This window comes from Coloeus monedula, assembly GCF_965178545.1.
Source record: "Coloeus monedula genome assembly, chromosome: 23".
NCBI classification, from domain to species: domain Eukaryota; kingdom Metazoa; phylum Chordata; class Aves; order Passeriformes; family Corvidae; genus Coloeus; species Coloeus monedula.
The window spans coordinates 5,488,685-5,625,937 of NC_138803.1; the positions used below are offsets into that span (position 1 = coordinate 5,488,685).

Here is a 137,253-nt window from a genome sequence, read left to right on the forward strand (position 1 = left end):
ACAACCTGTGTCCCTCGGCATGATCGGCTTCGATGCTGCTCTTTGTCCTCTCGGGCTGCCTGGGCTTTGAGCTCGGTGGGAGGGTGATCCTTGAGGGAAGGAGGGCTGGGCTGGGCCTTGGGGGTGTCCTGGGGGTGACAAACCCTCGCTGACCCCTGGAAGTGGGGAGTAGCTCCCTACGGACAGAGCCAGGCCGGGCAGTGTCCTGCTGCCTCAGTCCTCGCTGCTGTTCCCGAGCCCCAGGGGTTGATGGAGGTGGGATTGGGGATGGAGGTGGGATTGGGCATGGAGCAGGTGAGTCTGGGCAGCACCTGTGCCTCACTCCATGTTCCCACTGCCATTCCTGGCCTGGCAATTGCTTTGCTGTGTCTGGATTTTCCTGGGGAACTTCACCAAGTGCCCTGGGATGGGTGATTCCCAATCCCGGCCCTGCCTGGCCCTTTGGGATGGCTCAGGATGGTTTTATAAGGGTTGGGGCAGCCCCGCACAAGGTTTATGGGACAAGAGAGGAACGTTCTGCTCTGCACCCCTGACTGGCCACGGAAGTGCTCCCGAGAGGACAAAAGCTCTCCAGGCTGCACAGGAACTGGGGCAGGTCCTCTGGGGACCTGTGTCACACGGAGCCACTCGCACAAAGCTGCCAGGGAGGTGACGGGGCTGAGGCCACACGCCAGACAAGGCTAAATCTGAAATGGGCTGTAATTAAAATCAAGATTTCGGTGCCAAAACGGAGAGGAAAAGCTTTCCATGGTCATCCTGCCACGTCCACAGCTCTGCCTGCTCCGCACATCCCTCCCAGTGCCGCTGGAGGTCCTCTCTCCTTTTTTGTGTCACCTTGGGGGTGTGAGACGGGGTGACCAGGGGCCCTGGGTGTCCCTTGCCCTGTTCCCAGTGCCATGTGCAGATCTCTGTGTGTCCCATGTCCCTGTTCCCTGTGTCACAGCATCTCTGGATGTCCCTGTTCCCTGTGTCACAGCATCTCTGGATGTCCCTGTTTCCTGTGTCACAGGGCTCTGGGTGTCCCCTGTCGCCGTTCCCGGTGCCATGTGCAGCTCACAGCAACAAGTGTTCCCTCTCCAAACTCCCGCGGCGACGCTGCCTATTCCCAAGCGCCACCTGATGGCATCAGCCCCAGGAAGGATTTGTTGGACAACATTTGCACAGACACAGACGCAGGAATCAGCTCCGAGGGTGGAAATGGGGGCGCCGAGAGCAGCCCTGGCCCAGCACCTGCCCCGCGCCCGTCCGGAGCAAAGCCGGGTGCAGGGAGTGCACAGCCGGCTCCTCTCTTCTTCCCAAGAACACGAAAGTTCTTCCAAGCTCCCCAGCAGACAGATTCTCCTGCAGGATCCCCACAGCTCCCCTGTTTCTAATTCCCCTTGACAGGCCTGAGAAAACAGCTCCGGGAGAGCAAATGACACCGAAATCCCGGGAGCAGCAAGCCCCAAACACCTCCCACGGGGAAACGAGAGAGGAGCCACTTTCCTCTGCCACCAGACATGGGGTTTGTCGCACCAGTGCCACCTCCGCCTCCCTCTGGTGCCTCCCAGCTGCGTGTTGGGACCCTCCAAGCGGAAGTTTGGATACGCTGCAGCTGAAGGAGAGGAGCTCCCCCAGCACAGCGAAGAGCTTTGCACAACCAGGACCAGAGCCAGGCTTCTGCCTGCCCCTTCCCCAAACCGCTCCAGGGCAGGGGACACAGGTGACATTAACCAGCGCTGGGTCAGGGTCCTCTTTGAGCGTTAAACCCTCGGAGAGGGGAGTTTAACTCCGCCGTGCCCCCGTTTCACCGCTGCCCCTCCCCGGAGAGTGCCAGACACGTGTCAGGGAGAAGCTCCCGTTTGGGGCAGCCCCTGGATCCTCCCGTGAGCTGAGCAGGGCTCCCAGGGATGGATTCACCAGCTGGGATCCCTGGAATGAGCCAACCTGGCCGTGCCTGGCTCCCCAGGGATGGATTCACCAGCCGGGATCTCTGGAACGAACCAACCTGGCCGTGCCCCGGCTCCGGAGCCCACCCAGCCGGCTGAGACCACCCATCCCTGCTGCTCTCCCCATTCCCGATTTTGTCACACTCAGGGAGCACCGAGACCCCGCAAAATGAAGGCTCCCAGATGGAGAGACCGCAGCAAAGCGTCGGTGCTGGGAGGGACGGGGAGAGCACGCCGGAGGAGGGGAGGTGGCGGCGCTGGGGAAGGGGGGGATGAATCATTCCGAGGGAGCCAGATTTCCATGATTCCCCCTGCCGGAAAATTAAAGTCTGCTCCGAGTTTGCATCCCAAATGTGATTGCTCTGGGCTCCCTGCCTCGGAAGGCACGTACCTGTCTCAGCAGCCGGCCCTGGCGGGCTCAGGGTCCATGCTGGCTACCTGGCAGCGGGCTCTGCCTTCTGTTCCCGCTGAGCAGCATCTCTGCTCTGCACACCGAGGGAGTTAAAAGCTGCAACTTAAGGGCTCGAGGGGGGGTGGAGGTGGACGCACCCGCTGAGCATGAAAAGCAGCCATTGGCTCTGCCTCGCCGGCTGCTCTGCCGCTGGGTTGGGCTGAACATGTGTCATCCTTCCCCTCGGCTCCCCTCGGCTCCCGGGCGCTGGCCGGGCCCCCTCGGGGCCGGCGAGGCGGGGAAGGAGGCGCGGGGTTGAGGGGGGTGACCCTGGGGAAAGAGGCGCGGGGTGAGGGGGATAAATCCTGGGAAGGAGGGGCGTTATTGAGGGGACAACCCTCGGGAGGGAGGGGTGTTATTGAGTGGGATAAATCCTGGGATAGGAGGGGCGTTATCTAGGGGGATAAATCCTGGGAAGTAGAGGCGTCGTTGAGGGGGTAACCCCGGGGAAGGAGCTGTTGTACCCCGGTGTGATGAACCCCAGGGAAAGGAGTCCTGTTATCCCGGGGGGGATGAACCCCGGGGAAAAGAAGCGCGTTATCCCAGGGGATAAACCCCGGGGAAAGGAGTCCCTTTACCCCGGAGCGATGAACTCCACGGGCAGGACTCGCGTTATCCCCGCGGGATGAACTCCACGGGCAGGACTCGCGTTATCCCGGGGGATGAACTCCACGGGCAGGACTCGCGTTATCCCCACGGGATGAACTCCACGGGCAGGACTCGCGTTATCCCGGGGGATGAACTCCACGGGCAGGACTCGCGTTATCCCGGGGGATGAACTCCACCAGGGATAACACGAAGCAGTCGCTTCATGGCGGGTCTGACCCCCCCCCGCAGCCCGGAGCGCACCTGCCCGGGGCAGATGCGGACGCCGCTCCCGACGCTCCGCTCCCTGCCGGGGCCGCGCGGCATATGGTGCCTGAGTTTTAATTTCCTCGGCACGGCGGCTCGTGTGGCGACTGGCAGGTTCCTCACGGAGCTCCAGCAGGCCTTTGATTAACCCCCGGTAGGTCCCGGCGTGCCAAGTGTCCGTATGGGCTGAACAAAGCGCTTCCCGATCCCACCGCTCCCGACTTCCTGCTCATTAAGGGCGGGCGCTTCGCTTGAGCCCCGGCCAGGCGAGCGGGAGCTGAGTCCTGCCTGCCTTTAGAGCTGCCTCTTCCCACGTTGTGGCAGCTGAGATCCCGCGAAGAGGAGCCTGGCTATCCCTCTTTTTCAAACCCTGCCTACCTATTCGCCAAGTGAAATGTTTCAACCAGCAGCGGCGGGAGAATCCAGGTTTTCCGCAGGGCTGCCCTCCCGTGCTCCCTGCAAACACGAGTGGAGCGGCAGGGTTTCACTGGGAAAGCTTCCACGGCAGCCAAACCCACTTTTCCTGCGAAATTCGAGGTCCTTTATTCCATGAGAAATCAGCGCACCCCTGTGACAGGTCCCTGCGGGATTACAAGGGGTGTCTGGGGCATTCCCGACACACACACGGTGCTCGCAGGGCTGCTCATCCTCCTGCGTTAATTCCCGATTCCTCACGGGAATTCCTTCCACTCCACACTCTCTTCAAGCCGCTGCTGGGCCGGGGATGGTGTGAGCACAAACGGGACACGAGCGGCCTGGCGGTGACCTCTGGAAGGATTCTGATGTGGCTGCCACAGCGGGGATGTCACTTCAGCGCGGGATCCTCGCGGGAGCAGCGAGGGGGGAGCCCCTCGGGTGGGTTGTGGTCGGTGGGAGGTTGCGGGGAGCAGCTGTTCCTCGGGGAGGATGTGCGGGCGCTTCCCAGCTCGGATCCCGCTCTGCAGCATCCTCAGGGCACTCTGCTCCTTCCCTGGCATCAGAGGGAGCAATCCCGGCAGGTTTCTGCAGATAAAGAGCCTGAAATGGGTTTGCCGTCTTCACGGGCTTGGGTTTTTAACAGTAGCAAAACCTGCTAAAAATGTAATTGGTTTATGTGACAAAACAAAGCTGAGCCCTGCTCAGAGAACCCCATTCACCTCTGCTTGGGCACAGAGGGAATCCTTGGGACAGCAGATTCCATCAGGGAGTTCCTTCTGTTAATTTTGTGTGGCTGCTCCATCCCTGGCAGTATCCAAGGCCAGGCTGGACGGGGCTTGGAACAACCTGGGACAGTGGGAGGTGTCCCTGCCCGTGGCAGGAGTGGCACTGGATGGGCTTCAACGTCCCTTCCATCCCAACCCATCCTGGGGTTCTGGGATTCCATGAAACCTCAGTGTCCTACCGGACCTGTGTGAGAGCTGATGGTGTTTTCCTGGAGTATCGGAGATCAGGAATCTCCCGCAGTGGAGCAGAAGAGCCTTTCCCAGCAGTTCCGACTGCACTGGTGGCAGCATCAGGACGGGGACCCCCACGGGGCTGTGACCTCTCCCCCTGCAGCATTTCGGGTGAAGCCCTGAACGTCACACGGTGCCTGGTGCTTCCCAAAGTGTGCCTGAGGCTTTTCCACTCTGTCCCCACCCCAGCTGGCCGCGCAGGCGGATTTCGGAGGGGCAGCAGCAGTGGCGGTGCTGTCCCCTGGCAGAGCGGGTCCGGCAGCTCCGGCTGAGCTCTGCCAGCACTCGTGTGCTGGGAGGACTGGGAGGACTGGGTTTGAACAGACCACGGCCTCCTCCAACTCCTCCTCAGCCCTGGCCCGTGCTTATCCCGCGGGATGCGCCAGCGCTGGTCCCGGGATCAGCAGCACCCAGAGCCGAGAGGAGCACTGGGTGACCAGGGAGGGTGGCACGGCCGCGGCGGTGCCTGGCTGGGTTTCCCGGGAGCGGCCAGGCCTTTCCCAGACAGGCGTTTCTCCAGAGGGCCACGAGGTGGAAGCATTTTCCAAAAACTGCCGCGATCTCCGCGGGGCTGGGGACGAGCCGAGCGTGCCCGGAGCAGGGGACAGGGCAGGCGGGGAGCTGAGGGGTGGCCGTGGGTGGAGGAAAGAGCTGGCGAGGGACCAAGGAGAGACACAGGGAGGAAGCTCCTTCTCCAGGGAAAGGCTGCTGCAGCTCTCCATGATGTGAACTGCCCGGTATCCAGGGGAAAATGTCCCGTGTCCTGCTCCTCAAGCACAGGGACGGTTCCATGCTCCGTGCAGGGGCTGCCCCGTGCCATTTGTAACTTCTGGACCCCCGATATCCTGGAGGGATCATAAAACCATGGGGTATCCTGAGCTGGAAGGGACCCACAAGGAATCATGGATCCAGCTCCTGGCCCTGCCCAGACACCCCGACAATCCCATCCTGTGCAGCCCTGGCAGCGCTGTCTGAACGCTCCCGGAGCTCTGGGGTTGTGCCCATTCCCTGGGGAGCCTGAGCAGTGCCCCAGAACCTTCTGGTGGAAGAACTTTGAACCTTTTCCTGATTATCCAGCCTATCCCTCTCCCCTTCCCGACACAGCTCCACATGACCGGGTTCCCCTTTTCCCTCCCCTGCACAGAATTCCTGGACACTGGGATGTGGCAGCTCCGTGCAGCTTTCCCAGGAGGGCCAGCACAGGTATCCAGGTGCTCCCTATGGATCTGTGATCCTGGCAGGGCCCACCTGTGCCTGTTTGGGATCACCTGAGCTTCCCTGCGGGCTCAGGTACCACAGCCAGGGCAGGATTTGTCCCTTGGCACAGTGACACACTCAGCGCTCCTCCCTCACGCCCGACACGCGCTCGGGGTGCTGAGTCACGGCCGATTGTCCCTTATCATTCCCGGACACTGACGGGCAGGGATGGATCCAGGCTCCATCCACCCTGGAGCGTGTCTGAGCTCACAGAAGATGAAAGAGCTCAGCCACGGCCACCCAGGCTCCAGCACAAAGCAGGGTGGGGACAGAGATCCCATCAATGTCACTCCTTAGGGCCATCAGGCTGTGTGAGGGTGCTCTGTTCTCCTGCAAAACCACATTTCCCTGGAATATTTCATGAGGGAGGCACGGAGAGGATGAAGGAGCTGGCAGCAGTGAAACAGAACCAAGATTCACCTCTGTGAAAGGCTCCTGTCCAGCGCTCTGGGGACACAGTCCCAGTCCCTTCACCTCTTCTCTGTCTGTGACAATTGAATTGGACATTTCCTTGCTGGCTGCGGGTCTGGAGGGGTTAAAAACGTTTAAAAAAACAGGGAAAAAAGGATCTATAGAGGCAGCAAAATGGGGACTGCACCCCTGCGAGAGATGATCCCACAGCCAGGAGGCCACCAGATGTTTGGAGAGGGGGTTAAAACATCACCAACTTCCAGGCAGGACCAAATTCTTTGGCTGGCTCTGCTCCAGCCCCAGCTCCCAGCAGCTCCAGCACCCCAGTGTGTGACGGGGACATGTGCAGGCCCAGCTGGGAACGCAGGAACGCCCTGACATTCAGCCTCCCCTGCCTGTGTTTGGTGAGGAAACAGCTAAAAATAAGTTGGTGATACCCAAGGGGCTTCTGAGGAGCACCAAAGGCAGCGAGGGAAGGCTGGGTACAGAACTGGTGTTCCGAAGGGGTTTTGTGGACTTTATTCCTGACTGGCAGCAGCAGCAGCAGGGCAGGATCAGGCTGAGGGCCTGGGTGGGGCTGGGCCTGTCCACAGAGCTCTCAGCATCCCTCGGGAGGAACCCTGAGCCTCTGCCAGACAGGAGAAGCCACTGGGAAGGTTTCTCTGAGTCTGGCAGGGAGGAAATGGGGTGTCAGGCTGCTGGGAGAGACTCAACTTGCAGTTAAAGCACTTTTTTGGGTGGGAAATCACAGAGTTAATGAAGTAATCAGTGCAGTCAGCAAGGAAGAGGCTCCTCTGGAGCTTCTCCCCAGACAGGGAGCTGGGCACTGGTGGCTTCCCCTGGGCAGCTGCCTCAGCAGCAGTTAAAACAAATTCTGACCACCCTGAGAGCTCATTTTCCCCTCCCTGCCCAGCCGAGCAGCACCTGAGACTTGTGCTGTCCCTGGGACGCCGAGGCTCTTCCCTGGGACGCTGCCAGCCCTGCCAGGCTGTGCCAGCTCCTACCTCCTGGAATTCCTCTGCCCTTTGCCGCTGTCACGCCGTGTTTGCTCGCGGGGAAAGAGGGGGCAAGGTCCTCGCCTGCCCCGCCTGCTCCAGCCGGCTTTGTTCGTGCTTTTTGTGGGGAGAAGCAGCACAGAGCAGCCTGCGAGGGTTTTCTGAGGAGGGAAGAGGCTGGAGCAGCGTTTAGGTTCCCCTAAATCCCGCTGGGATGAGACGAGGAGCGGCCCCGAGGCGCACAGACCCTCAGGAGCTCAGGGAAGAGGAACCGCGAGGTCCCTGCGGTGTCCCTGGTGCTTTGACCACACTCGCCGTGCTTCTGACACCTTCCCCCGCCCCCAGCTCCCAGCTGGGAGTGTTTTGGGGCTGCTGTCGCTGCACCCAGCCCCGGCAGCGTGCCCTGCGCTCCCGGAGCTGTCGCTCCCAGAGGGAAGGACACAGCGCACACAGCGAGCGGCAGCTGCGGGAGAGGTTTTCCCTCTTGCCAGCCGACTCCGCTGCCATCTGCTCCAGTTCCCTAATTATCCCGGCAGAGCTGGGGGATGTCAGACGGGACGGGAGGCGTGTGGGGGGAACAGCAGCTCCAGCAGCCTCGACAGCCCCGCGGGTGCTGCAGGAGCTCGGCTGGCACGGGAGTGAAGGTGGGGCTGCGCCCACTCCGCTCCCAGCTCGGCCAAGCGTCTTTCCCGGCTCCATCCCTGCCATTCCTGCCCTCTCGGGGATTTTTCCTCAGTGCTCCACCGTTCCTGTGTCCAGCCCTGCAGCTCAAGTCCGTCCTTGGCTCTCTGTCTTGGGAACGTTCTCACATTCATCATCCCTCTAATGCCCGCTGAAGTTTATGCCTGCATCAACGTTTTGGGAAGCCAGAGCTGGGCTGGATTCCTCATTTGGGCTGAAAATAGCTGAACAGGCTATGAGTCAAGCAGCAAATCCTGGCCGAGCATCCCGAGGCTGTGCGAGCCAGCAGTGGGGGAGTCCCTTCCTGGTGCCACCCAAGCTGCTCTGGCTGCACAGTGCCAGCTGCTGCCACAGCTCCTCCTGCTCCACCACCCACCCATCCACGCATCCCTGTGCCCAAAGCCTCGCAAAAGTCCTAATTATCCTCCAGCCAGGCCTCCTACACACAGGATTACCTCCTGCTAACAGGGTCTGCTGATTTGGGCTGGAAAACCCCTGTTTGATGTCTATTCTGGGTGTTGCTGGTCCCAGTCCAAGCAGGGACTCCCAGTTTGTGCCAGCAGGAAAGCACCAGCCCTTCTCTGGTGTGTTCGGTGTTCCCTGGCAGGGAGAAGGATCTGCCAGCTTTGCTCAGACACATTTCCCTGCAGAACTTTACCCCTGGTTCCCGTTGCTGCTGAGGAAGCAGCTCCGAGCCCCGGGTGCGCTCCCTCAGCCCTTCCCCGCCGGGAGCGAGCAGCGTTCAGCCTCCAGCTCACCCCGTGACCTGCCTGGGAAGGGGAAGCTTGTCAGTGACTCAGTGCGAGAGATGGATTGTTCCCTGAAAAAACAGCTTATCTCCTCCCTCGCTTCGCACAGGGTGACCGGGGACAAGGTTCACTCGCAGGAGCAAACTCTGGCTCTTTCTAAACTGCAGCGCTGGCAGTGGGGCTGAGGGGGTTCAACCCCTGGGAAACAGCTGCTGAATCACCTGGAAACATCCAGGCAAAGCCGTTCCTGCAGGTCCCAGGGCTGGGTGATGCTCAGAGCTCTCAGGGGTGACAGCTCAGGTTCCGTGTGCGCTGAGCTTCCCCTCTTTGGGAGGGGCACCACGCAGTGAAACGCCAAAAACAGAGGCCAAACCCCGCAGTGGCACCACAAGCCGGGCAAGGGAGGCTTTGGCACCTTCTGGGGCAGAACTTTAGGGATCTGTGGTGCTCTCTGCATTTTCCTGGCTTGCCCAATGCAGCTCTGCACACCCACAGCAGGACCATGGAGGAAAGACTTCATGCAGGCTTTTTTTTTTTTACTTTGTTTTGCAATTTGGCAGCTCCTGGTTGCTAAGGGCCTGGATGTCTGGCGTGGATTGGTGGAGCTGTTGTTATGGTGATGCTCCATGGGCAAAATTCAGAGGAGATGCTGCTGGATTCACAGTCGGCCTCGTGGTTGCCATGGTCAGCAGGGCTGGGCACTTTGGGGATGGGGATTTTGTGTCCCACAGCACTGAGAATTTTGATTCACTCAGTAATTTCCACTGAGTTTGGATTTAGGGTGCCTGAGATTCATAGAGAACCAATTCCAGTGTGGACGAGAGCAGCCTGCAGTGATCTGGGCTTGGGGATTTGCAGGGAGACCCTGAGGAGCTCCCTCAGCTCTGGGACACACACAGGGACATCTGAACTCGTCCCCATTTCTCCTGGTCCTCATTTCACCCCCCTGTGAAGCGGGAATCACGATATTCCTTCTATGCTGCCCGTTTTGGGAGTGACAGGACAAGGGGAAGGGGTTCAGACTGAAAGAGAGGAAATTTAGGTTGGATATGTGGAAAAAATCCTTCCCCGTGAGGGTGGGGAGGCCCTGGCACAGGGTGCCCAGAGAAGCTGTGGCTGCCCCATCCCTGGGAATGCCCAAGGCCAGGTCGGACGGGGCTTGGAGCAACCCGGGATAGTGGGAGGTGGAATTTTAGATGAGATAATCTTTAAGGTCCTTTCCAACCCAAACCACTTTATGATTGACATTTCCTGAGCCTGTGAGCCCACCAGAGGTGTGACTGGGGGGGAGGGGGTTGATGTTAAATCAGGGTGTCCCACCCCTCGTGAGCCGTGGGCTGGGGCGCGACACCGCCCTCCCAGTGACACCACTGGGCACATTTGCCCTCTCCAGCATCCAGCTCCCGCCGCGGCAGGCTGGGCACTGGAGCATGGCCCTATTTCCCAGCTTTCCTCGATTCAGCAGCCAGCTTTCACCCCAGCCCTGGGACTGCTGCTGAAGCGCAGCGCTGCTCTCCAGGCAATGATTTCCACATGCCTGCGTGTGCACCGGGGGGAGCGGCCAGGCCAGGCCAGGGCAGCAGCAGCAGCAGCAGCAGCAGCAGCAGCAGCAGGAGGAGGCATTGAACACATTTTTCTTTCCATGACTCGCTGCCCGTGCTCCCATTGAGTGGCAGGGCAGCGGGGAAGGGATGCAGTGACTGTGAAATGCTCCCCGCAGAGCTCCGGAGCCGCCGGCTCTCCTCGGGAGCGGCACACATGTGAGGCCATGTGAGCCGAGCGCTGGGGGAAACGTGCCCAGCAGCTGCTGAGGGCTCGGCACGGCTCTGCATCCTCAGCAGGAAAACAGGTGAATGTGACCCCCCTGGAGCTGACCTGCGCTTCCTGCAGGAGTGAGGCACTTTCCTGTTGCTGTTTCTCCACAGCTCCAGTCTGAGCTGTCAGGTTTAATCCACTCTCTGCCTTTACTGGCGATGGCCAGGGCTCTTCTGGGCTGCAGATCTCAGCTCTGGAGCTCTCCCCAGGGACACAGCGGTGCCTGCTGGGTAGAGCTCGGTTAGGAGGTTGGATCTTTCTTAACTGGTTCTTACTGGGCCTGGTGTGTCATCGCTGGGTGGGTTTGATCTCCCCTGCAGCCTGAGGATGGTGCAGGTGAGCTCTTGTCTCTCTGTGTGTGCTGTGGGACGAGTGGGATGAGTCCCCCACTCTGGGGACAGGTATTCCATGGGGGCCAGCAGCTGGCAGCCAAAATTAGGTGTTCTTACACCAAAAATTTGGTGCTTTTACAGCAAAGGACTCTTGGCACGGCTGTAGCAGGGCTGCTCCCTCCCTGTGTGACACATTTGGACACTGCTGTCACCTCTGCTCAGCCTGAGCTGCTCTGCTCTCCTCCTGAGGCAGCTCTGCCAGGCTGTCCGTGCTCCCCAGGCTGCCCCGGGCTCTGTCCCCCTCCTCGCCGTCCCAAACCCAGCACCAGGGCCGGCTGCAGTGTCCCCAGCGGGGCCTCACCATGTGAGGGAGAAGCGGAGGATTTAATGTGCCTGGCCAGGAGCCACGCAGGGAGCGGGAGCGTGCCTGGGGCAGGCGCAGTTTCACAGGGCAGGCACTGCCTGGGCTCCAGCTCCGTGCCAGCCGCTCGGAATTCCCAAATCCCTGTCCTCAGGCAGCTCGCCACAGGGACAAGGGGCGCACAGTGACGTGAGACCGGGACTGGGATTGCCGTGCTGCTTCCTCACCTTCCTCTTGTCCCTCTCACATCCCTGCGCTGGCGTTTGCTGACAGGGAAGGTTCTGGAGAGGAGAAGCCCCGGGGAAGCCCTCGGGGTGTTTTTGGGATGCTGCTCAGGATGCTGCAGCATTCCCTGGTGCTCCTGACCTTCTCTGCCACCTGCAGCCTGTGGGGCACAGGAGCCACTTTGCCCTGGGTTTGGGAAGGAGCGCAGCTCAGCAGCTCCTGGTGGGTGTCTGGGGGTGCGTGTTCGGGTGAGTGATGCTCTGGTGTGGAGCACAAACAGGATTGCTCCTCTGGATCACAAAAAAGGGGAAAAACAACCCCACAACGCAAAGTAATTGTAGAAACAAACTCACAAAACCCACCCCCCCAAAACCGCAGCCCTTTTGTCTGCCCTCTGCTCGGCCGTTCCGCCGGCGTGTTTGGAAAATGCCCCGAGGCTCTGCCTTGCAAATTCACTGCGGGATCGCAGAGGCGTCTCAGGTGAGTGCCGAGTTCAACCCCGGCGACCTCAGAGCACACGAGAAGTGTCAAAGGACGCTTTGCTTTGGGCTCGTACGGGTGGGGCGGCCCCAGCCCCATTTCCAGCCTCGTTATCCCCCCTCAGACGTGCCCTGCTCCCGCCCCCCATGCTGGGATCATCCATCCCGATCCCTCCCCTCCTCTCCCCGCTTTGAACGCGCCCGGCCCGGGATCCCTGCTGGGTGCTTTCCCTCTGCACATCCTCCTCCAGAGCCGTCCCTGTCAGATTTCACAGCAATCCCCGGCATGCTGGTGGCTGTAATTTGTGTTTATGAGGAATGTTCTGCACCAAGGAGCAGCTGGTGTGACACAGCCACCGAGCTCGTGGCTCTGTCCCCCAATTGCTGTAACCTTCCTGCCCTTTGCATGTCGCTTTCTCTTCACGGTTTCTCTGAAGCTCCAGTTTGGGGCCTTCTCCTTAATTTGCTGGAGCTTTTCCTGGGAATCTCTTTTCCTTTCTGTTTCAAGCTGGGTTTACAGCGCCAGGTGGTCTCGGAGCTGTGGCATGGGGGGTGTGGCAGCAGTTGTTGGAGCTGCACTGAGCTGGGAATGATGCAGAAATGCTTGAGACATCTCCCCCCCCGGGTGACATCTCCCCTCTAAACAGAGGAGACGGGTGAATATGGAAGTCAGAGCCATGCCAGAGCCTGGGATGTGGGGAAAAAACCCCCCAAAGCTGCCCATTTCTGCAGCCAGCGGCTGGAAGGGAACGTGATGGGCACTCACGGGGAGCTGACTGTGCAGCCCACATGACCAGGTACTCATTGACCAGGGGTGAGGGGAGGGCAGGCGTCCACAGGAGCCACGAGCCAGCCTGGACATCACACCACAGCCCTGGACATCGCACCCTGCACATCACGTCACCCCTGGGTCCCCCACTTTGCTGCTCCTCCCTGAGCAAAGGATGCAAATCCCCGTGAGACGCAGGTGACAAACGAGCCGCTCGCCCTGTGTCACCAAGGATGGAGTCTCACCCCGGCTGCAAAGCCGCCACGTCCCCGCTGGGTCACTGTGCTTCAATCCTGAACCCCCCACCTGCATCTGGAGGGGCAGTTCCAGTTCAGAGCCCGCTGGTTCAGCTCCTGTTCTCACTGAGGAGCTGCTGTTGAAGCTTTTACCCCACTCCCGGAGCGCTCAGACATTGCTGAGGGCCTCAGGGGTGTTGCCCCGGGACAGGCTAAAGCGGCCAAAGGAGATGGATCCTGCTAGAACATCCCTTTCCTCCACGGGGGCTCAGCTTTTACGCTTCTGCCGCGCCATCTGGGAAGCACTTCCCCGCTCCTCGAGGTGTCTCCTCGCCAGCCTGGTGGTTCTAAGATAAGAAATGAGAGTCAGCAAGTCCAGCGAGACTCCCACGTTCAAAAGGGAAAAGGTGGAAAGGAGTTCTGGCAGCAGCAGAACAGAGGAAGCCCAAATTTGTGTCTCCTGGATGGTTTTCTAGTGGAATCTCCATGTCTGGAAAGGAGACCCTAAATGCTTCCCCCAGTAGGATTTTCCCCCAAGGAACTTTTGTCCCCTTCCCTCCTCCTCGCCAGCCCTGCTGTGTCCTCCGTGTTCCCACCCTCCAAATTATCCGGAGATGGATTCTGTGCCTTCCCTGCCCAGGTTTCCCCCTGCCCTTCCCCACCACCTCAAACCTCCTGCACATCCCCCAGATTTCGGCACGATACCCGCTAATCAAAAAACCTCTGCTGACAGACAGGGAGGTGTGTGGAGGGAAGGGGAGGATTAATATAGCTGAGGATATAAGAAATTAATTACTTTCAGGCAGACAATGTTGGCACCTCCAGTCAGCCTGATTTATTTACATGGCTGCTCTATTTTTGGCGAACCCAGAATGTTTGACTAAATATAAGACAACAAGTAGCTGGAATGGGTGGCGGAGCCGCTGCTAAACCCACAACCCCGAGAGGCTGAAATCCCCACGGCTGCCGGTCCCGGTGTCAGGGCTGCCCCGGCTCTCACGCATCTGCCGAGAGCCTCAAGGACGAGCAGGAAGAGCCGCAGGAGGAACCCCCGTGGCTCGTGTGCGCGGCCGGGATCGCTGCGTGTGTGTTTGTTTGCGTGTTTCTGTGTCCGCCGAGCGCGGCTCCCGCCCGGGGCAGCGGGGCCGAGCGGGCTCCTTATCCCGGGGCTGCGGCGGGGAGGAGCCAGCGCCGCACGGAGCCGAGCGCCGGCAGCGCTCCCGCACCGCGCCGGGTCCCGCACCGCGCCCGCACCGCCCCCGGCTCCGCTCCGGCTGCCCCTGCTCCGGTACCGGTACCGGCACCGCTCCGGCTGCCCCTGCTCCGGCACCGGCACCGCTCCGACTCCGCCGGCCCCGGCCCCGGCCCCGCTCCACCCCTCTCCTGCTCCGGCACCGGCTCCAGCATCGGCCCCGCTCGGGAGCCGGTACCGCTCCAGCCGCTCTCCGGTCCCGGCCCCGCTCCGCTCGCAGCCCGGCCCCGTTCCCGGAGCGGCCCCGCGGTCCCGCAGCACCGCCCCTGCTCTGCCCCGCAGCCGGCAGGAAGGAGGAAGGGACACGGCAGAAGGGAGAGCGACCTGCTCGGCGGCCGGTGAGTGCCGGTGTGACCCCGCCGAGGGCCGGGGGGCCCTGCCCGCCCCCCAGCCCCTCCGGCCGGCAGCGCTCGGGGGGCCGCGGCCGCTGCCTTTGGGGCTGGCGGGGCAGAAAGTGCGAGGGGAGGGGAGAGCTGAAGTTGGAGGTGCGGGCGGGGAGGGTTCAGCTCGGTACGAATTTCTGCCTCGGTGTTCCCTGGTGCGGGGGATCCCTGCGCGTGTTTGCTCCTAAACCCGCTTTAGGGAGCCCAGCTCAACCCCAGTACTGGACTTTGACAGGCACCCCTGGCGTGGGTCCCGCCACGTGTGAAGGGCCTGGGGGGACCCTTCCAGTGTGGAATTCCCTGGGGGTGACACCCAGGGTCTGTCCGGAGGGAGCCCTGCCCCGGGCTGGCAGCTCGGCATTCCCCTGGCGCTGCAGTTTTTGGTGGCTGTCACAATCAGCTGCATCTCTCCAGCGCTGCCTGTTGCTGTGACAAGTTCCCGGGGCTGTGCCCCAGAATGTGTCCCCTTCCTTGTCCCCAGACAGCCCGCTGGGAGCTGCCCTCCGTGCCCTGCCAGCCTGAAAAGCTTTAATAGCCTCATCTCTCCGTGAAAACAACCTGGACCGAGCGTGTTGGCACAATGGTGGCATCAGCTCTGAAAGGAGGAAAGAATCAGGGTCAGGCCCGGGGCTGCTGGCGCTGGGTTTTGTGCTGTGCATCAAGGAAACGAGCAGTGCAATGTGATGTGTGCTGCGTGTGCCGGGCTTGGCGAAGGCGCCTGAAGGGGGAAAGGCTTTGAACAAGCATCAGGCAGAAAGTTGGAGCCTCTGCATGAGGTTTGTGAAAGGGCAGGAGCTGTCAGACAGGGCCCTGCGAGGAGCCAGGGTTAATTAATTCCCTCCTCGGTGGTGTGGGGCAGATCTGGGGTGTGGTTCTGGGATGTACCAGCGCATGGGGCTGAAATGTGGTGAATGCAAGCAGAGTCCTGTTTTCCAGCCTCACGAGGCTCTGACAGGGCCTGTGGGTCAGGGGAGAGGTCGTGAAAAGCAGTCCCCATGATCCCAAAGAGATTCCCTTCAGGCATTTGGCCATTAGGTAATGGTCAGTTCGTGTCAGCGGGCACACACAGGTGGCACAGAGGTCTCAGAGTGCATTCGTGGTGTGGAGCATCCTCTCCTCCCTAGAAAAAGGTGGGAGGTGATGTACAAGAGTCCCAGGAAGAAGGAGCAGGAATGGGAGGGCACCTGACTCACCCCATCCATGGAACTCCCTCAGCGTGTGAGGCACCCAGCTCAGATTTTGCTGATTTTCAGCCTCTCTGTCACACCAGAAGATTTCTGAGCAAGTTTTGGTGTCCATGCTCCAGGCAGGACCATTCTGAGGGCAGGGCCTGCAGATTTGTTCCCAAGTTCCCAGGCTTACTCACTCGTGCTGGAAAATATCGGTACCACGTCCAAATGGGAGCAGTTAATAAATGAGTAGTGGAACAACCTTGCCAGCAATCCGGGGAGTTCCTCCTCTCTCATCCTGCTGGAATAGAAAGAGAGAAAAAATTACAACTAATCAGGGCTCTGGAGATCTCCCCCTGTCCACGGCCTTGCCACGGGTTCTGCCCAGCCTTGGCCACGTCACTGCCGTGTCCCCACGTCTGAGTTCCCCCATCTGTCAACTCCTGACCTTGCTTTGTTCTCCAGGCTTTGCTCCCTGAGCTCTGCAGAGCTTTGGGATGCTGGCAGGGATGGGAAGCACTGAAATCATCTCCGTGCCCTGAAGGCCCCTTTCACCAAAGCAGCTCCCTGGGGTGCCCTGAACGGACCCCTCGGAGAGGCTGTGCTGGTGACCGAGTGGCCGAGGGAAGCGAATGTGTCACAGCCTCGTGGTTACAGGTGCCTGAAGTGCGGCTGGCTGCTTTTTATTGGCTTCCAAACGAGCTGCTTTAAATCTCGAGTTTCTGCCTCTCATTGCCAGTGTCACTTGTCCCTCAGGGACAGGCTGGGGTACAGAGGGTGCTGCAGGGGACAGTTTCTGCCGTCCCTCGCTGGCACTGGATCCAGAGCAGGCAGATGAGAGCAGCTGCGTTTTGCACAGGGCAAAATACAGGGACAAGATGGAGCTACAGGGAGTTTTGATCTCCCAAATCCACGAGGATTCCTGTGTCCTCCCTGTCCTTTCACCCGGTCAGGCAGAACCCTGGGTGTCCGCTCTCCATATGCATTAAAATATCCACGTTGCAGCTTGCACTGGGTCCATCCCCTTGGTCCGGCCTTCTGGAGAGAAATGAATGTTTGGTCAGTCCCTGTAAACCCTGGGACATTCCTCTGGCTTCCACACAGACCTGAGGTTTGGGCCAGGAGGGCTGAGAATCTCCAGAAAAGCTGGGATCTGTGTGTTTGGAGTCATGTCCAAGAAGAGTAAGAGTTTCCAAGAAGGCTTATGCTCAGTAGGAGCCTCCCAAATTCTCCTTCCACCCTCAGGGAAATTGAGGCAGCTTCTCCACGCAACAGGACAGGCGGGCTTGGCTCAGCTCAGAGGAGATCCCAAGCCTGGAGCGAGCTCTGCTCTGTGTAATCCATGTGCTGACACCCCCAAAGCTCAGCTCTGCTGGGCTGGGTTTGCATCTGTGCAGGCAGGAGAGCAGTGAGAGGGCTCTGTTAGGAAAGGGCCCTTTGCTGTCAGTGAACCCTGTCCGGGCAGAGTTCTGCCCTGCTGGATTTGCTCTCCTCTAAATCCCCTGGCTCCTGCTGTTTGTCCAGGGAAACCCGACGGCAGGAAGCAGCCCGTTGATGGATGTGGCCCGGATCCCAATCTGGTGAACAATTAACTTTGCCGAGTCGCTCTGTAATCAGCCGGAGCATCTTTTGCCCTCTCTTCCTGCTCCCAATCTCCCAACCGAGGGCTCTTTCTGAGGCAGCGTTTTGCCCGCAGCCAGTGCTGCTCATCTGCTGCTTGTTTGCTCAGTCGCTCCCAATCTCTGGCTCCTATCTCTTGTCTGGCTGGAAAAGAAACCGCTGTGGGATTATTTTCGAGCCACGGAGCCGTGCGGGAAGCGCCGGGAGAGGGCTGGGGTTCGTCTGTGCTGCTGCCACCGCTGCCACCTCTCATCTGTCTGCTCGTCCTTCGCCTCCCTCCCTCCCCACAGCTCATTCCAGCCCCAGCCTGAGACCTGTGTTCCCTTTCCTCCTGGCTTTCCCTGCTGGTTTAGGGATGAGCTCCAAGCCACCCCAGTTACAGCTGGATTTTCGCAGCCACATTCCCTGCCGGGGATTGTCCGCATCTCTTCCTGCCCAGTGGGCTGATTCCTGCTGGAAGTCTGGGCATTCCTTCCCACACCTGAGAAGCAGCTGAGCTCTCGTTGGAGCTCTGAACGCAGAGTGCAGCTCCAAGTGCAGGCAGGACCTGCGGGAATGCAGCTCAGGAAGCGGAAGGATGCTCCAGGCTGTGGGGCAGTCGCTCCAGCGAGTTGGATCCTGCTGCCAGCACCAGCAATTCTGGCTTTGGTTGTGGCTTTTCCTCCCATTTTCTGCCGTCCCTGCCACCCCCGGGGTGCTGGGGGCAGAAATAAGTTGGGAAGTGTTCAGAGGGGGATGCCTGAGCTGCTGTTTTCAAGGATTGCTGCTTTTTGGGATCCAGGAGCAGCTCAGGTGAGACATTTCAGGGATCCCAGCTGGCTTTGCTTCCCTTTCCTCTCCCTTTGTGGGTTTAAACCAGAGACAATTCCTCATTTCTCACCGTGACCCCTCCATCCCCGGGGCCTGCAGGCACTGCCACAACAGAAATCATAAATTGAGTGGCAAATTCCTGATCCAGAGCTGGCAGAGCCTGGTCCCTGTCACCTCTGCCAGCGCTGCAGGGGCACCTGGATCAGCTGAGCTGCTGCTGTGATGCAGAGCGGGGGAAGCAGGATGGACTGGGGCTGGATTCACTGCCCTTTCCTGAGTGCCCGGGAAGGGAAAGCTCCTGTGGGCACCTGGAAGGACGCTGCTGATGAAGACACTCCAATTAATGCCATTTTCAGTTAATTATTTTATTCGTTTTTAATTTTAAAATTGTTTTCCTTATTAATTTCATTGATGACACCCAAAAATTCCACCCTGGCACCGCCCTTGTCACCTCCATTTATCAGCTGGGAAACCGAGGCACGGAGTTTATGCCTGGCATTAGGAAAATCCCATCGCTGGCTGCTCTGGATCTCAAACCTGAGGCCTAAAACTCTCTCCAGGACATGTTGATCTGAACCCAACAGCTCCTGTTTCGCTGTGCTCTGGGTTTCATGAATTTAATTCATCTTTTGGGCACCCTTTCAGTGTTTGCTCATGTTTTTATTATTGAACCCTCTCCACGAAGCCCCTCCCTCTCTTTCTTCCCCAATCCCTGAAATCCTCGGCCATTTCCTTTAAAACAACCCAAATTTTCCCAGCTGGAGTGGGGCAGGGCACTGGGTTTGACCAGTTTTTTGTGGTGATTTCGCCTTGAATTGCTCCATTTAAAAGGAGAGGCTGCTGAAGCCGCCTGTAGACACCGAAACCTCCGAAGAAATCAAAGTGTGCCTTTTTTGGGAAGCAGGGAAACATTCCCAATGTTCCATTGATTTCTGCTCTTTCTCCATTTCCATTTTAATCGTTTATTTTCTATTTAATTATTCGGGCAGCGTTAATGTGCTGGTCACTCACGGGCTGGAATTCCTGATCCCAGGGGGATTTATCCTCAAAGGACCCCCCAGTTTTTCCCTCTCTCCAGTTGCTCCCAGCACTTCCTACTCTCAGAGCCGTGGCTTTTTTTAGTTGCTAAATCTGACAAGGTTTGGGAACAGGAGCCTCGGTTCTGCACCCGGGAACACGCACAGGAATATAAATTCAGCTCTTCGGGGTTTGTTTTCCTGCATTCCAACGCGGAACATCACCTGGAGCCTGGATTTATGCTGTCCAGGACTGGAATTACTGGGTGGAAAACCTTTTAGGATGGCAGTTTATGGGCCAAGCCTGTGCTGGAGGAAATGTTGATCCACAGGGATCTTCAGGAGATCTCAGAAACTGAGGATGCAGTCCTGATGCAGGAGATCCATAAACAACAGAGCCAAGGAAATGGTGCTGCAGCAGTGGTTTGGAGGAAGAATCCAGGGTTTGAGGGGTTGGATCCGGAGTCTGAGGGATAGGAACAAGGGTTTGGAGGGAGAATCCAGGGTTTGAGGGGTTGGATCCAGGGTTTGGGTGTAGGTTTTGGGATCTGGCGGTAGGCTCCAGATTTTGGAAGTAGGATCCAGGATCTGAGGGGTAGGATCCAGACTTTGGAAGCAGATTCCAGGATTTGGATTTGGTATCGGGATTTGGAGGCAGGATCCAGGGCCGGATCTTTTCCTGGCTGTGCCATTGGCTGCTGCTTTGAGCCTGGGTGAGCCCCATCCCATCTCCAGATCTCTGATTTTCCTGTCCCTGTGGGAGGAAGGATAACGGCCCAATTCACAGTGAGGCTGGGGTGGGATGGGATGGGATGGATTTGGTCCCCATGGCCCTCTGGGATGGGATGGATTTGGTGATTTGGTTTCCATGGCCCTCTGGGATGGGATGGATTTGGTCCCCATGGCCCTCTGGGATGGGATGGGATGGATTTGGTCCCCATGGCCCTCTGGGATGGGACACGATGGAGTCCATCCCCCACATCCCCCTGGGCTGGGTGTGCTGAGGGTCTGAGCAGGGTCTGAGCAGAGTCTTTGTGTGCCTGGGGAGGCTGAGGAGGAGGAGGAGGAGGAGGAGGAGGCAGAACTGGAGCTTTCACTGCTCTGTTCGGTTATAGACAGAGATTGGCTTGGGCTCATCCAAATTAAAATGCAAGGAGAGTCTCTGTGTGCCCAAACTGCTCCCTGAATTTAACAAATCACCCCAACACCGCCCTCACACCCCTCCCTTGCACATCCTCCTGCTTGAGCAGTGACTCCCAAAGGCCCTGGGGAGAGCAGGAGCAGCAGGAGATCTCCCATCCCTCTGCCATCGCTCTCCCATCGCTCCCGTGGGTGCTCTGGCCCTGCAGAGCCCTGGCTGGGATGTGCAGGATCTCCCCAAATTCCAGCTGCCGCCACACAGGGATGGGCAGAGCTGTTTCCTCACAGAGCTGCGTGGAAAAGGCCCAACTGGGGGATTTTAATTCCAGGAAAACACGGCACAGCATCCAGAGGGAAGGAGCGATTTCATAAATGACCATTAGCAGCACGTGTGCTGTTTAAGGACTTAATCCCTCCCAATCCCTCCCGATTAATGATTAATTGTGCCACTAATTGCGCTATCACAGCGTGGCAGGCCCAGCCACACCAGTGCTGAACCAGACCACACCTGGGAGCACTGGGGACGGGGCAGCTCTGCTGTGAGAGCCTGGCCCAAATCCCTCATCTCTTCGGGCCTCAGGATTATAATCCTGCCTTATCTCCAGCGTTTCCTTATCAGCCGTGAGGCAGGAGAGGATTGGATGCACTTGGAACAGCCCTGCTCCGTGTCGTCCCTTTTTTTGCATGGATTTTCCATGACTCCTGTGAAAACCACATGGAAATTGCTCTGTGTTTCGATCGGAAGGAGAGGAAAAGCACACTATTTGAATTTATTCCCATTATTTTATGCTTTGGATGCCTCTTTCATGCACAGCAGGCTGCAGGCCAGCACCTCTCTCTTCCTTACGGTGTCCAAGGCCTTGAGGGCCCAGCCATGAGTTTTCCTGGGGGAGATCCCTCTCCTTCGTGCTCCTTCCTTCTGTTTATCTCACTCTGAGCTCTGTTATCTCCCCAAGGCTTGTGCAGGAACCAGTCTGGCTTGTCAAGGACGCCGGGGCTGCGGGGGCCTCCCCCAGCGAGGCTTTTCAAGCGCAGGGAGGAGGTGGGTTTGGAGTGAAGTGAACAAAATCTTAAAAAAAACAAACCAATTAAAAAGGGATTAATTGATGGTTTTCAACCCCACCAATGTATTTGCTTTGTCTGCCAGTGCCACGAGTGACACTGCAGCTTTGAGGACACGGGGCTGGGGCTTGGCTGGGTGGCACAGATGGCACTTACAGTTTAACGAGGAACAAGGTTTATCCAAACACTCTGTGCTCGCCCAGTTCCCAGACAGGCCTGGAACGTTTCCTTCCCGGGGAAGAGAGCAGAGCTTGGCAGGCACTGAGGCAGGAATAATCTGTTTATTGCACCTGGGAGCTCCTATTCCCTATCCAGGAGTGTCCGTGTTGGGATTAACAGGAAAATGTTGGAGCTGGGGATGGGTTTTAGGGTGGATTTTAGGGAGGGAGGTGCAAGGGTGGCTGAGGGATGGAGGATTCCTGGAAGGCAGCATCTCACCAGGGTCTGGGATCCTGGAGGGTTTGTGTCATCACATCCCTGGGCACTCCTTGGACATCCCTGTGCTTGAGGAAAAAGGTTCAAGGAAAAGGGAGAACGGAACCATCCCTGGAGCGTGAGGCAAGGATGTCCCAAAGCCTGGAACTTTGGCAGTAACAGGGATCTCATGCCAAGTTTGCTGCCCCAAACCCCTGCTTTTATCGCCCTGGCATCCCTGGCAGCCACCTCTTGGCTCAGGAAGGTTTTTTAAAGCTCCTGCCTTCCTCCAGCAGCTCGGTGGGACAGAAATCCCTGATCCCAGCTGGAGCAAGGACTGGGGCAATCCCTTCCCTCATCTGGGAAGCAGAGCCAGGCCGGGAGGATCTCAGAGATCCCACATCTCACCTGGCTGGGGCTCTGAGATCATCAGCACGAGGAAGGGTCGGGATAAAAGGTGTTGCAGGATTTCCCTTTGTAGGAGAGAGGGATCCAAAAGTAATCACTGATCACAGCTCCTGCTGTGCTTGGAAACCCTCTGGTTCCTCAAGTGTTGGCTCCTCCTCGCCTCCCTCCCTGTGGCCGCTTTTCCCTCCCATCTGAGGGGGAAATACCCCACACGTGCACAGGGCCCTGCAAGGATGGGTGCAGGACTGGTTTAAGATTAAATCCCAGCTTAGTGCAATCCTTGGCAGGGCAGGAGCCTGGCAGGGTTTGCTCCCTCCCTCCCAGCCATGTGACCCTGGCAGGGCTTTAAATAAAGCAGATTTGAAACCCTTCAGGCCGGGGGTTTCTGTGCCTTTAACGCCAAACTGTGGCACTGCTGCTCCACAGCTTTGTCCTGGGGAAAGCCCAGGCCACGGCTGGGACTGGGAGTGACCCGAGTGGGGACAGGGGGTGGGAGCAGTGACCTGAGCCCCCAGGTGACTTTAATTCAGCCACAGCAACTCAGAGAACTGCTGCCGAGCCGGGAAGGGCGCTCTGTGTCCGAGGGGAAAAGTCCTGCTGGGAGTTTTCCTGAGATTTCCCACTGCCGGCCCTTCTGGAGCAAACCAGCTGTGCAGGGAATCTGCTGATCCAGAGGCTGTGAATCCCTGGATCCGGGCTGCTCATGCCCTGGGGATGCTGAACGTACCAGGGAAGCGCTGACACCACCCCCAACAGGACAGGGACAATGCGAGCCCTGAGCTCCCCCGGCTCTGGGGTGGCCAAACTGGCCAGCAGTGGCCCCATTGTCGTCGCAGCTGAACACTGGACACTTCTCCCAGGTTAGGGAACAAGTGCCCAGTGTTCCAGGGCCGCTGGAATAATGACTGGCATTGGGATGCTGTGCCCAGAGCTGCCCTGAGCTCACCAGGAGCCGAGGGAGAGCTGAGGGCACAGAGAAAGGCGAAATATCCCGGGGCAGAACAAAGGGCCTTTGTGTGCTCCCGTTACTGGGCTCCTTGTCAGCTGCAAGTGGGAGTGGGAATGAGCATCCAGGGAGTGGGAATGTGCATCCAGGGAGTGGGAATGTACATCCAGGGAGTGGGAATGAGCATCCAGAGAGTGGGAATGTACATCCAGGGAGTGGGAATGTACATCCAGGGAGTGGGAAAGAGCATCCAGCCAAGGGCTTCCCTTCCCCTCCCATCCCTGCACTGAGCACAGGTTGGAATCCCATCCCTGGAAGTGTCCAAGGCCAGCTGGGAGCAACATGGGATGGTGGAAGGTGTCCCTGCCCGTGTAAGTGGGATGAGCTTTAAGCTCCCATTCCAACCCATCCCGTTCTGTGATTCCATGATTCTGTAAATGAGCTGGCAGGAAGTTTTCCATGGATCCACATTTCCCAGGCTATCACCATGTTTTCCTGACTCTCAGAACGTGGCTTTGCCCGTGTCGTTGTCTCTTAACAACAATTTCCCAACTGGAATTCTGCAGAGGAGGGATGGGAACGCTGCTGTGCTGGGTGCTGGACACCCCCAGCCCAGGATCTCACATCCCAAGGGAATTCAAACCAGCTGAGAGGGAGGGAGGGAGGGAGGATGCCTTGCCATCATTCCCGATTTATCCCTGTGACATTCCAAGAGAGCCCAAGCCGGAGCGGGAGCCAGCCTCAGGCATTTCCTGGGAGAGCCTTTGTCCTCCCAACCCCGAAGGGAGGACAGAGGTGTCCTGGCTGCCACAGCCACGTTCCTGCATTCGCTGTGATCATGGAAGGCAGCAGCACAGGAGGGCAGAAAGTGCAGCCTGAGGATGGCCTGACTCCCTGGGGATCCCAGGCTCCCTTCCCAATCTTTCCCAGGATGATGGTGCTGCCGTCTGCTGCGGGGGTGCTGGAGATTAATCGGGATTGATGGCGCTCCCTTCCCTGCGGGATCCTGGCAGGGAAGGGGGGAATGTCAGACCCTGACTGGCAGCACTGAGGGCGGGAGGAGGGAGAGGTGGCCTTGCTCTGTCCCCTCATCCCTCAGCTTTTGGGGAGGGTAATTCCTTGGCTGGGAATTCTTCCTGAGCAGGATCCGGCCCCAGCTCTGCAGGTCCTCGCTGTGGGATTGTTCCACTGGGGCTGTGCTCCACAGCATCCTCCTGGGCAGGGAGGTTGTTACCCCAGGGAGGATTTATCCCAGCCAGGGGCCGTCCCTCCTGGGCAGGGAGTTTGTTACCCCAGGGAGGATTTATCCCAGCCAGGGGCTGTCCCTCCGACCTTCCATGGGAGAATTCCCAGCTGCCACAGGAGAGTCAGCTCACCCCCAGTGTGACTTTGAGTCATTTCCCTCCAAGCCCCCAGAGCAGCCTGGAATCACTGGAATCACTCCCCATCCCCTTCTCCACATTTCTGAGGACCTCAGTGTGGCCCTGCGAAGGAAATCCGGCGCGGGGGAGGAATTTGGGGGGTGCTGAGCTCCTGTTTGCACAGGAATGCGCAGCACAGAGGGGCTGGGATCTCTCCCATCTCAGGCAGCTTTTCCCTGCTCCTCCTCCGTGCTGGAGCTCGGGAGAACCTCAGCCAGCCCAGAGGGACCTGCCTGGCTCTGGGGCTGTGCTGGGGAGCTTCTGCTTCCCCTGGCTCTGTGTCCAGGCCGTGCCATGTGAGGAGGGGCACGTATTGCCCGGGCAGCTGGTTTGTTCAGCCCCGTAGCCACACGCAGCGTCGCAGGACTGCCGTGTTTGCTGAGCAAATAAAGGCTCCACGAGGAGCAGAATTCCCCATTTCTCCGGGCCTTGCAGGAGTGAATCGATGCCACCTAATAAGCAGGAGCACGAAGTGCTGAATAGGGCTGTTCAGTTCGCCTTGTAAACACAACCGGTAATTCTCTGGGGATTAAAATTAAAAAAAAAAAAAACCAGATTAGAAGAAGCGAACTTTTCCCTCCAAGCCGTCCTCTCTTTCGGCTGGGAAATGGGGGCGGGAGCCTGGTAAAATGGTTGAAAAAAGGAAAAAACAGAGAATTTATCATTTTTTGAGAGGCAGTAATTAGTGCTGGAAAGCTTTGCTTCCAAACCCTGCTGAAGGAGGGAGGGCACGGTTCCATACTCTGGTGAGGCCTAAAATACCTGGCTCAGGAATTCCAGAGCAGGGAAGCCGTAGAAAGGCAGCAAAGATCCACTCCCAGCCGGAACTCCTGCGGGAGCACTTCACCCAGGAATGGTGAGGCTGATTTCTGGACACAGCCTTGAAGGCAGCGTTTACTGGATCGTTAGCGCCGTGTCTGGGTCCCGTCAGGAGCTTTCCTGCTGGGATTCAGCTCTGGGGCTCTTTGAAGTGTTTTAGGCGGGTGTTTTACTCTCCAGCCCTATTCCAGTCAATGCAGATCGCTGGCTTTAATCCTGGCCCTTGGCCGGGTTCCAGGCCGGGTGATTTCATTTTCGCCCGTTGATGCCGAAATTCCTCATTGCCGTGTGAAACTGCTCCTTCCCTTCGTGTCCCGCCGTGCAACGTCGTGTTCCTGCCTGCTGTTAATTATCCAGCTCCCTCTCCATCCCGGCAGCATCCAGGGATTGCTGCTATTCCTGCCAGGCTGCAAAACCCAAGTGATGTCATCGCTTTATTTAACAAGTCTCACTTTCACTCGGAAAGTCAATAAAAGCCAACATTTCCTTTAGGACACTGGGGGGGGGAAAAAAAAACCAACCCAAAACCAAAACGAGAGGCGGTCGCCAGGAATTCTTCCTTTGAAATCCGTGCCGGGGGAGAGCAGCTGTAAAAGGGGATTTCTTTCTCCCACAGGGAATGCGGCTGGAGGGTGGGTGACGCTCCTCGGCCCCCGGGGTGCTCTGGGGCACCCCACAGTACCCGGCCCGACTCTACATTTCCCCTGGAATGCGGGTTGGGGATGCTTTGCTTCCAGGAACGCAGCAGCGAATCCCGGCTTCGGGACACCCGGATCCATATGGGACAGGGCGAATTCCTCTCGGGGAAGGAGAATTCCTGTCGGGGAGGAGCCGAGGGCTGAGGACAAGAACAATCCCATAAATCCCAGCTGAGCAACGCTTTAATGTGAACTCCCCCCAGCAGATCCCGAGCAGGTTCAGGTCCAGCTGGAAAAATGAGCCCAGGGATGTGAGGACCATGAGCAGGGGGCAGCTCGGGCGTGGCAGGAGAGGCTGCAGCGATCCCGGGGCTATTTTTACCCCACTCCCAGTTCCTCTCCGAGGAGATTTATATTTAGCAGCCTGGAGCTGCCGGCATTCCTACAGGAAGCAAGAGAGGGGGAAAGGATTTGGATTTGTGGAGCAGTTTTTTGTCAGTGAGAAGCTGATTCCCTGCTAAGCCATCCTCGGCTTTTTGGGGAGGGGGAGGGAGATGGAGAGACCACTTCCCCTCATTTTCCTCATCCACCTGGGGTATCTTCCCTGTTCCCTGCATCTGTCCTGATCCAGATTTGATCTCCTGATCAAAGGAGGTTATGGATCGGCTCGGTAGGGGACTGTCAGAGCAGGAATCACTCAGCAGAGCACCTTCCCGTGATCCCAGTGTTCTCCTTGCTGTCCTGATTATCCCATTCCAGTCCCTGCCATGCTCTTTGGAACCCAGAGCGTCCCTGGTGCCGCCTCTTTATGGTGCCCAAGCACGTTCCTGTAGCACTGGGAAAACATTCCCATGTCTGCAGGCTGGAGTGGAGGTGTCTGAAACCCTCCCGCCTCCCTTCCCACCCCCGCAGCCCCCCCCCCCTAGCCCCGATTCCAGGCAGGGCCGAGCCTCCAGCCTCGGGAATTTGCGGCGTTAAAGGTGGGAGCTGAGCGGGGGCTGCTGCTGCGTGGGAGTTCCCGGGATCCAGGTGAATGCCCGGGATTTGCAGGGGATTCACCCACTGCAGGGTGCCGTGCCTCACCGCAGAGCCTGGCAGGCGCCCAAACCGAGTGTTTATATTGCTGACGGATAATCTTTTAAGCTTTCAGATGCGGGCACGCCGGCCCGAGTGTTCCCGTTGTCCTGGCGACGGGATGCGCCGGCTCCCGGATGCGGTGTCTGATCGCATCAGTCTGGAATGCTGCGATCACCCTTCGGGTGGGCTGATAAGCCTGGGAGGGGGCTGGGGGGCTCTGCGGACAGCCAGGGAAGAGCTGGAGCAGGGACATCCAGGAGAAAGGGCCGAGCTGCGCCAGGGGTGCGGGAGAGGGTGCGGGATGCGCAGGAAGAGCCGCTCCCTGCGGGAAGGAACATCCCTGAGTGGTTTTTGGGGCCTGTTTGGTACCAAGGGGTGATTCCCTTCTTCGGATGGGGTTGGGAGCAGCTTTAAGGTCCAGGGCTGTTCATGGAAAATCCCCTGGCGGGCAGGTTGGAGTGTCCAGAGGATAAGGGATGCAGGAGAAGCATTCCTACTCTCCTGGGAGTGGGAAGAGGAGAGGGATGGACCCAAACCTCCTCAGGCCTGAGCGCGGAAGGGGCAGAGCTGTGGCTGGTTGGGGGTGGGACGCTGATGTCCCATCCCTGGAAGTGTCCAAGGTTGGACGGGGCCTGGAGCAAGCTGGGATAGGGGAAGGTGTCCTTGCCCACGGCAGGCAGTGGGATGAGATGATTCCTGAGCTCCCTCCAAGCCAAACCAGTCCGGGATTTGGGAATTCCATGTCAGTACGCCCAGGGAGCACTGGCTGGGTGCTGGGTCCGTGCTGGGCAGCAGGAATTGCAGCGGAGCAACACTTCCAGCCTGATCCCATCCACGCTGAGCCTGGGAAGGGCTCAGGAAAGGCAAAGCCGTGTCCTCCAGGGCGAGCTCCCCGCCCGCCCCCGAGGCTGCTCCGCCCCGTGCCCCTGAGGGGTTTTCCTCCTTTAAGGGTTTTGTTGCTTTAATCAGATCTGCGGCTAAGGCGATTCTGATGCCCCGCAGGAGGAGTCACCGGGAGCTTGGGGGTGAGCTGGGAGCTCGGAGTATCTCCCGGGGCTGGGATTTGGGGGATCCCCCCTCTGCCCGTGCTGCCTGCACTCAGCATCTTGCTGCTGGCTCAGGAAGCTTTTGTTGCAGGGGCAAAGCAGAAACCAAACTGCCCGGGGAGAGGTGCTTCCTTTTCCAGTGATAAGTGTGGGATTGAGTCTTTTCCATCACTGTTTAGCCTGTTTCCTGCTTTCCTTCTGTTTTTACCCCTTTCCAGGCATTCCTGCAGTTTCCAAGGATGCCATAAGGCACAGCCTGTGTTGGTTTTTGTGTTTGATTGTGCACAGCCCTGCCCTGGGCTCAAAAAAAAAAAAAAAAAAAAAAAATCACCCTCCCTGCACCTCTTGACCAGAGCCAGCTCTTAAAACCACGAGGAGCCCGATTTCTCTGGCAAAGACGTGGCTCCTCTTCTGCTGTGCCCCAGAGAAGGGATGTCCCCAGGGTCCCCTGGAGGGGAAGCTCACTTTGGGACATTGCCAACCCCAAAGAGCAGCAGCTGTGGGGTGGAAATTCGGGATGCTGTCAGCCCCAAAACGCAGCAGCTGTGGGGCTCAGGGCTCATCCTAGTGTTGTCCGGCTCTCTGAGCCTGCTGTCCCCTTCCCCGCAGGGCTCAGCCGTCCCTGGCAGCACGAGGGAAGATGAACAAGATGAAAAACTTCAAGAGGAGGTTCTCGCTCTCGGTGCCGCGCACGGAGACCATCGAGGAGTCGCTGACGGAGTTCACGGAACAGTTCAACCAGCTCAACAACCAGAGGAACGAAGGTGAGGAGCCCCTGGGTCCCTGCCGTGGGGCTGGGGCTGCTCAGGACCGGCTGGGGTGGGTAAGAGCCTCTCCAGCCCCCCAGCCATTCTCTGGCATGTGTGGAGAGTTCCTGCCCTTTGCTCTGCGTCGCTTTCCCCATTATCTGCCCGTGGGGATGAATAACACCTCGTCATTAAACCTGAAGAGAGATTTATCCTTGCGTGAGGAAAGCCTGATGGGAGAGAAAGGAATTTGCACAGAATGGGGAGCAGTGACACAGCTGCGGTTAAGGTGGAGAGTGGGAAGGTGTGGGATCTGCTCCTGCCTCCCCAAAAGAGGGGGTGACCCCTCTGGGGGCTCCAGGCTGGTGTTCCCCCAAGCCAAAGGGGCCGTTCGCTGTCCTGGGCAGCACCAGGGGCTCGCTGGCCTTTGCTCCTTCCTGCGAGTTGGTTTTCAGCATCCCAGGCAGATTGAGGGTTAAACCCCTGCCTGAGCTGCGCGGGGCGGGCACATCCCCTGTGCGAACAGCAGCCCCCAGAGCAGGCTGGGGCAGGCTCCGGGCAGAGCCGGGGATGCTGGAGGCGCTGGGAGCAGCCCCACCGAGGCGGCCGTGCTCGGGCAAGCCGGGCAGAGCTCGGGGAGCCGGGCAGAGCCGGGCTCGGCTCATCCCGGGGTGAATCCCGGCCATGCCGCGGTGCCTGCTGCCAGCAGTGCCACAGCCCGGCCCCTTCCCGTGCCCTCAGCTCCCGTTCGAGCTCTGTTTGCCCTCGCCCCGCAATCGCTGAAGCTTTGGCTGCGGGCGGGGGCTGAGCCCTGATGTCACCGCCTGGCACCGGCGCTGCCCGGCGGGGAGGGCCCGGCCGTGCCAGCTGAGCTGCTCCGAGGGTGCTGTAAACTCGTTTAGAGTCGCCTTTCCTCCCTCCCGAGGCTCCTCTTTATCTCTGCAGACACCCGAGCAGCATCCCCGGCCGCTCCCACACGCCCCGGCAGGCAGCGAGGGCTGTAATTAGACCTGAGCCCTTAATTAGCCGTGCAGGAGCTGTGGGTATAAAATGGGGCAAGGCTGAGGAAGTCCTGAGCGCTGACAGCTGCTCCTGCTGCTGGCCTTGATCCGCTCCGGGATGTGGGATCCCTTCCCGTTATCTCCTCCCTGCAACCCCCAGAGGTGATTTCCCTGCTACTCTGCTTTAATGAGACATCGGTCACGGGTCTTCCTTTGCCCTTGGGTGGCAAAAAGGGCAAGCAGCGTCTGCCAGCCCCTCCTGGGCTTTTGGGCTTGATCCCGAGGTAGCCAGGAGAGAACAGGAGTAAAGTCTGAGCCTGTGGCCGGGACCGAGGGTGGGTCCATGATTTGGGGTGTGCACCAACCGGTCTCTTGCAGGGTTTGTGGTCAGCTTTGGAGCTGAGTTTGGATCTCTCTGAGGGCTTGCTCCCCTTTTTCCAGGTGGAGGATCAAAGTGCAGAGGGGAAAAGTGACTTTGCTCCAGCTGTGGGGAGCAGAGCTGAGCCTGCAGCCACGGCAGCCGCTCCTGAGCTGCTCCTCCTCCCCACAAAACAGCTCTGCGGCAGGTTTTACCTTCCTTGTCAGGATCTCTGGGGCTGTCCCTGGGCTCTCTGTGTCCCCATGGCTCCAGAGCCCATCCTGTCTCTCCTGGTGACAGCTGATGACAGCTCAGGAGCTGTGATCCTTTCTGCAGAGCCAAGAGCTGATCAGAGCAGGGATCGACACCTCGGTTCTCCTTTCCCCACCTCGTGTCGCTCCCCAGGGAATTGTCTGGAGTTCGTGTTTTCCCTCCAGCCTCAGAAATCCTGGGTTGGAAGCATTCCCAGGCTGCAAACCCCACACTCTGCTGGCTGTGGGTGCCCGTACCCATCCTTGGCGAGCAGGAGGAGGCCAGGCCTGCTCAAGAATCACAGAATCAGGGAATGGTTTGGCCTGGAAGGGACCCCAGATCTCCTCCCGTTCCACCCATGCTGTGGGCAGGGACACTTCCACTATCCCGGGGTGCTCAAGAGCTGCTCTGGGTCCTGTAAGGGGATAAGCAGGGTTCAAACCTGCCCCATCTGTTGTGTTTGTGGTGAGGAAATCCCTGGCTCTGTCCTCCCCACTCCGTCATTCTCATGACCTCACCCCCACAGATGCTGATAAAAGGAGGAAAAACAGCCTTTTAATTTATTTTTTTTTCCCAGGCTGGAAAATCAAACAGCTTTCCAGCCTGGACACATCCTGTCACTGGCAATGTCACCTTGGTGGTGCCATTTTTTCAGAGGGATCAGGGCTTTGATAAGAGCTGGGAATATCCAGCAGCAGCTCCAAAGCACCTGCAGCCCGCTCTGCCCTTCCAGGCCAGATAAAATTCAGTGTCTGGGCTGAAAAGGGATAAAACAGAGCCAGCTCTGACCTTGGGAGCACCAGGCCCCAAAGAAACAGTGGTGAGGGGGAGGAAGGAGGATGAAAAACCCGAGCCCTGAGCAGCACAGAGCCTGGAGAGGAGAGCTCACACTCAGCAAAGTAATTAAAAGTTCTAAGGCAGGCAGGCAGCGCAGGGTTCTGGCCCCTTTCCTTGGGAGATCAAAGCTTGTTTTGGCACAGGCAGCATTTAAATATATTTATAAAAAGGGCTGCCGGTGTCTGCGGCCTCCCTTTCGTTCGCTTTGATATCCCAGAGGCCTCGTTCCTGGTGGAGTGTCAGTGCTTCCCGAATCCACGTGAAATGCATTCCCTCACGGTCTGCACGCCCACAGCTTCACACCGAGCACCCAGCAAGGTCCTCCAAGCCCCGAGGGCAACTCCAGCCCTTTGGGATTGGGAATCTCCCGGTGACAGCACAGGCTGGGCTGGGCTTCCATGTCCCCCACCCCAGGGCAGCCCAAACCCCTCTCCCCTCACTTCTGTGAAGTTTTACCTGCTGTTCCCATCCCTTTTGGACCAACTGGAGTGTCCAGGTTGTCAATTCACCTCTGATTGTGACAAAGAGGCTGGCTTGGATCTGCTGGTGCAGAGAGCCAACGCTGCTGGTTTGCAGCTCTCAGGACAGGCTGCACCTTTTACCCAGCTTTGGGTTTGTTTCACCTGTGGGAACCAGCACAAATTCACCCAAAATATCATTTCCAGTGGATTAGTCGGGCTCCAGTGAGTCAGATCTTGAATGGCCTTTAGTTTCCTTGAATATAATTTGCTTGGGAAACGAGGAAGTTAAAAAGATTTGGTCCAGTTGAGTTAATCCACGTTATTTTCATACCTGTGGTTAATTCAGGGGACGTTTCCTGATGGCTGCTGTAAAAACAGATGGAGGGGAAGGGACAGGGAGCAGAGGAGGGGTTTGCCTGTGTGCCCAAAACTCCTGGCACCTTTTCAGCCCCTCTCAAGCCCCGTGGCATGAGCTGAACGCACCCCTCAGGTGCAGGCTGGGCACCCAGGACCCCTCAGCTTTCAGCTCCCTGCTTGCCCAGTGCCCATGGCACAAACCCACAGCCTTTGCCAGGTCACTTGCCTGCCACCTCTCATCCGTCAGCCGAGCAAACCGCAGCCAGGTCCCAGCCCTGCTCAGCACCCCGTGAAAATCCAGCCCTCCCTCCCCGTCCTCAGCCATGAGATCATCCCTGGCTGCATCTCCGGGTCCAAGTGGGGATTGTCGCTGTGCAGCCCCAGGGACAGAGCTGGGCTCAGCCCAGGGCACCCCCTGGGGAGTTTCCCTCCTGCACTGCTCCCCCTTAGTCTGGGGAAGGTCTGCAGGGAGGGCACCGGGGATTTTGGGGGATTTTGGAGCGTGGCTGCAAAGCTGGGAGAAGGGACAGAGCGGTGTGGTCACCGCAGAGGGGACAGGGTGGTCCATCCTGCTTGAGCCCACACCGTTCGTCCAGCCCAGCATGTCCAGTGCATCATCCTCGCTCCCAGCACGCCCAGTTTGGTGCTGCCTCCTTCTGAACAGCCCCCGGAATCAGCACCCATGGATTCCCCAGGGGAATCCTCCTCGCTGGGGGCCAGGTGGCCTGCGCTGAACGCTCTGTGCTGGCTGTGCCACCATGGGACTGGGAGTGCTGGAATGTCCCTGGAGTGCCAGAATGTCCCTGCTGGTAATCACAGAGTGAAGAGTTTTAAGTGCAAACCTCAAATCGGGGACCAGAAGGAGCTCAATGGTTCATTTTGTCCTGATTTCGTGCTCCTTTCATGGCTTCTTGAGCCCAGTGAGGCTCCACACCTGGGGTCTCAAGGGAGGAGTTGTTTTTCTGAGCTGCTTTGGTGTTCAAGGAGCTCTTGTGCTTCTCTCTGTGTCTGGCTGAGGGCAGCAGGATGGGACAGGAGAGCCTGGAGTGGTTTGTTTTGCAATGAGTGACTTTAATCCCAAACTCCCTCCGAGAAACGCTGCCTTGGTTTGAAAGACAGGTGTCTGCTAAGGAAGGCAGGAGCCTCCCTTGGAATGGAAAAGGTAACCCCCTTCCCTCTGAATTATTATCATTTTGAAATTAAGGGGCTTTCAGGCAAAGATATGAGAAATAGGAATAACAGTTCTTTACTAATATATGTATATGTATATGTATATGTATATGTATATGTATATGTATATGTATGTGCATAACAAGGCAAACTGCAGCAAAACTCGGAGCAGGGGCAAAGGAACGGCAGGGGCAGGGCGGCCGTGATCCGGCTCCGAGTGGGGCAGGGAAAGGTGGGCTCTGGATCCCAGGGGTTACCCCTGAAGCACCCGAGCAGACGGTGAAAAGTCCCTCTTTTAGTGAAGTAGGGCGTTAAATAGGGTCCCAATGGAACGAGCGTTTCAGCGAGCAGAGCTCCAGTCACGGCAGAAGAAAGGCAGCAGGAGAGGAACCTCCCCACAGCCACCGCAGCCTCTCCGCCCGAACACCGAGAGCACAGGAGCTGGGGGCTGCAGCCAAACCCTTTTCCCAGTCCGAATCCCACGGCACCTCCGCCGCCGCGAGAAACCCGCAGGTGAAGCCGGAGCAGCCGCACCCCGCCCCGAGCTGGAGCCCGGGCTTTTGTCTCGCTGAAGTTTCCAGGCGTTATTGCCTCCTAGCAACACGCAGGGGGAGAATTCCTCAAGAGGAAAAGCAACCAAACAAACCAAAACCAAAAGGAGAACTCCTAACCAAGCGAACGCTCCCATCCCAGCAGGAAAACATCCGGGTTCCGGGGGGTTTGGCGGTTCCCGGGGCACGTGAGGCCCGTGTGTGTAAACTCCTCGAGGAAGGGCTCCTTCCTCTTTCTGTTTTGTTTTCCTGGCCCGGCACCGAGGGATCTAGAGCCAGGAACGGGCACCTCGGTGTTCCTGAAGGGTTGTTTTGCCTCAAACACTTGGGAACATAAAGCTGGGAAGGCGAATCCTCATCCCCGAGAAACCCCGAGGTGCCACCGCAGGGCGCTGCAGGGAAAGGGGGAAACCGGACGGGGCTTTTCCTGGAGTACAGAACGGATAAGGGGGAAAGTCGATTCCGTACTCCGGGAAAAATCCAGTCCGGGTTTTCCTCTGAGTCCATTCTATACTGTGGGAAAAATCCAGTCCAGGTTTTCCTCTGAGTCCATTCTGTACTCCGGGAAAATTCCAGTCCGGGTTTTCCCCTGAACCCATTCCGTACTCCGGAACAAGTCCCGTCCGGGTTTTCTCCCATTCTGTACTCCAGGGAGAATCCAGTCCAGGTTTCCCCCATTCCGTACTCCAGGGAGAATCCAGTCCGCGTTTCCCCCATTCCGTACTCCAGGGAGAATCCAGTCCGGGTTTCCCCCATTCCGTACTCCAGGGAGAATCCAGTCCGCGTTTCCCCCATTCCGTACTCCAGGGAGAATCCAGTCCGGGTTTCCCCCATTCCGTACTCCAGGGAGAATCCAGTCCGGGTTTCCCCCATTCCGTACTCCAGGGAGAATCCAGTCCGGGTTTCCCCCATTCCGTACTCCAGGGAGAATCCAGTCCGCGTTTCCCCCATTCCGTACTCCAGGGAGAATCCAGTCCGGGTTTCCCCATGCCGTACCGCGGGAGAAATCCGGGCTGAATTTTTCCCGGAGCACTGGGATGGGATTTGGGATCGCTGGGTGGGGAGCAGCTCCCCCCGCCAGAGACCCTCGTGGCAGGGCGTGCTTTGGGAGTGCTGTGGGTGGGGAGGCACCAGGAATCTGGAGCAAAAAGCAGAACTCCCTGGGGATACAGAGAAGGCCGTAGAGATTCCCGTGTCCCCAGAGCAGCCCTGCCCCGCTCCTCGTGGCTTCTGCCGCCGCTGCAGCCGCTCACTGTGCTTCCCTTCTGTCCCCAGACCTGGCTCAGGGGCACCTGCAGCTGGCGCAGCTGGGCAGGGACCTGGCAGCTGACGGCAGCCCCGTGTCCCCGCCGGAGGGGCAGGGCCGGTCCCCGGTGGCGGCCGTGCGCTACCGCAACCACGGCCAGCGCCGCTTCTCCATGGAGGCAAGTGCTGGGGGCAGGGGGGACCCGGGCACCTCTGGCTGTCGCCTCCCCGCTGGCTGGAAGAGCCGGGCTGCGGCTCGGGATGTCACTTGTCCTCTGTCCCCTCCCTGCAGGACGTCAGCAAGCGCCTCTCGCTGCCCATGGACATCCGCCTGCCCCCCGAGTTCCTGCAGAAGCTGCAGATGGAGAGCCCGGAGCTCCCCAAGCCCCTGAGCAGGATGTCCCGGCGGGCCTCCCTCGTAAGTGGCCCCGAGCCGCAGGGGCAGTACCCGGCCCGGCCCCTCCCGAGCGGACACCCGGGCCCGGCCGTGCTGGGCCGTGCTGGGCCGGCTGCCCCGGGCTCACTGAGCTCCCCTCACGTCCCTGCCCAGCCCCAGCCCTTCCTGCACACCCCCAGCAGCACCGGGAGGAGCTGAGGGAGCTGGGAAAGGGGCTCAGCCCGGAGAAAAGGGGGATCAGGGGGAATTTCTGGCTCTGCACAGGTCCCTGACGGGAGGGGGCAGCCGGGGGGGATTTGGGATCTTCTCCCGGGGAACAGGGACAGGAGGAGAGGGAACGGCCTCAGGCTGGGCCAGGGGAGGCTCAGGGTGGAAGTTCCCTGAGGAATTTCCTCATGGAAAGGGTGGTCAGGTCTTGGCAGGGGCTGCCCAGGGAGGTTTGGGGTGCCCATCCCTGGCGGTGTCACCTGGACGTGGCACTCGGTGCTCAGGGTGGGGATCGGGCACAGCTTGGACTCGATGATCCCGGAGGGATTTTCCAGCCTCAGTGATCCTGGGATTCTGAGATCTGCACCTGCTGTGCCATTCCCACCTTCCTTCACTCCCCTGAGCACACCTGGCTGCCCTCTCGGCCTGGCTCCTTCCCAGAGGGAGGAGAAGGAAAACCCTCCTGCAATTCAGCCGGAGCCTCTTGCCACTGGAAATGCAAATGTGGATAAATAATGAATCAGCCTTTGCTTCAGCGGTGCCATTTCGGTTTCTTTGCTGCAGAGCAGCAGCAGAAATTGGAGCAAAAACTCTGAGTACAACAGAGCAGGAGCAAAAACCTCTGTGTGCGCCTCCAGGTGTGCTCAGAGCTGCCCAGGTACCACAGCCAGGCCGCAGGAGGCATCTCGGGATCCGAGGTGCCCGTTCAGGAGGAGGGAAGGAGAGCTGGAATTCACCTGCCTGTGCTGCCTGAGGATAAAACAGACCCCGCCAGGGTGATGTGTCGTTAATATTCACGTCCCCTCGAGAATAAGGAATGGGGCTCTGGGGGTTGTGCAGCACCTCGGGCTCCAGCACCTTCATTCCTCTGCTCAGGACACGGCTTTTCCCAGGATACACAGAGGGTTTGGGCAGAAAATGGAGTAAAAATCCCAAATGTCAGTGCCCAGTGTCCCTGGAAACCCCTCTGGAGGTGAAGCCATCCCGGGATGAGGCCCCCCCTCCCCAGTGATGTTTTCCTGTCTCTCCCACAGTCAGATATCGGCTTTGGGAAGCTGGAAACCTACGTCAAACTGGACAAACTGGGAGAGGTGAGTAGTGTGTGACACCCCTGTAAGGAATGAAGTGAAATTCAAAGGGCAGCTCCAAGTGCAAAGGGCAAAAATCTTCAATATCCAGAAATTTTCAGACCAAGTCTTTCTCGTGGGGTTCAGACCTGGTGCGGTCACTTCAAGTGGTCCCTCCCCCAGATGTTTTGGGGACACCAGTGCTGTGCCACCCTGGGAAATGGCCTGTGTCCCCTGTCCCCTGCCAGGGCACCTACGCCACGGTGTTCAAGGGCCGCAGCAAACTGACGGAAAACCTGGTGGCGCTGAAGGAAATCCGCCTGGAGCACGAGGAGGGGGCTCCTTGCACGGCCATCCGGGAAGGTGAGGCCGGGAGGGGCCTTCCCCAGGGTCCCAGCAGGATTTGGGATGGCTGTGCCCGTGCTCAGCCCCTGTTCCTGCTGCCCCAACCCCGCTGTCCCCGCAGTGTCGCTGCTGAAGAACCTCAAGCACGCCAACATCGTCACCCTGCACGACATCATCCACACCGAGCGCTCCCTCACCCTCGTCTTCGAGTACCTGGTGGGTCTGGGGGCTTCTCTGGGGGCTGGGGGGGACAAGGGAAGGACAGACTGACGTGTCCTTCCCGCTGCAGGACAACGACCTCAAGCAGTACCTGGAGAACTGCGGGAACCTGATGAGTGTGCACAATGTGAAGGTGAGGGGGGTGCCCGGGACCCCCTGCCCCGTCCCTCATCCTGGGTGGGGGTGTTTTGGGGCTGAGGGAGCCTGGAAATCCCTTCCCCCTTCAGTTGTTGCTCCCTTTGCCCTTTTCCAGCCTGTTCTGAGGCTCCCCCAGCGTTTCTCCCTAAGTAAAATCACTGCACATGCAGAATGCTCATCCCCTTTTGTGACACCTCCCCACAGCGTTTCCCACCCCAGCACAGCTCCGAGGGGTCTTTCCTGCCCTTGACATCGGGATTCCTCCAGGCAGGTTTATTTTTAGTGCCCACATCCCCGTCCTAAATGCAGCCCCCTCCTCCCCGCAGATCTTCATGTTCCAGCTGCTCCGTGGCCTGGCCTATTGCCACGGCAGGAAAATCCTGCACCGAGACCTCAAACCGCAGAACCTGCTCATCAACGAGCGAGGGGAGCTCAAGCTGGCTGATTTTGGTAGGTGAAGCCCTCCAGGGACGGTGCAGGATTGGAAGAAGGGGCAGCTCCTTGACGTGCGTCCCTTCCGCCCTCAGGATTAGCCAGGGCCAAGTCGGTCCCGACAAAAACCTATTCCAACGAGGTGGTGACGCTCTGGTACCGGCCCCCCGACGTCCTGCTGGGATCCACCGAGTATTCCACGCCCATCGACATGTGGTGAGGCACGGAGCTTCCCGGCAGCTTCCTGGCAGCTTCCCAGGCTCTCCAGGACGGGGTGGGGCATTTCCACCCTCATCCCCACGCTGTTGGGTCCAACAGAGGCTGGGGGGCTCTCCCAGAGCTGTTTTCCCTTTCCCCTGGGGCTTTTTACACCAGAGGTTTGGGGGCTCTCCCAGAGCTCTTTTCCCCGTCCCTTGGGGCTCTCCAAAGCAGTTTTCCATGGGGCTCTAGTTGACATCAGAGGTCTGGGGGCTTTTTTCCCTGTTCTCCCTGTCCCCAGGACTCTCCCAATGCAGTTTTCTATGTCCCCTAGGTCTGTTAGCACCGGAGGGTTTGGGGGTCTCCCAGACCTGTTTTCCCTGTCCCTTGGGGCTCTCCCAGACCTGTTTTCCCTGTCCCCAGAGCTCTCCCAGAGCTGTTTTCCGCGTCCCCTGGGGCTCAGGGGGTCGGGACCATGCCATCCCCGTCGGGGTGGATGCTGACCAGGAGGGATCCATCTCCCGGAGCTGATTCCTCTCTCCAGCAGCGGCGAGAGCCCCGCGGGGTTTGTGTCCCTCCCCACCTAATCCCGGGGTGTCCCCTGCGCTTTAGGGGGGTCGGATGCATCCACTACGAGATGGTGACGGGCCGGCCGATGTTCCCCGGCTCCACGGTGAAGGAGGAGCTGCATCTCATCTTCCGCCTGCTGGGTGAGCGCTGCGCTGTGCCCGCGTCCCCGCGCGAGGGCAGTGGCTGCCCGCGGGACAGCCGGGCGGGGCTGCGCTGGGAAGCCGGGATGGGGCTGGGATGGGCTGGGATGGGCTGGGATGGAGCGATCAGGGGCGGGATGGGGTGGGATGGGGATGGACAGGGGCGGGATGGGGTGGGATAGGGTTGGTAGGGATGAGGGGGCTGGGATGGACTGGGGTGGGATGGGGATGGACAGGGGCGGGATGGGGTGGGATGGGGTTGGTAGGGATGGCGGAGCTGGGATGGACTGGGCTGGTGAGATGGAGTGAATAGGGGTGGGATGGAGTGGGGTGGGATGAGGTGGGCAGGAATGAACAGGGGTGGAATGGGGTGGGCAGGGATGGGGCTGTGGGCTGGGATAAACAGGGGTGGGGTGGGGTGAGAAATGAGCAGGGATGGGCTGGTATGGGCAGAGATGGACTGAGGTGGGCTGGCATGGGCAGGGTTTGGCAGGGGTGGAACTGAGGTGGGCAGGGGTCATCTAGCATGGACAGGGGTGGGCTGAGGTGGGCAGGGGTCAGCTGGCGTGGAGAGGGGTGGGCAGGGGTGAACTGGGGTGGGCAGGGGTCAGCTGGCACGGACAGAAACTGCCCACAGCCCTCTCCAGGCTGGCACAGGTGTCGGGATGAGAGGCTCTTTGCTGGCTGCCCCCTGGGATGTGCAGGCAGTGCCAGCCCACGGGGACATCTGTGCCCTCTCTCGGGGACAGGGGACCCGCACTCCTGAAGTTTTTCCTTCTGCACCGAGTGCCCACCGAGGTTCCCTCTCTCTCCCCTTGCAGGAACCCCCACAGAGGACACCTGGCCTGGGATAACGTCCAACGAGGAGTTCAGGGCTTACAACTTCACCCACTACCGAGCGCAGCCGCTGATAAATCACGCCCCAAGGTACCCCTGGAGCAGGGACAGCTCAGGAACGGGGGTTTGATGGGTGTGGAGGGGAGCCTGGGCAGCCCAGTTTCATTTTCCCCTCGTGGTGCTTGAGGCCGCAGTGCCACTCGTCCCTCACTCGGATCATTGCCGTCTCCTCGGTGCAATAATGGTGCAGTTTTGGTTTTATTTCCCTTTTCTCCCAGGCTGGACTCGGAAGGCATCGACCTGCTGACAAATCTGCTCCTGGTAAGTGGGGGAGCAGCCCAGGGGGGTGGAAAAGGGGGTTTGCTGCAGGGAAGGTGCAGCTGGAGCAGGGCAGTGCCACGCACCCGGCTCGTGGCACTGCTGGGATGTGCAGAGGTGCCCAGGTGTGTGATGTAAACGTGCAGAGGTGCCCAGGTGTGTGATTTAAATGTGTATTTATGGCTTTTCCTGGGGCTTTGTGCAGTACAGAGCCAAGGGCCGGATCTCAGCCGAGGCAGCCCTGCAGCACCCCTACTTCAAGAGCCTGGGAGAGCGGGTGCACCTCCTGCCTGACAGTAAGTGCCGCCTGTCCCCGCCCAAAAAGGGGCTAAACAAGGGCTCCTGGTGCCTTCAGGTGCCTCTTTGCTCCCTCAGAGGTGCTCCTGCAGCAGGGTGGGGTGGGAGCTTGAGGGCTGTGGGAGCGAGGAATAATGATAATAATGATAATTAATAAGATTTTGGGTGGGATGAGGTGGGGCAGGAGAGCAAGAGCAGAGCTCCGTGGAGGTGCCACCCTCGGGCAGGACTGACCCCTCTCTCTGCCCCCTCTGCCCAGACGCTTCCATCTTCTCCCTGAAGGAGATCCAGCTCCAGAAGGACCCTGGCCACCGAGGCTCAGCCTTCCAGCAGTCAGGTAGGGCTGGGGAAAAGCCGGGATCTCTCCCAGCCAGTGCCAGGATGGTGCCGGCATTGGGCTGCTCCCAGGAAAAAGCCAAACCTGCTCCCTGTCCCCTCTTCAATCCACAAATCACCCCTGGGCATCCTCGTTGTCACCTGCCAGTCGCATTTGGGTATCCCGAGGCACAGCTCCTCCTCCAGGAATGCCACAGGCTCGGAATCTCCTCCCCCGGGCACCCTCCGGGCTGAGCCGCTCTGCAGAGCCACCGTCCGACCCCCCTGACCCCTCTCTGTGTCTCCCTTCCCCAGCCCGAGGCAAGAACAGGAGGCAGAGTATATTTTAAACTCGGATCTCGCGTTCCCCTCGTCGCCATGGAGATGGAAGCGCTGAGGAAGGAGACGGCTCCCACCCGACCCTCCGCAGAGCTCCCGGCTCCAGCAGGACGAGGCCAACGCTGTCCCCAAACCCCTCCATGGACCTGTGGCCTTGTCCCCCCGCTTGTTTTCATGTTGTCCCCACTGCGAGGTGCTCCAGGCCCCTGCGCTGCCCCGGGAGGGTTTGGGGGCACAGGGAGGGGACTCCAGGGCTGGGCTGGGGATTTGTGGGGTTTGGCCCGGGCAGGAGTTGCTGAAAATGCACCTTGGCTCAGACAAGCTGCCCTGCACCCCCTGGTTTTTGGGGATACCACGTTAAGACTGCTCGGCATGGCCCAGCCTGGCACTGGGAGCACCTGTGGCACAGCTGGGGCACAGCTGGGGCACAGCTGGAGCACAGGAACCAGGGCAGCCCCCCCGCATTTCCCTCACCTCTGCCTGCAGAGCCCCATTTCCCCTCCCTACTTTGGCGCCTGAATCCAGCTGAGGATGGAGCACCCGGGCTTCCCATTGCTCTCCCCGGCATCTCCCGGTCCCTGTTCCCAAATCCAGCCAGCTGGGATGTCCTGAGCCGAGAGCAAGGCCTGGCCTAACCCCGCTGGGCTGCAGGAACCCGCAGGTGGGGCTGTGCTGGAGCGGAGCCGGGCGAGGATCGGTTCCGTGCTGCCCCCCGAGCCATCGGGAATCCGGAGCACCCTCGGGAATCCCATCCCGGATATCCCTGACCTGTCTTGGTGCGGTTTTCCTGCTCGGTGTTCCCATCCCCGTGCTCTTGAGAGCGGGAACAAGGCACGGATGGAGCAGCCCCTTCCTCATCTCCATCCCACCACCCCAAGGAGCAGAACGGGGGTCCCAGAGGGGTCTCAGGGCACATCTCCCCCCTATCCCATCGCTCTGAGCCCCTCCCCGCGCGGCAGAGCCCCAATCCCGGCACCAGAGCACTGCTCACGCCCACCTCGGTGTGTTTGTGCCCAGAGGGAAGGGGGAGAGGTGCCAAACCTCCCACAGCTCAGCTGTGGGCACCCGAAATAGCTCTGGGGAGCAGCACAGCGCCCCTCAATCCCCTCCCCGGCCCCTCCCGGACCGGCCCTGCTCGGATCGGTGCTCAGAGCTTTGTGCTCTGCTGGCCCGGGGCTGCTCCAGGGGGGTTTTCCCCTCTCCAAACGCTTCGGGAACAAATCCATCCCTGCTGCAGCTCTCCCCCACAGCCTGGGAGCGTGTGAGCAGCTCGAGGAGCCTCTGTGCTGTGCGGTATTCACATCCTGCCCTTGGCTTTCCCGGGTGATCGGCTCCCTCTGGATGTGGCCGGGACTCTCTGGAGCTGGGGCCGGGGCTGGAGCATTGCTCCGGGATCCAGCTCTCCGTGGGGCTGCTCCCCCCTGGAGCAGGGCGTCATTCCTTCAGAAATCCTTGGAAAACGCGCAGTGGGAGGAAAAATGTGGAGAGCCTGGAGCTGCCCGGGACTCCCGGGGTGGCTCCTCCCGGTGCCAGCGCTCGGAGCTCGCCGGGAGCTCCCCCGTGCCACCAGAGCTCTGTCCCAGACGAGCCTCCAGACGTCTGCATTGTTTGAGGTTTGCCCATCCCTGCTCCGTTCCCTTCCCGGTATTTCCAGCACACGCCAGGCTGGATTGTTCCCTAATTGATTCCAGTGGATAGGGAAGAGCAGGAACAGCCCCCAGCACCCAGTGACGCGTTCGGGGCCGTGGTTTCCTGAGTGGTCCCCATTCTCTGAACTCTCCCACTGCCATAAAGGAATTTCCTTTGGATCAGAGCTGCACTTCCCAGGGCTCCTGGCAGGAACTGGCAGCTCAGCAGGCAGCACAGCTCCTGGACACGGCTCCTTCAGGTGCCTGGGGTGAGGAATTCTGGTGCACCCAGGGGAGCAGAGCCTGGATCAGGCCAGGAACCCTTCCAGGACATCCCTGACCTGTTTTTGTGCAGTTTTCCTGCTCGGTGTTCACATCCCCGTGCACTGGGAGTGGGAATAAACTTCCAGGGGCACTGGATGCCCAGCTGAGCCATCCCACATTGCCGCTGGGAGGACCGGACACACTGGGAGCACCAGATCCGATATTCCTGCTGAAGGCCAAGGCAAACTGCTGGGGAACAGCCCATGGAGCCAGGGCAGCATTCCCAGCATCAGGAAAAGGCCCTGGTGGCTCCTGTTTATCCTTCCATACCCTTTCCCTTTTCCCTACAAATCCCCCCGAAAGGAGACACCATTATTTCATTATTTATTACCCCCGAGAGCTCCCAACAGCCCCAGTTCCAGATAACCCCTTTTATCCCAGGGATTTCGTGGATATTTGATTCCTATGGTGAGTGTAAATATTTGGTGCCCCTCCGAGCAGGGTTCGGGGTTGGCAGCCGAGCCCTGAGCTCTGATCCCCACAGCCGGGAAGAAGAGGAGCTGCAGGTGGGCAGGGATTAAAGCCTGGAATTAAATCCCTCTTTTCCTCCTCTGGGATAACATTCCAGCCCTTTTAGGCTGCGTTTAGGAGGAGAGAAACCTCCTGGATGCCCCATCCATGAAAAACCCCAAGCAGAGCAGTCCCCCACTCCCGTGTCTGCTCCAGCAGCTCATCCCTGGGCCAGGATTCCCCGGGTTTTGGAGCGCCAATTGGAATTTTCATGAAAATGCTGGGAATTTGTGTAGCTTCCCAGCGTTTTCCCCTCATTTTATGGATTCTCCCATCCACCACGTCGAGGAGCAGCCACCGCTCCTGGCAGACGGGGAGCTGTGGCAAAAGGAAGTTGTTGCTTTGTCTTCCACACATTTTTCTTGGAATTTTTTCCCTTTTTTTTTTTTTAGCAGAAAACAGGAGTTTTGGCTGTGCCCTCAGGAAAGGCTTCATTCCTGGTATTCTTTTGTCTGCCCAGGCGATGGTTGGGTAAAGGAATAGAAATGAATCCATGTGCAGAGCACTCAGAGGCAGAGCTGTTCCGTTCCATCCCGTCCCTCCGTTCCCACATGGATACGCCTTTCCTGGCCCAACCCCTGGCCAGATCCACGTGGAGATTTTAAACAACAAAATTATTTGGATTTTGGAGATTCAGGACCAAATAAATATGCTGCTTTTTTTTTTTTTTCTCCCCCTCTCCTTACACACAAGCGGGAAAAAAAAAAAAAAATTAAAGGGGATTTTCCCAAGGTTTTCCAATGTTTTGTTTGGGTTTTTCCACCTGATCTCCACCTGCTCCAGCTGTGCTGCACATCTGTCCTCTCAAGCCATGTAAAATTGGATTTTGGATGTCCCTGTGAGCGATGTCTGGGCACAAACACTAAAAATCCCCATTCCCTCATTGCCTTCTTCCATCCTCAGCATCCTCCAGCAGGAAAAACCAATGGAAGGGGCCAGGATGGATCCCCAAACTGGGAATGTTCTCTGGGGTGACTCATTGGCAGAAAACTGAGAATAAATGTATTTAACTAATGCTGTACAAACGGGAGATGCATTTTAAAATAAATGATTTTAAAGACCTATTCCGAAAGAAGTAATGGATTTTTTTTAATATATATATAGAGAGAAAGTTTTTCTGGAATCAATGGAAAGGTACAAAAGAATAAAAATAATAAAGGATTTTATCCATCTGTCTGTCTCTTGTCTGGATGTTTTATAAGAATATTTCAATTTTTCTCTTTCAGATGTGACCTGGATGGTTTTGTGCTCCTTTTATTGCCAAGGCTGATTTTCCAGTTGGATTGTGAATTCTCCGAAGACTGGACAATAAAATTTATGGAATATGGGGTGGGTTTGTACAGGACATAATTTTCCCTTGGTTTTTTATTGTTTTTTTGGTTGGTTTTTTTTTGTAGGAGGAGGATCTGGGGGTTTTTTTGGAGTCCAAGGAAGGTGAGAAGTGCCAGGAGTGCAGCTCCTGGGAAGGGCGAGTTGTTCCAGGGAACGCAGCTGGGTCATTCCGTGCCCTTCCACCTTCACCCTGCATTCCCACAGCTGCTTTCCCTGCAGCTCCAGGACTCTTTCCCTGCTGGAATTCTGGGCTGTGCTGAACTTCCCAAGGAGCACAGAAGGAGCTTTCCCAGCCCCTGACTCTGCCGGGGGTTGAAACCCCAGACCCTGGAGCACCTCGTGCGTAATGGGGAAACGTCCCTGGTGTCCCTTGCAGGGATCCCAAGGCCCTAAATAAATATTGGCACAACCCTATCGGGCAAATAAAGGCCGAGGCTGCCAGGCTCAGCCCAGGCTGGCAAAGCAGCCCGAGGACAGAGCTGGGCAAGGGACAGGGGACAGCTGGGCAAGGCTTTTTCCATGGATCCAGCGGTGAGAATCCCCCCGGGATCAGGGATATTCAGCTCAGGAGCTCCCCTGGAATATTCCTGTTGTCCAGCCCGTCAGTGCTGGAGAGAATCCGGAGCCCCCAGCGTTCCAGGGAGCTGGGGGGAGCCAGGTTGGGGTGGGGGGGATCTGCGGGGTTTTTGGGACCGGAGCCAGTGGGTGATGCCAGGTCAGGGAAGGGGACAATTCCCTCCATCCCCTCCCAGGCTGCACCTCCGGCACCGCCCGGCCTGAGTCACAAACCAGTTCCTCCATCTGCCACTCTCATTCCTCCAGCCCAGCAGGTGCCAGATCCGGGGAATGCTGCCCGGCATCCCCTGCTGCCTCCCAGATGTTCCCAGCTGCCCAAATATCCCAAGGAGCCCCTTCGGGATGCTCCAGGGTCTCTCAGTGTGACTGACACCTGCTGCCCTCAGTGGGATGGTTTGGGTGCCCTGGTGCATTTTTGGGAGGCTCAGCCTGGCTGTCCCATCCCAGCTGCGCTCTCTGGCATGGATTCAGTGCCGGGAAGGAGGAAGCACCCGGATGGCAGCTCCAGGGGAGTGGGTGTGGGAGTTATTTCAGCTGGGCGGGAGGGAACCGTGCAGGGAGCACTTCCTCCTCCCAGACAGGAGTTATGAGCTCAGCCACAACTGGGCCAGCATTTGGGGCTCGTGTTTGACCTGGAAGTGGAGCCAAGCTCCCCAAAGCACCCAGCCTGTTTGGGAACTCCTGACCCCGAAGCACACGGGGTGAACACCTCTCTCTCTCTCTCTCTCTGCTTTGCTGAGCATCTTTCCTGCAGCCAAGAATAATTTGGCCCCTCGGATGGGGAGTTTACTCGGTGTTGCAAGAGGCACCAGGATTTGCTCAGGTTCAGCGGTTCAGAGTTATTTTCTTATCAGCTCAAGCTTTGGGTGGTGCTGGGATTTTTGGGCGATCCCATCTCCAAATGCACATGGAGCTCCTGGACCCATCCCATGTGGCTGCTGGGGTAACTCTTGGGGTTTTAGGGATCTCTGCCCCAATTTGCCCTAAAGGGGGACAGGGAAAACTTCACCAATACTGGAGCTCCGAGTCCTTGGCCAAGCTGCCAACCCAAACATTGGGGAAAGCCTTGGAGGAGCTCCAGGAATCTGCTGTCCTGTGGGGCCTCAGGTGGTTCCACCCCAAGGAAAGCCTTAGAAAATTTATTTTTAGAGCTGGATTTCCCCTCTGTGTTGATCCTGAGGTGATTCCAGCAGCTCAGCAAATCGGGGTTGCACCTCTGCAGTCACTGCAAGCAGGACCCAGCTCGATAAAAAATTGCTCCTCTGGTCGAAAAGATTAATTTATGTACCTAAAAAAATCCTTGCTGCCCCGGGAATGTGCGAGGGCACGGAAAAACTAAAGGAAGGTGTTTCCCAAAGGCCGCTTGGACCCTTTGGAGCCGCCCTGGCGCTCAGCTCTGCCCTCCCTCCATTCATGGTTTCACTCCGCAGCCTGCAGCAAGCGCAGAACTTGGGGGTGTTTTAATTCAGTGCAAGCACAACATTGATTCGAGTTTGGAAAACAGCCTGGAAGTGCCTCCTCGTGGTGCTAATTCGGGGCTTGCATCTCCTCGGAGCCCTGTGGCTCGCATTTTGATGAGCTCCCTCCAGGGAGAGGAGCTGGATTTCTGTGGAACCAGGAGGGATCTGTGTGTTCTTGTGCTGACTAAACCCACCCACGCCTCGGGGCTTATTTGCAAGCAGATCCTGCAAGGTTTGTGTTAGCCCTGATGGAACAGCCCGATATTCCTGGGAGCTGGCATTTGGGTCACTCGGTGGCATTCGGGTCACTCGGTGTAGCTGTGGGGTAGGGGTTGGGTTGATATTTGTCATCTCTGGTGGTGTCTGGGCGCTGCCTTTGTGTCCGGGGGTGGTGCAGAGAAGCTGCAGAGGTGGGGAGGGCATTGCTGAGCCGTTTGAGGGCTGGGAATTCAAGGCCTGGAGAGCTGATGCTCTCCCGAGGGGGATGGAGCAGTGGAATTCAGGTCTCACAGCTCCCTGGATCCCCCTTATCTCCAGATAAAGATCCGGAATGTGGCCCGGGGGAGGCACAGGGAAAGCTTTGTCAGTCGTTGTTTTGGGGCAGAGCCCCTGGAGCGTGGGAGATGAGAATCAGCTCTTCCATCAGCTCCGTGCACAGGGAGATGGATGGGAAAGGAAGGCCGGGAGATCGCAGAAGCATGGAATTGTTTGGGTTGGAAAAGACCTCTGGAGATCACCCAGCCAGGGTCACCTGGAGCAGGTGGCACGGGAACACGCCCAGGTGGGTGCAGCAGTGCCCCTGCCTGCCTTTCCCAGCAGGTTTTGATGGAAAGGCCTTTGTCATCCCAATCCTTTCTCCCTCATCCTCCGCGCGTGGATGGGGAAGGGAGGCAGAGGCTGCTGCAGCAGCGCGGCCTCAAATCGAGTTTCTGCCTGGCAGGGAGAGCCCGAGGCTGTGGCTCAGCGTCCCCATCCCGGCTGTTTTGGGAGGCGTTTGTTCTCCTAATGATAAAACCCAATTTCCGCCCTTGCCGTTGACTCATTCCCTGTCCGTGAGCAAATCCTGCGCTCCCGCCTGGCCCTCGCCATTCCCAGCGGTCACGCAGGATAAGGACGCTGCTCCCGGCCCTCCAGGCGCTTCAGCTGCTCTTTGATTGCCTAATGGCTTCAGGCGCCCGGCAGCCGCAGGAGCGCCGAGTTTGGGGCAGTTTGGGGGGGTGGGGGTGCCATTATCACCTGTCCCTCGCTCTCAGAGTCCCTTTGTCCCCTGCGGCAGTGGAAGGGGCCGCGATTTTGCGCTGTGGCGAGGATGGCACGGAAGAACAAGGGCTTGGATGCAATTTGGGGTTGGCTAAACATTAAGCTATGGCCAGGTGGGAATGAGCACCTGCAGCCCCGGAGCGGCATTCCAGAGGCGCGGGTCACGGGATGGGCGAGTTCCTGTGGCCGGCCGGGCACCTGCAGCCAGCGCTCCGTCATGGCCGAGCTCCACCGGCTCCGCTCTGCCTGGAAAGAGTGTTCTAAAAATTGCCAGCCTTCCCCAGCTAAAGTAGGTGAAATATTTATAAACCCATCCTCTAGAGAAGACCTTTTGCGTAAGCATCAACCGCTCCGGCTTTAAAACACGCGCCCTCCCCCCGCCCCAAGGCAGCCTGTGCTGCTTATCCAGGGAAGGGGCAACTTTAATTGCGTTTGTCTGGCACGGTGGCACCTTTTTAGGGCCACGGGGGACCGCGGGGAGGGCTGGCAGCAGGGAAGAAAAGGGGGATTTCTGGATTTCCTGGCTCGGCTGTGCTCTGTTCCAGCGGGTGTAGCTGCTGTGGCAGTGGTTTAATGCCGGGGGTGGGGGGTGCGCGGAGCACGCAGAGGGGTCGCCCCAATTTTGGGGGGATGATGCGACCCCCGCGGGGGGGAATTGAGAGGGAAGAGGGAGAAGAAGATGAGGGGGGACACAGGGCTCTGCTTTCAGCCCCTGAGGGATGCGCCGAGGTCCGGCGGGGCGGCTCCGGGGGCGGCGGGGATGGAGAGGGGCCCCGCTCCGCCCGGCCCCGGAGGCGGAGCCAGCGCCCGGCGCGGCGGGATCGGGAGCCACATCCCGCAAAGGAGGAGCGGGGCCGGGCACGGCAGCGGGGCGGCGGCGGGGCCGGAGCCCAGCGCCGGAGCTCCAGCAGCGGGGCCGCCCCGCGCCGCCGCCACCGCGCAGGATGTGGTGGGACGAGCGGGTGTCGGCGCGGTTCCGGAGGAACCTGCAGCCCACCCTCACCTACTGGAGCGTCTTCTTCAGCTTCGGCCTCTGCATCGCCTTCCTGGGGCCCACGCTGCTGGACCTGCGCTGCCAGACCCAGAGCTCCCTCTCGCAGATCACCTGGGTCTTCTTCTCGCAGCAGTTCTGCCTCCTGCTCGGCAGCTGCCTCGGAGGGGTCTTCAAGAGGACGTAAGAGCCTGGCAAACTCAGCGCTCCTCCCTCGGGGGGTTCAGCGCCCCGCAGACCCCCCTCGCTTACCCCGGCTCGCGGGTGGGCAGCGCCTTGCCGGGATTCGCCTCCCTCCCGCCGGGATTGCGGGGCTGAGCCGGGATGCTGCGTGGGAAAACCATTCCCGTGTGGAAGCGAGCGCGGGGGGCGTCGCGGAGGGTCCGCAGCGCTCTCGGCCTGGGAGGGGAGGGGGCTTCCCGGGGCCAGCGGGGCCGGAGCCGCTCCGCAGCCGCCGCTCCGCTCCCGGTGCGGTTCCATCCCCTTGGAGAGGAGCCGCCGCTCCCTGGAGCCCCGCGCAGCCACAGCCTCAGCGTGAAGTTCCAGCCAGAACTTCCCGCCAGGGTGGTTTGTTTTTTTGTTGTTTTTTTTTTTTCCCTTAACCTTGGCTGTTTATCGGCAAAAAATGTTTTTGGAAGTGTATTTTAATAACCTCGGCGTCGGAAATGGTGGTGGCAGTGCCGCGTTTTCCAGGAGTTTGGGCAAACACGTGGAGGGATGAGAGTGGTCCTCGTGGTCTGGCTGAGGGGGGGGGGACACCGGGCAGGGGCTCGGGGGGTCAGCAGGGACCTTGAGGGGTCGCTGAGGGACCCAGACAGGGATTCGCACCGAGCCTCGTGTCCAGGATGTGTTGAAGATAAATAATCCACCCTGGCTCAAGCCTGAGGATTGTCAGGGAGGCGTTTGATTTGAGGCTTGGTGACAGCTCCGAGGATCAGCTGATTATTTTCATTGTCACCGCTCCTCAGGGCGGTGATGTAACGCGTCAGCTCCGTGTGCGTGTGAGATCCACGCACCACGAGTGTGCCTGAGGTGGAGATGGGAGAATTTCCCAGGAATCCTTTAAAAACCTCGTTGAAAACCACTCGGTGTTAAATATTTGCGAGTTGAGGGGAGCCCTGGCTGATGGAGAAGGTGTTGGAGCACCTGGGAATCGCCACTGTGGGACATTGAGCTGTCCTGGTCCCCCGAGGCTCCCTGGAGCCGCTCTGTGGGGCTGTGCCGGGGGAGGAGGGGGCAGGTGGGGCGCAGGGGAATGGGGACAGCACGGGGGGACCTCGCTGCGGCTCCGGCACGGCTCCGGCAGCGCTGGGTCAGCAGCAGAGCCTCTGCCAGCCCCCGGCTGCCTCGCATATGTTTGGAGGAGCAGGGAAGGAAAACGCAGAATTGGTTCCTGCTGTCAGCTCCTTCCCAAAGCTCTGGCCCCGTGGGAACACAAAACCCATTTGGGGTTTCGTGCTCGGAGACTCCCAAACTTTTGACTGTGCAGCTGCGCTTTGGGGGGGGGGGGGGGGGGGGAAGTGTTTTTGGTGCTGGTTGTGAAGCAGGATGTGTTTGGGATCTTGGAGAAAAAGGGGTTTGTGAAGTGCCTGCAAACCCCACTGGGGACTGACAGCCCTGCCAGGCAGGCAGGAGGGAATATTTGGGATATTTGGAGCTGGTGAGTGTTGTGAGGGGGTTACTCAGAGCCTCGCAGCCTCCAAACGTGTGGGAATAATAATGTTCAGGCTCCAGGAGCTCCGGTACAATCCCTCCTTCAGGGATGGATGGGTTGAGCTGTCTTGCCAAGGGTTCATAAATCAAATTACGCCGGCCTCGGGGCCTTGGTGCCAGGCAGGGAGGAGCACTGGCCAGGTCATCTTTTCCAGTTAGGAGATGGAAAGCTGCTGTGGAGCATCCCGGGAGTCTGGCTGCGAGCTGGGTGTGACTCCTGGTGCCTGAGGGACGCAGACTCTGCTCCTTTGGATCCAATTGGTCTGGGCGATGGACTCATGAGGGACAGCAGTGCCGGGGTCTGGGTGGTGGGAGCTAAACCCAGCTCCCTGTCCCCAGAGAAGCTGCTGGGTGCTGCTCCCTGCTCCTGGAGCCCTGGGAGAAGGGATCACAGCGCCGGCACCTGTCCCTCCAGCACGAGCCGGCTCCAGAATTCCCTCTCATGCGAGATTTCAGGGAAGTACAAAGTTTGCCCCTGCCAGGCTCCCCGAGGGATGGAGCAACGATGCTGCTGCTCTGTCCTGGAGTCCTGGGGTTGCTGCTGCTCCCTTCCCTGAGCCTCTGGGTGGGGCAGAGCCGGGGCTGGGGGAGCAGCCCCCCAGGAAACGCAGGGGTTGTGGTTTGCAGGTTCACTCCAGGCTGCTGCCCCCCGGTGCCGCCTCCCTGGGGATTGCTGGGACCTGTGACAGGCTCTGCCCCAGACATGCAGCTGTTCCCAGGGGTTTTGCATCCCTGGGGTCGGGGTTTGAGCACTCCTCGATCCCAGGGGCTGCAGGAGCACAGAGAGCCCCGGCAGGAGCTGAGCCCACGGAAGGAGCCCTGAGCTCCTCTGTGGGAGCATCCTGAGGATTCTCCTTCCCTGGAATGACCTGGACAGGATTCCCAGGAGCCCCCTGCAGGAGCAGCCCCAGAGATGGGGTGGGAGTGCTGGGAGGACTAGCCTGGGCTCAGACACACGAGGGGGAGGTGAAATTTTGGGGAAATTCCCATCCCTGGCACTGCCAGCTCCAGTGGGAGCTCTGTGCACCTGCATTTCACTTTCCTTCCCCATTTTGTTGCATTTCAGGCTTGAATTGTGAAGTTAAAATCCTGCACACGCTGGTGATGGGAGCACCAGAGTGCCCCAGATTGGCATTTGGGTTTTTTTTTTTAAATCCAGGACCTGCATTTTTGTGTCTTGTTGAAAATTTGCTTTTGCTCCCAGGGTTTGGGCCAGCCCTGGGCTGATCCTGCTGGTGTGGGCAGAGACGAGGAGGGCACTGGGGGCTCTGGAGCTGTGCTGGACCCTGGGCAGGCTTCTCTCAGTGTGATCCACCCCATTCCTGTGGAGCCGAGGAGATGGGACCCTTTTATTCTCCTTTCACAGCACCTGTGCACGTCCCCAGCTCACAGGAATGACCCCAATCTCTCCCTGCCCTCCAGATTCCCATCTCCTGGAGGTTTCTGGAACTCCCAGGACACTTCACTTGTCACTGCCACCTTTTGTTGCTCAGAGAGCAGCGCAGGATGAGCTCCTTGGGGACACAGAGCTCCCCGAGCCTGGCCCTGCTTCCTGCAGGAGACGGGGGGGCTCTGGAGGCTGCTGTAGGATCCTCCTCCCCTCCTCCGCATCCTCACCTTGTCCCCTCGGGGCTTTGGGTTTTTAATGATCAGTTTTGCAAGTCTGAGCTGGCCTGATTATCATTTTTCTTCTTGATGTGAGGGACTTGGAAAATGCTCCCTGGGGTGGGGGAAAAAACTGTGCTTGGAGCTGAAGAGATCCTGCTGCAGTGGGAACGCCGGGGTGGGGGTTCCTAAATCCGCGTGGGAGGGAGAGGGGAAGCTCTGCTGCCTGGAACTGCAGGATTGACTATGGAATTGCCCATCCTGATCCTATGGAGATCAGCCCAAACCTCTCACAGGCAGCTGCAGGCTTGTGAGGGAGCCAGGATCTGCTCTGGGTGCTCCTGAAACAAAATCTGGGACATTCCAAGGCTCGTTTCACACCCTGCTGGAGTGGAGCCTGCCCTGGGCCAGGCCAGAGCTGTGCTGGGGACACAGAGACCAGGCTGTGACATCAGGGCTGCTTTTCCAGCCCTTTGGAGGGGTTTGGCATCATCAGGACACGCTGGAATCACGGTGTGCCTCATTTCGGCTGCTTCCCGAGCGGTTTGTGTCTCAGGAAATCCTTCAGTGCCCCCCTGGGTGCTGAGCTGTGCCCCCAGCTCCAACCCTTGGGGTTCCTTGGTCCCCGCTCCTGCCAGGGGCAGCAGGGCTGGGTGCCACCCTGTGCTGGCATTCCCAGGGGATCCAGCTGTGTTTTTAACCCACAGCTGCAGGCAGGAATTTTTCCCCATTGGGGCAAACCGAGGTGAGATTTTTAACGCTTATTAAGGACATAACATCACCCCCCAGTTAGTGTTTCGCACTGGTGATGAACCTGCTCCCCAGCCAGGCCGGGAGGGTTCTGCAGGGGAGGCGTTTTGGGAATGGTTTGTGAGGTTTTCCCTTTGCTCCCGGCCTCGGATGCACCAGCTGCTGGTGCCGCTGCCTCTCTCCCCTCCCTGGAGGGAGCTGCCTCGGCTCTCCGGGCTGGGAGCTGCTCCTCTCTCATTTGCCAGGCGCTTTTCCTGCCGTGACTGTGCACATCTCGCCCGGCTCCCTCCCTCCCTCCTTCCCTCCCCCAGAAATCCCACGGCTCTGCTGTCAGAGGACCATCAGTAGTCACAGCTTTGAAAATACTGTTTGCTCCTGCCCAGCCTGGCTGGGCCGGGCACAGGGAGGCTCTGGCACGGCCGGGTTGGTGCCACAGGGCAGCAGAAGAAAAGAGGAGGTGCAGGAGAGGTGCAGGAGAGGTGCCCTTGGCCCGTTTGCTCCAGCGGGAGCGGCGAGCAGGACGTGGAGGGCCAGGTCACCGTGGGGCTGCAGAGCAATGAGGGCAGTGACCGGGCCGGGGCAGTGACAAGGACATGGCCAGGCTGTCCTGGCAGGGCAGGAGGGTTGGCAGCTGGGCCTCCTCCACCCTCCTCCTCCTCCTCAGCGCCTTCTCCAGCCTGGCTGCGGGCTGTGGAGCAGGGAGGGGGGTGCGGTTTCCTTGCTGGGGATGTTCCTGAGCGCTGATCAGCCCCACATCCCCCAATTACTGCTAATTACCAGCTGCCATCACACCGGGCTCCTCCGGGGCTGGGACAGGGACCTGCCTGTGCCCCTCGCTGTCTGCGGTGCCTTCCCAGTCCCATCCCTCGGCTCGTTCCAGCGCTTCGCTGTCGGGTCCCTCCTTCCCTCCTTCCTTCCTTCCTTCCTTCCTGCCTTCCCTCTTGGCAGCCCCGGGGCCGCGCGGTGCCAGCCCGGGTGCTGTTCCCTGGCTCGGCTGCTGCTAGAGCCGGGAGGGGGCACATCCCAGCCCCCGGGAGGGGACACATCCCAGCCCCCGGGAGGGGGCACATCCCAGCTCCCGGGCCGCTCCCGGGGACAGCGAGGGCTGGAGAGCGGCTGGGAACGGCAGCGGTGCCGCGTCCCAGCGTGTCCCGCTGGGAGCAGGGATGGCGCTGCCAGAACGGGGCACAGGGCACGGAGAGGGAGCTGCAGCCGCTTCCCTGGGAGCAGGGCAGCACCTCCAGGCAACTCTGGGATCGCCACCAGCCCTGGAGCTGCTCCACAGTCAGGATGGGGCCTCACCTGCACAGTCCCACACCCCTCCGTCTCCATGCCCGGTCTGAAAGGACAGGTTGTTTATCCTGCCCTGAATGCGGGTTTGGAGGGATGGTTGCTCTTCTCCTCAAAAGCTGGGTGCAAAATCTGCCCCTTGGAGGCATCACCCTCCAGGCAGGAGGTGGCAGCGCCCCAGAGCTGCTGCAGGGGTGACACTGGGCTGTGGGGTGTGGAGCATCTCCCCCCTCTCACCAGAAAACCTGGAGCTGCTGGCGTTGGAGCTGCAGCTCCCGGGGGGAGGTTGGGAGCAGGAGGTGGGGGTGGTGTGGCTGCAGCTCTGGTGGTGGCACTGGTGGCACTGATCCTGTCCCACCTTTCCCTGCCCCAGGCTGGCCCAGTCCCTGCTCGCCCTCTTCGCCTCGTCCCTGGCCATCTCGCTGGTGTTCGCCATCATCCCGCTGTGCCACAACGTGGTGGTGCTGGCCGTGGTCATGGCCGTGGCTGGGCTGGCCATGGGCTGCATCGACACCATCTCCAACATGCAGCTGGTCAAGATCTACCAGAAGGACTCTGCCATCTTCCTGCAGGTGAGAGCGGGGCCCTCACCCTCCCTGGGCAGGTTTAGGGTGGACATTAGGGGGAATTTCTTCCCAGAAAGGGTGGTTGGGCATTGAAATGGTGGAGGAGCAACCCCTGGAGGTGTTTGAGGAAAGCCTGGCTGTGGCACCGAGCCCCATGGTCAGGTGACAGGGTGGGGTCAAGTCACAGGTTGGACTCGTTGACCCCGAAGGTCCTTCCCAGCTTCATTGATTCTGTGATTCTGAGGAGGAGTTGGTGGGCTCTGCCTCCCTCCTGCTCCACTGCCTCACCTCTTGCAGGCCCTGCACTTCTTCGTGGGCTTCGGGGCGCTGCTGAGCCCCCTGATCGCTGACCCCTTCCTGTCGGACACCAACTGCATCCTGGCCAACGGCACGGCCAACGCCTCCAGCAACCTCCCGCACATCCGCAAGTCCCTGGTGCCACACCACCCGGGCAACCTGTCCCACTACGACCTGCCCATGAAGGGCATGGTGGTGACACGAGTGTCCTACGCCTTCTGGATCATGGCCCTCATCAATGTGAGTGCTGCAGCCAGGAATACCCAGCTGGGAACATCCCTGCTCCGGGGATTTGCAGGGGTTTGTGGTGTTGGGGGGTCCTGGCAGTGGGAGGAGGCACAGGGATGGTTGTGCTGCTCCAAAGGAAAGGTGCATTTGTTGCCAAATCCGGTTTCCACCAGGGCACTTCGCCGCTGGATGGATTCAGGGATTTGTCCGAGCTCTCTGGGACAAAGGCAGGAGTTGGACAAGCAAACTCTGCTCAGATCCAGAGTTTTTCCTTCGTGCTCAGCTGGGGAGGAGCTGGTGGTGCGGGGAGGGCCTGGCAGCAGGGGATTTGCAGGGATGTTATCCGTCAGCGATGGCTGACAGGGCAGAAGGGATCAGGGTGTTTCTCAGTTTATTATTTTTCCTGGAGGTCCCAGCAGGTGTAAAATTCTTCCTTTGGGAGGGAGATGAGGGGCCTGCTGTCCCCGGGGGGCTCCTGCAGTAAAATGGGTGATCCTACCAGAAGGACTTGCCTGGCAGCTCCTTCCCTCTGGAATTGAGCTGTCAGAGGCTGAGGCTGTGCAGGTTCCCCTTCTCCTGTCCCTGGCCACTGAGCAGCCCTTGGTTTGGCACCTCTCCATCAGCACCAGGCAGAGGGAGCTGTAGCTGCTTCCCTTGGGCTTTCCCCATTTATTAAATTCCTAGAACATCCCCATTTCCCCCTATCCAAGGGTTTTGAGGCCCTCCCAGCTCCCTGTGGGAGGAGCTCAGGCAGGTGAAGCAGCTGGGCATGTGCTGGGATGAGTTTCTGAGCAGAGTTACCCAAAAACTGCCCAGCCTGGGAGGAGAGGCAGCTTTAATTACCTCCAGCTCTGCCTGTGCCATGGGAAATGAGCTTTTAGTTACTCCAGAGCCAGACGACTCCGAGCAAACCAATTTAGTTTGGAAGCAGAGTTTAACACCTGCTCTGAGCCCGATGATGTGTCACATTCTGGGAGCACTGATGGGGATTTCCAGCCCCCTCTCTGTCCCCAGCAGTGTCCTGTGGGTATTTTTGGGGCGGGATGGCACCACATGGATTGTGGGTTTGAGCTGGGTTTGTGCATCGGGACACGCTCAAGTGTTGCATGCACGGGCGGGTGGGTGGAATACAGAATTCCCAGGATTCCCACAGGCTGTGGAGGAACACCAGGAATACGGCAGGGAGGCTGGGAGACCCATGAGTTTGGGGATAAAGGTTAAACAACAGATGCAGAGCGGGGAATTGGACGTCTGTGATTGCCTTTCCCAAATCCTCACGGAGGGAGCTGCTTTTATTCCCCGTTTGTTCCATCCCAACCCACTGGAGATGCTGGGAGCAGCTCAGCTCCAAACTGCTGACCCTTTTCAAGGTGGAAGCAGCAGAGGAAGATTATGGGAATGGTTTTTTAAACCTCCAGGGACATGGATGAAAAGAGTTAACGACAGAAATGGAAACCAGGAGCAGCAGCTTGGTTTTAAAATGGCCAAATCCCACATTTCCATCCCGGTTTTTGTGTGGATTCTGACAAGGCACGAGCTGAAATGATTCATTTCGAGCTCTTGCTTTTGTTTAGAGTGGAAATGTCTCAATCTGACTCTGGCACAAGTGCTCCGTGCGGAGCTGACAGTGGAGTTGTGCCGATGTTATTGAAGCAAAATGGGTTTGCTTTGGGAAAATGAGGCAGCTCAGCATAATCAAAACAAAGCGCTTGGATCGCTCCCAGCCGAAATCTTTCATTTGACGAGAAAGATTTTTCGCCTTTTCATCCCGATTTTGGAACAAAACCCCCATGTTTTAAAATTCAGTTCTCCCACAGAACGGAAATTTCATCATCCAGCCCGTTCCAAGGGGCTGGAAATCAGGAAAATGTTCCTCGGAGAGGGATGTGTTTGTCCGGAAGGTGCTTTCCCAGGGGAAGTGTGGGACACTCCATTGTGCTCAGGCTGCTCCAAAGGAGCCTGGGATACAATGGCAGGGAACAATCCCGGATTCCTGGGAGGACAGACCGAAATAGCAGTGGGAAGGAGCTGGAATATCCCCACGCTGAGCTGGGGGATGCAGCAACTTAGTGAGTGTATGACGATGGATAAAAGCTGCCAGGGCAGGGACGGAGTGGCCCTGGGAATTTGGGAAGTGGAGCTGGAGCATTGGGTGCAGGGAATTGGGGTCTCTGCTCGGCCCTTGGCTCCTGCTGGGGGATGCTCAGGTGCCTTTTCCCCTTGGGAAAAGAAAATCTTCCTGCCAAAAAAAAAAAAAAACACCAACCCAGAAAAGCAGCAAAAAATATCCTGGGAAGGAATTTGGTAGTGGTATCCAAACCTGGCTGCCCAGGAGGGGTGGGATGGGATGGGATAGGATGGGGGGTCCAGCTCAGTGACCGCAGCCAGGGCTGGGACCTCCTAAAAATGTCCCAGCCTGGTTAAAGCAAAAAGGACCAGCTGGATTTGAAGGTGAGGGTGTGGAGGGCAGGGATACACCCACGGTGGGACTGGGAATTGGGGAATCCCAAACCGGGGCCTTGTCCTGTGCAGGCTCCTCGAGGCTGGGAGTGCCCAGGGCCCTTATCTGCACGGCCAGGCCCCTGGTTGGGGGTGGGAGAATATTTTTGCTAAATCTGCAATTCAGAAGAATAAAATCTGGTCCTGACCTCCGGAAGGATCAGAACTATCAAGCAAATGCACTTTTCTTCCATGGGACCGAACTCACTGTTCCTATTCCCATTGTTCCCAGAACAATGCAGGCCTCATAAATGAATTCAGGCGTGAGGGGCGGGGTGTGAGGGAGGGGGAGAGTTCTCCATACATTTAAATCATGCCACGAGCCAACAAAAGGCAGGAAATTTGGAGCTGGAGCTCCCACTTGCTCCCAGACATGTAGAAAACAAGGGAATGAGCTGTCACTTAGGATTTCCTGGCTTTCTCCCCCAGTTGGTTGCAGTGTAAACACCGCTGGGTTGTGCTGGGAGGAGACGGGAGGGCTTCGTTTGTTTCCCTCTGTTTCCTCAGCAGGAGAAAAAGAGCGATTCCCTGTGGATTTGGAGGCACCACGGAGTCGTGGCTGTGTGCTGGGAGCGGGCTCATCCCATGGGATCACCGTGCCAGGGGGTCCTGCTGCCCCATGGATCCAGTGGGGATGTGGGGTGGGACTGTGGGACTTGTGGTGGCATCGTGGAGTGCTGGAGCATCCCTGGGTGCACAGAGGACCCCAGAGCCGCGGCTGGACCCTCTCTGCTCCGCTCAGGCTGTGCCCAGGGGCTGCTGGAGGTCACTGGGCTGCAGCAGAGCCGTCCCTGTTGGCCTGGGAACCACGGGCTCCTCTCTCAGGAGGTGCTGAGCAACCCCTTGCTAATGGCCGGGGCCGGGGCTGGGAGCAGCTCCCCCTTCCCTCCCGGGGAATTCCAGCTGCAGCTCCAGCTGCTCCGCTCCCCACAGGCAGCAGCGGCTTCGTGGTTTCGTTCTCCGGGCAGGAGCGGCCGAGGGTTGGACACCGGAACGTTCGGGGTTGGAGGGCTGGGGTGGCACTTTGGGAGGTTTGTCCCAGGGTCCCCGTGCCCAGCTCCAGGTGACTGCTGGAACCTGGCACTGGCTGGGGATGTCCCAGGAGATCGGGAGACTTTTCTCCTGATTTTCTTCCTTTTTTCCCCCCCTCACTATCCCCCACCCAGCCTCCATCCCTCCCTCAGCCTCTCCTTATCCCATCCCCACCTCTCCTTGCTCTCGGCACCTCCCCTGCGGAAGCCGAGCACAGCACCCCAAAACGCTGCTGCTGGGGGAGCTGCGCTGTATTTTGGGGAGGTTCAGGTGCTCAGCCACCCCTCTGTCCCCTCCCCAGCTGCCCGTGCCCATCGCTGTGTTCTTCCTGCTCTACAAGGAGCGGATGGTCCCCTGCTTCAACGGCAGCAGCCACCCGCTGCTGTCAGCTGATGAGCTGGCCCTGGAGACACGGCCTGGCGACAAGGACGAGCTCTCCACGGCTGGCCAGAGACCCCACACGGCTGCAGGTGAGCTGGACATGCCTCTCTTATGGATTTTGGGGAGAAAAAGCCGTGTTTGAGCGTGTCTGGATGTAATGAAAGATCCAGTGCTGCTGTCTGAGGAGGGAACTTTCCAAAGCGTGCACAGGGATCCAATCCAGGAGTATTCAAACAATCCATTTGGTGCCTAATTGCCCTCAAATTAGATGGAATCTTGAACAGAGATTGGTATCCCAATCCTAATGAGCTCTCCAGGCTGTGTTTTTCCATTCCATGCCATCCTAAAGCCAACCCTGGCCCCCCCCAACCCTTTAAGGACATGTGGCAGTTGTGCCCCTTCATTCCCTCCTGGTTTTGGGACATCTTTCTCGCTGGGTGTTCAGTTTAAAAGTGGTCACTGTGCTGCAGATGCTGATTTTTATAGGATTTTTTTTTTTTTATTCCCCCCTTCTTTGAGGGAAAGAGTGAAATAGTTTGCTCTTGAACTCAAGGCTGCACCCTGTCTTGGGGACAATGGTGACATTGTTCCTTGCTGCCCAGGAGAGATGTGCCAGAGTCAATTCTTTGGGTAAACAGTGAATCTCGGAAGTAAATATGGTTTAGGGCTATGGAGAGTGTTCCCTGTTATTCCTGGAGAGATGGCTTTGCCCCTGGGCAGTAAAAGGGAGTTTTAGGGCATTCTGGAAGGTGAGGGCGAGTTGGGATGTGGTGAGGTGCTGGCGGGAAGGCTCGGGGTGATGCCAAGCTCTGTGTGTGTATCCCCCTTGGGTTCAATATCCATTATCCAAGGAATGGGAGCTCTCCTGGGCAGGGCTCTCCTCTGATCCCTCCAGGGATGAGGGGATTTGGGCCATGAGTGCTTTAGTCAAGGTTTTATTGCCTGTAAGAGCGGGGTCAGAAGTGTGGAGCCCCAAACTGGGAAGAGGAACATGAGCAGCTGCAGTAAGAGAAGTGGCAGGAGAGCCCAGGATCCCGGGGTGTGGAGAGCCCAGGATCCCAGGGTGTGGAGAGCCCAGGATCCCGGGGTGTGGAGAGCCCAGGATCCCAGGGTGTGGAGAGCCCAGGATCCCAGGGTGTGGAGAGCCCAGGATCCCAGGGTGTGGGCAGCAGGTATCCCAAAGAACCAGGATCCCAGGCTGTGGCGATCTGGGATCCCAGGCTGTGGGCAGATCCCGTACCCATTCCCATTTCCTTCTGGAAGCTTAGAGGAAGGTAAAAGTGAAGTGGAGCTCCCCGTGCTCAGCACTGCCGCACATTCAGGTCCTGGCTGGGTCTGTCCTGCAGCAGCTGTCCCACAAACCAAACCCCTCTGAGGGCTGGCAGCCACCCAGCCCTGGGGGGACGTTCTGGCCAAGGTTGCTTTGCATTGTTCTCCACCAGGTCACGAGGATTTGTTCAGCTGCTGCCAAAGCAAAAACTTCCGAGGGGCTTCCTACACCTATTTCGCCGTGCACATCACCGGGGCTCTGGTTCTCTTCATGACCGATGGGATCGTGGTGAGTTCAGCTGACCAAATCTCTGGATTTTTTCCTTCCAAACCCCTGTGACACCCCCAGCCCGGCTGCTGGGCCACAGGGGTTAATGATGAGCAGGGCTACACGGCTATGGGAATATCCCAGGCCCTCCATCTCCAAGGATAACCAACCCTGCGCTCTCAATGGGATGTTTGGAGGGTGTGGAACCCCGAAAGGGCAGGGCAGCCCCTCGGGGACAGAGCTTTTCCCGGGAATTGCTGTGGAGCTTTGCCCTTTCAGGACAGATTAAACCCCACGTTCTGCTGCTGGTGGAGCTGCGAACCCTTTGGGAAGGGGTCCCAGCGTGGGTGAGCTCTCCAGAGCTGCCACCATGAATAACTGAGGGACAGAGGAGCCTGAGGTCCCCACGAGGGTGTGACAGGGTGGTTTTTCCTGCAGGGAGAGTACTCGGGCTTTGTGTACAGCTACGCCGTGGAGGAGCCGCTGTCCGTGGTGCACAAGGTGGCCGGGTACCTGCCCAGCCTCTTCTGGGGCTTCATCACCCTGGGCAGGCTCATCTCTATCCCCGTGTCCTACAGGATGAAGCCAGCCACCATGGTCTTCATCAACGTGGTAAGGATGGGGTTAATTCCCTTAATCTCTCTTTCCTCGCCCCAAAAACTGCGGGTGCTGGATGGGGCCTGGATCCTGCAGGACAACCTGGAATGGGTAAAACTGGGAATTTGGGGATTTTGGATTCATTTGAGGTGAATTTGGGGGGATTTTGGTTTAATCTGGGGACAATGTCAGTGATTTTAGGGGATTTTGAGGGGATTGCTTTGGAGCTGCAGCTCCTCTCATGCCTGGGGGGTTTGCACAGGTACGGTGGACAAGGTGACCTCCAGGTAGCCACAACTTAAAACTCGGTTGCCCAACTTTCCTGAGCCTCAGTGGGTCTGGTGTGAGAGTTGGGAAAACCCCAGCAGAGTCAGCACTAAAAAAGTACCAGTTTTATTTATTAATTAATTCCTGTGGCAGCCGTGGGAAAGGGACAGCAGATCACTCCATAAATGCTCTGCTTAGGCTGCAGCAGCTGTCAGAGGTTGCTGAAGTCAATAAAACACCTGGGGAAAGGGGCAGGAATCCTTTTGGGATGCATAAGGAAGATCCATGTAAGGATGTGGCAGAAAACAGAGAGGGAGCAGATCCCATTCCCACTTCTTAGAAAGAAGAGGGAAAGCACGAGCAGGCAGTTAACTCCCCGTTTATTTGAACCAGAGGTGATTTTGGTGGCTACGTTTTGGTAATATAACACATTACACACATCTAACGGGGTGGGGAGAAGATTTTGGGATGTTCTGAGTAAAAAATCCACCTGGCTGAAGCAGAGCCTGGGCAGTTCTTGGAGCTGCTGTAGGATCCGGCAGCTCCTGGAGTCGTTGCAGCATTGCCGTAACAAATTCCAGCTCCAATTCGGCTTCTTTAGGACCCAAATTGCTCCTGAGCACTCGCACAGGGCCGCAATCAGGGCCCGAGCAATTAAAACAAAACCAGCCGGAATCTCAGAGCTCCCTCTGCTGCCCCTGCCCTGCGTCACTCGGGCATTTCCCAGGGGTTTCGGTTCTTTCCCCTACAAGCCAGAGGTGAAGGAAAGTTGATTTAAATGCAGTTGGCTCTTCGGCTTTAATGCTGTGGCTGCTTTCTGAGCAGGTATTGAGAGTTAATTCTGTAATTATCGAGAGTGACTTCAGCCTAATTCAGCAGAATGAAGAATTATTAGTGATTGAGACATGTCAATATTGTGGAAGTTGTTGTACTCTTGTATTTAAAAGTGTTTTTTCGGATACAATTTTACGTTTCTACATAATGAAATTGAGATTTGATTTCCAAATTACATTATAAAAATTAGCCAATTCCTTAAAGCCAGATGGATTTTCTTTGGCCATTCAGTTTCTCAAACACTGATTTTCTTTTCCCAGCATATTTTCTCTTCCAGACTATTTCCTATTAAAAATAAACATATTTTCTCTTCCAGACTATTTCCTATTAAACTCTAGAGCCTGTTGCACTCAGCATTTTTCTGACTGATTTTTTTGTGTGTGTGTTTATTTCTTGCAGGTCGGGGTCCTCATCACCTTCCTCCTGCTGCTGATTTTCTCTTCCAGCGTGGTTTTCTTGTTTGTGGGGACAGCATCCCTGGGGCTGTTCCTCAGCAGCACCTTCCCCAGCATGCTGGCCTACACCGAGGACATCCTGCAGTACAAAGGTGAGCTGGGATTTGGGCAGCTCTAGGACCAGGTGGATTTTTGGATCCCATCCCCTTTTTGCAGCTCCTTCCCTCCCCCCTCAGCAGGTTTTTGCCTTTTGAAGGCAGATTTATTGTAGCTCGTAGTCAGAAAAGTGTAAAATTCTCTGCTTCGCTGGTGAATAATGACCCCAGGCAGGGATCAGGCCTTGGTTCCTGGTTTGGGGATCTCAGGGAGTGGCAGGAACGCTGCTTTAGAGGGAGATGGTTCTGAAAACATCCCCAGATTAGCAGTGAGCTGGAAACCCCAGAGCCTGGCCAGGAGCTCTCTGCCAGCCTCTGTCTCGGGGGCAGTGAGACAGAAAAACAAAAACCTTTCCAGCAAGAGGCAACATCAGCTCTGCCAGCAGAGCCAGGTGGCAGGAGATTGATTTTTGGGCTTTAACTTTCACCCTTCTGCACCACTGCAGGCCTGCAGAGGCATTTCCAACACTAGATGGGAACATTTTGTGGCTGTTGTGTGGTGAGATCCACAGAAAAGCTTTAAAGGAGTGCAGGGTGGCCCTGCTGGCGGTGCCACCTCAGCTGCCACCACCCCTTGCCCTGTTTTCCTTGCAGGTTGTGCCACAACCGTGCTGGTGACTGGAGCTGGCATTGGAGAGATGGTGCTGCAGCTGCTGGTGGGGTCGGTGAGTAGCCAGGAGGTGGCAAAACCCAAAATAAATTTGGAATTTAGAAGTCAAAACCTCAGTTCTGCTTTTGGGCTCTGCCTGAGCCTAGAGTTATCGGCCAGCAAAGCCCTCCCTGATTATCCACGAGGAATCTGAATGATGTCTGATCCCTTTTTTTATTTCCATCCCACTGCAGATCATCCATGATCGGGGCAGCTACAGTTTCCTGGTCTGTGGCATGATCTTTGGATGCTTGGCCTTCACCTTCTATGCCCTCCTGGTGTTTTTCCACAGGATGTACCCCAAGCCCTCCCCAGGTAAGGAACCTCAGCCCCAGCCCTGCTTTGGGATGGGAGCAAGAGCAGCACAAGCCCCACTCCAGAGCATTCCAGCAAAATGCAAGGAAATGTTTATTTTTCTGCTGCTTCCTCTCTCCTTTTCCTGCTTTGTCTTGCCCACAAAGCCTTGGCAGCCACAGCCCAGGGTTTGCTTTCTTTTGTGCTGCAGGAATGGTCTGTGAATCACAGACAGCACCAGCTTCCCTGGGCTGTCCCCTGGCTGAAATCCAGGGAATCAGCAGGGCTGCCATGCAAGGGCAGCTGTCAGGCTCTTGGAAAAGGCTTCACTGATAAAGGAGTCTTTAGTTATCACCTCAGTCTGGAGCTGCTTTTGGTTTTTTAAGCACCTCGTACAAAAGGAGCAGAGTGGCACAGGCAAAAATGTGGCTGGGGGCACTTGGGCTGTGCTGGGCACTGGTGGGGTCACACCTCGAGGGCCGTGTCCAGCTCTGGGCCCCCAGTTTGAGGGGCTGGAGTGTGTCCAGGGAAGGGAATGGACCCGGGGAAGGGGCTGGGGAATCCTGAGGGAGCTGGGAGGGCTCAGCCTGGAGAATTTCTGGCTCTGCACAGGTCCCTGACAGGAGGGAGCAGCCAGAGAGGATTTGGGATCTTGTCCCGGGGAATAAGGGGTGGGATGAGAAGAAACAACCTCAAGCTGTGCCAGGGGAGGCTCAGGTTGGACAGCAGCAGGAATTTCCTCACGGAAAGGGTTGTTAAACATCGGAACTGCCATCCCCAGAGGTGCCCAAGGAAGGCCTGGACGTGGCACTCAGTGCTGTGGGTGATGGAATGGCAGCATTCCTGAGGGGAAAACCTCATGCCCATCCCCTTTAATCTCAATTAAACCTTCCATTCAGGTGAAATGTTGAATGAATCTTTTGCAGAACTGGACGAGGCCTCCCCTGACAAAGCAGCAGCGCCCGAGGACACGGGGCAGTACCAGCGCTGAGGGAGGGCCGAGCTCTGCACAAGCAATAAACCCACCCCCAATTCAGCATTACTCCTAAGGGTGATTTCACATTTAATGAACTGAATCATGCAAGTTCTCTGCAATCAAAAGCACAGTAGGTGGGGTAAGTCAGAATCGAGGAAATCAAGCCCAAAACATCTGAGCTGAGCACGAGGTGCCAGTAGCACTTGTGCCAAAAAGACTGCGAGTGCCAGCCTGGCCCTGGGACTGAAAGCAGGGACGTTTGCACAGCACTTCCTCCTGCAAATGAACTTTTTTTACCTGTTCAGAAAAGAGGGTGGGAAGGAAAAGCTGCTCTCTGCTCCTCATCCAAGACTGAATGTTCTCCTGGCTTGGTCACTGCATTGAAGAGATTTTATTTTCGGCCTGTGATGGCACAGGACCCCCTTGAATTTACAGCACAATCCTGGGTTATAATTCATTTTTTGTGCAGCAGGGCCTCGAGTCAGTGTCGCCTCCCTTGATCCTTCCAAAGGGGGGAAAGTTCCACATGGGCAGAGCCCCTCCAGGTGCACACAGTGGTAGCAGGGCCTGTCTCGATTTGCACACTTGATTCCTGTATATTCCACACTCTAACCATGGACAGTGTCTTACTCAGCATGCTCAGGCCTCTTGATTACTTAAAATAATTTGCTTTTCTTTCATTTTTATTTTTTCTTTTTTCTGGGGGGGTTTTCTGTTTGGTTTTTTAAGTCAAGAATGAGCCGTGCTGGTTTGTTTTGCTTTAAGTCACTCCTCGAGCTGCAGTGTCTTTTTTAGAGTGGTTTTATTTCCAGCTCCAAGAGAAGGGATTTTTGGGAGCCAGGCTCCAGCTGCTTCACCTGTGCAATATCCTCACATCCAGGTGCCTTGTGTAAGGTACTCCCACAGCCCACGCATGGCCTGTCCCAGCCACCAGGAAAGGACTGGATTTTTGAGGAATGTAAAGGCTCCATCCAGCTCCTCCTGCCCGGGAGTGGCTGCAGATGTAACTCCTCGCTTGAACTGCTGTATGTGATGTACATATGTACGTGTGTATATAAAGCAGTGTTTAATTAAAGGTGATTGATTGCTAATTGCTCACTGACTGGACTCAGGTAACTCCGACACCTCCAGTTCTCAGTTTTTAAATAGCCTGAATTGAATAGATTTTTAATTAAACTGCTTTTAGCATTTGCAGAATTGTGGAATGGGTTGGGTTGGAAAGGGCCTTTAAGCTCATGCAGTTCCCCCCCTGCCATGGGCAGGGACAGCTTCCACTGTCCCAGATTTCTCCAGCCTGGCCTTGGGCACTTCTAAGGATGGAGCAGCCACAGCTTCTCTAGGAAATTCCTATTTTCCCAAGCAGCAGCTCCTCCCTGCCATAAAACATCTCCACAAACTCCTGTAGAAAAGAGCCTGGAGTCGCTGAATTGCCTTTTTCTCCCTCAAGGTGAGTTTGGATGGGGTCAATGCAGCTGAATTCTGGGTTTAGCTCATCCCTGGACTTCAGGGACCCCCTCCTGCCTCACACCCCACAGCTGGAATCTATTCTATGATCCTATAATGAAACTGAACCTAATTCCAGGCCAGGTTGGACAGGGAGATGTCCCTGCCGATGGAATGAGAAGATTTTTAAGATCCTTCCACCCCGAACCCTTCTGGGATTTGATTCCAACCCCAGAGCAGATCCCAGCCAGGCCAGCACGGGCTGTAATTCTGCTCCAGCTCCAGAGGATGCCACTGTTCCTCTCCTGGAGCTGCCCAGAATAAATCACCCCGAATCCAATAACCACGGACTGCAAAACCCCTTTACAGCAAACAAACCCCCCTCCCTCGGTCCTTCCTCGAGCCCCTCCCACCGTGACAGCATCTCTGGGCCCTGCTCGGAGGAAATGAGCACCAAAAAATTCCACGAGGGAGCCGAGTTGGGAAGAAATCTCCTCGGTTTGTGTCACACCAGGCCTGGCAGCTTTCAAATGAGCTCATTCTGGCCTGGCAGGTTTGAGAAGACACAGCTCAAACTCTTCTGAATTAAAATCCACAATCACATTTCTTGGGCTTGATAATTCCAATCTCCATTTTGGCTACTTAGAGGAAAAAAAAACCCACTATTTTAAGGAAAATTTCTCCCCAGAATAGCACCTGATTTAGCAAAAAACTGTAAAATACAATTTACCTCAAGGTCTGATGAACTCCCTCCTTATCACAGCCCCTGCAGCTGTAACTTTCTATTTCCTCTACTGAAAGAACAAAACCAAGCCCAGTCAAAAGAGCAGAAACTTTGTTAAAAATATTTATTTAAAAAAATACAATTGTTTTGCATGTCTGGTTGCACATAACTATTAACATATGATTGACTTGAATAATTTGCTACAATGCTTTTTTAAAGCCAGCTTGCATTATACAAAGCAAAATCCCTCTGTCAGTTCTTACATAAAATAGTTTTCTTTAACTATTCCCACCCCATTGTTTTTTTAAAAAAAAGATTGCAATACATTGATTTTTATTTTTAGGTTTTTTGTTGGTTTGTTTTGGTTTTTTTTTTGTCTGGTTTTTTGTTGTTTTTTTTTTTTTTTTTGCACAAAAATCGAAGCAATAGAAAAAAGTCACCTGATTTCTCAGGAAAGACCTTCACGATGTTTGAATAACAATTCCCAAAGAGCCTCTGCCGAAGCAGCGTTTGTCACTTCCAAGTGTCAGGACAGTGCAAAGGAAGTTTTGCATCTTTAAAAACTTTGCCTCCCACTTGAATTCAAACCTGAAATGTGCTCAAACAACTCCATCCCTGCCCTAATCCAGTTGCTCAGACTTTTCATTTTCAGGATAATTTAACACACTGAAGGTCTTCCTATATGTTATCCTGGAAGGTTAAATAAAAGCAAAATTTAGTAACACTGAACAATTACTGAAAACTTTGGCTATTTATGTACTTGCATTACATACCAGCATTTTTTTTTTTAACACAATGGCATTAAGATACTCTTAATAAGGTATTTAAAAATAAGAAGTTAGACTGAGAAGCAATTCTGTCCCAGGCAGGGTCACCCGGCTGGAACAAGGGGTGACTTTTACAGTTGTCTTGTCCAGAAAAGTCTCCAGTGTAGGAAGTTTCAGACACTCACTACAACATAACTTTGCCTCTTGAATTTGTACTATATATATATATATTTATAGAGAAAAGAAAAATGCAACTCTGTTCTGGAAAGAGCCACTGGAAATGTTCCCCCTCTGCTGCTTTCGGGGGAGTTTCCACCACTGATTGTTCTGAAAACCCCAGGAAGGTAAAACTGGCTCCAGCCCAGAGTTCCAGAGGGAGGGATCTGCTCCCAGCTCCCAAAAAAAAGCTGCCGAGAGCCCAGCTCAGCCTGAAAATTCCAGCAAGGAATCCACACCAAAACTGCCTTCCCAAAACAGATGTGCACTTCAGGAATGAACAGGACAACGCTGGCACCACAGCTGGGTGGGGGTGCTGGAGTTGCTAAAAATTGATTTAAATCCCTCCAAGACACAAGAAACTGCCCAGCCCAGGGAATTTGGAGCAGCTGCTGCTGGATCTGTGCTGATTCCCAGGATTCTGGCCTCCCAGGATTCCCTCCCAGATTAATTCCAGCTGCCCTGATCTCCTTTAGGGGACACAACCACTGTGTTTCCCTAGAATTTCCCCCGTTAAAAATTTTTTTTTCCCAGCTTGATTATTTCCAAATCAACTTCTCAGCTCTAAAAACAGAGGGGAATAAGCATTAAATGTGCTACTGTACCCATCACAAAGCACTGTGACGTACGTAAGGCCATCTGGTAACACTGCAACAGGCTACAAAACAAGTTGGAAAAGGGAATTTTAGGGGTTTTTTTTCCAAACTACGAGGAATAAATCTCAACCCTGTTCACAGAGAACGAAACGTTTTGAAAGTAGATTTTCTATAGAAAAACTCTGTGCAACTGAACAACAGCAGAACAAAATAAAAACAACAACAACAAAAAAGTCAACACGATTCTAGGAATTCTAGGAAGCGGTTTCAAAGCTTGGAGGGTTCAGGACATGCTAGGGAAAAAATAAAAAACCAACCCCACAACACATCCCAAGGAGCTCAGAGCAAAGCCAGGGATTGGAATATTGGAACCCCCCACCCCAGCACACAGCACACCCCAGGAACCATGCACAGGCCACCCTCAGAGCCTTCCTGTGTTCCGAAAAACACGGAAAAAATAACCCAGAAGGAAAATAAAAATAGAAATGAACAACAACAGCTTCCAGTTATTGGTACAGCACTGCTGCAGGGACTGCTCAAGGGCTGAAATGGGCTCTGCAATCACCTCCAGCCTCTCCTCGCTGTCTCCACTCAGATCCCTGTTTTCCAAAGGCTCAGGACTCTCCTGTTGCAGCCCTGCTTTGAGATGAAAACCTCCTGCAACACAACCTCAGCAGAGAAGTCTTTTAAATCAAGCCCATCAAACACAAAACTACTCAAAACCACGTTTAAGACACTTTTTTTTTTTTTCAGGAGATGTGGCATCCAACAATGTCAAAAAATAACCTTTGGCAACTCACAGTGGGGCAGGATTGATTTGAGTGCTAAAAGGGAAGAAAAAGCCCCAAAAAAACCTCACCAGGGAGTGCAAAACATCTCAAAGTGGCGACTGCACAGCGCAGAATCTGCTCTGAGGGAGGATGGGGATATTTATATGGATTTTTGGGAACACCTCCTACCAGGCATGACCCACGTGTGCTCCAGGCAGAGCTGTTCCAGCCACGCTTCAACACTGAGGAATCTAAAAAACCACAATTTCAGCTCTCAGAGTGTGCTTCTCATCAGGGCCTGGAACAGCTCCACAGGCAGAATCTTGCTGCTTTCTTTGGGAGGGGGAAACAAAATTCAATTTGAGCCGGTTTTAGGGTGGTTTTGTTCCAAAAGAATTCACAGGAAGCAGACATTTTGCTATTCCAGCAGGGAAATATTGGAACATCCAAGGAGAAACAGGGCCCTGCCCACCTGTGGTTCTGGTCAGCCAGGAAAACCATCTGCAGGGAACGCATTCTCCTGATTCCTGCTTGTTCCTGGCATAAAGGCAGGAATAACACCCCTCACTTCAGGATCCACTGACGCCAAACCCCAAATTTCACCTTTCTGCTCGAGACGGCTCCGAGTCCGTCAGGGAATTCCCGCAGGAACGGGCAGCGCTGCCCTCACTGCTGTGACTTTGTAGCTCCTCTGTGGTGCCCTCCTGACTCAAACCAGGCTCTGGAAGAAGATTTGGTTCCATTTCCAAGGATTTTTCGCTGTCCAGAGCCACCTCTCACCTCCCCGGTCAGCACCACTCACTCCCGGTGGAATTCCCTGCCCAAAAATGCTGATCCAAGGCAAAGGGACATCCTGGAGAGCTGCATGGAACTGTCCCTGCACTTTATCCTCCAGTCTTCCTCTGCCAGCTCTGATCCCAGCAGCTCCAGCTCTGATCCCACTGCCCTGGATGGCCAAAGGCTGCCCCATTCACAGATCTGCTCACGCTCCCCCGCCCCTGCTAATTGCTGCTTAATCAACTCCAAACCAAGCCATAAACACCTCATCAAACATCCCGGAGAGCTCCTGAGTGAATCCTCACGAATTTTGGGCTCCTCTGCCAAGTGGGAGACCCCAGGGGCTGCTGGCAACACCCCACTCTGTGATTTTTAAGACAAAATAACCCCATCCCCACCACCTCAGAGGCCAAAAGGTCTTTCCCCCCCCCCCCCCCCCCATTTCTGCTCTTCCAGATCCACGTTCTGTTCCTCACACAGAACTGAGGAAGGAAACAGACCAAAACTGTCACCCAAAACTCAAACGTCAAGTTTGTTGATTTTAACAACATTCCCTGTCCCACTGCTGAGGTTGATTTCCAGAGCTGACAATGCCAAGAGAGCCTCTTGATACAACACTGAGATGCCTGTAAACAAATCTGCCTTAAAAATGGAGATTAAATTGCAGAATACATCAAAACCTGCTGTAAAACAGGAGCAAAAAAAGGAAACTAAAAGATAATGAATAAACCACGGGAGACAAGGAAGGGGCAGAGCTGCAGGTTCTGATCTCAGCTCGAGGAAAAGCTCCAGGAGGGGATCAGGGCCCTTCATTCCCATCCCAGCTGGAATCCCCAGGGAATCCCAGAGGGATGCAGCTCCCTGGGCTGGGGGAAGGGGGAGAAGGGAGATCTGCACCTCAGCAGCTTCACTGCCCTTAGAATGAACATTAAAAACCCAAAATGATCCATTTGTGAGACAGCTGAGGTTTGAAAATGCATCAGAGGGAGAAATTATCCCAACCAGCGCCTTTCTGTTTGCACACACCACTCCATTATCCCAGAGATTGCATGGATACTGAAGCCTTGGGATGCCCCAAGTGAAAACAAGGAATTTTATCCCTTCCCAACTCCAGGAATTTTATCCCTTCTTGACCTATTGCAAAACAGAGCTTGAATGTGCCAAAATCAGGGCACAGGGATTGCATCCCCCGCTGAGGACAGGCCTGGAACAAGGCTCTAAACCTAAAGCTGCTGCTAAAAAAGCCTCAAATCTCCTGCATCGCCCTCTTCTTCCCAGGAAGGACAGAACACAGACGGTTCCATAACCACAGGCCACTCTTCTGCTTCCATGGGCTGCTCCTGCCAGGAATCCTGAAAATCCAGGATCCCAAACGGAGCCAGGCATGGCACAGGCAGCGGCAGCAGCTCCCCAACCCTGCAGCAGGGCCATGGAAAAAAAGAGATTCCCAGAAGCGAGACACGAGTTCAGCTTCCACGCGCCCCAAATCCCACCAGCAGCTGCGTCTTGGGTTCCATGGAAGGTGTGACCCGAAGTGTGGATTCTATTCCCACCTCCCTGAGGTGGTGAGAGAAGGTGACTCAGCCCTGATAACACCCGATAACCCCTGATAACACCCTCGGCGGGGCCATCTCCCCTAAGGGGCCATCAGATCTCCTGGAATGACTCACGGAATTCCAACATCCCATTGAGAGACACCCCACCCAGAGGGGAGGAACTGCACGCTCCTACCTGGATATAAGCTGAGGCCTGGAACACCGGGGCACTTCTTCCACTGGATTCCCAGAGGAGAAGAGCTCGAGAAGCACCCCTGGACCTCCAGGGACAGCCCAGACTTTCCTGTGGGATCACCACTTCAACAAGGCCACGTCCATCACTCCAACGGGACTGCAGCCACCATTTACCGGGACACCCACCAGGGTGCCAGGCTGGATGCTGACTCTGTCAGTTTAAGCCGCTGTTTCTGTATCATTGCCTCGATTTTAATCTTTCCTGTTAAATTGTAGCTCTGGCTTGGACCCTCTGGTGATAAATTCACGTGGGGTTAATTCCTGCGCTGCTTTGTTTCCAGACTAGCACGAATTTTGGTGCTCAGCGTGGGGCTCGAACCCACAAGCCGGGGATTGAGAGTTCTGTGCTCTACTGAGGGAGCTCTACCATCGGGATGCGGAGCAGGGATGACAACGTGAGCTGGAGCGGCATCGCCGCTGCCCTCGAGGAAGTGGAGGAGGATGAAGAAGACGTGCCCGTGGTGGCAGAGTTCACTGATGAACGCCCTGATGAAGTGAAGCTCGTGGAGGAATTCCCAACGAACTCCAAATGGAAACTTTTAGGAGACCTGTCCTGGGTTGCAGTGTATTCTATTACCATCCCCATCAGCCGTTGAAATCAGGTGGGGCAGTGTTTCCTTGCCTCCTCCCCCCAGACTATCTTGCTGTTAATGGCCCATCATTGTCCTGCCGCTTGACTCAGAGATAACTCCCTCTGGACTATCATCTGTTAATGAGCCCAATCAACACCTGGCCTCATGACTCATTACCCCATTGTGAGATGCTCCACCCAGAGGGAGGAACCAAGCATCCCAGCGTGGATATAAGCTGAGGTTGAAAACCAGAGAGGAGACCTTTCCACTGGATTTCCAGAGGACAGGAGCTACACAGCCACCACTGGACCTTCTGAGGAAGAGCAGACCCTCTTTTCTACAGGATCGCCGCTTCAGAGGACTGCAGCCACCACCCTGCCTAACAGGGACTCAGGTTGTATCTTGACTCTGTCAGTTTGAACCAGTGTTTTCTTTTAGTTTTTTTTTCTTTCCTTTTCTTTAACTTCCCCATTAAGTTGTTATTCTGACTTGGTGCCTCCCACTGGTTTGTTTTCAAACTAGTACAAGACCAGAACGAAGATTCGCAGAGTTCGGATATTTCGGGACCTGCCAAGTTTGCCATGAGGCGGCAGCGCCACAATTTCCCCGAGCCCTCGGCCCCGAGAGGGAAACACAACGGCTCCTTGGAGCTCTGTGCCCTGAGACGGCAGCGCCACGACACCCCAGAGCCATCCCCTCCCAGGAGACGACGTCCTGGCACCCCAGAGCTGTCACCTCCCAGGAGACGACGTCCTGGCACCCCAGAGCTGTCACCTCCCAGGCAGCAGCAGCGTCATGACACCCCTGAGCCATCCCCTCCCCGGTGGGAACGTCAGGATTTGTCACCTCAGAGAGAGAAGCCGGGGTCCCCAAGTGGGAAAAGGAGCCGAAGGAAAGGACGGACTCTGCCCGCCGGGAAGGCCCAGCACAGGTCACGGAGTCCCCCGGAGCACTGCCCGCGTCGCTGGGACGCTGAGGGATCTCCCAAGAAGGCTCACACGAGGTCATCCAGGGCCAAAGCTGGGCTGCTGTCGGCTGATGTGTGGCAGAGGGAGAAGCAGGAGCTCCAGAGGCACGAGAGGAGCACCAAGCAGCTGGAGGAGGAATCCCGGAACGCTCAGACCGTGTTCCGAGACAAGTCGGGCCGCAAGAGGAACCTGGCCCAGGAGCAGCTGGAGCAGAGGCTGAAGGCTGAAGCAGAGTCCAAGAGAGAAGAGCAATATGCCAGGTGGGGAAAAGGGCTGGCACAGGAGAGGCTGCAGCAGCAGCAGAATGTGGAGGATGCAATCAAGGAGATGCAGAAGCCCTTGGCCCGTTACATTGATGACCAGGAGCTGGATCGAATGCTGAGGGAACAGGAGAGGGAAGGGGACCCCATGGCTGCTCTCATCAAGAAAAGGAAGGCCAAGGAGAAGAAGGAAAAAGAGAAACCCAGGTACAAGGGACCAGCACCTCCCCTCAACAGGTTCAACATCTGGCCTGGGCACCGCTGGGATGGCGTGGACAGGTCCAATGGGCTTGAGCAGCAGCGCTCTGCCCGCAGTGCCAACATGAAGGCGATGCAGGGACTCACCCACAAGTGGAGCATCCAGGACATGTAGGAGAGAGAGCTCCTGGAGTGACCCACGAACACCCCCCGCTGCCAGAGCCCCGAGGAATGGCCTCTCTCCCTGCAAGGAGCCCTGTCCTCAGCATTCAGCATCCCACTGGACATTCTTCCGAGAGGCAAGGCTGCATTTCCCTGTCACCGGTTTCTTGTTTGTGCTCTAACAAACTCTTTTGTTCTGTGCCAAATGCTTCGACCTTCCATGGAACCCAAGACAGCCAGGAAAGAACTGACGCAAAAATTGCCAAGCATTCCACAAAACCAAGGCTACTCCAGCAACAAGAACCTAAGAAAAAAGTTTCTGTAATGCTGCACTATTTCATTTGCTTTAAAATCACCACGGTACAGAACTAAAACAGAATCTACTCTAAGCCCACCTGCCCTACGCTAAATTAAAAACAAGTTGCGAGGAGCTGCACAAACTGCTCCTGAAGCGACCTACAGAACCAGCAGTTCACAGAAGCGAGCCCCCAGGGAGGCTCTGCCAGGAATGTGATCCGAGGAAAAGCTGGCAGTGACCTGTCAGTGAATGTGGCTGACGAGGCAGCACACGGACAAGGAATATTCCCTTAAGTGACCTGAAAATTGCAGCGGAGAAAAGGCAGCGAAAGCTGCTCCTCTCCCACCTCCTCTCCCTTTTCCATGAGCTTTCCCAGCTGCCTCCTGAGGTTATCATCCTACGTGGACTCGGATTTTTTCCTTAAGAAGCCAAAGCAATCCCGTTCCTGCTCTGCCTGCTGGGTTTTACCTGATGGAAACCATCCCATCCAGGCTGTGCTTCCATAGGAACTCGGCATTCCCAAAGGAAAACCTCAGTCTCAGCCAGCTGTGACAGAGCAATCTTGGGGAAGCTTCTTGGAGAGCAGCAGGAGCCCAGAAATAGCATTTTTTGGGTCTGACCCTCTGCCCAAAGTGATAAAAAGTTCACAAAGAATTAAGTGCACAAATTTTCACTTTTCAACAGCTAAACTTGGCTTTTCTCCACAGGGGGACAAGGGGGAAGGGAAGCAATTAAATTGCAAGTTTTTAGTGCTCATTGATGAATTTTCAATTCGAATCCCAGCCTGCAAATGTGGCTCTCTCCAAAGTCCACGTATTTGGTAGGCGTAAAATCGGCCAACCTAAACCAACCAAAGTGCTGCTATTTATACATAGCCATAGAAATTTCCCAGAGCAGGCTCTGAACATGCAAACCAAAAAAAAAAATTCCAGATGCCTGCTCTTTGTGAGCATCTGCAGCTTCATTTCTGCATTTCAAAAATAAAAATAAATTTTTTTTTAAAAAAAAAGGTCAATATTGCACATTTTAAGAGCTGCTGGCGCAGGAATTTCCTCCTGCAGCTGCTGATGTCTAAATGTGAAACATTTTTGCCTCTGCCAGGACCCAACAGGGAGACAAGGTCACTCCATGAGCTCACTCCCTGCTTCTCCACCTGAAAAAGGAAATATTCTTTTTCACCCATTTCCCCTCGGGCAGGTGAACAATGCCCAAAAAAGCGACTCTGTTCCACCCACCTGTCCCAGGTGTCACGTCGGGAACACACAAAAGTGGTTTTTCTGTATCTCAGTGTCAGCTATAGCAAGGTAACATCACTGCAGGGAAAGAAAAGTCTTGGGTGTTGTGGCTTTAAAGGGAATTCCAAGCCTGCAAAAGTGGCAAAAGGAAAAACTCTGGAAAAGCTCGAGTTCACCACTTATCCATGGAAGAGGTGCAGTATGTACAGCAAACACTGTCAGCTCCTCGTGCTGGAGAGGGAAAAATCTTCCTCTGCTCATGGCAGCTCAGAGGATGCTGAAGGAAAGAGATGTCTCCATCTGTTTTCTGGGAATATTTTATGGAGAAGATCCTCTGACACCCCCAACTCAAACCCAGAAGTTGCTGCCTGACATCTGATGCCCAAATGAGAGGGACACACAGACCCAGGGCCCAACATACCCAGACTGAGGGGCTGAGAGAGGAGAATCTCTCACTCCTTTCACCCCTCAGTTCTCTTAAAAGGCCTCCTGAGGTGTAAAAATCCACCTCCAAATTCCATCTCGTCTCCAATGGCTCTGGAAAGCAATCCTGCATTGTTAATCCAGGACACCGAGGAGGTGAGAGCAGATTTACCACACGGCTGATGCCCCGTGGAACCTTCCCTCAGCCTGACCTGGGGTCAGTACTCCCTCCAAAAAACAAAAACAACAAATAAAAAGCAACAGCTCCACTGCAAAACTTGGGATAAGAGCTGGCAAAAGAGGAGCTTCTCCATGTGGGGAAAAGCAGGAAGCTTTTCCAGAACTGTGGGGAAAGAGGGAGCGACATTAACGCTGGGACGTTGCTGTTCTCACCCCGCTGGGGTCTGGAATTCCAGGTCAGGCAGCAACCTCCCCCCAAAAGCACAGGGAAAACCCCCCCATCCTGCTCATCCAGCAGGGAGGTCCCAGGCTCTGGAAGAGGTCTCTGGCACAAGAAATGTTTGGACTCCAGCATTCAAACTCTGTGAGAAGCGAAAGGAGCTCATCCCACCGTTCACGGAAAAGGGAGGGAAGGCAGGGGAGCATCCAAAATCCAGCCCCACCTCTTCTCCCAGGGGCTGCTGGGCCACGCCACCGCTCCACAAAATTGTCCTGGACGCAAATTTGAAATAAAATCCTTGGAAAAATGTCTCCCTGAAAGAAAAAAAATAACAAAAGAAGAAGAAAAGACAACGCCAGCAGAAAAGCCCCGGCTGCTTTTGTCGCTGCACGAGTTGTGGTGCCCGCGGGGCGGAGCTGAGAGCACACACCCCTTTCCCAAGCATTTCCTGGAATGCCAGCTTCCATCAGGATTCGGGGTTCTCCTTGCCAAGCACAGGAAGCAGAAGAACAGAGGGTTTTGTTTTTGTTTTTTTTCCAAGAGTCACAGAGAAAAGCCTCCTCTGGTGCTGTTTGCTGCAGTCAGTGCAGACTCAGGTGCTGCAACACCACCCAAAATTCCTTTTGGACATGGGGAAAATCTTCCAAACCAAGGAGGAGAGACTGGAGCTGCAGCTCCTATTAAGGCGTTTGCATATACATTCCCAGCCTGGGTTCTTCCAAAAAAAGGGGGGGGGGATTTTTGCAAAAAAAAGGCATTTTTTGATTCGGGAATGGCAACAACTACGATCGTTGAGAACCTCTGTGGAATTACAAACTGCTCGTTTTTAAAAAAGGTGGTTCAACAGAAGTGTCCTATCTTTGCCTTGCTTGCCACTGTGTCCTTTCCCAGCAATTCCATGTGCTATGTCTTCTGGAGATCAGGGGAAAAGGGGCCGGGGGTGGAGGGTCCATCCAGTCCAGACAGGGTAAATGGGCCGTGACTGTTCAGCACTGATGGAAACTAAGAGACAAAAGAAGAATCATCAGGCAAAAAAACACTTTTAATTCACTGCTCCTCCCGTATCTGTGCACAAAGGAGGGGAAAAAAAACCCCAAAGGCAACAACAAAACAAAGCAAAACCACCCCAGGCTTCAAAGAATCCTCTTGGCTCCCCAGTTTTAATTAACTTTTTAATGCCAAGCAGTGTCTCAGTGACCCCTGAGCTGAGCACTGCCCCATATCCTCATTAATAAGTGATTTAATCCAGGTTGTGGAGAAAACAGGGTCTAAATCATCCCTCAGTTAATTATCAGCTCTTTCCAGGGTAAAATATCCAGTGTCATTTCTGCCCTCCTTGTTTATTCCCCATCCTCATGGTGCAGATGAGGAATTTCCTTCATCTCCATGGAGATGACAGATCCCAACCCAGAAGATTTAATTAAATTCTTTAATTTCAATGAAATTAAGTAAAAATGAATTCAATTGATTAAATTTTACCCTTTGCCTCAGCAACGCCAGGCAGCAGATGTGGTAATTCCAGTGCCAGAGTGGAAGGTGAGGGAAAAACATGAGAATTACAACTAAAGGAGGGTTGGGTTTTTTTTAAATACAGGGGATTTTTGTCCTATATAGTAAAAAAAACCTGGCCTTGGACACTTCCAGGGATTCAGAGGCAGCCACAGCTTCTCTGGGCAACCTGTGCCAGGGCCTCCCCCACCCTCACAGAGGTGAATTTTATGGATTTCTTCCATAAAAATCATCAAAACCTGTGCCACACATCATCACAGAGATCAAACACGCACTCTTCCTCCTCACCAGTTGTGAGATTAATTAATATTTTTTTCAGCAGGAACCATTAGAACAATCAATAGAGTGGAGATATTCAAAATTCAGGAAAAACCAGACCAAAACAGTTATAGGGAGGAAATTTTTACAGGAAGAACAGACCTAAAAAAGAAAAAAGAATCCCTCTACCAGCAGCCTGTGCCACAGTTAATTTCAAACATTCCTGAAACACCAACATTTACAATATCCTTAAATAAAACCGGGCAAACACTAAAATTAACGCTCTCAAAAGCTAACATGGGGGTAGAAAACAACAACTCGTGTTTTGTTTCCATAGCAGATTTTTTGGGATAAACTGATCCCTGGAAATCCCTGGAGAAAGAACCTTGGGACTCACCTGGAAGAGGGTGTTAGCACCTTGCAACCTGGCAGGGCTGAGAGGAGCCACCGGGCTCAGGGTGCTCCAGAAGTGGATGCTGGAGAGCAGAGGGCTGGGAGTCAGCAGGATGGGAGTCTGAAAATACAGGAGAAAGCAGCTGTGAGAGCGTTTCCCATGGAATTCCAGCCTTCCCCGTGGAATTCCAGCCACAACACCCTCAGCTGCCACAGATTTCAGGAACTCCCCATCCCCTCCTTCCTCCTGCTCCTCCTCCTCCCTGCCAGCCCCATCCGGCTCTCCCTCCCTCCCCTCGCTGAGCAATCCAAGCCCTCTTTTCCCAAATCCTCCTGGAACCCACAGCAGGGCAGCTCCTCCTCCAATCCAGCACCTGGAGAAGTGGGATTATGGATTTAAAAAGGAAAAACAGTGGGTACACGCCTGCTCCTGGTGCCACTGACAATGCCAGCAACAACAAAAGGAATTTCCATCCAGCTCCTGAATATTCCAGGTTCACCAGCCAAGCACTTCCCAGGGTGCCAAAAGAACAACTCCACTTGGATTTTGTTGGGTTTTTTTTCCCCCCCCGCCTTCAGCCATTTCAGTTTTCAACCAGCAGCTTCCCCATGGTTTCACTCTAATTCCGATTTATTGCAGGGGAGAGATTACACAGATACAGAATGATTTAACAGCCCTGCTGGATTCAGTTCTCTTCCAAGTTTTCCATGAGACATGAAAGCTCTCCTTTCCCACACAAAGATAACAACCAAATTAAGCAGCTGCTCTTATTGCTGCTCGCTCACAAGACTTTGGCTTTAACTAAATGCTACTGACTGAGGGAAAAAAGCTGAACAGACACCTCTGTGGGTCTCTGTTTTTGAAGGATTTTCAGGCCCAGCTGAAGGATTTAGGGTTTCTGGAATAATTCAGTATCCCCCTGGCAATTTACAAAGATCCTGCTGGGGCTGGTTTGGGTTCTGCCTCCACATGCCAGCCCTGGGTGCATGGCTGAAACAGCACCTGGGCACACTTTGGGGTGAATTAACACCAACTGTGATTCAAACTTGTGTTTGATTAAAAAACAACAACCAAGGGAGTGACATCCTGAGTTTCAAACCTCTGCATGCAATCAAGTATTCATTTTCCACTTGCTGTTTTCATCACTATTGTTAGTTTAAAAAAAAAAAAAAAAACAAGAACAAAAAACCAGGAAGGGAATTTGGTTACCTGAGAGAAAAGTGCTGGAGTAAGAGAAGCAGTTGGGAGAGAAGGACTCAGGATGCCCAGAGGACTTGGATCGCTGCCTGTGATGACCAGAGTGGGAGCCAACTCCAGCCCTTTGGGTTTTTTAGATCTGGAGAGGTGATTGGCAAATTCCTTCTCCAGCACAGCTGAATCCTGCTGCTCTTTGGGCTCTGGGGATTGGTGCTGGAGGCTCTGGGCCTGCTCCAGCTGCTGGGAAGCCACGGATTCGATGTCCGTGTCAATGTCCAGGTCGGGGTTGGAGCTCAGGGGCGGCGAGGGGGGCGTGGAGGGGACCTGGAGGGTGGGAGAGACTGAGGACATGGGGGGGGTCGGGGTGAAGCTGGTGCTCAAGTTTGGCAAAGGTGCTGGAGGAGCTTCGGGGACGGTCAGCTTGGGCAGGACGAGCGTCTCCAGGGTCTGCAGAGTCTCCTCCGAGCCCAGGGGAAGCGAGGCGGACACGGTGGGGGTGGCAGAAGCCGTGGAAGTGACAGCCACTGCTGAAGTGGTGGAGACCAGGGGGGCAGAGGGAGGCTTTTTGGAGGGCATGGTGACAAACTTGATGACAGAGGGGGTGGGGTCCTGAGGTTTCTTCTCCGCCAGCTTCTCGGCCGGGTTCTCGATCTTGATGGACCTGAAGAGCTTCACGCTGGAGGAGTTGAGGGAGTTGAGGGTGAAGGAGGAGTACAGGCCTGAGTGGATGTAGTCGTTGCGGCTGGAGGACTTAGCACAGGACTGGGATTTCTCCTTCCCACAGTTTTCCACGTCCTTGGGAGCACTGGTCACCTCCCCAAAGCCGGGCATTTCGGGGTCTCCCTCGATCCGGCCCACGACGAGCGGATCCATGTTCAGGATCTCCGGGTACGACACGAACTTGTACACAAACTTCTTCCCATTCACCTTCTTAATGATATTCTGTGGGGAAGAAGACAAAGTATATTTAGACCTTCTTCAGATTAATCTTCTTCCGACAAACACTGCCTAAAATAGGCAGAGGAATTAAAGGCTGTAATCTTTCAGCAAAAAAAAAAAAAAAAAAAAAAAAGGTTCTTTTTTTCCTGTTTTAAAAACACCCTGTGTGTTCCAGTTCTGCTCCCAGAGCTGGCAGACAAAACACCGCAACAGGTGAGCTCAACCTGACATTAAACGTACTAAAACCAGCCTAAAAACTGCCAAGAAGTCCTGTTTAACATCTTAAATTAAATTAAAAATATCCATTATTCCCATCAAGGATCTCTGGGTACAAGATCCACAAGGAGCTGGGTGCACTAAGGGTAACTGAATAGCAGAACTTGCTAAAGGGTTTCTCCAGGATTGCAGAATTGAGAGCTCGTACTTCAAATCAAACCACCTTTATTCTTAATAAGATGATAATAAAGGAAAATAAGCAGCTGAACTAGTCAGCAGAATGCAGGCTAATCAGCTATTTCAATACCACAGAACTGCATCTGTCAAACTTGTTTTCCTCCTCAGTGAAATGCCACACACACTTTGGACTTGAGATTATCCTTATTTATCATTCCGTGATTGTTGTTGAGATCTCTCAGTGCACCAAGGCAGATTTGTACCACCCAGCAATGAACACCAGCAACTTCCCACCTGCTCCAGGCTGAGGCTCCTCAGGAACTGGGGGTTATTTTTATCTGCTCCACTCACACAAGAGAAGTCATGGGATAAAGGGAAACAAAGGTGAGACCTGAAGGTGTTGGATAAACAAAAGCTTCTTACTCTGCTGGGCTGAAAACAGTGGCCAAACTAAAGGTGAAGCTCTGAACACACAGAGAAAATAAAGATACTTTGGGCTGAAAAATGTTTATTTTGAAGCCCCTTCGTAGAGAAAGCTGCAAAAAGAGCTGAAAGTGGTGCAATAGTCACCCCCTCCATCATCATCCCCTCCCAGTATTGCTTTAACTGGAGTGCTGAGGATTTTAACCCTTGCAAAAGTGTGTATTTTTGGAAAGGGAATGAGGATCCAGAGACAGATTTGTATCACCAAACACACCGAGACAACACCTTGCACAAAGCCACCAGAACCTCACAAAACAACCAGCGAGGAGGAAACAGCGCACCGATAAACGAAATTAAAAACCAAAACAGCACCTTTAAACAAAGCAGCACAACTTCCTTCGACCTGGCAGAGACACAGCGGTGACAGCCCTCCCCTGGAGGAGGGAATGCAGGAGCAAACAAAGCTCCTTAGGCTGCTGAGAGGGATGAGGATTGGAGCAGGATTTCCCCCCTACCTTCACGTAGTAGTAGCGCAGCGCCCGGCTGAGTTTATCATAGTTCATGCTGGGCTTGTTCTTGCGGATCCCCCAGAGCCTGGCCACCTCCTCTGCCTGCAGCAGCTTGAACTCGCCGTCGTTGGAGGTCCAGCAGATGATATTCTTGTTCTGGGGCTCTTGGAGCAGCTGGAGGAGGAACTGCCACAGGGTGATGGCACTGTCCATAGCAGAGAGCTGCAATTCACAAAGGCAGGTTAAGCCCGGAGCATTTCCCTGCTCTCCCTACAAGGGGGGGAAAACGGAGCAGGGATTGTTATTTCCAAAGCCAGCAAGAGTAAAAAATTATTAGTCACCAGTCGTGAAAGATGTTCCCTGCAGAACCGAGGGGCTGAGTGCCAACTCCGGCGTCTCCTCCCACATGTCAGTACTTTTCACATGGGTTATATTTAGCCTCATTTAACTAAATCAGGTCACTTTGGGTAAGTTGCAGTGAGTCACTACCCCCAAAAAAATGTTTCTAAGTTGTTCCATGTTCACCCACTCTGGCTTGTGCTGCTCTGTGAGAAGCAGCTCAGGTACACCCAGGTAGGAATCAAACCACCCCCTCACCTCCTCCTTTCCGTACCTGCTCCCACCTCGGAGAGAACTCAGCACAACGAGGAACTGCAAAGCTCCAAGAAGAAGATGCCAGTGCAAAACCAGCTCCATTTTCCTTCAGTTTCCATTCCTGCCTCTTTACCAGCAGCCCTCTCAATCACCCCGAATCTCTCCTTCAAAGCTTTCTTTCCCAGGTATCACCCGTTTTTTTATGAGAGTAAACATAAAACTAAATTAAAATTATTTCAAACACTGCCTTTGCTCGGCTCTTAATTCCTGCCATGTCTTACCCACGTCAGTGATTTAGGCTGGGACTTTCTAGAACTGATATCTGCCAGTTGATTCCTGCACTGAAGTTGCAGATGCATAAATTCATCAAGGACAGACCAGGCAGAGATAATGTTTTACCTTGACCATATCTGACTGCACTAAACAGCATTCCCACAAATATTTTTCAGCAGAACCCTCATCGTTCTGTACAAGATACACTGTGAATTAAACCAGACAAAATATTAATTCAGCATCTCCTATAGATTCTCTTAGTCCAGAGCTGTTTAATGAACGCACCTTAAACTTCTTCCTGTGAAATACAAACAGAGGAAAAATGCTCTGGAATAGTGAATTACACTAAAAATACACATAATCACTGTATTTTCCCCCCTAAGTAAAGGGGGTCCAGGGGCTCCATCTGGATGAACTTGATACTCCAACACTATTCCCAAGCTCCAAAACAAAGGCATCAAGCCCAGCCTCAGGGAGCAGGAGCCAGGCTGGTGTTGGTTGAAGTCCCTGGGCACACAGGGCTCAGTTTAAGATCCAGCTGGGCCTGCCAGCTCATCTTTGCTCCCAAAGCCTTTTATTTCAATCTCATTAGTGCCCAGCACTTATCCAGCCCTATATAAGGAAGGGAACTGTGTCCACGGGAGAGGCTGAGCCCTGGGACAGGATTAGAGCTGACAGCTCACACAGGGCTCTCAGGGAAACGAGGTGCCCCGGGGCAGGTACCTTTCTGGGCACAGCCCATGGCATTCCAGCCCTTCTGCAGAATCCCTGCCTCATGGCACACGCTGATGTGACATTGATCCAGCCAGGTAAAATTGCTGCAATTACATGGAACAATCTCAAAATGAAGGACACCCACACCCCCTCGTTAGGCTGGCCCGAGGTGCTTTCCCCGTTAATTACTGCACACGTACAGCTCCCTGCTTGCCCAAATTAATTGCTCGGCACTCGAAGAAACTGGAGGCTGTGCTTCCAGACTCTTCCCACACTGCTCTGTGCTGTGCCAGCTGATCCATACAGGATTTAGGGACCAGGCAAACACCTTCAAACTCCTCCAGGATCGCCTGGTGTTGCCATTTGCCACCGACATCCCAGATCTGGAACGCCGGGGCTGTGCCTCGTTATCCACGGGGATGATGCAGCCACACGTGGTGGCGTGGAGAGCACGAGGACTTGGTTCTGCCACCCTGCAGAGCTGTCAGGAGCAGTGAGATGTGCTAAGAGAGAGCAGGGAAACGAAGCTGAGTGATTATTCCCACGCTGCGTTTATCTCCAGCACTCCGGGAGCACTGCACCAAACGGCGCTGACTGATGCAACGTGGAAATCAGATTAGCAACAGGATTTCACAGTGGCAAAGGCTCTTCTTTTTTTCACCCCTCCTGCTAAAAATCCACGCACCTTTCATCCCAGAATTTAACTGGTGTTCTTTCATGAAGCTGCCTCCCTTTAGGAAGTCCCACCTTGCTGTTAATCCTAAGATGACCAAAGCCAAGCGTTGTTGCCCAGCTCACAGCTGGGCTGGAATGCAGCTGGAGATGCACAGAGCTGCCAGAGCAGCACAAAGTTCTGTAAAACAGCACACGCAGAGTGGCCAAAATGATGGAAGAGACCAGAGATTAAAAAACAAAACAAACACCTTTCCCAGAGATGAGCTAAGTTGTTCTGAGGAGCGTTTACCAAAGTTGTTAAAGAGTTCACGCTGCTCAAATCCTGCAGTTTTCCAGCTGGAAGGATCCTCCTGCCAGGGGCAGAGTTACAGACTGTACTGGAGTGCAATTTTGATCAAGTTCCTCCTGATGTTTCTGGCATTTGCAGCTTCAGGCACGTCACGATTCTGTCCGTCACTTGGAGGACACATTGCACAGCCCCAGCCTGAAAAAGTCTTGTCTAAGAAACACTAAAAGGGTGGAGAGGTCTCACTTATTCCCTGGCTGTCACAGAACAGGAGCTGAGAGTACTCTGGGATTGTTCCTGGAAGGGTTTTACTGGGTATAACAGAATGAATATTCCTCTTTATTAAATATCCACTGCGTTCATCCCTAGGCAATGATGGAGAGCCTGCAGTGTAACCTCATGGAAACCTCAAAGAAATGGGGAATATGGAGTTTTTCTGGAGATCTTATACAAAGGGAAGGCCAGAAAACAACCTTGGTCAAAGCAGTGGGACCACAGGTGGATTTTACCCCTTCAGAGTCCAGGAGCAAGCTGTTACCTGGGAAAGTCCAATGTGTATTAGGAGACAATGTTGTGCTATGAACTAACACATCTCATTTAGCTTTAGCACCCAAGTTGCTTTGATACAGCATGAGAATACATCCAAAAAAATGCTGTTTCTTCAGGAAGAAGCAGAATACAAAAAACCATCACAGAAGATGTAAAATTAAAACCAGCACAGGTGAGCCGAGCACTTCTCTTTGCCTGAGAACCACCAAAAGTGGGGAAAAGGTTTTTCTTTCTGCAGCCCCTGGGGCAGGAGGAAGCTGCTGCCTTTCCTGAGCCCTTCCTTTGGCACCACAGGGATGAGAAGTGGCTCAAGAACCCCCTGTCCCACTCCTACCCTACATTACTGAGGGTGAAATGTTCTCTGATGATCTGTAAACAGCATTTCAACTTTTCAAATTTCCTCAAAAGGCCCCAACTCCTCCTCTCACAGCTCCCCACCAGCACAAAACCCCTCCTAAGCCCCACTGCTTTTCCCCCACGATGAACACACCAATAATTACAAACACACCACCGCAAAACATCCTTTTGCTGAAGGCTCTTTTTCCTCCTAAGAGCCCGAGGAGAAAGGAAAAGGCCTCACTGGAAAAGGGAATGAGGCAGAGAGGCAAGAGCCTTTCCCCTCCTGCACCATGTGAGCAGGAGGAAAAAATAGTTGCTAGAGGCAGAGGGCAGCTCTGCTTTGTAATGAGGGAGCTAAAATAGAGCACTATTATTGTCTTGAGATCTTCTCCGACGCCTACGGATGACCCTCGGAGTTCAGCAGGAGCTGCCAGGGTTCGGCTGCGCAGCTCCAAGCACGAGCACAGCAAACCTGAGCCTCCTCCTGCTGCTGCAGCTCTGCTGGAGGCCCGGGCTTTGCAAAGCCTTGAGTTTATCCTGAAAAAGCCAGGATTTGGGAATTTGTCTCTTTTCCGGTGACTTCTCCCCTGTGGCACTGGCAGCTCGGTGCGATCTATGGGGTTACAGAGCCCGGAGGCTCGGCTTTTCCTGGGAATGTGAGGGTGCAAGCAGGGCTGGCACCAAGGAGTTTAGGAAGTGGCATGGTCTCCCCTGTGGGCAGCAGCTGCACTGCCTGTGGCACAATAAATCCAAATATTCACCCTCTGTGCTCCAAAAGAACCCCTCTCCACGCCCTGGGAAGGGAGCAAAGGCGGGATGTGGGGTGTTAGGCCTGCCCTAAACCCCTCCTTCGAGGTCTTCTGGCAGATTTCCTGTGCTTTGACTCAACACCAAATAATCTCCAATAATCTTTCACCTCCATTTGTTGCAGCAGCATCTGCAGCCTGATGGCTTCTGCAGATGGGCTGAATAAAAAGCCTTGTCAGGCCCCCACACAGGAACAAAGGCCCAGAGGAAAGGAAGGATGTCACAGCCACACAGCAAAATCATCCCCAGCACGGCTGAACTGGCACGGTGACAGCTGTCCCAGTGTCACAGCGAGGGGACGGCCCCAAAAGGTGGCCTGGGAAGCAGCAGCGAGCAAGAGGAAACTCAGGGAGACACAGAAACAGCTCCCAGCTCCAAAACAAAAACTGAAAGAAAAGGCAGCAACAGGTTTGGGGGAGCTCGTGGTGCAGGGGAGCGAATCAAGGCCTCAATTCCAGGAAATTCCAGGAGAGCAGAGCTTGCTCTGGGATTGCAGCACATGAGCGCTGAGCTGCTCAGCCTTCACCTCCCAAAGCCATTCCCAGGGATTTTTAGCACTTTGGGAAGGCCACGGTGTGTGAGCAGGAGGAATTCTGTAGACAATAATAACTCCTGCTCTGTTGTGCAATATTCCTGGGGACACAAGGCCTCGGTGGCTGTTCCAGGAAAACAAACAGCGGAGTTGGGTGAAGGAGACTTTTGGAGGTCACAGGCCCAAGCCCACGTTACAAACCTCCAAGTCTGAGCAGGATTTTCCCTCTCTTTGCCCAATTAAATAAATGAATAAATAAATGGGTGCCCCATCCCTTTCATTGTAGTGGCAGGTATGATACAGCTGATGAAGTATCCAGTTCAGTGGTTATCAAAATAAAATCAAGCAACAATTTCATCAGCAGTATCCCATTCCTAATAAACCTTTCCCAAAAGCTTTTCCAGCTCCCAGGGCTGTGACTCATCTGAAGTGGTACTTTTAGGATTTTATCAATTTTAATTAATTTTAGAAAGAGCGTACTGTCAAAAAAAAAAAACCAAAATCCACAAACCTGCTGCCCAAAACTCCATACCCTGATGTGGTGGGAAGCACGGAAAGGAACTGAGTCCTTTTCCAGAGCACACAGACAGGTGAAACGTCAGGTAAAAGCCTCTTGTATGTGTAAAATAAAGGAACTGAACAAGGAATCCAAACTAGACATGCAGAATTCTACACCTCCCTTAAAAAATTCCAACCCCTGGCAGCTCTCCAAGGAGTAATCAAATCATACCATCTCTAACAAAACGAACAAAAATCAGGTAAAAATAAGGAAAAAACACCCCAAACTGCAATAAATTCTTGTTTTCCCCTTGGCTCCTGCATTCCCTGCACCGTTGTTCCCAATCCAGGCAGGAAAATCAGCCTGTTGTGAAGGAGAAGCTGTGGTTATCAAGGCAGGAAGTTCCTTGGAAGGAAATGCTGAAGGATGTCCTCATGATAAGAGCTGCTCCAGAGTTTTCATTGCCTAATCCCACTCCAAGCCTCTCTTTTTCTTAACCCAAAACAAGTGTTGCAATAAATTTTGTCTCCCTGGCTCAAAAATTAAGTCACTGGAGACGAAATTAAGGTGTTTTAGCAAATATTTGGGAGGTTAGGAACCAACTGTTTCAGCTTTTTAAGCCCTGAGAAAGAAGTATTTATTTTTTTCTTCGTATTTTCCATTTTTTCCTCAGTATTTTCTGGCCTTCCCTGCCTTTCTGAATTAGCCAGGATCGGGAACAAACCATGAAGGACAACAATGACATCAGGATTTCCATGGGACTCACGGCTGCGGACGCAGGCTGGCAGCAGATGAGCCCAACAGCTTTTTTGGGGATATTTTAATCCTGATGCAGAGACAAAGGGGCCCCCTTTTGTTATCAAATATGATTTTGGTTATCACGGCTGACTTTTAATGTTTCACCTGATGGAAAACGGCAAAAAAAAAGGGGATTTCAAAGCCCACTCCATGTAATTCCTGCAGCTGCTACAATCACTCTGCTCCTCCATCCCTGCCTGGGGATGGCTGACATCCCAACACCGACAGTTTTATGGACAGACCCAATTTCCCTGATTTTCCACACTTGGATGGGCATTATCCCTTTCCTACCTCTCTTTTTTTTTCAGGATATGAGAGCGCAGGGAAGGTTTAGGACCCACAGAGGGGATAGGAAACTTCAAAACCAAAACGCCTTTGATCAGTTTGTGACCCTGCTGGGGATTGTTCCCGAGTAAGCCGTAAAAACACTGATTTCCTGGAAGCTCCTAAGGAGATTACACTCGCTTCCTCCTCATCTGCCACCACCATGGGCTGAGGGCAGTGTTTACCAACAGCAGATTAAATTGGCTTCCACGGGCACAATCCCTCTGCTGGAAGGAAAAGCATCCCCGGTTGAGAGCAGGAATAACCCCAAAGCACAGGTTAAAACGCTTTCTGTCCATCCCAACCGGATCGTGAAAAGGAAGTCTCCTTTCAGCTGGAAAAGCAGCTCCTGAACAATGTTTATGGTACACTCAGCCCCGTTGCCATGGCGATGGAACAACTATTCCCTGCAAACAGGCGCGGAGACCCTAAAAATAAACAGCCCGACCGAAATCACGCACACGCCGCCGCGTCAGGCACTGGGATCGCGTTTGGTGGGAATGGGATGAGGGGAGAGAAATCCTAATAACGACTGGAGCCGGCAGCCTCCAAAGCAAACCCCTGCCTTCCTCAGGAGCTGCTCCTTGAAAATCGGCACAGCTCTGGATGCTGGCAGGGCACGGGGGGGTGCTGGAGGTGGCACACAGGTAATGCGTGTGTGTGTGTGTGTGTGTCTGTGTGTGTATAAGCGCACAGCAAATAAAAAGCAGGATTTGCATACTTTCCCCTCCGCCTCTCCTATTGATGTGGGCAGGAATCCACCCAGTTCGGAGAGGGGAGTGCGGGAGGATGAAAAAAAAAAAAAAGAATAGTGGTGGAGTGAGGAATTAAAAAAAACCCCAGCAACCATTGGATCCAACCAGCCCTTGGAGCCAAATAACCAAACCCTGGAGCCACCAACAAGCCCTGGATCCAAACAACTGCTGGACTCAACCAACAAAGCTCTGCACCCCAAAACCTCCAGGATCCCACCAACCAACTCCTGGATCCAGAAATTCCCTGGATCCCAACAAGCAGCCCCTGAATCCAAACAACCCCTGGACCCAAACAACCAATCCCTAGACCCAAAAATTTCCCGGATCCCACCCACCAAACCCTGGACCCAAAAATCTCCCGGATCCCACCAACCAACCCCAGCACTGAAACAACCAAGCGACTCAACCAAGCCACCCCTGGATCCAAACCAAGCCCTGGCTCCCTCCAGCCCCTGGATCCAGCCTCTCGCTGTGCCTTGTTCCAGCACAGAGCGCCAGGCGGGGCAGCGCTGGGGGACACCGACCGCACCCCGCAGCCCCCGCTCCCCGGCCCGGCGCTCCCCCCGCACCCCCCCGCCCCCGCTCACCGAGGAGGAGCCCCGCCGGTGCCCGGGTGCCGTCGGGTGCCGGTGCTGGGCGCGGCCCCCCCGCCGTCCCTCATGCCCGGCCCGGCCGCCGGGGCCGCATCCCGGGGCGGGCGGGCGCAGCCGGGCGGGCAGCGCGGGGCGGCCGCCTTCGACACGGCCGGGGGCGCGCGCGCGCGGGGACCCTCCGCGGCCGCCGTACCGCCGCTTCCGCCCACGGGCCCGCGGCGCTCGCGAGCGGCGGCCAATCAGAGCGCGGCACCGGGAGGCCGCGGGCCAATGGGAGGGCGCGCTCCGGGCGCGGGGCGGGGCCGGGGGCGGGGCCTGGGGCGCGGGCGGGACGCGCGGTCCCTGCGCCCGGGCTGGGCCATGTGCGCGGCCCGGCCCCGGGGCCGCCCCCGCCGGGACCCCCGCCACCCCCGGCCAGGGCGGCCCCCGCCGCACCGGCAGCGCCCAACTCCCCGCCTGCCGCTCAGGGGGCTGTGGGAACAGAGGGGAAGCGCTTCTGTCCCACCCCCCCCTTCTCCTCCTCCCCCCGGGCACTGAGGGAGGACGGGGCGCAGCGCGTCAAAATGGTTCATAATTTTTAAAAAAACCTCTCTATTATTAAAAGAAATGCAAAGATAAGTTATTTGGACGCATAGGGGCTGCCGGCGGAGCAAGGTGAAGGGAGCAGGGGACTCGCTTTTCCTTCCCGCTGCTTCTCTCTCCCTCTGGAATTGGGACTCGCAGGTTTTTCCCAGTCCTGACAAACTTGGGCACAGAATTCCTCTTCCAGCTCTACCCCGCACTCGTGCTCTCCCTGCGGAACATTTCGCTCAAGAGCCCACCTGGGTGCTTCCCCCAGGGAAGGCTGAGGCTGCTGAGCCAAGGCTCTGCAGATGTTGGGTATTCCCGGTTTTTTTTTCCGTGGCTCTCCCGATCCCAACGCGCCGCTGGCAAAGGCAGCGATGCCTTTTCGCTCTCCAGGCTGAGCAGGGCTCGCTGCAGGAGGCACAGCGGGAGCACTGATGATGCTGAAGCTCATTAAAGCTGCCCCTGCTCTCGCTGGAGTCCCCAGGAAGCGGCTCCTCCACCGCCATGGGATGGTTTAGGTTGGGAAGGGACCTCAAAGATCCCGCAGTGCCACCCCTGCCGTGGGCAGGGACACCTTCCCCTATCCCAGGCTGCTCCAGCCTGGCCTGTGACACTTCCAGGCATGGGGCAGCCACGGATTCTCTGGGAATTCCATCCCAGCCCCTCCCCACCCTCACAGCCAGGAATTCCTTTCCCAAAATCCCATCTAACCCTGCCCTATGGTAGTGGGAACCCGTTCCGTGTGTCCTGGCACTGCAGACCCTTGTCCAAAGCTCCTCTCCAGCTCTCCTTTATCAGAACTTTCTGCACAGAAAAACAGGAGGGAGATAAAAGCAAGGAAAGCCAGAGAGTTTAGGATTTGATGAAGGCCAGGGGTTTCCCCCAAAGCACATTGTCACAGGCAGAGAGGAAGTTTTCAACCAAGCTGACCATTATTTATTCATTTACAAGAGTTCATTTTCTTTTAAAATGCAGCAATTAAGAGAACTCTGTGTTTTCCCCAGCTCCACTTTCAAATCAAAAACAAAACAGTGAGAGAGACCAGGGAGGGAGCGGAAGAAGGAAAGAAGGAAAAGACACAAAAAATCCTCCAGAGCCAGTTTCCTCAGCTTTCAAAATAATTAAACCCCTCTGAAGTGAAAGTATGGACATTTTCCCTCCTCTTTCTCCTGTGGAAAGCATCAGGCAGTATTTCCGCATCTCCACATTACCAGAGCTGCTTTTCCCTGGGGAATGCCGGAGGCAGGAACATCCGGAGCTCTGGGGGCCCCTCCTCACGCCCACCTGACCTGACCTTCCCCAGGGGAGCCCAGCGCTGCTGACAAACCCCACAGGCTTTTCCCTGTGCCCGTCCCTCTTCTCTGCCAGGCTCCATCCCAGCCCTTTGCCCTGCTAAAGCCTGGGCTCCCTTTTCCCCCCACCAAACCCCAGAGGGAAATAAAGCAAAGCCCTCCCAGGCTCTTCCTGTCGAGTCACAGGTGGGAGCTTTGCCAGCATCTCCAGCGGAGCTCAATCCCTTTTTTTGGGACAGCTCCAGCACCTGGCTGCGCACAGCTCGCTCAGGGAGCACTCCCAGATTCAGCTGGTTCCTCCAGGAGCTCCTGTGGGGATGGAAAAAGCTCCTTTGGGAAGGCAAAGGGCAGAGCTCCACCTCTCCACATCCTCCCCTGGCTTTGCCTCCACTCCCCACCAGCAAAATCCCCCAAAATTTTGGCACTCAGGAAAAAATGCAGGAGCTGAATCAAAGAAAGAAAAAAAAAACAGCACAGAGAGGGACAGCACCCAAAAATCAACCCCACCCCAGCACCCCAAGCACCTAAAGCTGCATCACGGGGGTGGCTCCAGTGACAATCAACCTTCCTTTTTTTTTTAGGGGATAAGAAATTTCCTACTTCGTGCAACTCCCATTTTGTTCTGCTCCCACTGCCGGGTGTTTGCAATTCAACGTGGGCTTGTTCCTAAGATTAGACAGGGAAAAAATATAGGACAGACAAAGGGATGGAATAAAAATCAAGCAGGGTTTGGGAGAAAAAAAAAAAAAAAAGGGAGAAAAAGCTCATGTGCAAAGAGCTTTTAGGAAAGCAGCTCCCGTGTAAACAGCTCCCATTTTAACGGGGAAGAGGCAGCAGAAAAGGGAAAATAAACATATTTAATTGGGCGCTTCTGGTGAATGTTAATCAGGTGGCAGCACCTGGAAATGGATTTTGCAGTTTCCGAGGCAAGGACAGAGTCGTGAAGGGACACAGAGCCCCCAGTTCCAGGAAAGCGCAGGACAGCCCAGGCAGGGGAGCGCAGAGAATTCCAAACCGTATCCAAACTCTTCCTGCACAGCTCTGGCTTGGCCATCACGTGGCTGGAGAGGGTGTCAGGAGGGAATGGGAAGCACAAGCACCGGGAAAAGCCAGGACGTTATGCAACAGCTGATCAGAGCCTAAGGAGGCCCTGCTCCAGCACGTGGAGGTGCTATTTTGATCCAGCACCGGGAATCCAAAAGCCATGGAACGAACAGAGCGGCTCCAGGAGGTTTTGTGCCTCTCCCACAGGAAAAGCCTTTGGGTTGGGGAAGGGTTGTTTGGTTGGTTTATAAAATTTCCCAAGGAAAGCCGCTGGTTGCTCTCTCAGGAAGTTTAATATTCAAAGCCTGCTTGGAGCTGGAATTCCAGCCTGGTTTGGGTTGGAAAGGACGTTAAGAGCTCATCTCATTCCAGCCCCTGCCACGGGCAGGGACAGCTTCACCAGACCAGGTGCTCACGAAGGCTTCAGTTCCTGGTTTTAGGATCCCAGCATGTGGTGGCATCAGCTCTCAGAGATCCCAAAGACTCTGCAGGATGCCCGTGGAATATTCCAAGGCACTGAGGGACCCACAAACACCAGCAGCCCTTGCTTTTAGGGGCACCTTGATGGTGATGGAGAAATAACTCAGTTCCCATCCCTGTGCTCCCTTCCATGCCCAAAATCTCTTATTTTCCAGACCAAATAAAGCCTTTTTTTGCACTGGTTTGTTTTTTTTCAGTTCTCTGTGTTTCCTGCTCTGGTGTTTGTGATGCTCTCAAGAAGCCACAGATCTGTGCTGCTTTCAAACCTTTATTTCTGAGCCTACAGGAAAAAAAAGCTCCCGGCTCCTGTGATTGCATTTTATGCACAGGTAAGAGGGAGAGAGGAAATTCAGCATCCACAGGGGGATTATTCCAGTCCAAAAACCTCCATCCCCACCAATGGGGCAATTCCAAGGCTCACCAGCAGCCAGGGGAGATGGGATAAAATCTCCAGAATTCAACATTTCTCCAAGCAGCACTTGGGGATGCCCAGACCATCCAGCAGCTGTTAACGCTCAAAGGGACGCTTGGTATTTCATTTCCAGAAAAAAAACCAGGATCACCCAGTGCCGTGGGAGCTGCAGCACACCACGAGGTGCAGGAGGAAGGCTGGAATTTCTGTCAGAAGAGCTCCTCAGCCCAGCTCCGAGGTGGTTTAAGGTTCAGCCCTAGAGCCGTGCACCAGAGGAGCTCTGGTTCTTACACAACGCCGCCAAACTCGTTTCCACTGCGTTACACAGCCCCGCTAAATGCACAATTCCCCTCGTGAAGTTCCCACATCCCGAATGGAATTCCTGACGCAGCTCACAGAAACCTCCCTGCTTCTCCTCACCTGACCCAGCAGCACCGTCCCAGCTGGAAAGCACAGGGCAAAGCCCGTGGAAATGGCATCTGAGAATCTCATTGCAGAGCCTGCTGTTTGTGCAAACAACCCCAGGCCTGAAATAGCAGAGGTGTGAAACTGCGCTTGGGAGGAATTCAGGGAAAGTCACAGAGAAAAAAAGCAACGTTTCCAAAAGCGAAACAGATCCGGGGATGTGGAATCACGTCTCTGATCCGCCCCCCCCCCCCTCCTCCTTCCCACCACGTCCTTTCTAAGCCAAGAGAGGCTTTATCCGGGTGGATTTTCTGGGAAGCTGGGAAAGAAAAGCCTTTTCTGTGGCACTGCCCAGTCCCTGGATCAACCAGCGCAAAACATCGCGGCTGAGCAGGTCCATCACCCTCATCCTCTCCCACAGGGAATTCTCCCCAGGACAGGCAGCTTGGGCCAAATATCAGAAAACAGAGGGTTTTACCTGCAGTGGAGAGCAGCTCCCAGGAAAGGTGAATCCCTGCAAGCAGCCTGGCCCAAACCCATGCTAAGGACAAACGCCCGGCCTGGGGTCACCGAGCCCTGCAGGGCACAGGAGGAACAGAAACCGCTCACTCATCAGCCCGGTCCTACACGGAGATGTTCCTTTCCTGCTCCATCCCTGGGAGTGGACCTCTACCTCCTCAGCAAGCTGATTATGAGGGAATAATTCCCCCAGCCCAGCCAGCTGTTTTAATTAACTCGTTTGCTCATTAAGCTGCTGTGCCGTGAACCCTCCCAGCCCCGGGCAGAGCCTCAGGTGGGAGCTCCTGCAGTTCCAGGCCAGGCCAAACCCACATTTTGTCGTGTTTTGTGCTCAGTGATGGCTCCAGGAGAGCCTGGACCGTGTCCTGGGATATGGGTGACCCAAAAAGGGGCTCCTGTCCCTTTTCCTCCCAGCTTCAGGCACAAGAAGTGCTGTGGGGACACCTGAGGGTCATCACCCTGCCCATAGGGGCTGTAAACCTTCTCTAGGTGTTTGTCATCACCAGCTCCTACCTTTGGTCACTCAGGGCCAGGAGCTGGGCCAGCTGGTGGCTGGAGGAGCTCTCAGTTGTCCCTCTTTGTCTGTTTTTCAGATCCCATTCCCACAAAGGCCCTTCCCTGTTCTTCTAGGAAATCTCAAGCTCTGATTTTCTCCCCACCTCGAGCCAAATTCTGCTGCCGAACCACTGTGAGCAGCAGAAACTCCTCCAAGAACTGCATTTCCCCCCAGTAAAACTGAAACCTGGGAGAATCATGAATCAAAGTCCAGTTGTGACTTTTTTAAGGGAAAAAAAAAATAAAAAAGAAAGAAGCCCCTAATGCAGTGATCCATCTTAGGGCTGTATTTCCAAAGGGGCTTTAAAGCAGGCTGGGGATTTGCAGTGGCCCTGCAGGATGAGCAGCCAGCACGAGCTCCACGTGGGCAGCCCGGGGATGTCACTGCTGTCACTCGTGCTGCCAGGGAGGGAGGGAGGGAGGGCTCTGCTGCTCGCTCCTGCTTTCCCCACAGCCCCAGCTGCAAATTTAGCAACAGCGCCTGAGTTTCTCTTTGTGCTCTCCCACGTCCTGCCCTGCTACAACTCCCGTCTGCCTGCGTGGAGTTCTTCAAAAGCACTGCTTAGCAACCTGGCAGCCTTTGGGCAACGAGGCAGCCAGGGCCTCCCGTCCCCACTCCTGCCATTCCCCACTCCTGCCATTCCCACTCCTGCCGTCCCCACTCCTGCCGTCCCCACTCCTCCCATCCCCACTCCTGCCGTCCCCACTCCTCCCATCCCCACTCCTGCCATCCCCACTCCTCCCATCCCCACTCCTGCCATTCCCCACTCCTCCCATCCCCACTCCTGCCATTCCCCACTCCTGCCATCCCCACTCCTGCCATTCCCCACTCCTGCCATTCCCACTCCTGCCGTCCCCACTCCTGCCATCCCCACTCCTGCCATTCCCCACTCCTGCCATCCCCACTCCTCCAGCAGGGAATCCATGGCAGGCACAGGGCCCTGCTCCCTCTCAGCACCACCCAAGAGCCAGGTGATGACCCCGTGACACTCGTGTCACCTCTTAGCAGAGCTGTGGGCAGACAGAAGGAGCCTCGTCCCTGCTCTCAGCTTCCACAAGGAATATTTCTGTGGAGCAGCATCCTCACTGGAGCAAAGGAGAGGTAATTAGAGAGCCCTCAGTAAAGCTTTTAAGCCACCCAGAGTCCCCCAGAGGGAAGCAGGTGAGACTCCAACAGGCATTGCACAAGAGATATGAATCTAGGGTGGTTTGTTTTATAAAAATATCTCCTCTCCCTTTGTGGTTGGTTGAAAGGGATGGCAAAACAAAGCCAGGGGAGCTCCAAGTCCCTGCTTCCAGCACTCCCAGCCCTGTCTTCCACAGCAGAGCCACCCCAGGACCAGCGTGGACCCTCTGGAGAACAGAGAAGGGCCTTGGATTGAGGATGAGACCCGAATCTTCTCACTCCAAAGTCTGGAAGCTCTGCCATGTCCCCATTGCCTTCGGCTGGGAATGGAGCAAGGCAGGATGGGGCAGGTCCAGGAGGAGCAGGGAGTGCTGTGAGAGAGTCTGGAGCGAGGGAGAAGAGCAAAGGGGGACAGATAAAAGCACGAGACGGGCGTGAGTCAGGCTGGCACGTGGCCTGTGCCCAGAGCCCCGGAGCAAAGAGGGCATGGAGCGAATTCCGAGCTAGGCAAAAAGCCACTGAAACAAAAAGCAGCCCAAAATAGGCCCTGGCAGACCTGTCTGCTCATCCTTGCCCGTTTTAACGGGGAAGAGGCAGCAGAAAAGGGAAAATAAACATATTTAATTGGGCGCTTCTGGTGAATGTTAATCAGGTGGCAGCACCTGGAAATGGATTTTGCAGTTTCCGAGGCAAGGACAGAGTCGTGAAGGGACACAGAGCCCCCAGTTCCAGGAAAGCGCAGGACAGCCCAGGCAGGGGAGCGCAGAGAATTCCAAACCGTATCCAAACTCTTCTTGCACAGCTCTGGCTTGGCCATCACGTGGCTGGAGAGGGTGCCAGGAGGGAATGGGCTGTGCTCCTCCCTGGCACCTGGTGACACCTGGCCAGGCCAGGGCAGCGCCGGAGCACCCACGGCACCCAGGGAGGGCTCCCATGGCAGCCCCGGCTCTCCAGGGACTCCCTGGGAAAGCCGCCTGCCCTCCCCAGCGGGGACAGCTCTCTCCAAACACTCCCCAGGAGCACTGCAGGGCTCTCACACCTCCACCTGCACGCCCAGGGGAGAAAACCCCACCATGGGCAGCGATTGCCGTGCGGCCAATCCACACCTGGAGCTCAGGATGGGGAGTTCAGGCTGGGATCCAGGACCCAGCCCTCCCAGACCACTGGGGAAAGCTTGGATCCGAAGGGGAGCAGTGTAACTCCAGCTGTTTCTGTCACAAACCCTGCCTGGGGATCAGGGAAGGCAGGGATGCAGGTGTTTTTTGGGAATCACACTCCCCAGGGGCAGCCACAGCCCGTTCCTGGGCCAGGAGCCATCCTCCAGCTGCTGTTTCCACAAGGAAGGATCCAAACCCCAAGCCAGCTTTAATTACATTTCTCCTCGGCCTTTCCTCACTGGGAGTCTGGACTTTTAGAGGAATTTTTGCTGTTTGTGGCACAAAAGGACACTCCTCCTCCGTGCTTGTCCAGCAGTGGGTTCCAGGCTGGATTGGGGCCCCTGGAGTGACAAACAGCAGGAGAAACAAGGACATCGTGGGATGATGAACCCTCAGTGCACCAGAGAGCCTCAGAGGTGGAAAGTGCCCTGCCCTATCCATCTCCAGCTCCTTCAGGGGCAGCGTGAGCATCCCCAAATATTTTAGAATAAAAATAAATGAAGGATTTTCAGCTCTGTTGCTCCTCTTTCCTTGACACTGCAGCCACCAACACCAACAACTCCAGCCCCACGCCACCATCACGAGGGTGGATCCCTTCCCAACCTCGTGTTTTCCTCACGGAAGTTTGGTGTCTCACCCAGAGGTGCTTCTCTCAGCCCTTGGAGCAGGACACCACGTCCATTTTCACCACTCCAGCTCATTCCTTCCTCACAAAGTGCTGCAGGGAACAACCTCTGCTGCACAAACCTGCCCTCCACAGCGCAGGGAGAAGAGCTGAGCTGATTTCCCTGGCGTGTTTGGGGCTCAGCTCAACCCCCCTCACCCCAGCAGCTCAAGGGCAGCACGTGGAGCTCTGCCCTAGGAGGGCATCGGGGCATCAGCAGGAGCACAGCCCAGCTCAGAGCCTGCAGGCACGAAAAACCAGCCTGGGACAGGCTGGCACAGCCACGTGGAAAGGGCACCCGGCCTAACTGAGCTCCTGACGCTGATGCTGTGTTTGTACAAGCGCCTCGTTCCCTCCCGGCTGTTTGCAAAAGCCGCGGGAGTTGGCACCGCGGCGAGGAGTTGGCCTTTAATTAACCAAAAGGCAAATACGGGGAGGACGTCAGCAGCCTGGGAGCTGCTCTGCTGCCCTGACAGGAGCTCTCAGCTCCTCTGGGCTCCTCACACATCTGTGTCTCTCCTTGGAAATGTCCTTTCCTAGTGGAAAGGTGCTGCTTTCAGTTCTCCTGGTCCCTTGGAGGCTCCCCAAAATCCATCTCCTGTCCCTCTCGTGCTGTCAAACACCTTGAGGACACCACGGTGCCCAGGGCCAGGCAGGGGGGAAGCCACCAGCACAAAAAAAAGCAGAGTTAGGGACAAAACAGCCACGTCAACCACACTGGAAAGGCCCCGCCGGTGTCTGCCTCAGCCCCCGCAGCTGCTGCACAGCACAGCCCGCACCCATCCCCACTTCATCGGGGATGGAGGGACAGCACACAGGGAATGGCTTCATTCCCCCACAGGGCAGGGCTGGATGGGATATTGGGAAGGAATTCCTGGCTGTGAGGGTGGGGAGGGGCTGGGATGGAATTCCCAGAGAATCCATGGCTGCCCCTGGATCCCTGGAAGTGTCCAAAGCCAGGTTGGAGCAGCCTGGGATGGTGGGAGGTGTCCCTGCCCATGGGAGGTGTCCCAACCCAAACCATTCTGGGATCCTGGGATTCTAAAATGCCTGATTCCTGCTGTACAGTGTGACCCCAGCTTTCCTACACACACCCCAAAATGATTTCCATTACGTGTATTTCAAAGAGGGACAGTAGGGCCAGAAACAACCTGGGAATATCATCGCCCCTGAGAAGAGGGGGAACAAAGTCTCCTGTCGTTTGTTCAGGAGTCATTTCCCCCTCCTCAGCAGTGGCTTCTGAGCTGTTTCCCCAGCTCTGGCACCTCCCGGCCCCGGCTGGCAGGGATGAGCAGCAGGAATTAACTCCTGCCCGCCCCTGCAAGTGTCCGTGGGCTGCAGGGCTGGCCCCGGTGGATCTTCAGGTGCTTGGCCAAGTGGTCACTGCGGGCAAACTTCTTCTCACAGGCAGAGCACTGGTAGGGCTTGACCCCGGAGTGGGAGCGCTTGTGGCGGGAGAGCTCATCCGAGCGGGAAAACCTGCAGGAGAAGGGAGGAATGCTGGATGCAGCCCTCGCTGCCGGCCAGGACAGGGAACACAGTGAGCCTGGCACGAGGGAGGCTGAGATCTGTCCCTGCCACAGGCTCTTTGTCACCCCACACCCTCCAGAGGCACCCCTGGCTCCCGAGGTCAACCCCTCCAAGGATTTGGAAATGGAGGGAAAAGAATTCACCCCCGGAGATCTGAACTTCTTTCCCCTGCCCTCAAAGGACACTGTCCACCTACTTCCTCCATTTGTTTTCCCTCGCTGGAACCTTCTGGCAGCCGAGAGGCCCAGACGCTGAGGAAAAAATTGGTTTTTTGGGAAAAGAGCTCAGGCTGGCAGTGGCCAAAGGCCATGGGCCAGGAGCCTGGGTGGGAATGCGTTCCTGGAGCTCCACAGCCAGCCCGGAGCAGCGTCACTGGGGAGGGAAGGTTTGTTTCCCCTGTGGCTGTGGATTCTCCCTGCAAACCCTGAGCATCCCCTCGTTTCTCACAACAGCAGCGAAATTTCCAGCCTGGGCTGGACTGGGAGCTGGGAAGGGAGATGGGTGAAATTCTGAGCACAGGGGAGGAAAAGCAAACAGCCAGCCTGGAGCACAGGACAGAGGCTCCAAGCCAAAGCCAGCGCGGTTCTGGGGTGCAGGAACAAGGAGCACAGGGATACCCCAGCTCACGCTGCCTGTCTCTGCAATTCCCACACCTGGAGGGGATCAAAAGCCTCAGGAAAATCCCTTGAACCACACGTGTGTCCCTCTTAATTCCCCTGCACCTTCCCTCCCCCTCTGGCACACACAGCCCAGACCTGGGGGCACCTGCAGCGGGTTTTTAATCAGTGCCACCCTCCAAGGGAGCTGGAGCAACTCCACGGCTCTGGATTTTTGGGATTCAGGGAGTGCTGGACGGGAGGCCTGGGCTGGATTTGCTCTGCACAGATGGCAGGAGCTTCAGGGCAGGAGGGTTTTTCCATCCATGGCTGGGACGTGCCCGTGCAAAAAGCACCGAGCAAGGAGCTGCAGCTGCAGCCCCAGACTGCAGGCAGAGGATTTCGGGGTTCTCACACCTGGGCTGGGAGATTCTGCTCACAAAGGGCTCTGTGGAGACAAAACCTGTCCCAAGGCCACGCTCAGGTCTTCCACAGGTTCTTTCCCAGCTTTATGGCGAGGAGTGAGTTCCAAGGGCTCGGCTCCCCAAAAAGAGCAGATTCTGCCTCCTCAGAAAGAGGTGACAGATTTATTTGGAGTGAGGGACACTGGAGAGAAGGGATAACCAGGCACAGGTGAGGACATCGCCTGCTGGAAAAGCTGCTCCATGGAGGGGGAGCAGAGCACAGCACACAGGGTTCCATGGTCCGGGCTGGCACCATCCCATTCCTCCTTCCCAGAGGGAAAAGTGACGCTTGTGTGGCTTCTTCTGTCCCCTCCCTCGGTCCCCAGGAAAAGGGTGGTAAACCAAACAGAATTCCACACTGGCTGCTGAGGAAGGGCTGAGGCTTTTCCTGGGACAAATATTGCCAGGAAAAGCCATTTTGGAGCCCATCTGCTGGAATTGTCCTGAGTTAGACACAGAGAGTTTCCAAAGTTACAGCATCCCTTGGAAAAGGGGCCTTGCCAGAGGGAGTTTAGGCCTCCAGTTCAAGGAGGATTCGGGATGTTGGGAAGTGTCAGCTGCACATCCCCAGCTGCGCTCCTGGACTGACTAAAAACTCCCAAAAACGCTGCACAAACTCCAGCCCTCCGCTCTCCTTCCAAAGATTCCCTCGGGAAAGGCCAGTGGGGACTTCACCCTGGATTTCAACCAGCCAAGAGCTCTCCTGCTCCTGGGCAAGAGCCCCCCACCCTCGGGGACCCCCACTCACCTCCAGCCGCAGTTGGGCCAGGCACAGGTGTAGGGTTTTTCCCCCGTGTGCCGCCGGAAATGAGCCTTCAGGTGGGAGCTCTTGGAATAAACCTTCCCGCAGCCGGGGTGGGAGCAGCGGTGGATGCGGAGCAGGGAAGGGGGGCCCTGCTGGCACCTGGGGGCTGCCTCCACCTCCTGCACATCCCCTGGCCCCGTGGCCACTGGCAGGGGGGCAATTCTGACGTATTTTTGGTCCAGGATGGTGCCAGGGGGCTGGAGCTGAGGGAGCAGGGACAGGTTTGGGGCCTGCAGGCTGATGAGCAGCTGGGCCACCCTGACACCCCCACCCTGTGCCAGGGGGGTGACGCTGTCCCTCGGGAGAGGCTGGATCTGCAAGACAACAGGAATGCTGCCAGCAGCCACCGCCTGGCCACCAGCAGCTGTCCCTGCAGCGTTTGGGACATCTCCTCCTCCTCCTTCGTGCACCCTGGGGGTGAGCTGTGCCCCAGAGCCCAGCTCAGGTTTGCTCTCCACCTTCCACCCCGCGGGGTGAGGATCGCCGGCGTCATCCCTGAGGAACTCTGCCTTCTCCCTGAGGAACTCCTCGATCTCCTCCAGGGTGGGGATGAAGTTCTGGGAGAGGCGGAAGTCAGGCAGCCTGAGCTGAGCCTCGGTGAGCTGGGCTTTGGGGGATTCCCCCTTGGCACTGGACAGCGGGACACTCTCGGCATGGCCAGTGCTGCCCGCCAGGACATGCCCAGAGCCCTCTGAGTGGCCACATGTCCTGTCACCGCCACGTCCTGGGAGAAGGGATGGTGGCATCCTGCACTGCAGGGCACTGGCCAAGCTCTCGAGCAGGGAAGGGCTGGTCAGGGAGGGCAGCAGGTCCTGGCAGCTCACAGAGACCATTTGGTGACTCCCCACAGGCGGCTCTTGGCTCAGCAGCTGCTGGGAGAGCTCAGCTGGAGAAGTCTTCGTTCATCTGCAAGGGAACGGCACCAAGGTTATTTCCAAAGGAGAAAACAAACACGCAAACCTCAACCTTTTAACAAACCCGGGCTGTGCACCGAAAAGAAAACAGCCGAACCTGGCAGCGGCCTTTGTTTTTAAAGAGTCTGCTGCTGAAAAAACACGAGCGGACTGCTTTCCTCTGCTGGCTGCCAGCAAAGAGGCAGATTCCCCCCCAAACAAACTTCTCTGGGGAGTTCATGGAGGTAAAAACACACAAAGAAACCCTTCATCCCTCCCCGTGCCACCCGCGCCGGAGGGCAGCTCTGCGCTGCTGGATGGCGCAGGGGGTGACTCCTGATTAACCGGGAGTTAATTGTGATCCAGGAGAGGCCGCTGGGGCTTCTCCACACTGCAGACGTGGGCAGAGCCATGCCCTGACACAGACACAGCTTAAAGCTGCCTCCCTGCACAGGTAACCAGAGCTCCGAGGTGCTGCTGCCAGCCCGCCCCGGGCGCTCCGAGTGTTGCCCCGGTGCTGGGGGCACCGCGGTGCCCGAACACGCTGCAGCTCTGCCCGGGCAGCTCTGCCCAGCCCCAGTCACACCTCAGAGAGCGGCTCAGCCTGGCTGGGGTCAGCTCCGAGGGCACAAACAGCGCGTCTGCGAACAGCTGAGAGAGAGCACAGCGTCTCCAGGTGGGAGCTGTGCGGGCTCAGGAGGGGACTGGTGACTGTCCCAGAGCCCACGGGCCCAAGGAGCTCCCCGAGCAGCCACACTGTCCCTGTCCCTGTCCCCATCGTGCTCCAGAGCACCAAACCACCCAGGGCACAGGGATCTGTGTGCATTTAATGCAGAAATGGAATTTCCAGGGGAAAGAAAACCTTTGTCAAAGTCCCTGAAGAACCTTTCCATGAGATTTCTGTGGAGCTGCAAACCAGTCCGGCCAGTCCTTGTTATCAGTGCCCATCAGGGTCCTGAGAGCTGCGAGAGGGAATTTTTGAGCGCTCTGGATGCCATACAAATGTTCTTCTCCTTAAGAAATAACCCCCACATCGTTCCAAACCTGCCAGGAACGAGATGCAGGGGCATTCCCAGTGCTGCCCAGTGTCTCCAGCACAGCTCTGCACCAACAAGTCATGGAGAGCAGGGACTGTCCTGGTCACACAAGAGGTGAGGGAGGTGTTCAGGCCAATCTCAGCCTCCAGGCTTCAAATTTTCACCAATTCGCCCAAATGTGTGCCCTGAGCCACCCCTTCCAGGCAGTTCCACTCCTTCCTCCACTCCAGTTTTAGGATCTTTTTTTTGTCTCTTCTTCTCCATCTCCTCTTTCTGCAGGGAAAGCCTCCCCCCTCTGGCTACCAAAGGCTTCTGTTTACCTCTCCCACAGTGTCCTAAAACCTGATTTTCCAACCAGATCCTGCAGAGCAGCTCGGGGAGTCTCCATCCCTCCAGCATGTCCCCAGGACAGCTGAATTAAACTCTAAAACTCCTCACGGAGTACAACCCTTCTGCTGGGCTGACAGCGGGAATAAAAGCATGACCAGAGGGCAGCAAGGTCCAGAGGCTCAGGACCGAGGAGATCTGAGCGGGGCAGCCTTGGGGGAGTTCCTGGAGTGCTCTGCTCCTGTTTCCCATCCCATTTGCGGCAGTGCCGACGTCCCAGCTGGCAGAGCAGCGCTGTGGGGTAATGTGTTGCCTGGTGGCACATTCTGTGCCAGCAGACTCCGCAGGTACCTGTCACAGGTGTCACTGCCCCGTCAACCCAAGGCATTTTTGCAAAATGCCACCAGTGCTGTCACCCCAAAGCCACTGCAAGGAAACAGAGCCCTGGCTCTGTCCCTCACTGCAAGGGCTGCATCGCTCCCAAGCCTCACTTTGCATTTCTGTTCCTCCAGTTTTTCCAAGCCCAGGGAGCAGCACATGTGCAGCCCGAGCACATGGAGAACAAGCGGCTCGCCCAAGGTCAGCCAACAACCAGCGGGAGCTGGGAACTCAGCCGAGGGTCACGGCTCCCCTCCCGTGACCGAGCAACGTGAACCAACACCTGTAACCTCCGCAGAGCCGGGAATCACACGGGGCCCGTGCAGAACCGGGGCTCGCCGAGCCTTTGGGGACAAATCAGACGGTCCCGGGCAGTGCCACGCGTGGCCGATCCCTCGGCGCAAAGCGATGCCCGAGGACAAGCGGGGCTCTGGCTGCACCGCAGCCCCCAGCCCCAGCGGGGCTCGGAGCTGGGGCGAGCCGGGGACACCGAGCCCGGGACCCCCCCGCCCCCGTGCCCCGCGGAGCCGCCCCGGGGAGCGCTGCCGGCGGGACCCCCGCGCCCCCCGCGCCCCTTACCCGGCTCCGCTGCCCGCGGGTCCCGCGGCTCCGCCGGGGGCGGCTCCCGGCCCGCCCCGCCCCGCCGAGGGCTCGGCAGCGGCCGCCGATCCCATTGGCACGGGAGCACCCGCGCCGGGAGGGGCACCGGGATGCCCCGGCTCGGTCCGTGCGCGGCTGCTGGAGCAGCTCCCGGAGGAGATCCCGCGACCCCGCCGCTGTTTCCTCTCGCTGCTCGTTTACACTGGAAGCGGTCCAGGTCTCTGCAGCGTTCCAGGAAAAGGAGGCGAGTCCCGGCACGTCGCGGCAGCGGCGGGTGCCGCTGGAATCCAGGTGGATCCAGGTGGATCCAGGTGTGCGGGAGGTTTTGGGCAGGGCCGTAGCGCTCGGATGCTGCTGCTGGGACAAGGAGTGAGGTCTGTCCTTGTCGTGGCTTTGGGGGTCCCTAAGGGGGTCCCTGAGGGTGGCTTTGAGCCATCAAACCACACCGAGTTCCTCTGCTTGGGGAGAAGCGTGAGATTTTGGGCCTGAACAAAAGACCTGGGCCAGGGGAAGGCTTCACATTTATAAAATCCAAAACAAAAGGAAAGAAAAGCCTCAAAAAAACCTGCAACAGCGAAGGTGCACAGAAAGGGAGGCCCGTGGCTGTTCCCTGAGCGCTGCTGTGTCCCTGTGTGTCACCGACCCCGTGTCACAGCCTCGCCGTCCTTAACATCACTGCTGATAACACGCATCAGGTAGGTATCGATAATAACTGATAATATTTATTGATGGCCTTGCAGAGATTGGGAAGGTTTCAGCTCCTCAGAATCCTCAGGTACTCCCGGCTCCGATGGTTCAGTCACGGAGGGCTTTGATTTACAGCGTGTCGCAGAATTCCTGGGGACAGCAGCCGGGAGCGGCTCCTGCTCGGAGTTTGCACCGCGCGCGGTGGAGCGAGAGGATCGGAGCTTTTTTGGGGGAAAAAGGAGCGGCAGTGCGGCTCCACGGCCGCGGGGAAGAGCCCGTCCCTTGTCCCGGGGACACCGGTGGCGCTCGGAGCCGGGACACCGCGACGCGGAGCCCTCCTGGCCACGCTCATTGCCACACCCCGACCTCGCCCAGCGCGCCGATTTCCCCGCCCATGTCCCCACCCATAAAACCTTAACCCCGCCCCGTGGCCACACCCGCCTGTCACTGACCTCACTGCCGTCCCTCCCCTTTGTCCCTGGCCACGCCCAATGACTCCGCCCCATTTTTAGCTCCGCCCTCCGACCCCACCCATGCCCCACCCAGTGACTGGCCCCACCCCAAAGTGATCCCAGGTCACGCCCCCTATCCTAACCACGCCCCCAAGCCAACCCATCATTCACTGGCCACGCCCCAAATTGACTCCAGGCCACGCCCTCTACCCTAACCACGCCCCCACGCCCACCCCTCATTCACTGGCCCCGCCCCAAAATGATCCCAGGCCACGCCCCCTGGCCTGACCACGCCCCCAGCCCACCCCTCATTCACTGGCCACGCCCACTCATGTCCGTCATCCCTTGGCCACGCCCCTCCCTCGTTGGCCCCGCCCCTCCCCCGCGAGGTGGTGGCGCCCCCCCGCGGCCGGCCCGGCGCACACGCGGCGCTTTTCCCGTTTCCACACCTTTTATTCCCCCCGCTTTTTTCCATAAAAATTTATAATAAAAGCCTTCCTCTCGCGTCGTATACAAAATATTCACTCTACCGAATAAATAGAACACGAACGTCTCGCGGGCAGGATGTGACCTCAAAAGGAAAACCAGCATCCATCCATCCATCCATCCATCCACCCCCCGATCCTTCCCTGTCCGAGGGATTCACAACAGCCTCAGTTACGCTCCCACTCCTCCACACTCCAAACTCCCAGCTTGCCAAAGGAAAGGTGAGGCAGGAGTCATCTGTCAGGAGAACACCTCATCCCGGGAAGAGAAAAGCTCCTGCTCACCAGCTCTGAGGAGCTCGTACCCAAACCTGTGCTCAGACAGAACCAAATCCTAGAGAAAAATCTGTGGTCACACAGGGAGTATCACTAACAGCAGGTGAGGGATGCTCTCACCCAGACTAGAACATCCCTTCCTGGTCTTACATGTGATCCTGACACAGCAACTGTTCTTAGAAGAAGCCAAAAAAGCCAATTTTGAAAGGATTTCCTCTTCTCCTGCTCCCTTGCCCTGATCTCCTGTTATAAACCCCAGCTTGCACCCCTCTGCCCCTCTGCTTTATCACCTCGGGGTTTGCAGTGACAAATTTAAGGCCTTTCCCACCAAATCCCTCCACCTGGAGCTCAGTGTGGAAGCACTTTAGGCACTTAAATTATCAAAAGCACCGCAGCATCAGAGCAGCCTCTGTGCAGGGAAAGTTCCCCACATTTACATAAGAAATATTAAAAATAAAGGGGTTTTCAGCCTTGGGTCAGGGGAGCATTTCTTCACAGATACCCAACCTCTGGCAATAAGATTTTGTCTCAAATCCTTCCTGCTGCAGCCAGCAGTGGACAGAGCCCGGGGTAGGAAGTCCAGAGCCCAAAAACGTTTCTGGAAGTGGTTAAGCCACTGCCAAATCCATCCCCAAAACAGCTGCATGTCAGCACGCTGATCCTGCTGTGGGAAAGGGAGGCTGGCAGGCCTATAATTTGAGAAGAACTAAAACAAAAACAGTGACCCCTGACGGGAAAGGGACGATTCGAGCTCTGAGCAGCCCTTTGAGGGCCCGGCTCAGACAGCAGGGGAGTCACCCGGCCTCCCTGCCAAGGAACGGGCTGACAAAACTCTGCCAAAATAGCAACGTTTCACCCTTCAGCCCAACCTCACAAGTGCATCTGGCTGCCCACACACCTCCACAAAAAAATTAGTGACAAACAGCTCGTTTGGCGCAGGCAGAGTCGAGGGCTGCTGGGGTTCTGTGCGTGCTCGCAGCACCCATCCAGCCTCTCCTCCGCGCACTTTGGATCACTCCTGACTGGGGGCCAGCACCTCAGCTCCTCCCTGGTGTGTGGGGAGCTCTTGGAGTGGTTGGAATCTGCCAGCAGCAGATTTGTCCCAGCTGGGCCACTGCAGACAGGGAGTGGGACTGGCCAGGGGGACTCGTGCTCTGCTGCCAGCGGGAAGTGACTCAGAGCCGGGAGCCAAAACAACCTGGACATCCCAGGAGGGTTTGGGCCCTGGGTTAGGGCAGCAAGAGGTGCTTTGCCTCACTCTAACAGGGGTTTGCTCTGCCTCAGTGAGAATCTGGACTCCTGACTGGAAAAAAAAATACATTTTAAGGCAGCCCAAACAGCCACAGGCAGTGACCAGCTCCAGGTCTGAGTTTTACTCATCAGCAACTCCCCCAGGCCTTCCAGGAGAGCTCTTCCTGCTCTACTTCACTGCCACAGGACTGAAAACCCCTCTGGGAACAGATTTCCCTGGTGTGTGGCAGCATCTTTTAGGGGCCACTTGTGGGAGAGGCACAACAGGATCCATGAGAGAAGAGAGCAAACGCAGGCCGAGGCACTGAGGTGAGGAGCGAGAGGTCAGAGTTACTGGGAACTGTGTGAAGAGAGCTGAAAACAATCATTAAAAGGAAAAATAAAAGCTCAGAAGTCCTCTCTATCTGATGCAACCTGGTACACAGGTAAAGGTGAAGTCACCCTCTGGAACTGGTCCTAATGGGATGTTCCTTGTTTTTCCAAAACAAGGCACAGTGACTTTTCTCCTGGATGGTTTTGGATCAAGGTGGGGAAGGACAGAAGGGCAGAAATGTGGGTGCACACCCGGGCACCCCCTCGGCCCCACAGTCAAACCTTCACCACCCCAATGCTTTTTTTTCCCAGGAAATCTCCTCCCAGCGTCCCATTTGCTGAAGTATTGCTCAAGAAGTTGGGTAAAACTACAACAAGCAGGGGGAGAGGGCACAGCTGGAGATGGAGGAGAGCCAGTGATTTATCCCCTCCTGTGCTGCTCCTGCTCAGGAACACGAACCCGTTATCAGAGGGAAACTCCGATTCCCTTTTCCCCTCCCCGTGCAACCCCTTTGGTGCTGCTGTGCCGTGCTTCCCTCTGCTAAAGGCACCTTTGGAAAGCACTTCAGGCCCGCAGGACAATGCCCCAAAGCCTCTTATTTACACCTGAGATTAACTCCGTGCTGCCCCCAGCCCCAGAGCCACCCCCAGGGCGACAGCAGCCGCTCGGGGACGGCCGGTGCCACACGAGGTGCCCCACAAGCGGCCCCGTGGGCACACACACAGCTGGTTCTGCCACGTGCTGCCACCCACGTGGCTGCCCTGCTGTCACACGGAGTACTTGGCCATGTCACCCTTGTCAAAGACCACTTTGGTTGCGAAGTAGATGGCGACCAGTCCGAATCCAGCAGCTGACACCATGTAGGCAGTGACCGACTGGGTGAACTGGACGATGGAGCCCATGAAGAGGGAGGGCACGACCTGAGAGAGGAGGAAAGCGCTGTCCAGGATGGCCAGGTCCAGGCAGATCCCTCGGCCAGGAGCCCCCGGCTCTGGCTCTCCCACCATGATCCGGAGGGAGACGTCGCAGGAGGAGCTGACGCACAGAGCGGAGCTGGACATGGCCGGAGGGGAGGACGGGGAGGAGGAGGAGGAGGAGGAGGAGGAGAAGAGGAGGCTCCCAGCGTGGCCATTCTGGTAAGGCAGCTTCTGGCTGGAGAGCAGCCCTTTGGTGAAGGCTGATTTCTTGTCCAGGAGAGCGGCGTCTTCCTCCTCTTTCCTCTTGTATTTATGCAGAAATACCTGTGGGAAGGAGGGAGGTGTGTGAGGAAGGAGCTGGGACTCTGAGGGGGCCTTGTTTTTGTGCAGGAGAGCAAAATGAGCTTTGTGTGTGTTCAGGGGAGTGCCAAGCCTGAGCCTGGCCCACGTGAGATGGGCTCTGGGAGCCAGGCTGGCTCTTCCCCACTGGCACAGGATCCAAAGCAGCTCTGACTCACTGGGGGAACCCGGCCAAGCGGGGCCTTGGCTGTGCTCAGGCTCTGGGGCTCAGCAGCCCGAAGCCAACCTGGGGACATTTTGTGCTGAGCCCTGGGCTGTCACCTCCTCAGTGGGTGCCAGAGGAACCTGGGCTCAGCCCATCCTGGCATCAGCCGAGGCAGGGCAGGAGTGAAGGGCCAGAGTCCCCTGTGGGGTGTCAGGCAGCCAGGGCAGTGTGAACAGCAGCGTTTGGTGTTTGTGGGGTGGGTGACTGGGAATCCCAACCCTGCCTGCACAAAGGATCAGCCCAGAGCCCGGGATGAGCGGCCACTTTTCATCTGGGATGCTTCAAAGCGACACCAGCTGGGACACAACAGCCCTGGGAACTCAGGGAAGGGCTCTTTTCTCAGCTCTGCAACAAACCTCAACTGAGTTGCTTCATCTGCCTGCCCAAAGTCTTGCTCCAGCCAGGAAAAGGGGGCAGGAGCAACCAAAATCTTTTCCTTCTCACCCTTTTTTGCCTCACTCTGCTCAAGCTGTGAGGTCTCTGGAGCATTCCCACAGAGCATTTGTTCACACCAACAGGCCATGGGCACGAGAGACCAAAGCCAGCTGTGCCCTCCCTGACTGCACTCCCAGCCTTTCCCTGTCGAGCCTCCGGCACAGCGTTGGGAATGTGGCCTTCCCATCCCAGCCTGTGGAGTTTGGGTTTCATTCCATTGATGAAACATCCACGGGAGATCCCAGCCAGGCTGGAGCCCTTGCCAAGCTGAACATTCCCTCACCCCCCTACTCTGACAGGATTCCTGGTGCCATTTGGGATGGGTTGTTCCGAAGGATTTGTTCGATGGGAACATCTGGATGCCTGTGGTAACAACTCCTACTTACTCCATGGCACAGCCAACCACTGCCCTTGGGATGAAAGAGCTGCTCTCAAACCACAAATTAATTCTGCATTTGCAGCACAAGAGAAACTCCCATTGATCCAGTGTGCAGCTCAGGAACCTCCTAGGACTTCTCCACAAGGATAACATCTGTGGGACAGGGTTACGAGCTTTTGTGCTGGTGTCACAAGTTTCACAAGGTTTATTTTCCTTGGAGCTGAGGGAATAGGAAGAGCTTCAGTTTGCATTTTACTGATCTTGGTGCTGAGGATGAAAACTGGAAAGCAGGACCTGTGAGGACTGAAAATCCTTGAGTTTTGGACCCCCTCAGGCTGGCAGAGCTGCAGAATTCACACAGGGATAACTAAACCAGACCAGTTTCCCTAAAATATGGGAAAAACCTAAAAATATGCAAGGCCAGGCTGCCCTCAGCTCCCTGCAGCAGATCCCTACCTGCTTGTCGTGGTGGTAGAGGGATGCCAGCGTGTAGGGCAGGATCTGGAGGGCAGAGAAGGTGAATCCCGTCAGGGCAGCGGAGATGGTGACCACGGTGACACTGTGGGACAGGCACATGACAAAGGCGGCCCCGGGGAAGAACACCACGCTGGCCAGGTACACTGCCCGCGTCCCAAAGTGCTTCACCAGCCGGTCCATGATTGTCGAGAAGAAGATGGAGGTGATGCACTGCAGGAAGAGGCCCAAGCTGCCCATCCGGACACCTGCGGGTGGAGAGGGGTGATGGGCACTGCCCTGGCTGCCCCCGGGATTCACACAGCCAAAAATCTTTCCCTCAGTCCCAGACCCCCAAAAATGTCCTTCCCTGTCAGTCCCAAACCCTGAAACATCTTTCCCTCTCTGTCAGTCCCAAACTTCAAAAAAGACAGTGAGGCACAAACCCTGCCAGCCTGGGCTGGCTCAGGGAGCAGAGCAGCATCACCCAACAAATCCCAGGACTGCACCAGCCACCCTCCAGCCCCTCCCTCCACCGTGGGCACCCCAGTCCAGCTGGAGATGGGAACCCAAATGCCATCCTTGTCTTTGGAAATCATTGTCTGCCCCTTCCTCCTGCTCTTGCCCCACGATGCATCACCTGCTGCTGAAGCAGGATCGGCTGTTATCTGATGCCAAAGCCAGCAGCAGAACAAAGGGAAGCAGGAATTGTGCTTAAGCCAAGGTAAAGTACAGAACATGCTCTGAACTGCAGTATCCGGTAGCAATCCGGACCTTACCCTTTTGCAAAGATCTCTCTGATTTCAGGGAATTAAAACCATTAACTCTTTGGAGTGGGGATCATTACTCAACACATGTTTCTATGACAGCCAGCACAATGCAGGGCTGACCTGCTGGCAGCTAAACAGTGCAAGTGTTAAGCAATAATTAAGCTGCCTCTAAGTTAAACAGACACCCAGCACAAAGGGGCAGTGTGCTGCAGGGCCCTCCGAGTGGAAAACTGCAGGAGGAGGGCCAGGAAGGTGCCTCCAGAATAAAAGATTTGGATTAGGGAGAGGAAAAGAGCGGTTGGGCAGGGAACCAACGCAGCAGCCAAAATGGGACAGCAGGTAACACCCGTGAGGAGGTGAAGTGCTGCTGGAGCAGTGTCCTGGGGTGGGGATGTGGCATCTACAGGCTTGTGATCAGCACTGAAGCACTGGAGAGAGGGCTGAGACCTGGGAAAGCTGCTGGAGGGCTCCCAGAAACATCTGGGAGGTGGGAATCTCCCAGCAGCACGCAGGGAAGAAGCAGCAAATCCCATCTCACTGCTACAGAACATGGCCTGCCTTCCCAATCCCTGCTCTCCGAGGCATGGGGAGCACCCTCACCCCTCGTTCAGAAAGGGGGGGAGAGCAGTACAAGGAGCTGGCAGCAGCCAGCAGAGCCTGCAGACAGAGCCAGCCCCATCCTGCTCTGTGTGCACCCTGCCAGACCCTTCTGCCACTCAACCACCCAGCCCTGGGCCAGGGCTGCCTTGCCAGATCAGCGCTGGGAAGAACCAGGGGGTGTTTCCCAACCTGGTCCCCCGTGCCACGCTCTGGGAGCCATGGGAAAATGTTCTTTCCTGACCCATCTGCAGAAAGCCAAGTTTGCTGTAGCTTTTTTTCTTGCATTACCAGCAGAGCTGAGCTCGCACTAAACCCTCCTGTCCGAAGGAACACCCGCCTCGCTTCTCACCTTCATCGTAGTGGCGCCTGGCCTCCGTGCCCGGCTTGGCCCTGGGCACACCGTGGTACAGCCCTTCCCCAACAAAGTCCGTGTAGAACAGCATGAAAGTCATGAGAGCCATCCAGCTGCAGAGCTCGGCCACGAACAGGCGCCGGATGACCCTGGGGATGCGGCAGTAGAGGCCGTGCAGCCGCGGCAGCAGCGCGCACAGGTTCCTCAGAGCCTGCAGCACGTGCCTGGCCTGCAGCAGGCAGGAGCCCCGGGCCAGCTGGCAGCAGCAGCACGACAGGGACGGCTTTGGGGACGTGTCCTTGAGCGCTGGCCCATCCAGGATATCCCCCTGGGCGGCCTCCTCTGTGACGAAGAGCGTGGCCAGCACACAGCCGAGGAAGATGAGGGCCAGCAGGCTGAAGAGGCAGCTCTCCTGCCCGCCCAGGTAGGGGGCTAGGAAGGCCCAGTCGATAGCTGGCAGCAGGTAGCCGATGCAGCCCCCCAGGCTGATCATGAAGGCGTACATGGAGAAGGCCTGGCGGCAGTTGTCCGGCTCCTGGAAGAGGTCGGAGAGCAGGGCCTCCAGCGGCGTGAAGCACACCTGGCCGCAGAAATCCAGCAGGCCGATGCCCAGGATGAGGAAGGCGATCTCCAGAGGCCGGGGGTTGAGGGCACACAGGCTGGCCAGGCTGCTGGCATGGGGGATGACGAAGAGGCTCAGCAGCACCCCCAGGCACAGCACCCAGATGAACGGTCTCCTCCGGCCGTAGCTGCTGTGCCAGTGGTCACTGGCCGAGCCGATCAGCGGCACAAAAACCAGCCCAAGGACGGGGCCTATCCCTGGGAAAGAGACGGAAGGCAGGGGGGGTGTTACAGGGACAGAGCTGGTCCGTGTGCACTCTAAAAAGGGATGTTTCATGAATTTGGGAGGTTTCAGTGGGTCACAGCCCCTTCCTCCACACAGCCCTGCAGGGACAACTCTCCCGCACCCTCCAGACTCAAAAGGTTAAAAAAAAAACACCTCAAAAGAGGTGACAAAAGCTACCTACCCAAAACCATGGTCATGAACTTCTCCTCCACGCCCACTTCCAGCAGCAGCGGTGGCACGTAGGTGATGCCGGCGGCCAGGCACACCTCCAGCCCGAAGGTCAGCGAGTTGACCAGCAGCAGCTGGGTCCGGCGGCTCTGGAAGGACATGCTGTCCCCAGCCCCCCGAGCCACGCTGCCCCGACCCCTCAGTGGCACAGGGCTGTGTCCTGCCAGCTGCAGAGCTCCCAGGGATGCTCCCCAGGCAAGGAGTGGAGCTTCCCTTCCCGGGCTGGTGAGGAGATGCTGCTTCCCATTTTATCAACGGTGAAGGAACTGTCTTTTCCTCTTACTGCAAGATGTGGAGAGCCCAGGCAGGGATCCCACTCCAGGCTTCTCCTCCTGCTCAGCGGCTGTGGTCTGTGGGCAGAGAGAGCGTTAAACACAGCGGGGCCAGGGGTGAAGCCAGGGGCCACACGGACGTGTCGCTGCTTGAAAGGGACAGTCCCCATCCCAACAGGCCAGGGAGGGTCTGGGAGAGGGGCAGGTTGAAGGATAAAAACTGCATCAGTGCCAGGTTTGTCCCCAAGGGTTTGTGACAGGTGAGAGAGGGTTTGCAAAACCCAATCCTGCCCTCGAGGATTGATGATCTCTCTGTCCTGTCCAGCCACCTCTTACAGATGGCAGAGACACAAAGGATTTGGGGTCTCCTTTCCCACGGAGATCAATGAAGAGCCCCCTCCAAGGATCAGGGGAGCGCCTGCAGCCACATGGGGTCATCTCCAGAGCCCACCACGCCCCTGCCTGATGCCCAGGACATCCCCCCCGTGCTGCCCCACAGGTTCCCAGGGAGGCAATTTCACCCAAATCCCATCTCCAGCCCCCGGGATGGGGCAGGGAGAACAGATGGTGCCTCCGTGGAGTTTCACAAACAAACCTGACCCACTTTAGCCTCATCTAACATCGACTGGTAATTACCTTACTCATTAGACTGAGTCATTTATTTGCCCTGTAACTGCTCCCTTCTCTCGGGCTTCTCCGGAGGGGAGAGGCCACCGGCTCAGCACAGGGGCTGAGCAGCCAGGGCAGGAGGGAGCAGAGGCCTCTCAGTCCCAAACGACAGAAACCCTCCCAGGTCCCCAGAACCCAGCCCAGCAAACTTTGCTGAGAACACCTCGGGGAGGTGGCCTGGTGACACGAGTGCTCCCGGACTTCACAGAGCCCTGCCTGGCCTCCACCACTGCCCAGGTGTTTGCAGGCAGCTACAGACGGGACAGCTTCTGTCACTTCTCTCTCTCTCCCCGTCTCGCCATCAGCTGATAACCCACCAGAGGGTGGCTGGAGGAAGCCGGCAGGGTGGGGATGAGGCTCAGGCATCACTCCCTGCCTCTTGTTGCAGCGGAGAAGCCACTCCTGAGCTGCCAGGCTGCCAGCGACACTCAATAAACACCGATTATTCCCCTTCTGGGACCCTTCACCTTCCCCCTCCGCACTCACCCAGACCTCAGCTGTCACAGAAGATCTTCCTTTCAACTACGCGAACGTTTAAACGCCTCGCCCAAGGTCAAACAGCAAACAGAGAGGGAACGGCAGCGGGTTGGCTTTAATCACCAGAGCCGGCTTCAAAGGAGCCCTCGGCGGCCCCAGCCGGGCTGAGCATCCCTTCAGTGCCTGGATCTGCAGGGAAGCGCCGGGGGCAGCGCCCACCTTGCTCAGATGTGGGTTAGCCACAGGATGTGTCAGCCTGGCTCGGTTAGGAGGGGTGCCCAGCTGGATCCCAGCCCTGGGATAAGGAATTTCAGCTCCAGCAGCACGAACTCGGGTGCCGTTCCCAGGGACACGAGGCGAAATTAACCGAGCCACCAGTGCTCTGAGTGAGACCTCAGAGGGAGGCAGAATGTCCACTGGCTGCTGCAGTCCGGGGTCTGGAGAGCTCAGACAGGGGGAGTTATCCCAAAATAAACTCCAAACATCAAGATTAAAAATGGTTTTCTTCCCTTTTACTGCTATGGCAGAGGCTGGGGAGGCAGCAGGGATGTGTCCATCTGCCTGAGCATTCCAGTTTGGAGGCAGAGCTGGATTTCTTATCTGCAGGTAAGAACAGACCTGTCTCTGCCCCCTCCACACCCTCAGACGGCTTTAACGAGAAAATAAACCCAGAAAAAATAATCATGAACAGCCAGAGACGGGAAGTCTCAGCAGCCATAAAGCTGTGGATACAGTTGCAGCAGATAATGAAATTTCCTGTTTGAGCTGAATTTTATCCCAATACCCATCAATTACTCCTTTATTCTTTCCCACAGAATAGAGACAGGGGAAAGACACCCCAGTGCCGAGTAGGAAAATCCCCTGATCTGGGAGGACAAGGAGTGGGAAAGGGAGATTTGGGTGGCCCAGGGAGCCAGGACTCACCTCGTCCCTGGCAGGTGCTCCCTGCAGCCCAGCCCGGGCACACAGCGCTCAGCAAAAGCTGCTCCGGTGTTTGCAGGGCAGCAGAGGTGGAACGAGCACAGGTTTGGTTTCAGGGCCCTCCCTTTCTGCTGATAACAGCGGCGTTATTAACACCACACCACTCCTGTGGCCGGGCCCCTCGCTGAGGGCTGGGCAAACACTGCTGGGCACCCTCTCACACAGTGCTGCCCTGAGGGAACCCCAGCTCTGGGCTCGCACCTGAATTCCGCCCAAAAAACCCCCTGATATTCACATTTATCACCGTCCCCCCGCTGATCTGCTGGTGCTCCAGCACATGTAGGATGTGGGGTTGGTATTTTCTTTTTAAAGCAAACAAGGTGTCCCTGCAGCTTTGCAGGTGACAGGCTGGCCCTGAGTAACAGCCCCAGCAGCAGCAAGACCAAACAGCCTTCCCTGAACCTGCTAATCCAATCTTTCCCAGGGGGATTTATCCTCTGGACTATGCAGGACTGCTTTGGCTCTGGCGTGGAAGGAGCCAGGAAAATCCATCCTGGAGCTGGGAGATCCTGGTGGAACAGCAGCAGTTACACCTCAGCCAGGGGAGCTGGCAGCACCTTGCCCATCCCAGAGGGATTTTGGAGACCTTTCACAGCCCCACGGGGGCAGCCGGTCCAGGTGACACTGGCACTTCTCACCCTCTGGCTTCAGTTTCCCCAAATTCCCACAACAGGGGCAGAATTTGTCCTTCCCTCCTCACGGAGCATGGTGACAAGGGTCAGAAACAGAAAGGGACACCCGAGGCTGTGCCCTGTGAGGTTCCTTGCTCTCAGCAGCAGCAGAAGGGAGCCACATGTGGGGCCTTCCCACAGCTGCTCCCCGGGCTGGCGTGCCATGGGACATCAGCTGCTGCTCTTCCTTCTCCCTCCCTAAGGAAAACCAAACCATCTCCAAACCCACGGGTTTCTGCTTCGCAAACCCAACTTTTCCTCCCCTTTCCCTGCAGAGAAACAGCAGATCAACTCCCAGAGGCTGCCTCACCTGGCAGCCAGGTAGGAGGGCGGGTCCAGGGCAGGAGCAGAGCGTTGCTGGACAAAGGAGAGGAGAGGAGGGGATGAAGCCAGGGAAGGTTTTAGGAAAAAACAACCCCAAAATACCTGGGAAAGGTGGATGATGTGCAGGGCACTGATGGACACACACAAAGACTGAAAGAAGTCTCTCCTCATCCCAATCTCCTAAACCTTCCCAACACAGGATCTTAGAAGAAATCACATCTCAGCAGTGCTCAGAGTGAAGAGTGAGGGCTGGCGATTTTAAAAATAAAATGCAGGGGTACTCACTTGGCAGAGAAAAACTCATTTATTCCTGGAAGAATCCATGTCCTGCTACTCCATAATCTTTCCAGTCTCTCCCGTGGGTGCAGAGGGGCCAAGAGACGATGTTAAATGTGGTTGTAGGCTTTGGTCTGTAGTGGTTGTGCACCTCCTCCACAGCTCAACAAACAGCAGTGGTCAGACAGCAGAGAATCTGATTCAAGGTGAGGATGCTGAGGCACTGGAATGGGTTGCCCAGAGCAGCTGTGGCTGTCCCATCCCTGGAAGTGTCCAAGGCCAGGCTGGAGCAACCTGGGGTGATGGAAGGTATCCCTGCCATAGCAGAGAAGTGGGAAAAAAAAGAGACTTAAGATCTCTTCCAACCCAAACCATCTGATGATTTTATTATTAATTATTTCTGACCTGTCAGGGCTGCCTTATTCCCTTAGGAAAGGAAATCCCTGAGCTCAGGTGGGGCCGCTCCAGCCCAGCAGTCCCCAGGTGATCCAGACCCTCACACCCCCTCCCTCCCCAGGGCAGGTTTGATGCCCAGAGAGAGGGGAGGACAGGGGGTTCCCATTCACAACCCCAGCGTTACATTTCCAACCTTCCAAGGGGCTCTTGATGAACGTTACGAATTCCCTGGAAGCCCTTTGGAAGAAAGGGTGGGAGAGAGCACGGGGAGGGGAGGAAAGAGCTCAGGGAGCCGCCGGGGCCTTTCACAGCTATCAGTGTCCATTCAGCGGCGCTGAATGGGAAACGCACCATGGAGAATAGCTCTGGCAGCTCCTCGGGATGGAATGGAAACTCACCTGACCTCTCCTGACCCCCTCCCCGGCCCCCCTCCCCTCCCAAATCTCCTTGACCCCATTCACAGCGCGGGGAGAGGGGAGCGCTCACGGAGGGAGGGGAGAAGGGCGATTGATTTGGGCTCTCGGAATTAACCCCGCGTTTCCTTTGAGCCCCGGGGCTCCATTCTTAGGGAAAGAGCAGCAGCCGCTGGAAATCCCCTCCGGGGAGAAGAAGGAAGAGCCGGGAGCCCCGGGGGATTTGGGATTCCCTCCCTCATCCCACAGGGCAGTGTCCAGCAGGCAGGATCGATCAATCCATGACAACTCCGACTTCCACACAGGGAGACCCTTGGATTTGTCGGGACTGGGGCTGGTTCCCTCCTGCCTCGCTGGAGCCTCTGCACTGCAGCACCCACAACAGGATCCTGCTGCTTCCAGGGCTAAAATCCCGAGCTGTCCAAGCCTTTTTGGGCTCCTGAGGCACAGAGGGATCCCTGGCACAGACACACGGCCGAGGGCACCTCCATTTGGGAATGGGCAGCCCAGAGAGGATGTGTGCCAGGGTAGAGACAGCTCTGTCCTGCCTGCCCTTCGCCCTGGTACCTCACGCTCCTCTCAGGAGCTGTGCCAACAACTCCAGGGATGCTTTAACCTCATCCCACACCACGACCATCACCCAGAGCAGAGCCCCAGGCTCCTGTCCCACAGTCTGCTCCTTCCCTGGCCAAGGAATTGCTCCTGCCAGGAGCCTTTCTCCCAGCAGAAGATAAAGCAGCAAAGAGTGGCCAGTTCCAGCCAGGCCTCCTCCTCCTCCCGCTCCAAACAGGAACCGCCTGTCTGACTAACGGGGTCACTGACTCAGCAGAGGCCACACTGACACTTGTGGAGCTCTCTGAGGGACAGACACGAGCCCAGGGCCACGGCAGTGCCAGCACGTGCCAGCAGCTCTTGGCTGGGCTTTGCCCTTGGGATGCCCGGGACATCCACGCCGGGAGCACGGCCAGGAGTCGGGCACACACACACTGGAGCTGGGCACCCTGAGTCCTGCAGCCAGCAGGGGCCAGGGCTGGTGGGATGACCCTCACCTCATCAGGGGCACCCAAAAGATGAGTTCAAGTCAGTGGTGATGGGGTGAAAAGCCCCAGTAAAGCCGAGCTCAGCTGCAGAGAGATCTCCAGCCTGGGCTGAAGGAACCACACTGGGACTGGTGCTGGTGCACAGCGGGGTCTGGCAGCGTTCTACCCGCTCAGGACTGGCATCTCCTCACCAAACTTCATCAAGCAAATCCTCCCAAACTCCTCAACACAGCCAAGAGCAGCAGCATTTCAGCCCCGAGAGCCTCAGCCCTCCTGGTCACGCTCCCCTGAGCTGGCGTCAGGTCTGCTGCAGGCAGCTCCAGACCTCCAGACAAGCTTGGCTGGCTCCACGTCAGAGCCACAGCTTTGTTTTGCTGCTGCACGACCCAAGCTCTTGCTTTTATTCATGAGAGGAGCCCCCGTTCCGGAGCGGGAGGGGAAATGAGATGATCTGCTTCTGCTTTTCACTCGTTTCTGCTGTTTAAAGACTGTGCCCATCACCCCTGGCACTTGATCCAAATCAACCTCTCTGCTGGCCTTTCTTCTCCACTTATTATTTTTTTTTAGCAGAAGAATCAAAATGTAAATTGAACTAGAAAGGGGGAAAAAATAAGCCCCCTCCAGGTGCCCCCTTCTCCTCGGCATGGGGACGAGCACAGATTATATCCGGCAGCACATGACCAGGGCCTGTATTTATGTGTCAGAGTGTAAAACCCACCCTGCTGAGCTGCCTTTTCTCTGCCTGGGGCTGGGGGCTTCTGCTCCGCGTCTCCTCAAACAGCCCCACAAAGGGGATTAAGGAGAGCCCCTCAGCCCCGCAGAGTAATCCATCAAATTATCCCTTGTTGGCGTTGCTGTCCTCTTCAGGGGAAAAAAAAAAAAAGCCAGAAAAAAAAAATAAAAAGCCCTCCAAAAGCTTTTAAAGGCACTGAAATTACACTTGAGCCTGAAACACTCCACCCAGCTGCTGGAGCCCACAGCACAATGGGCTGGTTGTAAAGGGAATCCCGGGAAGTGAGGAGCAAGGAAAAAGAGACGGACACTTAAAAAGGGCAGCGGCCTCCCCACGGCTGCAATGCCAACAGGTGGCTCAGACCCCCCCACACTCAGGACCCTGCAGCAGATCCAGCCCAGTAAGGCTGGCTGGACATCCCAGTTACCCACTGAGAGGGAATCTGGGGCTCTGGGATGGGTTTGCTGTGCCCCGATGGCCCCGTGGATGCGTCCTCAGCAGAGGTGAGGCTCGCAAAGGTCTGCAGTCACGGGGGAGCATCCAAACCGCTCCTGCAGGGAATCCAGCTGGGGTCCAGCACTGTCACCCTCTGTCCTCACTGTCCCCAGAGCCCTGGGACTGGACAGTCCCTCAAAACCCTCACAGAACCCCCACCATGAACAACAGGACTGTCCAGGGCTCAGGGCATCTCCACCAGTGACCCCACAGGCAAAGCAAAGCCAAACCACACTCACCAAAATCCTGGGAACACTTGGAATCTGCTTTTCCTTCCACTGCAGCTCCCTAAACTTCACAGGAACTTCTGTGCTGCTTGTCACCACCCTGCTTGGAGGGATGAATCCTCCCTCTCCACCAGCCCTGCCTGAGCAAGCACATGGGATTTCCTGGGTTTGCATTGCCGCAATCTTTTGGAGAAAACTCTCAGTGAAACAGGGATCACGAAGTGCTTACCCCAACAAACTGGAACTGGGAAAGAGAAGAGCAAACCGGTGCTGGTGGCACACAGAGCACCCACGTGGCCGTGCCACCGCAGCCACAGCAGCCAGCTCAGACTGGACACAGTGACACACAACGCCTGAGTTACAACCACCAGTGCTGAGTGAAAGAGAATTATTTCCCCATCTGTCCCAGGGAGGAGATGGGGAGCCAGAAGCCCTCACTGCTCTGCTGTGTCTGCTCATGGGGCTGGGAAAACGGGAAGTGAAACTGCAGCTTCTTGCTTGCAGCTGGAGCAGAAACGCTGCGTGAGGGGACATCTGACCCCTCGGCAAGTCAGCTCCAGCTCCTCCGTGGCTTCCAGGCAGCTCCAGCATTTCTACCCCATCATTTCTGGCTTTATCTGGAAAGCTGTGACAGTCATGGGGCCAGCGGAGTCTCGGGACTGGCTTTGGCGTGGGTAAGACAGTTCTGGTGTCCGAGCAAAAACCAGGGGCCAGAGCAAAAGCCAAGGCTGGACACCAGACTGCAAATCCAGCCCTGGGCTGGGATCAGCTGGAGCAGTGCAGGAACAAACTGTGGAGCTCTAGGAGGGATGAGGGGTGTCCATGACCCCAAACTGTGCCCACACAGGGGTCAGACAAGTTTCACCCCAGCAGGAGCCACCAGCACCCAACACTGAACTCCAACCATCCCTGGTTTTGCCAGGAGCCTGCTCCTCAGGAAAAAAGGGAACAATCCAAACTGCACACATCCTTGGAGAGCAACAGGCACACAACTTCCAGAGCCCCTCTGGCTGGAAGTTTTGGGAGCGTGACCTCGAGCTGTTGCTCAGAGGAGACACCGGGAGCCGTGGACACAAACACAGAACCAGCGGGCCCTTCTGTAATCACACGGTCCTTCGGCCATCCCTTCATGGCAATTTTCTGCTCCGCAATCCCGGTTATTTGTGTCCCTGCCGGAGAAGCGGGATGCTAACAGATCCCTCAGCCAGCCCTCTGACCTCCCCTGGCAGGTTGGGGGGGGTTTCTCCCTCTCTGTTTTCTGTCTGTAAAATGAGGTCATGGCTTTGAACGAGACAAAAGAGCCTTTGCAGGGTGAGGAATAGCCCCGGGACAGCTGGGAGCGCTGAGCCCCATCACTCACAGCCAGGGCACAGCCAGGGTGTGCCCAGAGCTCAGAACATCCCCCTGGTGTCCCTGGCACGGGAATGGGCAGTGGGAACGTGCAGAAAGGAGGGAATGAAGTAAAACTCTCTAAATATTTTAAACCGAGAGTTGCTCTAAGATCTCGTTGTCCCCCCACCCATTTCCGCCCTCCCAGTCCCCCTCTGGCCATGCAGGGGGTTTATGCCAACATCCCAAGGCACTTTCTGCCACACCAGCCCAGGCCAGCACCCTCTGCCACAGGGGGAGGTGGGCAGGGAATAATGGGAGTTTTCTGGGGTGTTTTAAGGCAAAACCCACAGATCAGAGCTGTAAAAAAAAGCAGTCTTACGTGCCTGGGGCAGCAAAAGCTGCCCAAGCTCTGCCTCCTGCCTGCAGCACATCAGCCCCTTGGGGTTAATGAGGGCCCTCAGATCACTGCTGGAGCACAGGGAGACTTCTCCTTATCGTGGCAGACCAGCCACGAGGCCTGGGTCTGAAAACAGGAGATTCCACGATTTTATTTCTGCCCGGTAATTGCAAAGATAAGGAGCAATCAGATTTTTATTTTGTAAGGCAGATAAGTTTCACTGGAAGGTCTTGATGGGGAACTTAAGAAGCTTTTTTCCTTTCCCCATTCTCACTGTCAGTGTAACTGGGTGCAGACTCCAAACATGCAGGGATTTAACATTCACCCAAAAAGCAGAGCAGCAAGGAATATCTGGAAGGGACATTTTCCACTTTAAAAAACAAAAAAAAACCAAAACCAAGGCTCAAAGCTGCCATTTCTCCAGGAGGCGAATGGAGTGAGGCATTTTTACCACCCCCTCACTCCCCACCCAAACAGGAACCTCACTTCTATTTTGAGCCCTGGAAAGAACTTCAGCCCTAAATTATTAGCTTTTTACTAATCAGGCACAGGGTTCAAATTCAAAGCTGCCTGGATTTCGCAGAGCCCTCTGAGCAGGGGTTTTGTGGCACAGGGCACAGAAGGGACAGGCAGGAAAGCGCTGTGAGAGCTGGAATTACCCCGTGCTTGCTGCTAAAAACCCTGGAATGGAAGCTTGTGCATGGAGAACTCGAGCAGGGGCAGGGTTTTCTCTCCACGCCGGGCTCCCCCTTGCCATTATTTGCTGGGGTGAAGTTCAGAGAGCCACAAAGGAAGCAGAGAGACCTCTGATATTCCTGCAGCGTGCTCTGGGCTGCTCGGGCACACAGCCAGGGCACCTCAGGCGAGAGCTGGCAAAGGGCTGGTGCCCAGCACCTCCCGGGCCATCCTGGCTGTGCCACCAGCGTGCGCTGGCTGGCCTGGCACCCCGAAGGAGCCGTGCCCAGAAGGCTCATCCTCTGCTAGCGGCACGGGCCACAGGCAGCGATGGATCTGGGGGCAGCACAAGCGCAGCCTGTTCGCAGAAATCAGGGATGAAAGAGGCCCTGTTGAATCATCTTCCCCGGGGCTGCCGCAGGACTGCTCCCAACAGCACATTCTCCAGCCTGAATGGAGGGATCTCAGGCTCTGAGGCTGCAGGAATTTCCCCTGAAACAATATCTATGGGCTAGAAAGATTTAATAGCTGGGAAGTGTCCGTCCGTCCTTCCTTCCTTCCTTCCCTCCAGTTATCCCCCCGTGCAATTCCTGCGCTCTCCTTTTGATTTGCACGCTCAGACCCCTCTCCAGACTGCGCCCAGCCTCTCTCCTAGACCCGGCTTCAGTCAATTCCCATGAAAAGCCGCCCTTCCAGGCCCATTAATTGCTCAGTCGGCCTTGGCCGGGGCACAGCAGCCTTTTGTTCCAGCGCCGCTCCAGCTGCTCCCGCCGCCCCTGGCGCACAGGAATCGTTTGTCACCAACATTCCCGAGCGCACCTCTGGAGCCCGGCAGCAGCAGCGGCCACACAAAGCCCTCCCCTGTCACGCCACGAGCCAGTACCTGGCACCACAGCCCGCTGCCACTGTCACCTCCTTGTCCCTTTGTGCTCCAGCTCTCTGGATTTATGAGCCGCCACAGACCTCCAAGGAAGCGCTCGCCCCGTGACCACAACAATCCTTTATTCTCTCTGCACAGCTCCGAAGGGAGAATTTGGTCATTTATGCCAGAATCCAGAGCGAGGTAGCGCAGGGATCACAGGGAGAGCACTGACAGGACACTCAGTGTCAGCTCAGGGCCTGGAGATGACCAAAAGATCACTTTGGGTAGCTCCTCTCCTGACTGAAGTGACCCCCACAGGCCTGGGAGAGGGGAACGAACAGGAAAACACCCTGGAGCAGTGGCAGATCCTTCTCCAGGGGCAGATCCAGCCCAGCATTCCCAGACTGAGCACTGCTGTTGGAAAGGCACAAAATCACCATCAGGGGGGAAATCACTCCCAAGGTCCAGTCAAGTTGGAGGGGTTTGGTCACACTTCAAACCTCACCCCAGAGCCAGTTCTGCCCATTAACCCTAAATTAAGAACAGGCAATTAGGATGCGAAACAGCATCAGAGCTGAGGTCTGATCCTCACCTCAGCTTCTTCATGCAGCAGGTCAGAGCCCAGCAGGATTCACTCCTAATGTTTGGGAAGGGAAAGTGTGATCCAGGGATTTTTTTCGCACGCCCCATTTCACCCAAAGTCTCAAGCCATAAATCTAAAGCAGGATTTCGGTGTTGCCCACAACTCTGTGCACGTTATTCCTGGAGCTGGCTCCAGCCTGCTCTGCGAGAACATTCATGTCCTCTGAGTGCTGACAACCTGCACGGATTTGAGTCACTGCACTCATTATATTTCTGCTTTTCCTGAAGTCCCAGCTCCTGCAGACAAACCACCACGGAGAACTTCAGCTCCCAACAAAACAAAGGTGGAAAAAAACCCCAAAAAGCAGCTCCCTTGATTGAAGGGAAAAATTTTTACACCTCACAAACCAACCCCAGCGCCCGGCATTGTTTTAAGTTGCTATTTTCAAATAAACCTCACTGCTTTGCCAGAGGCCATCCTTAAACCTCCTGAGCATTCCAGCCCTGGCAATGATGAGAATCCATCTACAAGTCACCAAGAGCTGGCTCTGAAATCCCCAAATCAACAACCCACCAGGCTTCCCTGGATGAAGGACGGGGCCAGTCCTTGGGATGTGGGCTAAGAGCACTTTCTTTTAGCTCATGTGTAGCCACGGAGAGGAAGAAAAACGGTTCAGAGCTGCAAATCAGGCACCTGCTCCTTGCTGTGTGTGTTCCAGCCGCCTCCAGCCCCGAGACAAAGGAGCCTTTGGGACCACATTCCTCCATCGCTGCCCTTATTTTGCCAGACAATATTCACGGGGGTCTGTTTCTCCTCTTCTGCAGGCTGGCAAAATGTTAAGCAAATATTTGGGAACGGCGAGAGGAACCGACATTTTAGGGTATGAAAACAAGGAGGAAGGGCACAAATTAGGGGACCTCCAAGGAACACCACGCAGACAAACAAGAACGAGATGGTGGCCCCAGAGTTCCACTGAGCTTTGTTTTCTGAACAAGCAGCTCGGCAGCTCAGCGGGTTGGGCACATCAGCAACTTCTGCAGCTCCGGGACACAGGACCAGCCCCTTCCAGCAGCGAGGAGCAACAGCAGCACGAGGAACAGGCTGGGCTTTCGGCATCAGCAGTCTCAGATAACTGAACACTGGGGCACAGAACTGTTAAAATAATCCTGTCGTTTACTGTTTTCCTGTTCTTTTCTTTATGGTGGGCGCAAGATTGTGCAGATCCACGCCTGACTGCCTTGCAGGGACGGCTTTAAAACTTGCCCCTGCTTCTTAAAAGGCAGGATTCCTCCCTGAGGGTCTCCAACCCCTTTCCCAGCTGAGCCAGGGGGTCCCTGTTCTCCCATGGACAGTCTGGATGTCTGATATGAAGCAATCAGAAACCAAGACACCAGCACTGAGAAGAGCTGACAGCTGCTCACGAGCTTCTCATGACTCCCTTGCTCCACTCTCAGCCTCAATCATGAGTTGAGCATGGCTGAGAGGTTATGAGACTTGCCAGGGTGGCTGTTTGGGCTGAGTTTTAGCTGTTTGGGCTGAGTTTTAGCTACCAGGAGCTGTCCTAGGCTAGCTGCTGCTCCAGGAGCCACAGGGCACCATCACCTGAGGGAATTATTTCCAAACTGAGGAAATCCAGCCCATTTGGGGTTTCTGTGTCTCCCTCTCCATCCCCCCTGCTCCTAACACGGCTTTACACCTGCAATTCCCTGCTCACCCCAAGCACCACCTCCCACCCCTCTGCTCCTTTCCCTCCTGGCTCCCTCAGAGCCTCGAATCCGTCACAAACCTCCCCAAATTTCACCTCAAATCCATCACAAACCTCCTCAACTTTCACCTCGAATCCATCACAAACCTCCCCAACTTTCACCCAGCGGGTCAAGCGTTGCTTTGATGTTGCCCCAGCAGGGAAGAGGAGACAGCAACACATTAAAGAGCACCTAAAGCAGCCCCACAGCAGCCACTCCTTGGGGATAAACACAAACACCACTCACACCTCTCAGAGCTCCTCTGGAGAGCTCAGCCATCCCCACGGTGACAAAAGCAGGGTAAAACTCTGACGGGAGTAAAGCAGAGGAGGAAGAGAGACCCTGAGCACAGCACTAAGGTGATTTTTTTAATTTCTGAGAGCCTGCACTCCCAGTGCCATCAGCCACACGAGCCCAGCCACCACCCTGAGCCCCGTGCCGAGGCTTCAGCTGAAGAGAAGAGAGATGAAACTCAGGGAGGAAAAACCAAAAGCCCCTCCTCCCCTCCCCAGCCCTGCCACTTGAGTGCTCCAGCGAAATAAACAGTTTGGGGAAAAGGTTACCAAGAGTTTATGCTAAACATCATTTCCTAGGGACTCTGGGGAAGATAAAGTGCACCCAGGGCTGTATTTTTTAACTGGGGGATCAGGCCAGTGATTCCAGCCTCTCCCACCATGGGTATGGACAAAAAATCTGCTGATAAAAACCGGTTTTGCTCCTTCAAAATGATGCCGCTGGTGGAGTTTGTCTGGAGCACCTTGAGGCACCTACAACTGCTTTACTCCAGGGGTGATGAGCTGTGAAACTGCTTCACTCACGGCATGGTGCTGGTTCTGCACGGCCACAACCTTCCAGCAGCCTCCCGATGCTGGGGAACACCTGGAGGCTCGGGTGCTGTAGCTGGGACCTCACTAAGAGGACACAGCACCCACAGTGGTCACTGCACAGCTCTGGGCTGGAGGGGAATATCCCCAGAGCAAGGAGAATTTCCTCCCTAAATCCCAACACCGGTTTATACCCTGAAATACAGGGATTTACATCCCCTGTAAAGCTCTGATTTAATTTGCTATTAATTCTGGAGATTCTTGTTATCCATATCAAATTTCTAATCCTTTTTATTCCCCCCCCCCCCCCCCAAATCCCATAAGCCAAACGCTCTTGGCTTCCACGATGTTCTGAGGTAATAAAATCCAGGGTTTTAGGCACTGCCTGGGATCCCAGGATTGGCAATCTGCCTCCGGTGCCACTCCCCACAAGTGGAAGGAGCTCTGGATGATGCCAGAAAGTCCAGGTAGCATCACACATTGAAAAGAAAAAAAAAAAAAAAGAAAGAAAGAAAGAAAGAAAATTGCAGGTGGGGTGAATAATAGAGAAGCTTTCAAGGCTGGTACACGTTTTTCAGGAGTGCCTGCATGACTTCAGTGCCCAGGTCATTTGGGTACTTTTGAAGTTCTTCCTCAGGTTCTATTTCTATAAATTCCGAGTTATTCTCATGTTACACACATAAAGGCTGCTCTCCTGAACCACATCGAGAACCAGGACAGGGCAAAAATGGGATTTTGAGCCTGGCCACTGTCTCTGTGCTGCTCACGAGTCTCACAGGTCCAGGTGAGCAGCAGAAAAGCTGTTCCTGATCTGTATCCCATCCAATTTTTTGTTTGTTAGTTAGTTTGAAACATAAAAATGGAAATCAAGCATCTTGCCAGGTCTGGCCATCACCAGCATAAAATGAGTACGTTTATTTTAGTGCTTTTCCCTTCCTCCTGAAGCTGTCATCCATGGGAAGACAAATGAGTCTGGTAGTTTATGTTTATCATAAACTACTACAGCATTTTACCACCAAAATCTCGAGTCCTGCCGAAGTCAGGAACCCCTGGAATTATCCCCATTGTGGCATTTAGGGACCGCTGCTGAGGCAGCGGATCCCCCTGAGCCGGAGGGGAGGCAGCAAACCCAAGCAGAGCCTACAACCAGCGAAAACTCCCCTTTGCCAGGTGCTGCCTCGCTTGGATTCTAAGGATTCACTGACCTGTCCCTGCAAGTCTTCAGGATTTCTGGGAGTCCATCCCGCTTCCCGACCTCTCTGCCCGTTCAGAAATCTTTAAACCAACGCGGTCTCCGCGGCTGTCCCTGCAAGAATGAGAAGTTTGGGAAGCACTCCGGGCACACGGCTCTGTCCCGGGGCTCGGGCAGGGCAGGAGACCCTCCCACAGCCCCACCTGCGGCCACTCCTGCTCCGCTTCCCGACGCGCGAGGGGTTTTTGTTTTCCCGCAGCAGCTCCAGCGCAGGAGCATCAAACCCGGAGCGCTTCCTCCTCCTCCTCCTCCTCCTCCTCCTGCCGCCGCTCCGGGCAGCGGCCCCGTCCCGGCCGGACCCGGCGGGCAGCGCTCGGTGCCGCCTGCCACTCCAAGTGCGGTGTGACCCCACAAAGCCCCCGGCCCCCTCGGAACCCCCCGGGGAGCTCCCCAGGAGGGGCAGCGGGAGCCGCATCCCGGCACGACCAGCGGCATCCCGGGGCAGCCGCATCCCCCCCGCGCCCCCGGCCCGGTCCAGCCCCGTGCCCATTCCCGTGCCCAGCCCCATTCCCGTGCCCAGCCCCATTCCCGTGCCCAGCCGTACCTCAGCGGCGGCCGGGGCTCAGCCCGGCGCCCGCGCCTCCGCCGCCGTTTAAAAGGGCAGGTTCTCCCGGCAGGGAGCATGCGCTGCCGCGGGCGGAGCGCCCCGAGCCCCCCCGGCCGCCCCGGGCCACCTCCCCCGCCCCGCGGGCCACCGAGTTCCGCCGGCGAAGCATCCCCGCGGCCCCCGCAGGGAGAACAGCCCCGTTCCCGCAGCCTTCCCTGGAAGAACAATCCCATTCCCGCAGCCCCGCAGGGAGAACAGCCCCGTTCCCGCAGCCCTCGCTGGAGAACAAGCCCGTTCCCCGCATCCCTGAGGCCAAACCCCTCCGGTACAACAGCCCCGCTCCCGCACCCTGCGTTGGGAGAACAGCCCCCGTTCCCGCACTCCCGATCCCCGCAGCCCCTCTCGGTGGAAGAACAGCCCCATCCGCGCATCCCCGATCCCCTCAGCCCCGCCAGGACAACAACCTCGTTCCCCACATCCCTGAGGCCAAAGCCCCTCCGGCACCGCAGCCCCGCTCCCTGCAGTCCCCTCCGAGAGAGCAGCGCCGTTCCCCGCATCCTCAAGCCCCGCAGCTCCTTTCCCTCCGCCCCGTTCCCGCAGCCGAGCTCCCACCGCTGCCGTCAGCCCCAGCAGCCCCAGCAGCGGGTCTGTCCTGCAGGACCATTCACCCCAAATACCCAGCCTTTCTTTAGGAAAATCCCCCTTTCTCTCATCCCTTTCTCTTTCCCCCCTTCCCGCCGGAGCACTACCCGCAGCACGAGCAGTTTCTGGGTTTGTTTGGGTTTTCTGAGCTGGTGGTTCCCTGTAATGGTCTGGTTTGGATGCAAATAGGGCCACCGCTATGGGAAGTTTGTGACCTGGCCCTGGACATTACTCGTGGTGGATGAGTGCTTAATCTCTCGTGGCGTGCGAGGGAGAGGGACACAAAATATATACATTTAGAGAGAGAGAGAGAGACATCGTATCAGCACCCAACGTGAAAAACAGGGGCTGAACAGAACCCTAAATTGAGGAAAAATCAATGTCCTATTCATCCCCACAGCCCTCGAGATGAGAACCCTCCAACAGAACATTCCCTAAACATCTGCAGCAACAAGTATCTTATTTTTGTGTGTGTGTGCGAACAAAACGAGCAGAGGAGAGGAAAAATGAGACAAGAATGCAGCTGAGAACACCAGCTGTTCCTAAATGGATGTTTGCGAATGCTCGGGCCAGTTCTTCAGCTGAAGACTTCAAAAAGTCACCAAAAGCCTTGTGCTACTTTGTGCTATTTAAAGCTTTGGCCCTTTGTTTTGCAGCGAATTCACGCAGCTCTGTCAGCTACAGAAGCATTGCAAAGATTAGTTATTTTTAATCTTCACAGGGTCCCTCCTTTGAGCAACTCTGTAGCTCTCAAGGTCAAAAATCCCATTTCCACATCACATTTCAGCTTGGGTCAGCGGGATAGCGGCGTTTTCACTGCGAACAGCTGTTCCCTCCCAAAGTTTGCTGGAAGGACTCGCCCTGCACAGAAAAAAGCAGAGGAGCACCTGCATTTGCTGTCACTTGAGCTGATGAGAACTTGCTCGCTGGGGTGGATGACGAGGAGAAGGAACACCGCTGTTTCCTGGGGGGAAAAAAAGGCATTTTTGGCAGTCCAGCTGCTGATAGGAACTCAGTAACAAAAAACCCCAAACCCAACAAAAAGCGCTGGAGAGCTGGGCTATGACTTCAGCTGGGAAAGGGCCAGGTTCCAAATTTGGGTGGGGAGAGCTGCCCCTGTTTTTCAGTCAAGAGAAGTTCACAAGCAATTAAATAGCCATTAGTGCTGGGTTTTTTTTCTCTTTTCCTCCCTCTTTAGCTCTGGAGCAAATGACTCTGCCTAGGTGGATTCCCAAACCTTGTGCCCACATGGAGCTGGGCACTGCAGTGGTCAGAGAAGCAGCATGAATTTCAGTTTCCTATCTTCTATTCCAGGCTCTGAGTCACTGGCTGATGTTGGTTGAGGCAGTTTGGAGGCAGAAATTACAGTCTGTGGTGGTGCTGGACGCTCCTGGATGTCCCTGAGAGGGTGGCACAGGCCAGAGAGGGAGCAACAGCTCCAGGCTCATCTGCACCACCACCAGGACGTGGGGAGGGAGGTCACAGAAAGCCTCGTTTCTCTCAAAAGTCATGAGATAAATGAACGTTTTTTAGGTCACACCAGTACAGAGGACCGGAATCTCTCAGAGACACAGGGTTTGCTGTGGGTCACACGATTATTCAGGTGGGAAAATCCCCCCAGGCTCACCAAATCCAAGCTGTGCCCAATGCCCAGCCCAGAGCACTGAGCGCCACATCCAGGTGACACCTCCAGGGATGGGCACTCCAAACCTCCCTGCGCTGTTCCAAGGCCTGACCATCCTTACCACGAGGAAATTCCTGCCGATGTCCAACCTCTGAGGCCGTTTCCCCTTGTCCTGTCCCTTTTCCCTGGGAGCCTTCCCATCCCTCATTTCATTTTCCCTGTGTTAAGCAGTGACAGCACCACTGACCCACGCTCTGACCAGCACTTGGCACCTTATTGATAAACAAATCTTTGTGGCAATAATCCCTTGAAATTCCAGCTCCGTCCCTCCATGGAAAGCAGCCGTGGGTTGGAGCTGCAGGTGAACACAGCTCTGTTCTCCCTCTCCAGCCAGGAATTCTCACTCTCAGCCCTTTATCTCCCCTGCTGCTGCTGCTGCTGTGCGGGGCTGACTCCATGAGGAACTCAGAGTCCAGGGAGCACAGGGGGAACAGACCCCTAAACTTGGGCACCCGAACAAGAGCCTGGCCTTATTTACACTGATGGTTTTACTAGATCCAGTCCTGGGCTTAAAAATGGATGAGTTTTCTGAAGCAGGACCAGACTAATGTGGGATTGAGCCATCATGGGAATCTACAAAGCAGAATTATTTATCAAGCAGGAAATACAGAGTCAACGGCCGTGTCAGCTGCTCCTGCCTGATTAGATCCCAGCACAGATTGGCCCTGCTCTTATCTAAATCTGATGGATCCAGCCAAGCAGGGCTCATGGCATTGACCAGAACATTGACAGGGGTCAGGCAGCATCACATGGGGCAAAAAAAATAAGGATCCAGCGAGCAGGAGGAGCCTCAGCTTCACCCTGGGCACAGGATGAGCTGTGACAGCTCAGATCCTCCTGCTGCAGCTCCTCAGGGAGAATCCTCTCCCCACACTGACTTCGTGGGTGCTCTGAGTTACTCTGGAAGCCCCAGCTCGGCCTGAGGTGGCTTTGAGCCCATTTTGTGCCAAGTTACAGAAAATGCGAGCCCTGAACTCGGCTGCTGACTCAGAGCCTCTTTCTGGAGGCAGAGAGCACAAACCTGACCTCAGCACCCCACCCAGGGAGGCTGGAGTGGTTATTTACCAAACTTTCAGATCCCAAGGGGGAGAAGTGTCAGAGAAATGCAAAGTAAAACGCACTTTGGGGGTGTCCAGTGCTGCTGCCTCGGGAGCAAAGGTGGGAACTCACACTGGGCTTTAGAAGGATCTCCCCTGATGAGCTGACGGTTAAAAAACTCTTGTGCCAGTCAGGAGCGATGCTGGACTTTATTCAATTGTGTCTAAAGCACCTTAAAAGAGGAGAAAGCTGCTGGAAGGAGCTCCAGCAGCTCCAGCAGCGCAGGCTGTTTGTAGCCAAGGTAGCCGCAGCTCTTCAGGGCTGATCTTCGCTCTCTCTCTAAACAGGAAATGTATTTTTGTCTCGAGCACTGCAGGAGAAGCCACCAGGCCCCAACGTTCAGAGCGTGGGGTGCCAAAAATGAGCAGCTCAGCTCCCTCAGGAGGGCTGGGAGGTGCTGGGGGGGAGCCCAGAGCAGCAGGGGATTGAGGGAGGGACCTCGCAGGGATCCTCCAGCACATCGGAGGGACAATCAAGGGATGGAAATGGAGCCACAGGAGCAGCTCTTGTGCAGCAAAAAACTGCTCCAGTCAGCACTGCTGACTGAGGAGGGAGAATCTGGGGCAGGGGAACTGCAGGAGCTGCATTTTCCACGGCAGGAAGAGCTCGGGGTGGCCAGGGGGTGGAACTGGGTGAGCTTTCAGGTCCCTCCCAACCCAGACCATCCTGGGATTCTGTGATTCCCCATGGCTGGAGCAGTGCCAGGCTGGAAGCTGCCCATTCCTGAAGGCTCCAAGGGTGGTTTTGCTCCCTCTCCAAGAGCAAAGCAAAGCTGCAACATCCCACAGCTCCTTCCTCAGCACCATCATCCCCAGTTTTCCCTGGAAGAGGCTGCAGGGAGGACACTGGATCAGCACCGCGCTGATCCCACGCTGCATAATTTTTAACTCCTCCAAATTTGCCCAGAGTTTCACAATATTTGGTTTCTGAGCACTTGGAGTCATGGGTTCAACAAAGGTTTTCTCTTTTTTTTTTTTTTTTAATTATTTCTCTTTCTAAAAATACCAATTTCCGCACGTTTTGGTTTGGAGGAAAGCTTTGGAACCACGGCTGCCCACAAACTGCCAAACCCAGGCAGCAATTCATTTGTTTACTTATTTATTATCAACTGGGAGCCTCGAGACTTGAACAACCTCAGGATTCTGAGCCTCTGCAGAGCTTTTTCTGAGTTCAGGATCTGGTTCTGAGAGATCTCCTGGTCTGCTGGGGCCGTGGGGTCACCGTGTGCCTCTCGCTGGGCTCCAAGGCCTTTGCAGCCAAGCAAACAAAGCCTCTCCCTCGTCCACATCCTCATCGATCCTGGCCTGGCTGCCCCGTTTGCTGTCCAACGCCAGCTCTGCCGGCCCTGCAGAGAGGACGAAGCTCTGAGTGCTGCAAGCGGGTCTGAAATCTGGGATTTCTGCCCTATTTACAGAGAGCAGGACAAACATTTCAGCGTTCCCTGGGCTGCCTTCTTCACCTCGGCCTGTCCCAGCTGGGCTCCCTTCCCAGCGCAGCCTCACGGGCTCTGCTCCCCCTCAGGGGGACCCTGAGTTCGGAGAGGTGTCCCCAAAGCTGTGGCTGTCTCAGGGGTCTCAGAGTGTCCCCAAAGCTGTGGCTGTCCCAGGGGTCTCAGAGTGTCCCCAAAGCTGTGGCTGTCCCAGGGGTCTCAGAGGTGTCCCCAAAGCTGTGGCTGTCCCAGGGGTCTCAGAGGTGTCCCCAAAGATGTGGCTGTCCCTTGTCCCTCCAGGGGAACCCGCCAGGGAGGGGTGGCCTTGCCGGGGCTGTCCAAGGACAATGGGGCAACAGCAAAACCAGCAGAAACCCAAACAGCTCCAGCCGGGGGAGGTTCAGGAGGAGCAGAACTCAGGCTCTGCTGAGCCCTCTCCTCTCCCCTCCCCGATGCTGCTGTGCTGTTTTTGTCGCTGTCACCTCCGGTGTGTGCAGGTGACCCCGAGTTTCCCGTGGGTGGAAAGGAAGCTCAGGGCTGGTGCCCTGCCCAAGAGCAGCCACAGCGCAGCAGGGCCGGCTCCAGCTCTCTGAACTTCCATCCTCAGCGCTGCAGTGCCCCCCACACCCGGCCCCGGCAGCTCTTGAACCCTCTGGAACCCCAGGACAGCCCGGGGACACTCAGGGGACACCTTGCGGCCCTCATCCCACAGCCTGCGGGGCACCTCTGACACCGCCCAGGGCATCGCTCCTGGCCCACCTCAGTCCTACAGATGAGGCAGGGAAGAACTTCCCGCTGGGTCCCAGTTCCCTCTGACAGCTCCAGTTTCCCTCTCCAGAGCATCCAACAATCGCTCACATCCCACCCGACCCCACCCGCTCCCTCCCACTCTTACCCCGAGGGGGTCAATTTGATTTGGCCGCAGCCCAGCCTCCCTTTGCCACGGGGCAGCTCCAGCGTTCGCAATTCGCAGCTCCAGGCTGAAGATTTGAGGCAGTTCCTGGCCCTTTCTCATTCAAATCTGCTCGGGGAAAGCCGTGCCCGTGGGCTGAGCTCTCTCCCACCCCGCACGGAGGGTCCCTGCAGCTCGGAGCCACCCCTGAGCCTCGCAGGGAACAAAGGCACGGATTTCTGCCCGGTCCCGGTGCCAAGGAAACTGTCAGCTCCTATTCAGCCTCCCTGCCTCACATTTGCTCGGCCACTTGCAAATGATGCACCCCAGGAGCCATCCGGGCGATTTCCCAGGATAGCATCAGCCCCGGGATTTGGGGATTGGGTGGGACACGGCCAAAGCCGGGGGATGCAGGAGCCTGAGGACCTTCCCTGGACAGGCACTGACCAAAGCACGTCCCCTCAGACAGGGACAGCCAGGTGAAAAGCAGGGCTTGCTCATTGTTCCTGACATTTCTTTAACCAAATTCTGCTTCTCTGCAAAGATTCCAGTTGCTGGCATAAAGCAGGGCCTGAACAAGAATTCCTTGAGTCTCACTGCAAACCCTTTCTCCAGGCAGCACCTAAAGCCACACTGGAGGTGTCCCCAGGCTCCTCCTGACGGTGCCCTTGGCCTTTCTGCCTCACTCACAATCTTTTTCCTTTTCCTTTTCCTTTTCCCCTTTTCCTTTTTTCCTTTCCTTTCCTTTCCTTTCCTTTCCTTTCCTTTCCTTTCCTTTCCTTTCCTTTCCTTTCCTTTCCTTTCCTTTCCTTTCCTTTCCTTTCCTTTCCTTTCCTTTCCTTTCCTTTCCTTTCCTTTCCTTTCCTTTCCTTTCCTTTCCTTTCCTCTTTCCTCTTTCCTCTTTCCTCTTTCCTCTTTCCTCTTTCCTCTTTCCTCTTTCCTCTTTCCTCTTTCTCCCCACAACCCCTCCACTCAATATCCTGAGCTTCCACAACCCCTCTCACGTTTCCCAGCCAGTTCCGTGCAGAATTCGGGGCCAATTCTTTGAGCAAACAGCCACAATTCACCACTCCTGGGTGAAGCAGGAAACCCGAAAGAGAAAAGAACAATAAAATATTTACAGAAACCACCCCAGTCCTATCTGCTGAAAAAGGCATTTCTTGTCAAACCAGTTGATCGGGAACAATTCTCCATGAAACTTTAGAGGATTAAAGTGCTGCCTTTTCTCAGCTGTTTCATTCTGGAGCCGGCAGGCAGATATTTGCTGCAGGTAAACAACACAGCCCTGTTTATGGGACACAGTGCAAAAATTCCCCAGCGTGTTTATCCTGCAGGCAGGAAGCAATTGCAGAACGAGGACACCCCAGCCCTGCTCCTTTCCAGAGCCTTGGAAGCAGCTGTTGGATAAAATCCATCCTTTTTTTGGAGGATGAATCCTGCTTTGGTAGCTGAGGTGGAGAAGGATGAGGCCGTACACCTGTCTGCCCTGAAAGGGATCCTTCAGGATTGGGAGAACCTTAATTCTGTTTCATTAATTAAAGGGTCATCAAAAGAACAATAAGAGAGTTTGCCATTAAATTCCACAATGACAGAACATGCCAAAAATGGTTTAATGATCTTATCTCATTCGCTCACCACCATCCCAGGTTTCTGTGCCTTGCCTTCTCTGCCTTTCATCTCCCTGAAAGCTGTTTTCCTTCCTGTCACACTCCTCTGGAATTTTTGTTGCTATTCCAGCAGCTGCAGTCGGGCAGGAGGTGTCCTAGAACCAGCCCAGGCTTCAGCTCTTCTGCTCCTGCCATTCCCAAAATGAAAATATCCCCAGCAGGGACACACTGGTAACTTTGTGATTAATTTGATTCATTCTCCTCATCAACCTAATCTCAAATCCCAGGGGTGACTTTAACCTTTCATGTGAGGAGCTGCTCCCTGATGAACTCTCCCTGATATTCCCACTGACAATTCCGTGTCACTCCCAGCTCCGGGGGTCACCGGCATTCCACAAATCCCGGGATTAACGAGGGAAGAAAGGAGGAGCTGCCCTTTGGGGTCAGGACACACAAACAGCCCTGGAGACGTCCCCAGCAGCGGGGCCAGACAGGGTCCCCCCGTTCTCCATCCGGGAGAGTGAGCACTGGGACGTGACGTGATGAGCATTGGCACAATGGGATCAGCCCCAGAGCTCCCTCAGCCCACCTCGTCCCCCTTTTCACCTTCCTTAAGGAGCCAAGGAAACACTTCTGGAGAGGATTTCACTCCAGCCTGGGTTTTCAAGGGGAATTTTTCTCTTGCAGGAAGGAGCCTGAGCAGGGGAGCTGGCAGAGAGCAGAGTTAATCCTCACAGGACGAGCGCATTTGC

At 56.1% G+C, this 137,253-nt stretch overlaps 6 protein-coding genes across 8 annotated transcripts; 3 read left to right on the forward strand and 3 right to left on the reverse strand.

Annotated features, from left to right (window-relative positions):
* The first annotated feature begins 28,832 nt into the window (after nt 1-28,832).
* Nucleotides 28,833-41,089, forward strand: CDK18 (cyclin dependent kinase 18). Its single transcript, XM_082296332.1, has 15 exons — nt 28,833-28,959; nt 35,204-35,352; nt 35,466-35,591; nt 36,812-36,868; nt 37,093-37,207; nt 37,311-37,405; nt 37,479-37,541; nt 37,873-37,996; nt 38,074-38,194; nt 38,789-38,886; nt 39,708-39,813; nt 40,002-40,044; nt 40,247-40,337; nt 40,598-40,675; nt 40,969-41,089. Exons 1-15 carry the CDS (start codon nt 28,836-28,838, stop codon nt 41,001-41,003), a joined length of 1,425 nt encoding a protein of 474 aa, XP_082152458.1. The 5' UTR covers nt 28,833-28,835; the 3' UTR covers nt 41,004-41,089.
* A 7,856-nt stretch (nt 41,090-48,945) lies between these two features.
* On the forward strand, nt 48,946-66,203 carry MFSD4A (major facilitator superfamily domain containing 4A). 2 transcript variants are annotated; one of them, XM_082296145.1, is made up of 11 exons: nt 48,946-49,256; nt 54,805-55,003; nt 55,295-55,534; nt 58,532-58,849; nt 59,355-59,523; nt 60,877-60,992; nt 61,410-61,583; nt 63,069-63,216; nt 63,814-63,884; nt 64,063-64,183; nt 65,089-66,203. In XM_082296145.1, exons 1-11 carry the CDS (start codon nt 49,027-49,029, stop codon nt 65,151-65,153), a joined length of 1,851 nt encoding a protein of 616 aa, XP_082152271.1. In that variant the 5' UTR covers nt 48,946-49,026; the 3' UTR covers nt 65,154-66,203. The 2 variants fall into 2 exon arrangements, with proteins under 2 accessions (XP_082152271.1, XP_082152272.1); XM_082296146.1 differs by lacking the exon at nt 58,532-58,849.
* A 4,680-nt stretch (nt 66,204-70,883) lies between these two features.
* On the forward strand, nt 70,884-74,404 carry LOC309581491 (BUD13 homolog). The gene is made up of 2 exons (XM_082296115.1): nt 70,884-72,793; nt 73,303-74,404. The coding sequence occupies exons 1-2, from the start codon at nt 72,596-72,598 to the stop codon at nt 74,392-74,394; spliced, it is 1,290 nt and encodes a 429-aa protein (XP_082152241.1). The 5' UTR covers nt 70,884-72,595; the 3' UTR covers nt 74,395-74,404.
* A 3,205-nt stretch (nt 74,405-77,609) lies between these two features.
* ELK4 (ETS transcription factor ELK4) lies at nt 77,610-90,245 on the reverse strand. Of its 2 annotated transcripts, none has more exons than XM_082296153.1 (5): nt 90,092-90,245; nt 82,366-82,581; nt 80,108-81,037; nt 78,902-79,018; nt 77,610-77,739 (listed from the first exon to the last, which is right to left on the reverse strand). In XM_082296153.1, exons 2-5 carry the CDS (start codon nt 82,570-82,572, stop codon nt 77,641-77,643), a joined length of 1,353 nt encoding a protein of 450 aa, XP_082152279.1. In that variant the 5' UTR covers nt 82,573-82,581; nt 90,092-90,245; the 3' UTR covers nt 77,610-77,640. The 2 variants fall into 2 exon arrangements, with proteins under 2 accessions (XP_082152279.1, XP_082152280.1); XM_082296154.1 differs by having other exon boundaries at nt 82,366-82,629.
* A 9,274-nt stretch (nt 90,246-99,519) lies between these two features.
* LOC309581518 (Krueppel-like factor 15) lies at nt 99,520-104,976 on the reverse strand. The gene is made up of 3 exons (XM_082296155.1): nt 104,928-104,976; nt 101,657-102,619; nt 99,520-99,797 (listed from the first exon to the last, which is right to left on the reverse strand). The coding sequence occupies exons 2-3, from the start codon at nt 102,544-102,546 to the stop codon at nt 99,620-99,622; spliced, it is 1,068 nt and encodes a 355-aa protein (XP_082152281.1). The 5' UTR covers nt 102,547-102,619; nt 104,928-104,976; the 3' UTR covers nt 99,520-99,619.
* A 4,203-nt stretch (nt 104,977-109,179) lies between these two features.
* On the reverse strand, nt 109,180-114,059 carry SLC45A3 (solute carrier family 45 member 3; the record flags this gene model as incomplete). The annotated part of the gene is made up of 4 exons (XM_082296150.1): nt 109,180-109,653; nt 111,165-111,430; nt 112,881-113,702; nt 113,912-114,059. 4 exons carry the CDS (start codon nt 114,057-114,059, stop codon nt 109,180-109,182), a joined length of 1,710 nt encoding a protein of 569 aa, XP_082152276.1.
* Between the last annotated feature and the right edge of the window lie 23,194 nt (nt 114,060-137,253).

What these genes read in the sequence shown, in the direction of transcription:
- LOC309581491 (XM_082296115.1), top strand. Translation starts at nt 72,596, where the DNA reads ATGCGGAGCAGGGATGACAACGTGAGCTGGAGCGGCATCGCCGCTGCC. An exon ending in CCTGGGTTGCAGTGTATTCT is followed by an intron (nt 72,794 to 73,302) that starts ATTACCATCCCC and finishes TCCCACTGGTTT; the next exon opens with GTTTTCAAACTAGTACAAGA.
- LOC309581518 (XM_082296155.1), bottom strand. Translation starts at nt 102,546, where the DNA reads ATGGTCTCTGTGAGCTGCCAGGACCTGCTGCCCTCCCTGACCAGCCCT. An exon ending in TGGCCCAACTGCGGCTGGAG is followed by an intron (nt 99,798 to 101,656) that starts GTGAGTGGGGGT and finishes CTTCTCCTGCAG; the next exon opens with GTTTTCCCGCTCGGATGAGC.
- MFSD4A (XM_082296145.1), top strand. Translation starts at nt 49,027, where the DNA reads ATGTGGTGGGACGAGCGGGTGTCGGCGCGGTTCCGGAGGAACCTGCAG. An exon ending in GGAGGGGTCTTCAAGAGGAC is followed by an intron (nt 49,257 to 54,804) that starts GTAAGAGCCTGG and finishes TCCCTGCCCCAG; the next exon opens with GCTGGCCCAGTCCCTGCTCG. An exon ending in GTACCCCAAGCCCTCCCCAG is followed by an intron (nt 64,184 to 65,088) that starts GTAAGGAACCTC and finishes AATCTTTTGCAG; the next exon opens with AACTGGACGAGGCCTCCCCT.
- CDK18 (XM_082296332.1), top strand. Translation starts at nt 28,836, where the DNA reads ATGAACAAGATGAAAAACTTCAAGAGGAGGTTCTCGCTCTCGGTGCCG. An exon ending in CCCTCGTCTTCGAGTACCTG is followed by an intron (nt 37,406 to 37,478) that starts GTGGGTCTGGGG and finishes TTCCCGCTGCAG; the next exon opens with GACAACGACCTCAAGCAGTA. An exon ending in CTGATAAATCACGCCCCAAG is followed by an intron (nt 39,814 to 40,001) that starts GTACCCCTGGAG and finishes CTTTTCTCCCAG; the next exon opens with GCTGGACTCGGAAGGCATCG.
- ELK4 (XM_082296153.1), bottom strand. Translation starts at nt 82,572, where the DNA reads ATGGACAGTGCCATCACCCTGTGGCAGTTCCTCCTCCAGCTGCTCCAA. An exon ending in TGCGCTACTACTACGTGAAG is followed by an intron (nt 81,038 to 82,365) that starts GTAGGGGGGAAA and finishes TCTTCCCCACAG; the next exon opens with AATATCATTAAGAAGGTGAA. An exon ending in CTCCAGCACTTTTCTCTCAG is followed by an intron (nt 79,019 to 80,107) that starts GTAACCAAATTC and finishes CTGTATTTTCAG; the next exon opens with ACTCCCATCCTGCTGACTCC.